The following is a 121,896-nucleotide window of genomic DNA, read 5'->3' on the forward strand; positions in this document are numbered from 1 at the left end:
AAGTGTTTTAATACTTAAAAACTAATATTCCTAACTGAAGAAGTTTATTATAGTATTTGTACAAAATATTAGAATAATACTCTTACGTAATATCGAAATAATTCAAGTAGTATACGATAAACAATGTATATTACAAGTATTTCGTCTTTAACAGCCGATTTTGACGTCAAAAAGTGTTTTAATTCTTACAAACTATAATTTCTTATCGAAGAGGTTTATTAAATGAGGTGTAAAAGATAATAAAACAATATCTTTACTAAAAATGATAACAATTCAAGTAGTGTATGATAAAAAAGGGTTATTTCAAGTATTATGTTTTAAACAGACTATTATCACGTCAATGGTATTTTTTATATGTATTAAGTTATATTTTTATAAATGAAATAGTTTTTTAAATTAGCTGTACAAAATACATGAAGAATACTTTCAAAAAATATCGAAATAATTGAAATAATGTACGATAAACAATGTTTATCGCAAGTACAACGTATTATAAGGCGTTTTTGACGTCAAAAGAAGTTTTAACACATTCTGAAATTAATATTTCTAACCGAAGACGTGTAAGAAATTAAGTGTACGAATAATTACAATTATATTACGACCGAAAATCGAAATAATTCAAATAGTGTACGATAGAAAAGAGTTATTACAAGTATTTTGTTTTAAACAGCATATTATAACGTCAATAATATTTTTTTTATATATATAGTTTTTTTTCTTAAATGAAAAGGTTTATTTAAATAGCTGTATAAGAGTTAAGAAAAATACTATTATTAAAAATAAAAAAATAAATCAAATAAAGTACCATAAACATTATTTATTACAAGTGTTTCGTCTTAAACAGCCGATTTTGACGTCAAAAAATGTTTTAATACTTTAAAACTAGTATCCCTAATCGAAGAGATTTAGTAAATTTTCTGTACGGGATATTATACGAATTTTTATACATAAAATCAAAATAATTCAAATAGTGTACGATAAAAACGGTTATTACAAGTATTTTGTTTCAAACTGCCTATAATAACGTCAAAAGTATTTTTTATATGTATAAAGTTATATTCCTAAATGAAATCGTTTATAAAATTAGCTGTACAATATATTACAAGATTACTAATACAAAAATTTAAATAATTCAAATAGTTTACGATAAAAAGGATTATTACAAGTATTTCGTTTTAAACAGCTTATTATAACGTCAATAGTATTCTTAATAGAGATCCTAGGTGAAGAGGTATTTAAAATTATTTGTAATGAAAATTAGATTAATACTATAATAAAAAGTTAAAATGATTCGAGTAGTGTACAATAAAAAAGGGTTGTTTAATGTGTTTCGTTTAAACAGCCTACTATAACGTTAATAGTATTTTTAACACGCTTTTAGTTAGATTTCTAGGTGAAGAGCCTATTAAATTAGTTGTGTATAACATTAGAAAAATACTTTTTTTTTTCTAATTCAAAATTATTGAAGTAGTGTAAAAAAAAAACATTAATTATAAGTATTTTCCCTTAAACAGCCGATTTTAAAGTCGAAAGGAATTTTAATCCTTAAAAACTAATATAACTAACATAAAAGGTTTATTAAATTAGATGTACGAAATATTACAAGAATTTCATTACCAAAAATCGAAATAATTTACTTAGGATACGATAAACAATGTTTATTACAAGTATATCGTCTTAGACAGCCGATTTTGACAACAAAAAGAGTTTTATTACTTTAAAAATTATATTGCTAATCAAAGAGGTTAATAAAGTTAGTTGTACGAAATATTACTAAAATATTATTACTAAAAATTAAAATAATTCAAATAATTACTATAAAAATTGGTTATAACAAGTATTTTGTTTTAAACAGCCTATAAAAACGTCATAATAATTTTTGTATGCATAAAGTTTTATTCTTAATACAAAGATATACGAAATTAGCTTTACAAATTAAAAGAAGAATACTATTATAAAGTGATTTTCCTTAAGGAAAACGTTTATTAAAATAGCTGTAAAAACATTAGAAAAATTCTCTTACAAAAAATAGAAATAATTCAAATCGTGTACGATAACCATTGTTTATTACAAGTATTTCGTCTTTAACAGCAGATTTTGACGTCAAAAACTAATATTTCTCATCAAAGAGGTTTATTAAATGAGGTGAACAAAATATTAAAACAATATTATTACTAAAAATGATAAAAATTCAAGTAATGCATGATAAAAAAGAGTTTTTTTAAGTATTTTGTTTTAAACAATCTATTATAACGTCAATAGTATTTTTTATATGTATTAAATTATATCTTAAATGAAAACATTTATTAAATTAGCTGTACAAAATACTTGTAGAATACTTTTTGATAATATTGAAGTAATTGAAATACTATACGATAAATAATGTTTATCGCAAATATGTCGTATTAAAAGCCGTTTTTGACGTCAAAATGAGTTTTAACTAATTCTGAAATTAATATTTCGAACCGAAGACGTTTATTAAATTAACTAAACAAAATATTAAAATTTATTACGACCAAAAATCTAAATTATTCAAATAGTGTACGATAAAAAAGAGTTATTACAAGTATTTCGTTTTAAACAGCCTATTATAACGTCAATAGTACTTTTAATATAGCTCCTAGATGAAGAGGCTATTAAATAAGTTGTACAAAATATTAGAATAATACTATTATTAAAAATCGAAATAGTTCAAATAGTGTACGATAGAAAAGGGTTATTACAACTATTTAGGTTTAAACAGCCTATTATAATGTTAATAGTATTCTTAACATGCTTTGAGTTAGATTTCTAGGTGAAGGAATTAAATTACTTGTACATAATATTAGAAAAAAACTTTTTTTTTTAATCAAAATTATTGAAGAACTGCAAAATAAATAATGTTTATTATAAGTATTTTGCCTTAAACTGCCGATTTTAACGTCAAAAGGAGTTGTAATACTTAAAACTAATATAACTAACAAAAGTGGTTTATTAAATTAGCTGTACGAAATATTACAAGAATGTTATTACCAAAAATCGGAAAAATTCACATATGGTACGATAAACAATATTTATTACAAGTATTTCGTCTTAAACAGCTGATTTTGACGTCAAAAGGAGTTTTAATACTTTAAATCTAATATTCCTAATCGAAAAGGTTCATTTGATTAGCTGTACGAAATATTAATAAAATATTATTACCCAAAATCGAAATAGTTCAAAAAGTAACTATAAAATAGGGTTATTAAAAGTAATTTGTTTTAAACAGCCTATTAAAGCGTCAGTAGTATTATTTATATGTATTAAGTTATATTCCTTAATATAAAGGTTTATAAAAGTAACTGTACTTAATATTAGAAGAATACTATTTTAGTAATTCAAAATAATTCAAATAATGTACGATAAACAATGTTTACTACAAGTATTTTGTAATAAACAGCCGAATTTGACGTCAATAAGAGTTTCAACATTTAATAACTAATATTTTTGACCAAATGCGTTTAATAAGTTATATGTACGAAATAGTACAAAAATATTGTAACTAAAATCAAAATAATGCAAATAGTGTACAAAAAAAAAGTTAAAAACAAGTGTTTTTTTTTTTTAAACAGCCTATTATAACGTCAATAGTATTTTTTATATGTATGAAGTTATATTCCTAAATGAAAACGTTTATTAAATTAGCTGTACATCATAATAAAAGAATATTATTACATTATATCGATTTAATTAAAATAATGTACAACAATCAATGTTTATTACAAGTAGTTCGTCATAAACAGCTGATTTTGACGTCAAATGGAGTTTTAGTATTTTAAAACTAATATTCCTAACCGAAGAAGTTTGTTTAATAAGCTTTAAGAAACATAACTAGAATATTTTTACAAAAAATCAAATTAAATCAAAAACTGACGATAAAAAAGAGTTATTACAAGTATTTTGTTTTAAACAGCCTATTAAAACGTCAATAGCATTTTTTATATCTATAAAGTTATATTACTCAATGAAAACTTTTATTAAATTAGCTGTATAAAATATTAGAAGAATAGTACTACAATAAATAGAAATAATTCAAATAGTGTAAGATAAAAATGTTTGTTACAATCATTTTGTCTTGAACAGCTGATTTTGACTGATAAATTAAAACTAATATTTCTAATCAAAGAGGTATATTAAATGATCTGTACAAAATATTACAACAATATTATTACTAAAAATCAAAATAGTTCAAGTAGTGCACGATAAAACAGGGTTTATTACAAGTATTTTATTTAAAACAGCCTATTATTACCTCAGTGGTATTTTTATTTTTTTTAAGTTAGATTCCTAAATGAAAACTTTTATCAAATTAGCTGAACGAAGTAGTAGAATAAAACTATTTCTAAATATCAAAGTAAATCAAAAATTGTACGATAAACAATGTTTATTACAAGTATTCACCCTAAGCAGCCGATTTTGACGTCTAAAGAAGGTTTAATACTTTAGAAGCAATATTCCTGACCACATATAATGATTAAGTTAGACTTACAATATATTACAAGAATATTATTACGAAAAATCAAAATAGTTCAAAAAGTGTACGATAAAATAGTTTATTCCAAGTATTTAATTTAAAATAGCCTATTAAACCTTCAATAGTGTTTGTTATATAGTTATAGTTATTTTCCTAAATAAGAGGTTTATTAAATTAGCTTTAAAAAATATTAAAAGAATACTATTGCAAAAAATTGAAATAATTCTAATAATGTACGATAAACAATGTTTATTACAAGTATTTCGTCTGCAACAGCCAATTTTGAAGTAAAAAGAATTTTTAACACTTTAAAACTAATATTCCTGACCGAAGAGGTTTATTTCATTAGCTGTATCAAAAATTTCTAGAATATTATTAACAAAAATCATATTAATTCAAACAGTGACGATAAAAAAGGGTTATTACAAGTAATATGTTTCAAACAACCTATTATAACGTCAATAATATGTGACAATAGTATTTATTAAATGTTTATAGTTATATTTCTTAATGAACACGGTTATTAAATTAGCTGTACAAAATATTAGAAGAATACTATTACAAAAAAATCAAAAATATTAAAAAGTGTACGATAAACAATATTTGATACAATCAATTTCTCTTAAACACCCAATTTATACGTCTAAAGGAGGTTAAATAATTTAAAACCATTATGCTTAACCGAAGAGGTGTATTAAATTAGCTGTACGAAATATTTCAAAAATGTTATTACCATGAATCGAAAGAATTCAAAAAGTGTACGATAAAAACGATTATAACAAATGGTTGTTTTAAACAGTCTATTATAACGTCAATAGTGTTTTCTATATGTTTAAAATTATATTCCTAAATAAAAAGATTTATTAAATTAGCTGTACAAAATATTAGAAGAATACCATCACAAAAAAGAGAAATAATTCAAATAGTGTACGATAAACAATGTTCATAACAAGTATTTCGTCATAAACAGCCAATTATGAAGTCAAAAAGAGTTTTAATACTTTAAAACCAATATTATTTACCGAAAAGGTTTTTTAAACTAGCTGTACGAATTATTACGAGAATATTATTACCAAAATTCTGAAATCAAATAGCGTACGATAAACAATGTTTATTACAAGTATTTAGTCTTAAACTGCCGAATCAAATGCAAAATGAGTTTTAATATTTTAAAACTAATATTTCTAACCGAAGACGGTTATTAAATTAGCTTTATTATTATAAGATATTATCACCAAAAATTGAAATAATTCAAACAGTGTACCATAAAAACAGTTATTAAAACTATTTATCTAGCTGTACGAAATATTACTGTTTCACAAAATCGATATAAATGGAAAAATTTTCCCTAAATATGATTATTACAAATAGTTGTTTTAAACAGCCTATTATAACGTTAATAGTATTTTTTATATGTTTAAATTATATTCCTAAATGAAAATGTTTAATAATATAGCTGTACAAAGTATTAGAAGAATACTTTTACAAAAATAGAAATAATTCAAATAGTGTACGATAAAACAACTTTATTACAAATATTTTGTTTAAAATAACCTTTTATAACGTCAACAGTAATTTTACAATGTATTAAGATATTTTTCTAAATGAAGAGGTTTACAAAATAAGCTGTATAAAATATTAGAAGAAATTTTTTACAAAAAATCGAAATAATTCGAATAAGGTACGATAAACAATGTTTATTACAAGTATTTCGTCTTAAACAGCCGATTATGACGTCAAAAGGAGCTTTAGAACAGTAAAACCAATATTCCTAACCGAAAAGTTTTATTTATTTAGCTGTACGAAATCTTACTCTAATATTATTGCCAAAAATAAAATAATTAAAATAGTGTACGATAAAAAACGATTATTACAAATAGTTTTTTAAACATCTAATTATAACGTCGATAGTTTTTTTACAATGTACTAAATTATATTCCTAAATAAAGATGTTAATTAAATAAGCTGTATAAAATATTATAAAAATACATTACAAAAAATCGAAATAAATCAAATGATGTAAGATAAACAATGTTTAATACCAGCATTTTGATTTAAACAGCCGACTTTGACGTCAAAATCAGTTTTAATACTTTACAGCAAATAATCCTAACAGAAAAAGTTTATTAAATTAGCTGTACTAAGTACTTTAAGAATATTATTACCAAAAATCAAAATAATTCAAATAGTGTACTATAAAAAACGATTATTACAAATAGTTATAAAAAACAGCCTATTATAACGTCAATAATATTTTTTAAATTTTCAAATTATATTCCTTATTGTTTATTAAAGTAGCTGTGCAAAATATTAGAAGAATACTAATACAAAAATTACAAATACTTTTAATATTTTACGATAAACAATGTTTATTACAAGTATTTCGTCTTAAACAGCCAACTTTGACGCTAAAAGAAGTTTTAATATTTTAAAACTAATATTTCTAACCGAAAAAGTTTATTCAATTAGCTGTACGACATATTACATAAATATTATTATCAAAAATTAAAATAGAAAAAAAATTATACGATAAAAAAGGCTTATTACAAGTATTGCGTTTAAAATAACCTATTTTAACGTCAATATTATTTTATATATGTTTTAATTTATATTCCTAAATGAAAAGGTTTATTAAATTAGCTGTATAAAGTATTAGAAGAATACTTATCAAAAATTCAAAGAAATCAAATAGTGTATGATAAACAATGTTTATTACAAGTATTTAGTCGTAAACAGCCGATTTTGACGTCAGTAGTTGTTTTTATACTTTGAACTTATATTCCCAAATTAAGAGGTTTAACAATTTAGCTGAAGAAAATATTAAAGAATAATGTTACAAAAAATCAAAAAACTTCAAATTACTAAACTACTATGTTACTATGCCAAAAGACAATAACGAAACTTTCCAAATTTACGTTTAAACCCATTATTTTATACAAAACAAAAATTGTTTAAACATTTAAAGATGCGTTGAAAAGAAAATTATTTGTTAAAATTACATGAAAAAATTTTATTTTGTTTTCAACTTTGAAAAACATATTTTCTTAATATTCAACTCACAAATTTTAATAAACAAAATAGATAACATTTTCTTTAAAGTATTTTACAATACAATAAGTAATATTTTCATGCACAACTAAACTTTTAAGAGATTCAAGAAATAAGGTAATTGTTTTTAAAGCGACACAATACTTATGCATTATAGAAATTTATAAAGAGAAAAATTTAGCGAGTGCTTTTTGATCGTTAACAGTCAAAACTAAATGGGAGTTGAAAGTACTTTTAAAGTCAAAACTTATAGGAAAAATTTATCACGAGTTAAATTTGAAAGCTTTAAACTTGAACTTGATAATTTTACGAGCAAAAAAATCTGGTAATTTAATTTTATTTTAAAATTTGAGAAAAATGTAGTTACTAAAATCTTAATATAAAAAATAGACATGTGAAACTTTTCTATTGTATAATTGCTATGTCATAGCTTTTAATTAATAGTTCAATTATTAAACTGTAATTTATAATACAACAAACTTTATTACACATCATTTAAAGTAAAAAAGCTATAAAATTTTACAGTTCAGAAACTTTATCAGAAAAGAATATTAAATAAATACACTTAATAGTTTCTTTCAGTTTAACTTATTGAGTTTAAAAATATTGAAATATATTTTCATGTTAACAAAAAAATTACAATTTTTTACCATTATTAAAGTTTGTTTTGTTCGTTTTGCGAAAATGACTATACTCTATTGTCAAAATGGCTTTATGATAATTGTTAAAAGTTTTAGACCTGCTATTAGTAATTATGACTCTTTCTATTCTGTGTTACAATTTCTTTTTTATTAAAGGAATCAAATACTGCAAAATTGTTTTTCTCTTTAGCTAATATGTTGCTTGATACGCTAGTTTGCGATTTTGTTTTTGAAGAATTGTAATAGCCTGAGTCTTGTTTATAACTTTTAAGCTGCACTGTTGGCACATAATATTTTGGCTCACTATCATACTTTTTATTGTAACTGATATTTTTCTGCCGTTGTTTCTGGTGTTTTTCTTTGCTTCTGGTAGTTTACCTTGTTTTGCTGTAAAAGCAAAAACTTGCTTATAAGCTCTATTAGTTTTTCTTTTCCGCTGTTGAGGGTTACTTGAATAATAGTTTCCGCTTAATCTTTTTTGTTGAAACTTTTGGTTGTAGTTTGAATTCTTATCTACAGCATATTTAGACCCTTGAACTGTTTTACCATTAGGACCTTTCACGTTTGCGGCTTCTGACATGTTATTTTTACCTACAACAATATCAAACTGGACTTTTTCTCCTTGTGCAAGAGACCTTAAGAATTTTTTAGGGTTGTTTTTGACGATAGCTGTATAATGAACAAAAATATCGCTGTTACGATCATCCCGATGAATAAAACCGTAACCTTTGCGAACATTAAACCATACTAATTGACCAGTTACTCCAAATGCTATAGTGTTTTTGGTTACCTGAGCTTTTTCTTTGACTGTGCGAAACTCTTTGGTTGTATTAGATATTTTTGTAGATAAGTGTTGATGACATGACAAACATTGTGCTATGTTAACATTATTACTACTATTCCCATTGTATGAAATACTTGGTTTAAAATTATATCTATCTTGATTATGTTGACGATAATTGTAATTTAGATTAATACCATTATCTCTTAAATGAAAATTTTGTTGATGATTAGGTCGAACTTGCTTATGGTAACTTATTTTAGACTTATAATGATTTTGCTCATACTGCTGTAGTCTATCGTAATTAACTTGCTTAGGTATTAATGCGTTTTCTTTATAAACATTCCACATGGCTTGTCCTTTTCTTTTAAAAACATCTAAGCTTTCATCAAAATGTTCCCTAATCTTATCTTTGATCAAAAAGGGCATTAAGTATGCAAGAAAAAACTTGATTCTGTCCTGCTCTGGACATTTGGCCCAACTTACGGCTGTGGAATATATTTTATTAAAGTTTGTACACTCATTCCAAGTTAGAACTTTATCTAAAATTTCAGCTAACTGATTGTCCCTATTAATAAAATAAATTCTTATAGAACTGTTACTTCTTTCACCTCGTTCTGTCATTTTATAACAATCTGACAACTCTTCTCTTGGCCAAAACCCTGTTAGAAACTTATACTTTTCTGTATTACTAGAAATACTTTCATTTAATATTTCCTCCTCAAAATATCTTATAGTGTCACGAGGGTTTCTTACAAAGTCTAACCTTTTAAACTTTTTACTCAGTCTTTGCGCCTTTAAAGTGTCGCTAAAGTTATTAAAATTATTTTGAATACTATTTTCGTAATCATCGTAAAAATGTTCGCGTTTTTCTAGCATCGCACGTTCGTAATGTGGTGATCTAGACTGCTTAAATCTTTTATTTAACTTTTTAATTTGCTTTTGCAAAATTCTTAACTCTTCTTCATTTGTTAGCTGCTTAAATTCGCTTGATTTTCTAAACTGTTGTTGAAAGCTGTTTGACGGATAAAATTCAACATTATCTTTCATCATCTCTGCTTGATGAGAATAATGAATATTGATATCGTCTTTGTTGTTTGTGTGCATTTCTTCTGTTGACTACTTAAAGATTCCTAATCAGAAGATACAAGGTTCTTAATAGACACTGTGTGGTCTCCACTTTAACCAAATAGGATATATTTTAATGTTAGTTATGTTTATGTCTTAACTACGTGGTCTCCAGTAACTTACTAACTGACAGCTTTAGTTACAAGTAGCTACAATTATAAGTTACAAAACTATTTCCTAAGTTATAAATAAAACACACTTTGAATAAATGCAATTTACTTTATTTTAAATAATAATTCTTAGTTCTGAAGAAAGAAACTATTAAATCACGACACAAATGAAATTTATAAAAAGTATTAACAATCGTAAAGTTATATAAAATACTAACATAAACTCCGCGATGTAGACGTTTTCTCGAAACTTGTGAATAAAACGTTGACCAGTTAATTGTAACTTGATCGTAACGCAGAATAACTAAGCAAATAAATAAGCAACTAACGCGCATTTGAAAGACAAGCGCAAATATATACGCGTCGGAATGAAATTAACTCCCTTGAGTTGTTTTGGGAATTGGTATAATTGTTTTGAGAAAACTTATCATTAATATTATTGTTACAGAAAATTCCGTATTTGTTCACACGCTTTAAAATAAGAAAATGAAATGTTAATATCATTACAATATAAACAGTGTACGATAAAAGGGGATATTTTAAGTATTTCTTTCTAAACAGCCTATTATAACTTCAACAGTATTTTTTATATGTTTTAAGTTATATTCCTAAATGAATAGGTTTATCTAATTAGTTGTATGGAATATTATAAGATATATGTTACATAAAATTTGGATTAATTTAAATAGTGTATGGTAAACAAGGTTTGTTAGAAGTATTTTTTTCTTAAATAGCCGATTTCGATGTCAATAATAGTTTTCATATTTTAAAACTTTTGTCCTAAATGAAGAGGTTTAATACACTAGCTGTACGAAATATTACAAGAATATCATTACGAAATATCAAAATTTTTTAAACAGTAAACGATTAAAATGATCATAACAAGTATTTCTATTTAATTAGCCGAAAATAACGTCAATCGTTTTTTTAAATGTTTAAAGTTATATTTCTATATAAAGAGGTTTATTAAATAAGCTGTAAGAAATGTTAAAAAGTTAATATATGTTGTACGATTCAAATTAAATTCCAAATTTAAAAGTTTCATTATTATTAAGAAGTTTATTAGATTAACTGTACGAAATATTACATTATTACTAATGTAAAAATTCTAAATTATTCAAAGAGTGTACGGTAAACAATGTTTACTACAATTATTTCGTCTTGAACAGCCGATTTTGACGTCAATAGTAGTTTTTATGCTTTACAACTTATATTCGTAAACTAAAAAGTTTATTAAGTTTGCTGTACAAAATATAACAAGATTCTTATTTCCAAATAAATAAATAATTCAAATAACGATAAACGATGTTTTTACAAATATTCTGTCTTAAACAGCCGTTTTTGACGTTAGTAGTAAATTTTATAATTTAAAACTTATATTCTTAAATGAAGAAGTTAATTATATTAGTTAAACGAAGAATAACAATTTTTGTAATAAGAGAAATTCGACGAAATTTTTGAAATAAGCACCGTTTATCGTGCTCCATTGGAATTATTTCGATTTTTCAAAATAGAATTTCACTACTATTTCGTACAGTAAATATATGAGCCTTTTAATTTTGGTGAATATTTCGAAATATAAAAAGTATTGTGAGGTTATAATCGGCTGTTAAGACGAAATAAGTATAAAAACCACTATTAATCGTACAGTACTTAATTTATTTCGTTTTTTTAATTATACCCTTCTAATATTTCGTGCAGCTAATATAATGAACCTTTTCAATTCGGAATATAAGTTTTAAAGTATAAAACTACTATTGATGTTCTAATCGGATGTTTACGTCAAAATACTTGTAATAATCCTATTTTATCGTTCAATATTTAAACTTTTTCAATTTCCGCAATAATATATTCGTAAAATTTCGTATAGCTAATTCACTAAACTTCTTTAGTTAGGAGTTTAAATTTTAAAGTATAAAAACTACTATTGATGTCAAAATCGGATGTTTACGACGGAATGCTTGTAATAATCCTATTTCATCGTATAATATTTATATTATTTCGATTTCCGCAATAATATTCTTGTAAAATTTCGTAAAGCTAAATCAATAAACTTCTTTATTTAGGAGTGTAAATTTTAAAGTAAAAAAACTACTCTTGACGTCAAAATCGGATGTTTACAACGGAATGGTTGTAATAAATATTGTTTATCGTACACTATTTGAATTACTTCGATTTTTTGTAATAGTTTTATTCTAATATTTCATACAGTTAATCTAATAAAACTCTTTATTCAAGAATATAACTTAACAAGTTTGAGAAAAACTTTTGACGTTATAGTAGGCTGTGTGAAACAAAATACTTGTAATAACCGTTTTTTTTTTATTGTACACTATTTAGATTATTTCGATTTTCCTTAATAGCATTCTTGTAATATTTCGCGGAGCTAACTTAATAAACCAGTTGGTTTTGCAATATACGTTTCAAAATTTAAAAACTACTATTGACGTTATAGTAGTTAGCTTAATAGTTAGTAATAGTTAGCTTATAGTTGTTAACGATAGGCTGTTTGAAATGAAGAACCTGTAATAACCCTTTTTTATCGTTTACTATATAAATTATTGTAATATTTCTGTAATAATATTATTGTAATATTCTGTACAACTTATTCAATAAATTTTTTAATTTTAGAGCATAAGTTTTAAAGTATAAAAACTACTATTTACATAAAAATTGTCTGTTTAACACAAAGTACTCGTAATAAACATTGTTTATCGTACTCTATTTGAATTATTTCTATCTTTTGTAAAAGTATTGTTTTAATACTTGGTTTAATTTATCTAATAAAAATTTTTATTTAAAATAGAACTTTAAATGTATAAAATATACTTTTGACGTTATAATAGGCTGTTTAAAACAAAATACTTGTAATAACTTTTTTTATCGTATATTATTTAAATTATTTCGATTTTTCTCGATAATATTTTTGTAAAATTTCGTAGAGCTTATTTAATTATCTGATTAATTTTAAAATATAAGCTTTAAAGTATAAAAACTATTATTGACGTCATAATCAGCTGTTCAAGACGAAATACCTGTAATAACCATAATTGATTGTGCACTATTTAAATTATTTCGATTTTTTGTAAAAGCATTCTTCTAATTATTCGTACAGTTAATCTAATAAAAGTCTTAATTTAAAAATTAAACTTAAAAATATAAAAATACTTTTTACATCATAATAAGCTGTTTAAAACAAAATACATGTAATAACCCTTTTTTATCGTACGATATTTGAATTATTTCGATTTTTCGTGATAATATTCCTGTATTATTTCGTAGAGCTAGTTTAATAAACCTATTGATTTCAGATTATAAGTTTAAAAGTATATGAACTACTATTGACGTCAAAATCAGCTGTTTAAGAAAAATTACCCTTTAACTATTATTCATCGTCCACTATTTGAATTATTTCGATTTTTCTTACTAAATTCTATGCACAGTCGATCTAATAAACCTTTTAAATTTTTAATAAAATTTTACAATTATTAAAAAACTGTAAAGGTTTTTACCGGCTATTTAAGACGAAATAATTGTAATAACCACCAATTATCATACATTAGTTAATTTATTTTTCTTTTTTCTATTTTCACCTTCTAATATTTCGTACAGCTAATATAATGAACCTCTTTATTAAGGTATATAAGTTTCAAAGTAAAAAAAACTACTATTAACGTCAAAATCGGCTGTTTAACACGAAATGATTATAACAACCTTTTTTAATCGTACACTATTTAAATGTTTCGATTTTTCATATTAGTATTCCTATAATATTTCGTCCAGATGATATAATAAAACTCTTAATTTTAGAATATTACTTTAAAAGTATAAAAAATACTTTCGATGTTATAATGGGCTGTTTAAAACGAAATACTTTAATAACTCCTTCTATCATTTACTATATAAATTTTTGTCATTTTTGTTATAATATTCTCGTTACATTCCGTACAACTAATTTAATAAACCTTTTCATTTAGGAATATAAGTTTTTAAGTATAAAAATTAGTATTTATATCAAAATCGTCTTTTTAACATGAAATACTTGTAATAAACATTCTTTATCGTACCTTATTTGAATTATTTCGATTTTTTGTAAAAGTATTCTTATAATATTTTGTATAGCTAATTTGTTAAACCTCACCATTTAGCAATATAACTTTGAACATATGAAAATTACAATTGACGTTAAAGTAGGCATTTTACAACGACATAGTTGTGATAACCCTTATTTATCGTTTACTATTTATATTATTTCCAGTTTTCGTAATAATGTTCTTGTTTTTTTTTGTAAAACTAATTTAATAAACAACTTAATTCGGTTGTTCAAGACGAAATAATTGAAATAAACATTGTTAACCCTACACTATTGAAATAATTTAGAACTTTCGTATTAGTATTTTACTAATATTTTGTATAGTTAATCTAATACACCTCATAATTTTGATTATAACTTTATACAAATAAAAAATACTATTGACATTATACTAGGCTGTTCAAAACAAAGTACTTGTTATAATTCTTTTTTATCAAACACTATTTAGATTATTTCCATTTTTCGTAATGATAATAATGTTATTCTTCGTTTAACTAATATAATTAACTTCTTCATTAAAGAATATAAGTTTTAAACTATAAAATTTACTACAAATGTCAAAAACGGCTGCTTAAGACGAAATACTTGTAATGAACATTGTTTATCGTTATTTATTTGGAAATAAGAATCTTGTTATATTTTGTACAGCAAACTTAATAAAGTTCATTTACGAATATAAGTTGTGAAGCATAAAAACTACTATTGACGTCAAAATCGGCTGTTCAAGACGAAATAGTTGTAATAAACATTGTTTACCGTACACTCTTGGAATAATTTAGAATTTTTGAATTAGTATTAATGTAATATTTCGTACAGTTAATCTAATATACTTCTTAATTTCAGAATATAACATTGAACATATAGAAGATTACTATTGACGTTATAGTAGGCTACTTGAACGAAATACTTGTAATATCACTTTATGATCGTACGCTAATTAAATTAATTCAATTTTCGTAATAATATTATTGTTATATTTCGTACGATTAACTTAATTAACCTTTTTATTTAGAAATATAACATTTAAAGTGTTAAAACTACAATCAACCTACTTAAAACTACTATATTTATAACAGGAATATTATTACAAAAGTCGAATTGATATAAATAGTGTCTGATAAATAGGGTTATTACAAGTATTTCGTTTCAAATAGCCTAGTATAGTAGTTTTTATTAGATTGATAGTAGTTTTAATACTTTAATTGTTATGTTTCTAAATAAAAACGTTTATTAAATTATTTGTATAAAATATAATAAGAATATTTTTACGGAAAATCCAAATAACTTAAATAGTGTACGATAACAAAGGATTATGACAGGTATTTTGTTTCAAACAGCCTATTATACCGTCAATAGTATTTTTAATTTTTTTTAAGTTAGATTCGAAAATTAAGGTGATTTTAAGAAAAACTGTTGAAATATTAGAAGAATACTACTACAAATTATCGGATTAATTCAAGTAGTGTACAATAAATATCGTTTATTACAAGTATATCGTCTTAAACAGCTGATTTGACGCCAATAGTAGTTTTTTTACTTTAAAACTTATATTCCTAGATGAAGCGGTTTTTTGAATTAGCTGTACAAAATATTATAAGAATACAATTATGGAAAATCGAAATAATTCAAATAATTTACAATAAACAATGGTTATCAAAAGTAATTCGTCTTAAACAGCCGATTGTGACGTTAATAGTAGTTTTTATACTTTAAACTTATATTTCTAAATAAAATGGATTATTAAACTAGCTTTACGAAATATTTCAGAATATTATTACGAAATATCGTAATTATTTAAATAATGAACGATTACAAAGGGTAATTAGAAGTAATTCGTTTTAATTAGCATACTATACCGTCATTAGTATTTTTTATATGTTTAAAGTTATATTCCTAAATGAAAGGTTTATTGAATTAGCTGTACGAAACATTTAAAGAATGTTATTATCTAAAATAAAATTAATTAAATAGTGTACGATAAGAAATGCTTATTAAAAGTAATTCGTCATAACAGCCGATTTTGACGTCATTAGTTGGTTTTAAACTTTAAATTTATGTTCCTAAATTAAAATGTTTATTTAATTAGCTGTACGAAACCTTACAAGAATATTATTACAAAAAGTCAAAATAATTTACATAGTGTCCGATAAAAGAGGGTTGATACAAGTATTTCGTTTTAAACAGCCGATGTTGACATCAATAATAGTTTTAGTAATTAACAACTAATATTTTTAACAAAGAGTTTATTAAATTGTCTGTACAAAATATTACAAAAATCTTATAACCAAAAATCAAAATAACTCAAATAGTGTACGATAAACAATGTTTATTACAAGTATTTAGTCTTAAACAGCAGATTTTGACGTCAATAGTAGTTTGTATACTTTAAAACTTATATTCCTAACTGAAGAGGTTTATTAAACTAGCTGTACAAAATATAACAAGAATTTTATTACGAAATATAGAAAATGATTTAAATAATGTACGATAAAAAAGGGTTATTACAAGTATTTTGTTTTAAACAACCTAATATAACTTCAATGATATTTTTTGTATGTTTAAACTTATATTCAGAAATAAAGAAGTTCATTTAATAAGCTATACAAAATAAAAGAAGAATAGTGCATAAACAATGTTTATTACAAGTATTTTGTCATAGACATTAGATTTTGACGTTAAAAATTCGTATAGCTAATTTAATAAACCTCTACAATTAAAAATATAAGTTTTAAGGTATTAAAACTACTATTGACGTTAAAATCGATTGTTTTTGACAAAATAATTATAATATGCATTGTTTATTGTACACTATTTAGATTATTTCTTATTTATGTAATAGTATTCTTCTAATATTTCGTACAGTTAATATAATGAACCATTTAATTTCGGAATGTATCTTTAAACATACAAAAAATACTATTGACATTATAATAGGCTAATTAAAACGAAATACTTGTAATAATCAAATTTTAACGTACAATATTTAAACTATTTTGATTTTCATAAAAATATTATTGTCATATTTCGTACAGCTAATTTAATAAACCTCTTTGGTTAGGAATGTAAGTTTTAAAGTATATAAACTACTATTGACGTCAAAATCGACTGTTAAGACGAATTGCTTTTATATTTACTGTTTATTGTACACTAATTAAATTATTTCGATTTTTCGTAAGAATATTTTTATAAAATTTATACAGCTAATTTAATAAAACTCTTTATTTAGGAATATAACTTCAAACAAATAACAAATAGTAATCGTTATAACAGGCTGTTCAAATAGAAATACTTGTAATACCCCCTTTTTATCGTACACTTTTAAAAATATTTCGTATTTTCGAAAAAAAAGTTGACGTTATTTTTCATACAGATAATTAAGTAAACCTCTTTATATAGGATTATAATTTTTAAGGTAAAAAAACTAATATTGACGTCAAAATCGGCTGTTTAAAACTAAATACATCTAATAAATGTAGTTTATTGTACTTTAATTAAATTATTTCGATTTTCCGTAATAATATTATTGTAATATTTCGTATAACTAATTTAATAAACCCTTCATTTAGGTATATAACTTTAAACATATAAAAAATATAATTGACATTATAATAGGCTGTTGGAACGAAAACCTTATAATAACTCTACTTTATCGTAAACTATTTAAATTATTTTGATATTACTTATAATATTTTTGTAATTTAAGTACAGTTAATTTAATAAACCTCTTCGATTAGGAATATTAGTTTTAGAGTAGCAAAACTATTATTGATGTCAAAATCGGCTGTATAAGACGACATACTTTAAATAAACGATGTTTATGGTACACTATTTGAATTATTTAAATTTTTGTAAGATTATTCTTCTAATATTTTGTACAGCTAATTTAGTAAACCTCTTCATTTAGGGGACTAAACTAATGACGTTAAAATCGACTGTTAAGACAAGTACTTTTAACATATCGTTTACAAATTAAATAAGTTTATTAATAACTATTGTTTATTGTACTATAATTTAATTACTTCGATTTTCCGTTATAATATTGTTGTAATATTTTGTACAGCTAGTTTAATAAACCTTTCATTATAGAATATAACTTTAAACATCAAAAAAATACTATTGACGTTATAAAAGGCTGTTTAAAACGTAAAACTGGTAATAATCCCTTTTTTATTGTTTACTGTTTAAATTTATTCAATTTTTTTAAAAATATTCTTGTTAAATTTTGTACAGCTAATTTAATTATACTCCTCGGTTAGGAGTATTAGTTTTAAAATATAAAAACTACTATTGACGTCAAAATTGGCATATAACACGAAATACTTTTAATAAACTTTGTATATCGTGCAATAATGAATTGTTTCAATTTTTTGTGATAGTGTTATTTTTATATTTCGCACAGCTAATAAAACAAACCTCTTTATTTAGGAATTTAAGTTTTAAAGTATTGAAACTAATATTGACGTCAAAATCGGCTTACTAGGACGAATTACTTTTAATTACCATTGTTTAATGTACATTATTTAAATAAATTCGATTTTCCATAATAGTATTATTGTAATATTTCGTAGAGCTAGTTTAATTAACCGCTTAATCTAGGAGTATAAGTTTTAAAGTATAAAAACTACTATTGACGTCAAATAATCTGTTTAAGACGAATTACTAGTAATACACGATATTTATTGTACACGACTTAATTATTCCAATATTTTGTAATAATGTTCTTCTTATAATTTTTATAGTTTTTCTAATAAACCTCTTAATTATGGAATATAACTTAAAAAACATAGAAAATAATACTGATGTTGTAATAGGCTGTTTGAAACGAAATACTTGTAATAATCCTTTTTTATCAGACACTATCTAAATTATTGTGATTTTTTATTATTTTATTCTTGTAATATTTTGTTCAACTGATTTAATAAACCTCTTTACATTGGTATATTAGTTCTAAAGTATTAAAATTACTATTGACGGTCAAAATCGGCTACTCAAGAAAATATACTTTTAATAAACATTGTTTACTGTACACTATAAACCTTATTTTAATTTTTGGTTATAATATTCTTGTAATATTTCGTATAGCTAATTTAATAAACCTCTTCATTAAGAATATAATTTTAAACAACCAAAAATTAAATTGATGTTATAACAGGCTGTTTAAAACAAAAAACTTGTAATAACCTTTTTTTATCGTACACTGTTAAAATTATTTAGTATATTGTAATAATATTCTTGTTATATTTCGTACCATTAATTTTATATACCTTTTTAATAAGGAATATAAGTTTTAGAGTATAAAAACTACTATCAGCCTTCTAATAGACTAAATAAAACGAAATAATTTTAATAATCAATTTTAATCGTACAATGTTTAAACTATTTTGATTTTTCATAATAATATTAATGTTATACTTCGTACAACTAATTTAATAAACTTCTTAGGTTAGGAATATTAGTTTTAAAATATTAAAATTAGTATTGAGGCCAAAATTGGCTGTTTAAGACGAAATACTTGTAATTAACATAGTTTATCGTACACTATTTGAATTATTAGATTTTTAAATAGTATTCTTCTAATATTATGTACATCTAATTTAGTATACCTTTTCATTTAGGAAAATAATATTAAAGTATAAAAAATACTATTGACGTTAAAATCGAATGTTAAAACGAGTGACTTTTGATAACTATTGTATAGTGTACACTAATTAAATTATTTCGAGTTTTCGTAATAATATTGTTGTAATATTTCTTACAGCTAATTTAATAAACCCTTCATTTAGGAATAAAACTTTAAACATATAAAAAATACTAGTGTCGTTATAATAGACTGTTTAAAACGAAATACTTGAGATAACCTTTTTTTATCGTTTACTTTATAAATTATTGTGATTTTCGTAATAATTCTTGTTATATTCCTTACACCTAATTTAATAAACCTTTTGATTTTGGAATATAAGTTTTAAAGTATAAAAACTACTATTTACATCAAAATCGTCAGTTTAAGTCAAAATACTTGAAATAAAGTAGCTGTTCGAAATATCACAAGACTATTAGTACTAAAATTCGAATTAATTTAAACAGTGTATGATAAAATAGGGTTATTACAAATTTTTCGTCTAAAAGAGCCGATTTTGACGTCGTTTGTAGTTTCTATACTTAAAAACTTAAGTTGCAAAAAGAAGAAGTTTATTACATTAGCTGTACATAATATTAGAAGAACATTATTCCTAAAAGTTGAAATAATTCAATTAGTGTACGATAAAAAAGGTTATTACAAGTGATTCTTCATAAACTTCAGATTTTTACGTCAATAGTAGTTTTAATAATTAAAAACTAACATTTTTAACTGAAGAGGAATATTACAAGAATATTCTTCCAAAAATCGAAATAATTCAAACAGTGTACGACAAAAATTGGTTAACACTAGTATTTTGTTTTAAACAGCCTATTATAACGTGAATAGTATTTTTTAAATGTTTAAAGTTATATTCCTAAATCATGAGGTTTAAAAAATTAGCTGTACAAAATATTAGAAGAATACTAATACAAAAACACAAAATAATCCAAACAGTGTACGATAAACTACGTTTATTACAAGTATTTCGTTTTAAACATCAAATTTTGAAGTCAATAGTAGTTTTAATACTTTAAAACTTGTATTCCTAAAAGAAAAACTTTATTAAATCAGCTCTACGAAATACAACAACATTATTACAAAAATCAAAATAATATAAATAGTATCTGATAAAAAGTATTAACACGAGTATTTACTTTAAAATAGTCTAGTATAACGTCAAAACTATTTGTTATATGTTTACAGTTATATTCCTAAATCAAGAGGTTTATTAATTTAGAAGTACAAGATATTAGAAGAATACTATTACAAAAAATCTAAATTATTGAAACAGTGTACGATAAAACATGTTTATAATAAGTATTTTGTCTTATACAGCAGATTTTTACGTCATTAGTTATTTTCATATTATAAAAATAATTATTCCCAAATAAAGAGGTATAATAAGTTAGTTGTACAAAGTATTACTAGAATATTATTACCAAAATCTAAATAATTTAAATAATGTATGATAAAAAGGATTATTACAAGTATTTTGTTTTAAACAGCTTTTTATAACGTCAATAGTATTTTTTTTGTTCAAAGTTATATTCCTAAATAAAGAGGTTTATTAAATTAGCCGCAAAAGTATTAGGAGATTACTCAAACTAAAAAACGAAATAATTCATATAGTGTACGATAAACAATGTTTGTTACAGGTATTTCGTTTTAAACAGCCTATTATAACGTCAAAACTTTTGTTAATATTTTTAAAGTTATATTGTAAAATAAATAGGTTTATTAAACTAACTGTAAGAAAATACCAAAATAGTGATTTATTCTTTAGCTTTATTAACTTTTTGTACAATTTCACTTGATTTAATACGTATTTTTTAAATAACATTTGTTATTAAATATTGTATTTTAAACTTTGCTGTGTAACTTATAACCAATTGTTCGTAATTTAAGTTATTATTTAAAGGGTTACTATACTAATAGAAATGATTAAGACTAAGAAGGGCTTAAGACAAAAAAATAAGTTAACGGGTCTTGCAGATACTGAGCCATCAGTATCTGCTGACTTCAATATAACATTATAATTTTTTTTTCTTGTCTATATTACCAACAAAATTCGTAAAAGCGTAACATAAGCATTAAACTTTTACTCAAGTTTAGTATCTTTAAGATTTTTTTTTGTTGACAAACCATTAGTTTTTAATTTAGTTTTAATTTATTTTTTTTCAAAAACTTTTACAACAACTGGGGATCTCCTATATGCAAGTATAGGAATGAAACATTTTCTTGTTAGTAATAAACTGTTAAAATAAATATTGGATAAAAATCTCCTTAAAGACATTTAAGCCGAGAACTTTAGATAGTTTAATTTAAAACAAGTTACAATAGAGTATATTATATTTAACGTTAAAAAACTATTTTTATAATGTTGTTTAAAAGAATGAAAAAGTTTAACTAGGAATATATGAGCTTTTATAAAGTTAAATGAGAATAAACAATAAAAGTATCAATAACTACTTTCTTTGCTTTAATATTAAAAGAAGACCGATCAATTAAAAGCTTTACAGGTTTTGTTAAATTAGGAAATCCATAATTTAATACATAAAGTTCAAAAAATGACGTCACTTAATATCTGTTCAAAAATATAGGTTTAATTTAATAGTTTGTTAACAAAAGATCTTAGTGAAACTGGAATATAAATAAAACTAAATTGTACAGTAATCTTCCTTTATTGTACCAACATATGTTTCTGTGTGTTAACGAATCAACACGTTTCAACTGGGTTCTGTAAAAAATTATTACTGTAATGAAAGAATAGAAGCACAGAATAAAATATACTTTTATAAGTACTTTTAAGCATGTAAATAAAAAGAATAGCACAAGATTGTCAGATTTCGTTTGGCAGTATTTTGACAGGTATTAAACCAAACAAGAAATGGAATGGAGCATCCTTCACCACGCCAACAATCACATCAGTAGCGCGAGCAAGACCTGCCAATTATGCTACCTTGAACGAATGGCCATTTTAGCAGAAGATAGTAAACAATTACTAAATAAAAGACGTGACATTTCAAACAACTGTGCACACAACCGACGATTCTTCTTCAAATAACACATTGGCCCTTTCTCACCTTTTATATTTTTAATTCACCTTTCACATACACACACACATTCACTTAACATATATTAATGTAATTATACATCCTAAGTAACATATAGTTTTATTCATTTATTATTTATACATCTATTTCACACAAGTCACTTTCTATTCTCCGACATTTCATATATTCACTTTACCCTCCGACTAAAATTCTTCACACCTTTATGTCTTAAGTTCCAAGTTTAATTGGAAGCCTGTATTCAAATCAAAGATAAACCGTGCTTTTTTACCTACTACGCCCAAGAGAGCTAGTAGGTTTTTTACTGCAGGTTTATACTTAGCATATGACCACCTTATTGTTTTACATTTTAACTTTCATACATAACACAGTTTACTTATTAAATATTTAAAATATCTGTATGGGATATTTAATTTAAACACCCGACTGCTACTTTATCAATCAATAATTTTAATAATTATTAAATACAATATATATGTAATTTAAGTCATTGTGATTTTATGTATGTCGCTGTAACTTAGTTATCGGTCAGTACTTTGTAAGCTCAATAACAAGTTTGTTTTTTTTGTGTTTTGTTTTCTTAAATTTTTAATTTTTTTAATTTTTTCATTTTTGATTTTTACATTTGAACTAAATCTGCTTCCTAATTACATATAACTTTGATTTAATCATTACAAACATTTAATATATAAAATTCATGTTACATCGAGTTTATGTGACTTTTATTGTCTTCACAGTTGTTAAGTTTTATTAAATTTTATTGATTCACTAACTAATGGTTAATGTTTTATTTTGTTTAAAATAGATCACAAACATAAAAACTAAATTAACAAAATTTTTAATACAAATTAAATACTTGAAATAACCTCATTTATATTGTGACGTAATTATTAGATGTAATGAATGTATTTTGTTCATTCATTAACAACAGTAAAATTTGAATCAGTTATTCTTTCCATTAACGTGAGTTGTTTGTTTATATTATGATTTGGTGTTTTGTTGTGTATTTTAGTTTACTTTACTTATTTTAGACTTAATAATCACAAATAATATATAGTTTTATAACATTCGGATTTAATATTTTACCTATTATTAACTATTATCTGTAGAAAATATTTTATTTTAATAAAAACATGTACACACCTACTTTATTTTATGCATCTATTCTTTTATCACAGTAATTATTTTTTTACAGAACCCAGTTGAAGTGTGTTGATTCGTTAACACATAGAAACATATGTTGGTACAATAAAGGAAGATTACTGTACAATTTGTCACTTAAAATGTACGTCAAATAAAAACTAAAAAAAGATAGTTGTTAGCTGCAACTAGGGTACCGATAAAAGCAGGGATCGGCAAACTCATAATGTTTTCTGGTTTATCACTAAATGAAGTTAATTGACAAACAACATAAGTCCAAGGTCTAGTTTTAAACAAGATCATATTACCATTATGTATCTATAAATAATTGCAGTAGGAACACTGTTTACAAAAACTTAAAATCAACACCCATTATACTGGTTCATTGCACCTTTGCTATTAAAATTTCTTTATCTATTGTTGTTCTTGACATTGGAAATGAACTTAGAAATTCTAATAAATTTCAAACTTAATAAAAACACCTCTTATAAAAATTTTCAGATGAGCAGTATCTGTTGTCTCAGTGCTCTCATCTCAACATATTGATTAACGTCCTATTTTTGTTTTTATTGAATTATGTCTAAAGACATCTTCTAAACGAGAATTCTTGTTTTTATTGAAGAAATAAACAAAACTATTTTACTACCGCCAAAACATTTTCTATAAAAAAGTTTTCAATTCTAAACTGTATCTCCTTTTTAGTAATTATTTTTGCTAGTTTTTTTAAATTGCTTTAACAATTTTTTTCTGATCATTCTATAATTATAAGAAGATAATCATGTGCTTTGTTGAAACTGGATTTGTTTTTTTTTTTACTTTGTTTCTCGCAATCACAGTTACCATAAGTAGCTATAAAGCTATAAATCTTAGTAAAAAAATTGCTTTTTTGGAAGGTGGTAATAAATTAGCTTTTAGCCCTTAAATAATTGCGATAAGTGATTTTACACTATAAGCTTATGGAAAAAAATATTGCCGTTTTGATAAAAAAATTGCTATTAGAATAAATAAAACCCCCTTTTTTAAAAGCTTTAAAATTTTTAAATTCTGGTGACTTAAACATTTAGCTCATCTAGTAAAAGCTTCTTGCTCTAAAGTAACCTTTAATAAAGAGTAAAACAGCATAAACAATTAGTAAACTGAAATTAATGTATGAAAATGAATTTTTTTTTCAAAATAAGTTTTTAATTAACTTAAATTTTAGCTTTAAGCTTGTTGAATGATTAAAGTAAAATTATTACAATCAGTTCTTTCCTTAAAAAATATCTAGAAATCTTATTAAAAACTGTCATTAAAAAGGTTAAGTTGATTATAATCTTTTTTTTTAACTTAAGATAATTAAAATAATTTCATTGTTTGAATAAAATAAGGAGTAGAGTTTGAGACTGATATTTATTCACCATATAGAAAAAATCAAACAGCTCAATTCATAGTATATTAGTTAATAAAATGTCTATTCCTTTTGATAGTAAGTATTTTATCATTTCATTTTATACATATTATATCTTAAAAATTAACTTTATAAACTACAAACTAAAATTTCCAGAATATTGTTCTATAAGTAAACATAGCAATGTGAAAAAGCAAATTTTTAAACTCTTTTTTGCACTTAGACATTTTTTTGCGTTTTTCATTTAATTTACTTAAATTAAAACAAACTTCATGCTGGTTGGACATGTTAATTGTTTTATTCAATAAAACAAGTTTACAAATCAATAAAACAGTTAAGCAAATATTTAAAATTTTTACCTACATACATATACAAAATTTTTCTCGACAATATTTGAAATACATGGTGCTCTAAGTATTATGATTATACTAAACATTTTATTGTAGTGAATTTACTAATTCTTTCCTTTTATTTATTTTTGAGTTATTTATTGCATTTTTTTGGTTGCTCCTGTAGAAAGGGAAAAGTAAAATTTAAATGATGTAAAAATTAAAATTTAGGGTAGGAGACAGTGTGGGCGGAGCCCATGGTAGACTATAGTTTCAATGGTCAATATTGGCAGTAATAGGTTAAAAAAAGTGCTTTCCATTTTTTTTATTGTATGTATAAATAGTTGTTAAGTTTTTTGGTTATTTTTTACTTATTATTATTGCTTTTAAATTTAGCTCAAAGTATTAGTCACAAGCAAATGGTGCGCAGCCTATGACTGAAAGGTCCTTCTGCACACCAATCCATTGACCTTAGTTGTGAGCCTCACATGTTTTTTTTTTGTTTTTTTAATAAATTTTAAGTTATAAATTGAAAATGTGCTTTTTCTCTGGTTGCTAATGGACTTATATTTAAGACAAAATTTGTATGAAGTTTGTGAAGTTGAATTTTTGGTAGATATAATAGTTTAAGATTATAAAATACTAACTGTTTCAAAAGGATAATCTTTAAAGGATATTTTTATAAAAAAAATAAAAAGGATCTGTTTTGATACAGAAGTGGTAAATTTGTTTTTTAAATTCTACCTGTAGATACAATATCGCACATTTTAGTTTTTATAATCAAAGTTAAATGTGTTTAGTGTATACAAGGTTCTCTCTGGCCCAGACTTTTAAAATACCTAATCTCAAAAAACGGAGGAGAAGTTAAATTTTTAATGAAATAATCTATTTTTGCAGTTTTAGTCTGCAACTCCTGTAAGGAACCTATTTTTGCCTCTTACTTTGACTGGCTATATCTCAAAAATTATTTTGAATTTTTAAAAGTTGTAAAAAGCATTTTGTAGCTTAGTAAAAATATATAAAATAAGATCTAATTGTGAAAAAAAAGTGTTTTATGATTATATGCCCCATGCCCTTAAATTATTTTCAAAATAATTACAAAAATCACTTCTTGATTTTTTAATGTCATTTTGAAACATTTGCAACTGTTTTGTTCGGTTTGTTGTTTTATATGGTGATTGGAAAATATTGATTAAAACAATAGATTTAATTTTGCATAGTGTTGGACTAGCTGTTATATTTTTATATATACAATTTACTTTGGTGATTTTTTTAATAGTTCCAGACTAAAAATAAGTTTGATCTGTTTTAGGAGGCTACTAACACTTTGTCATATTATATTGGTTTTCTATATTTGTGCTCCTGCACTTAATTTTACACTGTTTTTTGAAATACTTTTCAATTTGATTATAAACAGGGTTGCCACTATACCTGGAAACCTGGAATAACCTGGAATTGGACAATTTAGGCAAAAATAACCTGGAAAAACCTGGAATTTGAGAAATTTTGAAAAAAAACTGGAAAAACCTGGAATTTTGATCAAAAAACCTGGAAAAACCTGAAATTTTTCATAATTTTGATACATTCAGTAGTAAAATTTCAGTTTGACACAAAAAATCTATCATATAAGTAAATTTTTTTTGTCATCATCAAAATTTTTTTTATTAAAGTACACATTTAGAGTAACTTTACAGTTTTTTTTTCAAAGTTTTTATACTATTTAACACAGTTTCTTATATAAAAATTAACTTAAAACTATAAGTGTGTACTTTTAAAAACCTGGAAGAAATTTGGAAAACCTGGAAAAAAAATTTAAAAACAAGTGGCAACCCTGTATAAAGGTACAACACACTTTATAAAATTTTCTCAAAAATTATTAAAAGAAAACTTATTTAGTTCCCCATTTTACCTTGAATTTTAAACTAAAAATTTAAACAAGTTCTTTATAAAATGAACTATTATATACTGATAATATGTTTAAATATTTTTCATATTTTTGTTTAATAAAAAACCCATTATATCAAGTAGCTGTATAGTATCTTTTCATTATTTTTTACCTTTAGTTTAATTTTATACTTAAAAAAACAACTAAACTTGTACTTAAAAACTAAAATGTAGAACGAAATCAGATAACCAGGAAGAATTTTTTTTTTAAATCACTGGCTACCCTGTTTATTAAAAATATTTTAACAAGTGGTATGGAATGTAAAACAGACCCAACTAATGAATTATTAAAATTATGTAAAACATAAAGATAAACTTTTGACAGAGTGGTAAAAAAATCTAGAATCCTGGAAAAACCTTGAATATTCAAAACAAATTACTAGAAAACCTGTAATTGTTAACAATTTTTACATATTAAGTAGTAAAATTTTGGTTTGACATGAAGAATCTCTCATAATTTTTTTTTAACACATTTGAAGTAGCTTAACTGTATCTTTTTAATGTTGTTATACTACTTAACACAGTTTTTAACCTTAACTTTAGTCTAAAACTAGACTGTGTTCTTTCAATATCTGTACTCAGAACGGATATCAAATATGTCAATATTCAGCTTCCCTGTTAAATTTGTTTATGAATTACATGTTGTTTTTTGTTGTTCTACTTGTTTAAATTCTTTAAAAAAAAAACTAAATTTTTTTAAAGAAAAAATTATTGATACAATAAAAGCAAGCAGGTTGATTTAAAACAAATGTTATGCTATGAAATGTTAAAATTTGTTTAAATTCTTAAAATATTTTTTTAAATCTTGATTGTTACATCAAAAGCAAGCAGGTTTATATGAAATAAATGTTGATAAAAGAGAAATGCATGAGCATGAATGTTTTGTTTTAATTTTTATAACTGCATGCATATTTTTCAGCAGATATTTGTATAGTTTGATAAATTTCTAGATGCTTTTTAGTTTGTTCACTTATTTTTCTAAGTAAAAGTTATAGAATATAATAAACATAACAATAAACTGTACAGACATAAACAAAACCTATAAATAGTATGGACAGATTATATATGTAATTTATTTACTTTTACAAAATAATTGATGGGTTTTAAATATTACCGAAATACTAAAAGTTTTACTCTAATGCACCATGCTATAAGTAGCCAGCATTTAACAAATGGTAGTTTTAATTAATTTGAGCTAAAAACGTTTCATAAAAATATAGCTATTATTTAAGTTATTTTTTGTACATTTGTAAAACTGCGTTAGTTGAATGCGCCTTCTGTAATATGGTGTTATTAACTATGAGTGTTCATTCAACATATATGAATTTTTATTTATTAAAAGTTTATTAAATGTGAATCAAACCTCACCCTACAGAAACTTTGAAGTACTCTAAAAATATTTTTGCAAATTAATTATGTAACAGTGTTGTAATTGTTGCTTAATTTGTAAACACAAAATTAATTAAACTTAGAATATAAAAACTAAATTCAAAAAAGTAAGATAAATTTAAATTAACTAAATTATAAGTATACTTGGAAAAAGAGCAAAGATCATTTTTTAAACTTACTGATTTTTTTTTGGCCTCTAAGACTTTTTCACAAAAGTTTTTGTAGTATGACTTTTTTTAATTTTAATAAAGAGAATTTAAGTAGATTTCTGAAATTATAATTACTATTAAGTTACAATCAATTATTTGTAGTGGAGGCTTAAAAACAAATCTACTTCAGGCTCCCTCATCATTCACAATAGCTGTAATACATGTTAAAACTCGAGCAAAGATGCTTGAGGCAATACTGGGCATAAGCAGCTGCTTGCTTAAATGTTTGATGATAAAGTACAAGCTGCTCGTTTAAGGCGTACCGAGTGCACAGCTGTAATAAAATATGACCTTTGGCCCATGTGCAAGGATTACTCAAAAAGAAAATTGGAGATGACTTATAATTTCCTTTTTGTTGACAAGGCTACTGTTAAGGCTGGCGAAATCAGCTATTTTGGTAAGCATCTAAAAGTTGTAACTATTTTTTATATACCAAATTTATTAACATTATGTAATATTGGTTCTGCTTGTAAAGAGTTATTTTTTTTAGAATTTAATTAATTTCTTCTAGTTAATTAGTAGAAAGGTTTTAATTTCATATTTAATTTTTCAGTTTTTAATTTATAAATTTGTAATAATATTATATATAGTTATTATTTATTTGTAATCATTTTGAAAATTATTTTTAGAGTCTTTTGTAGTATGAATGGGTTTAACCAAGTAACAGTTTTTTTTACAAAAAAACACTTATTATTATAAATTGTAAATTTACCCAAAATTAAAAAGCAGTAAAAGTTGTTTAAAGCAAATTAAGTAAAACAAGCTACAAAAATTATACATATAAATTGTAACGCTTTTCTTATGAAATAATTTTAGAAAATAGTCAATTCTAGTTCTGTTGATCATCTTGAACATTTAAACATTATTATCAAAATCTCTTTAATCACAAGTTCAAAAATTATATGAATAAATTGTATATAGCTTGACTTTTATTTTTGACTTTGGTTGGTCTACTTGAATGCTCTTGTTCATGCACTTTTCATAACCAGTATATATATATTAAAGGGAGCATAACTACTTTTTATATTCTGTAGGTTGATATGAAAAATACTACCAATGAAAGTGGTTGGATAGAAACCTCAAATTAGCTTCTTTGTCCGAAATTAAAAAGTTCAATTCAAAAAACAGCAGACCCACATTAGATGCTTCAACTACCCAATAATATAATTCAAGAGGTTTGAAACTTGTTTTTTTAGAATATGTTTTAATGCTAAAAGCATTTTTAAATGGTTAAGCTGAAATTTTAAACTCTGTAAATATTTTTAAATTACCTTTATACATGTCTTGTAATTTAAGATAACAGTATATATTATTATGAACAAGTTGTTGTGTTTCCTAGAGGTTTTGCAATCTTTATTAAGATTTAAGTGTAAAATCACAAACTTCAGAGCTAGGTATGCTTGATATATTGAAATAGTTTGTTCCTAGTGTTTTATTTCATCTGAGTTTTTAGGAAATGAAAACTTTTTAGAGATGTTTTTTATTTATTAGTTTAGTACATATTTGTAGTTTTACCACTCACAGTTTTTTTCTCAAAAATTAAACTTAATTTATTTTTAAACAAAGAACATGTTCCTCTATTGTTTTATCATTTTATTAGAATTATAGTTTTATCAATCACTGATTTGTTTAAAAGTCTTAACAATTAGATAAAGTATTGTTTTTTAACTTAAAATGTGCTTAAAATCTCCTGTTTAATTCTATTTTTTTGTTGTATTAAACTATAAGAGTGTGTTAATCTACTTTAAATTGAACATAAAGATATATTTTTGCTGTTTTTGTTTTCTACATGTTAATAACAAATCAAACATATAACATTTTAACGAACATTTTTATATAATTTTATGTTGAAAAGGTAAAATTTTCAAAAGAAAGTTCCTTCTTGTGTGAATTTTCTTTTAACTTTGATGCTACTTTATGCTTTTTTAAAGAAGTAGGTGACTCTAAAAAAAAGTAATTGTTTAAAGCAATTTAGTTTTTGATTGCATTAAAAGTTTCTTTACTTTTTAAGTCAACTTAAATATCAACAAAAAGGTTATTATTTAGTGTTTTTTTATACTTATTTTTATTAAACTACACTTAAATAAGTTTATGTTTAAAAATTGATTTCAAAATGTTTTGTTTTAATTGATTTTCATATTTATGTAGAACAAACAAAATTACTCAAGCTTGCAATATAAAATGCATTTTAAAGCTTAGTTATTTAAAACTTATTTGAAAGTTGTATTGTAGTAAGTTATTTGAAACATGTAGTTTAATTTTTTTAATCTCAGAAGAAAAAAAACTTCTAAAACGGAATTCATATATACTATATGATCAAAAATGTTGTGTAGTAAATTTTAAATTAATTAGATTAAAGGAACATAGCTTATTGTTAAATATTGTATATAAGTAAGCTCATGTAATGTTTTAAAACATTTAATATTAAATTTGTTTTTTTTATAAATCTCTGTTTTTTGTTACATCATTGGTAATATATGAATGCTTTAAACTAATTATTTTTTTTACCTTGTACATTGGAGGTTAAGTGTGTAATCTTTCAATTAATGTTGTAGTTTTTGATATTCAATTTTATATGAGTGTAAAAAGTATTTTAAGCCATATCTTCCCATCGATTTTATTTATTTTTAAAGTTATGGATAAAAGTTAGTTTTTTTATTACACACTGAAAGTTTTTAATTAAAGTTTTTGAAACTATAATTTTAAGCTCTACATTTTGATTAAAATTTAACTATTATGAATACCAGTGTAGATACTATTCTTAATCAAATTTTTTTCATTTTCACTTAGCTAATGACATAAAACTATTAGAACAAGAATGTAAATAGCATATATATTTTTTAAATAATTTTAATAAATACCAATGTAAGTAATTTTTAAAATAGCTTTAATCCATATGTTTTCTCATTTTTATAATGAACATAAAGGATTATAAGACCAGCTTCAAATTAAAAATAAAGCTTCTATGTATCTTTCATTAATAAATAGATTTTACTGTTTTTAGGGTGTATTCACACTTTTAGTTTTGCTAAGTTACAAATAATAAACTGTTTCTTAACTTTTTCAATTTATACATTGACATTTACTTTTTCTTTGATTTTTATTTGTAAAAAAGCTTTAGTTTTTATTATTCTTTTTAAAGCCTTTTTTGTAGATTAACTTATACCATTTGAATTTTTTTTTTCAAATCTAAAAAATAATCAATAAAAAATAACCGTTAATCGGAAATTCTATTTTCTATGATTCAGTTTTAATAAGTACCAATAAAAGTATCTATTTTCTTTTTCAATAGCTTTAATCCTTATATTTTTTATTGTTATGATGAACAAAAAATATTATAAGACCAGCTTAAATTTAAATAAAAATTCTTCTATGTATACTGTTGTTGTTAGATATATTTTACTGTCTATAGGGTTAATTTACAATTTTTTAAAAGTTAACCATTTAAAACTTTTACATGACTTTCACATGTTATAAAAATGTTAATTATGAAAAAGCCTTATTTTTTTTTACTGAGAGCTTATAAATGTTAAAGGTAATGTAATATAGTTTAGGTATTGATAAAAATGTAAACATTGAATGCAATATTTATTACAAATAAAGTAAGTTTTTAATAAAGAAACAAAAGTATTTAGGGAATTTTTTGTTTTTAAAAGCATAAGTATTGATTACTTATATAAATTTAGTTTTAAAATATAGCTAAAACTGCAAACTAGCGAATGGTTTTTGTTGATTAGACCATTTAATGTTAATGTAGTTTTTGCATTGTATCATAATATTTTTTAATATATTTCGTTCAAGTATATTAAATAGAAGTTAATGAATTAAAAATAACTACATTTAAAAAAAGTTTTCAAGTTTAATTTACTTAGCAAAAAATAGAAAAAATACTATTAACACAATTTCTTAAAATGCAAACTTAAGCAGCAGTGCAAACTCATAACTTGCACATTTAACCGAATGTGCGAACTCACAAAATTCTCCATTTAGAAATAATTATTAGTTTTATAAACAAAAAATTATAATTTTTGAAAGTAGCTTTTCAATCACCTAAAAAACAGTATAGGAAGTTGCTCTGCTCTGATGCAAAGGCTTTAGTTTAAGTATTTAGTCATGAAAAAGTTTACTTTCATAAACTTTAAATTTGTGAGAAAAGCACTATACTATAACATTTTAATAGTAAGCTAAGCATTCATTGATATTCAAAGTAAGTCAAACTTAGCTCTTGTGAGATACCAAACGGTTAAAATATTTTGTATGTCAAGTTTTCATTGAAAATTATATAAGGGCAAAAATAGCTATAAAATTCTGGCAACTGTGCTCGCAATAACTCCTAGCTAACGATTTTTAATTCTTATAGCTCGTTTTATATTTCACATTTACTATTTTTAAACGCAATACTTTATTGCAGATAAAGTATTGCTATAACGCTCAATAAAAAAATAGTTTTTTTACTTAATTAATGGCTTAATGAATTTAAGGTTTTAGTTAAAAATATTTAAGAAACTTAATTGTCTATTCAAGCTGACATATAATATATATTTTTTTTAATATAAGATGTAACGTTAAAAGGCTTTAAATCCTGGAGATCCTGATAAGCTAAGCTTATCGGAATATATACCACAGATCAGGGGCGTGTTTTGACTGTTTTCCTGTTTTCTGTGAACCCCCTGAAAAAAAAAAAAAGGAAAAAAGAAAAAAAGATTCTGAGAATATCACTAAAAACGTTGTTTATTGACTTTGTTTTGGTTATTTGATAAACTTTGGATAATGAATGTTTAATTTATAACACTGAAAGATTAAAAAGTTTCCTTAACAAAAAATGCTCGTTTTTGCCCAGCTGAAATAGATTTTAAATAACATTTTAATTGTGACGTCATAATAGGTAATAGTTTTAAAGTAGCATTTTTTTCTAGGAAACTTTTCACTAAGATGCTCTTAGTTCCTATTGTAAGTTGTTAGTTTGTTTAAATAAACTTTTATTAAGTATTGTTTTTGAACTAGTAAGTACAACTTTACTTAAAAAATGTCAAATATAATCACTAAAGTTTTATCTTACTTAGTTTATTGTATATAATAATGTTGTGTGAAGGTTTTGTGTTTTGTTGTTATTTAAAATGTTGTGTTTGTACTTAAACACTTATATTTTTTGTTTATGTGTCAACCAACTGGGTTCAAACCTTGAAAAGTTAAATTCAAAGAGTTTTCATAATCATATTTAGACATTCAATTTATTCTTTTAACATTTAATGGTATTTTGATTTACTTATTTAAGTTGTTTTGTTTTTGTTTATCTGTTCGCCACAAAGTTGTATAAGACTTGTACAATTGTATAAGTCTAAATATTTTTTATAAATGGAATTTAAATTTTTATTTAAGTTGTTTTAATTTTGTAAATGTGTTGGCCACAAAGTTAGTTCTTGATTTTTTGAAATTTTCAACTCAGAGATTTTAAAACCAACATTATAATTCATGCACCATAAGGCAAACATTTAATAATAACTTAAAGATATTTTAATTTTATTGTATAAGTTTAAACATTTTTTTAGTGAAATTTTAATTTTTATAGATTAAATTACTTGAAAAAATTATTGTTTTTATAAAAAGATATATAAATGTAAGAAGTTTAAAATTTAAAAGAAAAAATTATAAAAACTCCATCTATACTAACATTTAAATCAAAATTTTTTAAGCTCATAATTTTTTTCTGGTTCTTTTAATTTTTATTTATCTAAATTTAATACAGTATAATAAATAAAAAAAAATAATATTTTTCTATTACTTTTATATGTTTTTTTATTTCTAAGCAGAAAAAAGCATTTTAAACACAGAGTTTATTCTTTAATCATACAATGGTATTTTATTATTTTTATTAAAGTTGCTTTATTTTGTATATCTGTTGGCCACAAAGTTGATTCTTGATTTTTTGAAATTTTCAACTCAAAGAGATTTCAAAACCATCATTAGAATCCCTGCACTGCACCATCAGGCAAACATTTAAATAAAATTAAAATATATTTAAATTTGATTGTATAATTCTAAACAACTGTTTTAGTGAAATTTCAATTTTTATAAATTAAATTACTTGGAAAGAAACATTTTTATTAGAAGTAGATATATAAATGTAAAGAGTTTAAAATTTGTAAGAACTCCATCTATACTAACATTTAAATGATTTTTTTTTATAAAAATTTATTATAGTTTTAATTGTTTTATAATATTGTTTCCTGATAAAAAGGTTAATTTTTTGTAGAGTAAGTTAGTTATGTGTGTAATATTTTTGTTTTAAATAATAATTTTGTAATTTGATATACAATTTGTAAGTTCATAATTTTTCTTGATCTTGTAGTTTTTCTATCTAAATTAAATACATTATAAAAAATAAAAAATTATAATGTTCTTTTATTACTACTTATAGGTTTTATTTTATTTCTGAGCAGAAAACAAGCATTTTAAACACAGAGTTTTTCGGTTAAATATTGCTTACTGAAGTGGCAGTGCATACTTAAAAATGCGTGCTTAAGCGGCAAATTAAGAACAAAAAAAAATTGTGAACCCCCTTTGAAAAAAGTCTAGACACGCCCCTGCCACAGATGTTTTTGTGTCAAAACTTTATTCCGACTAACGGCGTTTCACTGCACTCAAATAAGTTTAGGAACAGATCTACGGAGTCTCAAAAAAGCTCTAAGAGTAGCTATTCTTAGAGCTTTTTTGAGACTCCGTAGATCTGTTCTTAAATTTGTTTGAGAGCAGTGAAACGCCGTTAGTCGGAATAAAGTTTTGACACAAAAACATCCGTGGTATTTTTTAATATATGTAATTAGTAGTTGATAATATTTTTATCTCTTTATTTTGTAAAGTTTACAATGTAAACTTTATTCTAAACAGGGTTGCCAAACAAACAGGCTAGTTTAAAAACTTGAAACACTTAGACTAGGTTAAACCAGTTTAAGACATTTATAAAACTCAGGTGTGTGTAAAACTTTTATATTTGAATAAATCTTCGAATTCTCATGATAGTTTTTATGACTGTAGTGTAGTTTTTTTTTTTTTTAGCCTACTTATATATTATGAGCTTTTTTTTAATTATGATATTTTAGTTAGGTATTTAAGTTTGATTAACAGCAATTTTTTAGCTTTTTCAACTTGTAATAAACTTAGAATGGTTTAATATAACTCAGTCATTTTTTCTTTTTAAGTGGCGACTATGTAAAAGACTAATTTATTAATAATAAGTTATTTCATTTAAGTTTTTGAGTATCAATTATGTTAAAAGCTAGTTTTTAGTGTATTGACCATACAAATAGATAAAAATTTTATTTAGTTAACTAATTACTGATTTTTTAAAGAGTGAAAGCTATTTAAAACTCAAAACTTATTTTCAATAGTTAATACTTTTAAAAATATGAAAAAGCGGTTCAATATATAAAAAGTGTGTAAAAGTGCCGCCCCAAAATATTTTTTAAGCTCAGTTTTCATAGAGAACTAGATTGTAAGTAATAATAAAAAAGTAATAATAAAAAAATAAGTTATACTTATCTAGTCTTTAAGGCAGTACGTAGTTTGTTAAGACTTAAGTATTCATATGAATATGTATAATTTAAATAGGCGTTTTATGTTTAGCTTAAAGTCACTTAAAATAAAAAACTGAATAAAAGTAAAACTTTCTTTAGTATGACTATAACTAAAACCAAAAGATTATTTAAAGGTCACTGAAAATAAAACTGTGGCCCGCGAAGATTTTGGAAACTTGAAATTTGGCCCGCGAGCACCAACTGCCTGCCGATCCCTGGATAAAAGGAAGCCCAAAAAAAAACGACTTGATAAAATTTAGTTCTTATTTTTTAAAAAACTACATCAAAATTACGTTATTTTAGAAGTATTTTTGTAGAAAATTTAAGTATAGATTATATATAAATCTATAACTTACGAAAATTTTAAATTTGTTAAAAGATAGTTTTCATCCAAAATAAGCCATCAAATGCATTTTGAAAGTTATTTCTGTACTATCTTACAATTCAAAGAGTTTTATTTTTAGCGTTGAAAATTTTTGTACAGTTCACATAACGATTTAATGGGTGCACGACTATTCAAATTCTGACAATTTAAATTCTGACAATTCAAACTCGACAATTCAAATACGGACAATTCAAATTCCGACAACTCAAATTCAAACAATTCAAATTTCGACTACTCAAATTTGGACAACTCAAATTCGGACAACTTAAATTCAGACAATTTGAATTCCGAAAACTCAAATTCGGATAATTCAAATTCCGACAACTCAAATTTGGACATTTCAAACTTCGACTATTCAAATTCGGACAATTTAAATTCCGACAACTCAAATTTAGACAATTCAAACTACGACAACTCAAATTCGGGTAATTCAAACTACGACAATTGAACTATTTAAATAAAGCGACTAAAATGTACACATATGTTACAATAAATTATGCAATGAGAATTAAAAATTTTATCAAATGTTGCTTTATAGATTTGAGATTTTAAAGTTTTTAAATAATAATTTTTTATTTATTAAAAGATATTCTAGTTTTTCTAAAAAATAAATAAACAAATTATTAGATATAAAACTGTGTTACAGAAATAAACGATTATATAGATAAAATTTAAAATTTTTTGAATAATTTTAGACATAAAAATTAAGTAATCTTTAAAAAAATGTATAATTTTATATGTAAGTAAATAAATTATCATTATTAATATTGTTTATTGAACGATAAAAAAAGCGCTCAAAAAGTTTGGTCTTAAGACCTGGGGTACAAAGGAACTTTTTGGTTATCGAGTCGTACACTACATACTTGTAAAGTTTCTTACGAGCTATTACACATAATTTTTATTATTTCAATATCTAAATCTTTAGTAATAAAACAATCAATTAAACGAAAAGAAAGAAAAGCAAACTAAAAGAATATTAATTGTTTATTTTGTTTAAAAATGTACTTAAAGACTTGTTTAGTTAGTTACATAGGAACTAATAAGCTTATATAACTTTAAATTAATTTGTAAAAGGAGATCAACAATACTAATAACAACCATGTGCTTATTTATATGATAGATTACAACCTCTATAAAAAAAAAAGTAAAAATGTAAAACGCTGAAATACTTTAACGTTTAACTTTATCAGTATTTTTTGCTAAAAGTGTAATTTTTATTTAATTTAATAATTTCACCTGAACAGTAAAAAAAAACTTTACATTTGAATAGATAAATAAACTATTGTATAGTTTTATAATAATTTTAAACAAGTAAATTGTACCACAACTGAACTTAACTTTTATAAATAAAATATAAAGAAAAGTATTGTAAAATTTTAGCTTTTGATAAGCAAAAACTATAAATAAATAAAATCAATAATAATATTAACAACATTAGCATAAACTGATTGAAAAAACTATATTAATTTTTTATGTAAAAATATTTAAAAAAATATACTATTTGTAAAGCGTAGTTCTATAAATTAGTTTATGTAGATTAGATATCATTAAAACAGAAGTTGGTTATCACTGTTTTATAAAAAGCTAAGTTTTTAAATTACATTGAACATCATTAAAACATTACTTAACTAAATAACTGCTCAACAAAACCTCTTTTCAAATACATATATAATATAAATATGAAATAAACTGATTACAAATAATAATTCGATAGTCTAACTAGACTTATGCAATGTAGTCAATAATAAGAAGTTGAGGACCGAGTCACGGTGACAAGACCCGAGTTCTGATTGCAAAAATTAAAACGAGTATTACAATACAATATTTTGATGTCTTATAGCTGAAATTGATAAAACTTTTTTACCATATCATTATTATTTTCTAATGCTAACATAATTAGATAATTAAATTTAAATAAGTAATTTTATCAACATTTTAAACTGAAAATGTTTATATTCTTTAATGAAATACAGTTCTATAGTCAAACTGTTCTTAAATTAAACATTATATTTTATAATTATTTATTACAAAATTTAATGTTTACAAACTGTTTGGAATACGTTTTTAGTACTTTTTTATAGTGGTTATGCTTATGATGGTATCAATTTAATTTAATTATGTAGTTAAAAGTATTGTTTCGTTATAAAAAAAATATTTAAATCAGTATAAGTCGAACAATTATTGTTTATATTTAAAAAAACCACAGTTACTTGATAACTTATTACGTTTTTATTAACACAAATTAAGGGATATTAAATTTTGTCGTTGTAAGTATCTCTGAATAATAGAATAGGTAAATTTAAAGTTTAAAAACATTATTAATTTTAAATACTACGAAATATTTTTAATTTTAGTGTAATGCTTTATTTCATAAAAAGTTTAAATTTTCAAAATGTTTTGTACGACACTATATTAATCCATAATACTTCTTGTTTTCGTCGCTTCGGCTGTTAAGCCAAAGTGTTTCTTGTCGAACTATTTTGTTAGTACAATTTGTTGTAGTTTATCGCACATTTGTTCATTGTAAATTTAGTCTAAACTTATTGAATCGATTTCATTATACAAGTAGTTTAAGCTTTCTAATAATCTTTTAAACCTACTTCAATTAGTTATAGTTTAAGTAATCTATCTGCTTTGTAAAACTATTTCAATAAACAGAGTTTAGGTTTAATCAACACTTATAATCTACTAGATAAATAGTATAAATTAAATCGAATCCGGCCCGCGGGACTTACGTTGCCAAACCCTACTCTATAACCAAATGAGATTAACATAACATTTTGAAGACTTAAAATCAAAACTTGAAAATTTAAAACACATCGCTTAAAAACGACAAGTATGTAGATATGCAATCAAAAGTTAAGATAAAAATAAATGGGTGGGTGTCAGAATGACACAGCGACAAAATGACACGGTGCGTCACTTTGGCACGGTGCGTCACTTCGACACGGAGGGTTACTTTGGCACGGCGACAAAATGACACGGTGCGTCACTTTGGCACAGCGACAAAATGACACGGTGCGTCACTCTGGCACGGTGCGTCACTTTGGCACAGCGACAAAATGACACGGTGCGTCACCTTGGCACGGTGCGTCACTTTGGCACGGAGGGTCACTTTGGCACGGAGACTAAATGACACGGTGCGTCAGAATGGCACAGCGACAAAATGACACGGTGCGTCACTTTGGCACAGAGGGTCACTTTGGCACAGCGACAAAATGACACGGTGCGTCACTTTGGCACGGAGGGTCACTTTGGCACAGCGACAAAATGACATGGTGCGTTACTTAGCCACGGTGCGTCATTTTGGCACAGAGGGTCACTTTGGCACAGCGACAAAACGACACGGTGTGTCACTTTGGCACGGCGACAAAATGACACGGTGCGTCACTTTGGCACAGCGACAAAATGACACGATACGTCACTTTGACACAGCGACTAAATGACACGGTGCGTCACTATAGCATGGATTAACAAACTTATAAGTAAAACTAAACTTCTTCAGTAATATAACTTTTATTGTAAAATTTTTATAGTAATTACTTAAACAAAAGATTTATTATATTTTTTTCCAAACTATAGTAGCTTGATACATTTGAAACTATATATGATACATTGTTTTTAAATATAAGTCATAGTATAAAAAAAATATTCTTTAGTTTTATTTTTTACGTTTCACGACTTTTAATATTTATGTGATGAATAAAATTTAGTATTTTTTGAAAAAAGTTTAATTAATTATTATCAGGAATTGTTATAAAAATAACTAAGATTTAATTTAATACAGAATTATTTCGTAGTAAGAATAAGTCATGCGTGTTTTAACTCTAGTTTTTAAAAATACAGAGTTAAGCTGCTTTTGTAGTAACTAGCCATTTATATTAAATATGTGTATATATTTATATTCAACAAAAGTTAATAAGTTAGGATGTTTACTTAAAACTCTGTATTGAAAATATATAATAAACTTGTCTAAAAGCAAATAATTTAAATAAACGGACCTGGAGCCTAAATTTATGAAAAAGTTAAAAATAGTATTATGAACAGTTGAGAGAAAATTAAGAGTCTGATGCAACCATTCATGCGCATTTATAAATTTAAAAAAAATTATTCACTAGAAGAGGTTATACATACAACATTGCTGTTGCAGCCTTCTAATTAAAGCTGCAGCCATTCTATTAAAGTTAATACTTTAAGTCTTTTATATTTTTACAAAACTTTTTAGTCTAAAATATAAAAAATTAAACTTATAGTATGATAGATATTATAGTATTTAATTGCATTTATATTTAATACAAAATAAATAAATAAATTTCATAATAATACAGTAAAAGCAGATTTTAATTTGCTTATAAAACATTTCTTCTACTTTACATTCTTGAGTTTTATTACAAAGTTTTAACTCTGTTATGAAAATAATATTTAATTTTCTAATTTTAATCTTGCGAATAAAAAAAGGACTTTTTTGTAAAAATAAATACATTTTCTAGGATTTCTAAAAACTTTTTTCTAAAATTTTAAAACAATATTGTTTATTAATTAGGAGTTAATTTCTTTCTGATGAAAAAGTTAAAAAAAAATATATATTATTATATTTTCGTCAGAGAATACAGTATTTTAGTTCAAAATTGCAACCTATTAAGTCGCCAAAAGAGCGCAAGTATTAATTTTTTTAGGCATAAAAACGTAAAATAAGAACCGCATTAGAATTTAGTATTACAGCAGCAGAAAAGTTGCTTTCGATAACGTCTGAGTTTTAGTTTTTAAAACAAATTTTCCTCTGTATTTACATCTACTAGTTTATTGTTTTGATGTACTGAATGATTGATCTAAAATGAAGATTATATTTTTTAAATAAGAATGTTGCTGAAGTTTAAAAAATATGTTTATATGAGTTTTTATCTTTTTAGTCGTAAAATGGCAAGTCATTTTCTAATTTTTAATACTCGTTTCAAGTTCTAATACTAAACTGTGTTTAAGTTTTTCCATTCGAAATGAATCAAAAATAAATTCCCTTTAATTTTGGCAGTCGTATTTTGTTAAAAAAGTTGCTTCTTTTGCATGTTTGTGAACGTTGTTTGATACAAACAACTAGTTGTCGTTTATTAAGCACAGCTTTTAGGACACATAACACCTTGCTACTGCTTAAAAATAGTATGTTGTTTATAAGTACGACGATGAGAATGGAAGGTATAAACATTACGTGTTTCCCTTTATTTTATGAAGTCACGATCAAAAATTCCTGCGGTCTTTGTTTTTAAAAATAATCAATGTGATTGTTGCTGATTCTACAAAACCGGTTAGAAGACAAGAAACCGAAAAGTTTCCTAGATAAATAAGATCGTTGTCCATACCAATGAAGATTGAAGTTTCACAACAAATCGTTCCCTCCCTTATTAACCACAGTGTCATTTTGTCGCTGCGCCAAAGTGACCCTCCGTGCCAAAGTGAGGCACCGTGTCATTTTGTCGCCGTGCCAAAGTGACCCTCCGTGCCAAGGTGACCCACCGTGTCATTTTGTCGCTGTGCCAAAGTGACGCACCGTGTCTATTTGACGACCGTGTCGTTTTGTCGCTGTGTCATTCTGACCCGCTCCCAAATAAATTACTATTGTTAAACTTTTATAAAACATAATTTTACTTTGATTATCTTTAATATTTATTTAAAAATTAGAATTTATTATATAAAATAATAATAAATTAAACAATAAATGCTGTCAAAGCTTTAATAGCAAAAACTGAAACGAGCTTACTTGCTATAAAAATAAATAATTCTTGAAATTTATTTTATATTGTTGGTTTTATTTACCGGAGTTTTAGTTGTCGGCATTTGAATTGTCAAAAAAAAAAATTCAGGTTTGAAAAGTCGGAGTTTAAGTTGCTGGAATTTAAATTGTTTAAATTTTAATTGTCCGAATTTAAATTATCGAAAAAAAAAACTGCCACAATTTGAGTTTAAAAATTTGAAATGTTAGAATTTGGATGGTCAGAATTCTAATTATCGGAATTTAAGTTGTCCAAATTTGAACTGTCGTAGTTTGAATTGTCCGAGTTTGAATTGTCGAAGTTTGAATTGTCTGAATTTGAGGTGTCGGAATTTGAAATGTCCGAATTTGAGTTGTCGGAATTTAAATTGTCCGAATTTAAATTGTCCGAATTTGAATTGTTCGAGTTTGAACTGTCGTAGTTTGAATTGTCCGAATTTGAGTTGTCGGAATTTAAATTGTAGGAGTTTGAGTTGTCGGAGTTTGAATTGTCGGTACTTGAGTTGTCGGAATTTGAATTTTCCGAATTTTAATTGTCGGAATTTGAACTATCGGAATTTGAATTTTCAGAATTTGAATAGTCATGTAACCCAATTTAATTTTTTAAACATTAGAAAAGTTAAAGTTTTACAATTTATTTGTTTAATCAAGTTGTAAAATAATACTTTACGTCTTCTCTTATTTAGATTTCATAAGTAAATTTTGATTTTATTTTGATTTAAAGCTAAATTATTTAACTAAAACTGTTTAACTAAATTAATTATTACATATCATTTAATATATGTTTCCTATTATTTATAACCAGTAGTGTAGCGTGGTATTTTGGTCACAGGGTGCGCAATTTTTTTTTCTCAAAAATCCCCTAACTTAAGAATTTTGTAATAAGCTATAAAAAAATCTATTTATAATTAATATAATTGAAATAAATTCATTAAGTAAAATAAATTCGAAGTTACTGTTTTAAAATATACTTATATATTACAAAATTAAACAATTGAAAAAAATATTATTACCATTAAAATTACTTATACTTGTACAAATGTAAACTTACTAAAGAAAAGTTGTTTTTACTACTTAATGTAAACTTTATATCTTTAAAAATGAATATATTCAATAAAACAAAAGTATGTTTTTTTTTACGTAAAAAATATCAATCTCTTTAGTATACAATACAACAGTGATAACAACACCTCATTGCACATTATATATTGCACAAAATTATTTTCTAATAAAAGAAAGTGAAACGTTATAAATAGAATAGATTGCTTGCTTATTTAATGTAAATTAGGTATTAATGTTAGAAAATTAAATCTGAATTATAACAATGAACAAATGTGAATGAAAATGTAAGTCTGAATGAACTTAACTTTTTTTTTTCTAATTTCAATGAAATACAAATCAATAGTTGTGAAAAAAGAAACATTAAATGAAAAATGTAGAATACAAGACATAAAGAAAAACAGTTTTGTGGCAAGTTTGAAACGTTAGACTCAATGACAGTAAAACTGAATACCTAAAGAACATGGAAAAAGCACAAAAATATATTTAAAGAGTTATAATATAAAGAGTTTATATAAAGTTTATATAAAGAAATTAAATATACAAAAGTTCTTATATTTTGAAAAATATCCTATTGCAAGTTAGTTGAAAAACAATACAAAAGCGAAATTTTTATATAATAGCTAAATATTTTCGAAGATAATAAAAATAAAAGTAATTTAAGTCAGACACAAAACATAGAATTTGTAAAACAAACTACAGGTGTTAATATGAAATATCTAATAATAAAAAAACATATATCTGAAACATGTCATATTAATCAAAAGCTAAAGTAGTTACAAAGAAAAACCTATTTTTGTCCTAAAAAAACTTAAACTGTTATATAACCGCTGTGCACTACCTCGTTTTGTTCTTTTTGAGTCAAAATTCTTATGAAGTTTATGAATTTATAAAATTTTTCTTTATTGGATTTTTCAACAACATCAGAGCGCACTTGCGCTTACGCATAGAATCAGTATACTAGGTAATTTCCCTAACTCATCCTTAATTGGTATTCAAAATTTCGTTTAACTTTTCGAATAGTTGAAAAAAGGCAAATTAAGCAGAGAAAATAAACAAAAAAGGATAATAAAATACATTCTTTTTTTTATTTCTTTTATTTTTTTTTAGGTGGCACGCATGCAGGATTTGATATTTTCAAATCTCTTAATACATTTGGAGATACTTTTTTTAATTGTTTTTTAGATCTTTTTTTATTTAATAACAATGATGTATATTTTATTGGTCGGGGTTAGTTATTAAGGAAATTTTTAAACAAAATGAAAAGGGTATAAACTATTAAATCACCTCCTACTAAAAGTAAAGATTAGCCCGCAACTACAGCATACCTGGTTCCTGTCGAGACTTTCACCTGTTACAGAAACGGCTTCACATAAAACTGAAAACGCAAATAGATTTGCGGGTAATACTTACAAACGTCTAGAATTCTAAAAGATTTAAAATAAGTAAAAATTGTAGTAATATTTCTGATTTGAATAAATTTGGAGCTGTTTCTATGTTACTAAGAAAACCTGTTTTGTAAGCAAAAAACTTCGGTTATATGTGAGCAAAAACATTTCGGTCATACTGTTACTTATTTCCGTATTACCTTATTATCTTAAGAAGTGTTATCGTCATTGTGTTAATGTGTATTTTTACTATAGGTTAATTATTTGCAAGTATGTTTAACTACTTTTAATTATCGTGTATTATTATGGTTACTTTGTTAGTATAGAAGGTTAAATTTTTTTTATCTAATTTAAGCTTTGTATTCTACTGATGATAATTGCTCGAAATATATCTAGTTTTCTGAATAGTGTGTCCTATTTTTATGTACATTTAGTAACGTTTAAATGTGTCATAAATTTACTTAACTAATTTCAAATATTGTCATAATCATACCCTGTTGCAGATCAACTATAAAGGTTACCTATAACTGCCATGAATCTTATGCCTGTTGAGGGTGATAATATGACAAGAGCCAACCTAAAAGGATCTCGAAAACTTTAATATTTCGGCTAGCATAGTTAGTATAAACCCATTTAACAAGCAACAAAACTTTTAACATTCATTACTTATAATCGAACTAATATTTGTTTCAGTCGATATAACTCAGTTATTTTTTTCGAGAATATTATGTTTATTTAAATTCTTTAAAGCATTAAGTATATCTTTTTGACAACAAGAACTGTCTAATGCAGTTTAAATCTTTAATTCAAACAAGTAATTCGATTATGTTGTTCTATTTTTACTTTTAGTTATAAATAAATAAAAAACTGATCGAAATACCAAGACGTAACAATTGGTATTTCTGTTTAATCGATCTTTTCAATATTTAAGCTTGAAGACAACAAACGTTTTTACACAATTTTTAATCAAAAATTCGTGACAGGTTTGCAAATAAATTTAATTGAATTTGTTTCGTTTTGCTTTTTTATCATTAACATTTTTTTAAATAAGTACTTAAAAACCATTTTGTTATACTTATTTAATTTCGTAATTTAATATAAAACCTAGAAGTTATTTTTATATTTTCTTTATGTTATTTTATTAGTTAGTAAAATAAAGTTTATATTTATAGATTCTTAGATTACAAATGTAAACCATTTAGTTTTTAGCAAAAAAGTTTTTATTTATCTAATTACTTATATTATGCTTATATTTGAAAAACATTTTGTTTTTAACAACTTTTATAAGTCGTGCAATTTGATTTTAAATTAAAAAACAGTTTATTTTATTTTTAATATTTTAATATTTAAGAAGTATTCTTAAACTTCTTGTTTATCGTCTTTACAAAGTTTTAGCCGCTTTAAGATTAATACTTAAAACAGTCAAACAAATATAGTTTTTTAATACAGATAAGCAACAAACTTTGCAGTTTATTTTTTTTACAATTTAAGTTTTACTAATAATAGAAATTACTCATTCACAAAAAACCAGCCAAGTATTTGAGCAAAAACAGATTTAAATAAAAACAAACGTAATAAAAAATATGACAAATTTAAATGGAAATGAGTTTATTAAATACAAAATAATAGTCAAATCTTATAGTCGAACTAAAAGTTTATATCATGTTTTTAATATTAAACGCGTTATTCTAATCTTAACGAATTGTAGTTAACAATTAAGTTTGACTTAACTAATTAAAACTATGCTTTTAAAATATATAGATTTAAGCATAAAATTATTAAGGATTATGAAGATGATATTAATTTCCATTTGTTCTCTCTAGTCTTTCTCTATAATCAGTATAGATTCTCTGAAATTTCAACTGTGTAGCTATAATCGGTAAGAGATCTTCTTTAAGAAGTTTTCTTTTACTCAATCCCTTCAATATAAAGCAGTTAGTAAAACATAAGTATTGTTATGTATTATATAACACAAAGTTTAGAAAAATATTTAAAAATAATTATTTAAATGAAGAATTATAACGTAAGTTTGTTGTTTATAGAGGTATTTCAATAAATAAAAAACATTTTTGTCGTGATAAGTAGCAAAAAAATAAAACTAAAATAATTCATTTCATCTTAAAACGATTGCTAAAACCTTTAAGTGCACTGCGAAGTTTTGTGCTTTTTTTGTTTTATAAAAGTTTTAACTTTAGTTAGTTTCTTTTTACTTAATATCTAATATTAGTATTTCCGTAACCAAGTCTACAAGAAGCTACTTAATTTAAGAACCGCAGACCAAGGGATTACTCACTAATAAAGATTTTTCTATAACTACTACTAACTCGATCCCCATTGAGGCTGCCGATATGAAAAAATAGACAGCCTCATAGAGCTCCAAGACGATAATACTTCGAATAGCAATAAGAACAATTTCGCATATAAAACACAATATTTGTTTTGTGCTTACGGGTTAAAAGAGGAATAAGCTCTTTAAGCTCTTAAAATATTCTGCTTGCCTTACTAATGACTAAGTTTTAATATTTATCTTTGGTGTTTTTTTTTTATTTAACGTATTTTTCTACAAAAATATAGCTCTTTCCAATTGATTGGATCCGGCCACAACCGGATCTTAGCAAAAAAGGCCGGATCCTCAGAGCTTTTAGATTACTACTTGTTTTAATTAACTAAAAATTAATATTCTTAACACAGACTTGTTTTACATTTTACAATTTAACTGTATTTTCAAAAATCTTTAAAATGTTATATACTAAAGTATATTTAGTTTTTAGCATTATTTTTCTGAAGATGGGCTAGTAGAAAATAACAAACTTTCCAATTTTTTTATAATTTTGTGTATATATTCATTAATGAAATTTAGTACTAAGATAAAACTTTCTAAAATTAAATTTAATTACCAAACAAAAGTAACATAAAACATCATAAAGTTATATAAGCTGTTAAATGTATAAAAATTAAGAATCTAAAGCCTACAAGCACACGAGTATTCCATGTTGTGACATTTGTAGATTTTGGTAGGCGCTTAAATGATGGACCAATTAAATCATCACAAACTTCACGTAATCGTTCTTCCATTTCATTTGCTACCATATATCTATAAAAAAATAAATTACATAAAAACGTTAGTAAGCATTTTTTTAAATATAACACTTATAAAAAGTTCGGAAGAATATAAGAAATAACTATATTGTTTTTGTAGTAACTTTAATACTAATAAAAAACTATACTAATTTTATATGAAAGTTTATGCATGTAACTTAATTTTTAATAATAAATAATAAAATTTATAAACTTTTTATTAAGTAAAAATAAAACCGGAACTATAGAGATAAAATCTAAAATGTCAGAACTGTATAAAAAACCTGTTGTGTTAACTATAGAAATACACAAGTATTATTAAATGCAGTTCATTAAAGTTTTTAGTTTAAAAAATATTTTAGTAAACTATATAAACCAAATTACATTTTACATATATAGTAAAAAAAGCACGAAAGTAAATAACACCTTATTTAAACAGATATCATTTAATTTTAATAATTGTGTAACAAATTATAACTCAGAAACACTTTGTTTGAAAATTTATGGTAAATTTAAAAACAAAATAAATAAATGAAAATAAGCAGTTTCTGTAAGCTAACTATTTGTGTATTTTAAAAACATAGATTTTTTATAAATTGTTTTAACTCACTTTAAAATAGTCAATATTTAACGATCAAAGTAGAGAAAAATATAACTTTAGTATACAACAAACTCTGAATTTATTCTTATGTTATTATAGCTTAATGTTATAACTTTCAGCCGTTTGATTTTGAAATAAATAATATTTTACACAAATTTCATAAATACATACATTGTATGGTTGTTTAAACTTATGAAAAACTCAAGCTACAGAATTTTATTTAACATTGCAAAAAAAAAATCAAGAAGTTAAAACTTTACATAAACTTTAATTAAGAAATAATAATGGAATTTTAGAACAGAACTTCACAATTTTTTTTTCGATTATTAACATTTCGTAAGTAGTCGACAATATAAGTTTTTTAATTTAATTTTTTATTTGTGAAAAAGATTTAAAAAGCATAAAACAACTAAAAAACCTGACCTCACATAAGAAATCAGCCATGCTTTATAATGATTAGGACTTTGAAGAAGCTTAAATGATGATAATTTTTGTAAATATAAGTTTTTTAATTTAATTTTTTATTTGTGAAAAAAGATTTAAAAAGCATAAAACAACTAAAAAACCTGACCTCACATAAGAAATCAGCCATGCTTTATAATGATTAGGACTTTGAAGAAGCTTAAATGATGATAATTTTTGTTCCATACTTGCAACTGTTGAAAAGCTTTGTTCAGTTTCATTACCAGCAAACGACTCACTTGTTTTAGACCCCTCTCTGTTATTTCAAGTAGGTTATAAGTTTATCAAACTTTTTTTTTTTTTTTATTGAGTGCATATGTTGAACTAAACTATAACTGCGTTAAGATTGAAAAATAATCTGAAATTTAAAACGTTTTTAAAAGTTTCAAACAGATAAGCTATTTAGGGCAGAGTACATGTAACAATATTTCTAGAGCAGTGGTCGTCAAAGTGTGCAACTGTGCACACTAGTGTGCATAGGACTTTTTTACTCTGCACAAAAAATTTAATAAGGTCGAAAAATGTTTTTATATAACGCTTGTTTTGTCTATTAGTATGGGAAAGAAAACAATTATAACATGTAATAAAAGTTTTTGAACCGTTATTTATATACTAAGGCACTCAAAACATAAAAAAAATATATTTTTTAATAGTAATTATAAATTTTTATAGTCTAGTGTGCACAGAACTTATTTCCCAATAATTTAGTGTAAACAGCTTTTGAAAAGGTTGAAGACCACCGTTCTAGAGAACTGTTATTTTATAGAACAAATAGATTTAAACCTTTATTATATGCTAAGTTATGAAATTTTGGCATCATTAAAAAAAATTTTTTATTAAAATACACATTAAAAGTATATACAGTATCTTTTCAATATTGTTGTAGTATTAAAGAAAATTTTTATCTTAAAGTTTATTTAATACTAGACACAGACTCAAAAACTTGTACTTTTGAAAACCTGGGAAAAATTTAGAAAACTTGAAGGAAGTTTTAAAAAATCATTTGGCAACCCTGTTCACTTAACATATGTATATAACAGATAATAAACCTAACCAAAAGTATAAAAAATAAAATTTATTCAAAATAACCTAACATAAATTAATGTAATATGCTATTTCATTATTAAAGAATTAATCTTTAGCGATAAAACAGTGATCTTCAACATTTTTAAAATCGTTAAAATATACAAAAATAAAAATGGTAAGAACCATTAAAAAAAATCAGTCACAGTCTTTTACAACCACTTAGAATAGATCTTTCTTATTTATTAAAAAACAAACATTTTCAATTCTGTAGAAAACAAAAAAATATACTAGCAACTAGAGAAAAATTAAGTACCGTAAATTAAATATTTTTAGCAAAATTTAAAATAAAACTAAAAACTACCATATTATTAAAATACTGAATTTCATACTATTACTTTAAAATTAATGGAACACTTATATTTGAGATTAGTCAGTAAAATTTGATATAATTTTTCAATTTGAGAAACTGAAAAAAAGACACTTTGGAAAATTATTTTTGTTTACTGTAACTAAGAAAAACTATTTCTATAAACAACAAACAATTAAAAAATTCTCTAGTATTGTACTTGATAAAAAAAATATTTTTTGATGACATTTTCAATTTTTTATCATTAAAACTATTCCTTAAAAACACTGTTTAAATTAATTTTTGCCTTAGTTTTTTTAATCCACCATTGTTCTGTGTAGTCTAAAATAGTTCTTATAGGGCTTTCTAAAAACTGGACTGTGTAGGCATTTTCTATTTTTTCTGGTATATTGTTTTTGTTAAATTTATTATAATGTATAATTAGAGCAAATTGATCTTTTATTTCATGGTTTAGTTCAGTTTTATTGTTTTTCCATATGTTTCTGTGGGCATTCCACCTCTTAGTAAAGCTATTCATAGTCTGTCCAATGTATAAATTTTTGCATATGTTGCATGTAGCTGCATAAATTCCATAATTTTTGCAATTTAATTGTTGTTTAATTTTCATATTTTGTATTGTTTTGTTATTACTTATCATACTTTTATTATAGTTTCCAAAATTTCCACACAAAGCACACTTTCCACATTCAGCTGTTTTGCTGTTTTCTGTTTTTGTAAAATTATTTTTGTTTATTAATATATTTCTCAGTGTTTTTGGTCTCTTATAAGTTAATCTTAATAATTCTGTACTGTAACATTGTTCATTTTTGCTAAAATTTATAAATTGTTTAAAGCTGGTTGCCCAAGTCACTTTTTCATTTTGTTCTGATTTTTTTATGTTATTTGTACTAATATAAAAAAATCAGAACAAAATGAAAAAGTGACTTGGGCAACCAGCTTTAAACAATTTATAAATTTTAGCAAAAATGAACAATGTTACAGTACAGAATTATTAAGATTAACTTATAAGAGACCAAAAACACTGAGAAATATATTAATAAACAAAAATAATTTTACAAAAACAGAAAACAGCAAAACAGCTGAATGTGGAAAGTGTGCTTTGTGTGGAAATTTTGGAAACTATAATAAAAGTATGATAAGTAATAACAAAACAATACAAAATATGAAAATTAAACAACAATTAAATTGCAAAAATTATGGAATTTATGCAGCTACATGCAACATATGCAAAAATTTATACATTGGACAGACTATGAATAGCTTTACTAAGAGGTGGAATGCCCACAGAAACATATGGAAAAACAATAAAACTGAACTAAACCATGAAATAAAAGATCAATTTGCTCTAATTATACATTATAATAAATTTCACAAAAACAATATACCAGAAAAAATAGAAAATGCCTACACAGTCCAGTTTTTAGAAAGCCCTATAAGAACTAATTTAGACTACACAGAACAATGGTGGATTAAAAAAACTAAGGCAAAAATTAATTTAAACAGTGTTTTTAAGGAATAGTTTTAATGATAAAAAATTGAAAATGTCATCAAAAAATATTTTTTTATCAAGTACAATACTAGAGAATTTTTTAATTGTTTGTTGTTTATAGAAATAGTTTTTCTTAGTTACAGTAAACAAAAATAATTTTCCAAAGTGTCTTTTTTTCAGTTTCTCAAATTGAAAAATTATATCAAATTTTACTGACTAATCTCAAATATAAGTGTTCCATTAATTTTAAAGTAATAGTATGAAATTCAGTATTTTAATAATATGGTAGTTTTTAGTTTTATTTTAAATTTTGCTAAAAATATTTAATTTACGGTACTTAATTTTTCTCTAGTTGCTAGTATATTTTTTTGTTTTCTACAGAATTGAAAATGTTTGTTTTTTAATAAATAAGAAAGATCTATTCTAAGTGGTTGTAAAAGACTGTGACTGATTTTTTTTAATGGTTCTTACCATTTTTATTTATGTTTATCTAAAATTCAATCCTGTCCGGTCTTTAAAATCAAAAGAGGAAGACTACCTTCATCCCATTTTAATTTTTAAAATATACAATGTATAGCTTTTTCGAATAAAAAAGACCTTTGCTAAATTTTCTGTACACAGTAAAATATTTTCTATGCACACTAATGTGCACAGGTGCACGCCGTGAAGACCTCTACTTTAAACATTGAATTGAATAAACTACTGTTATAAATTTTTAAACTAATTAATAAATTATTTTATTCTTAAAACAATAATAAATAACAGGAGGTCAATAAGAACATAACAAAAAACTGCACAAACGGATAATTCACTTATTTGTTTACTGTTTAGAAATAGGAGTTCGTCTATTTAAGGTTGACCAAAAGTGTTAGGTGTCAGAAATACACAAAGGGACACTTTTGCACAAAGGTACTTTACAAGTCGTCTATTTTGCACGAAGGTTTTATTTTGCACGTCATCAGTTTATCACCAGCTTAAACTTTTTTTTATTTTTATTTCTTACTATCACTGTTACCTCTGACACTTACGATTGGTATATACTTTTTCTACTAATTTTTAGTATATCTAATGTCGAAAGGAATGTTGGTGTATTTAAGTACCATTTGCAACTTAACAGAAATATATTTTAAATTTTGTTAAATTTATTTCGAATTTTATCTCTGATTCTTTTTTAAAAGTTAACTGAAATTTAAACAGTTTTGAACATTGATATAAAGAATTTTTAAACTAATTATGACATAGTTGTACAAAGTTATAAAAAACATGCTAGTTAAACAAATATTAAAAACGATAATTGAGTTGATATATTGTTGGTAGGGCTATTTTTTCGGGAACGGGTCTAAATTGCGCGAAGACAAAATTGCACGAGGTTACTAAATTGCACGTGGGGACTTAATTGCACGAGTGTACAAAATTGCACGAAGATACTTTTGCACGAAGACTAGTTTGCACGAGGGGACAAAACTGCACGAAGACTATTTTGCATGGAAGTTCAATTTTGCACGAGTTACAATTTTGCACGACAGACAGTTTTGCACGGAGGGTCAATTTTGCACAAAAGAATACTTACTTAAAATAACTAAATAAAAAACATATTAAAATCTTTATATTTTACAATAAAAAAAAGCATGTATTAGTGTAATTAATTTTAATTTAATTAGGTTTATATCAACTTTATTTATTTATTTTTTAAAATTTATTTTAAAATTTAAAAATTATACTAAATTTCAATATGAAACAAAACAAGATTAAAAAATAATAAGTAAATAATAATTACATGGGTAGGTGTTAAAATTGCACGAGGGGACAAAATTGCACGAAGATACTTTTGCACAGAAAAAAACGAGCATGAAAAATTCTGAGACAATTAGATAAATTTAGAAAGGAGAAAATACGTCTGATGAAATTTTTGTTGTGCATTATACAGAAAGTTCTGTTATGGCTGTGTACTTTTATAAATAATACTTAAAATTGTTTTTTTTTTTTTATATATAAAAGTTTTCAATTAAATACTTTAGTTTTCTTTTAAGTGCTTTATAGTTTAAAGTTTTTATATAATTTTAAGTTTAAGGTTATTTTTATATATTATAAATATCTTTGTTATGAATTAAATTAAGGCATATTGAACTCATGTTTTAATTTATTTCGATAATTTATTTTTTATAGCTCGTAAATGTTTAGTATATACTAAATACAAAGGTCGTAAAATAAAAAAAAACAATTCTTTCTACGACAAATATTTAATGTAAATTTAAGATTTAGGCTCTATATGGTGAAAAATACTGGAATTTTGAGATCTTTTGATTAAAAATCTGGCAAGGTCTGCCAATTTTCTGAGATTTATTTTTATATATACAAAACCTAAGGATTCTAAAACTATAATCATTATTTATATATCATTATTTTCTATTTGTCTTAACTTTATCTTAGTTGCATTACTATTTGCACGCGTTTTACTCAAATTAGCTCTTAAGTTATTCCTGCTCTGTTTTTTCTCTTTATCTAACCCAGACTTGCGAAAAAGCACTGCCAGAAGATATTTTCTTCTTACTACCTACATTATTCTATCTTTATTCTACCTACATATGTTTCTGTGTGTTAACAAATCAACACACTTCAACTGGGTTCTGTAAAAAAATAATTACTGTAATGAGAGAATAGAATCATAGAATAAAGTAGGTGTATACATGTTTTCATTAAAATAATATATTTTCTACAGATAATAGTTATTAATAGGTGAAATACTTAATATTAAATCCGACTGTTATAAAACTATATAATATTTGTGATTATTAAGTCTAAAATAAGTAAAGTAAGCTAAATTACACAACAAAACATAATATAAACAAACAACTCACGTTAATGGGAAAGATAACTAATTCAAATTTTACTGTTGTTAACTAATGAAAAATACATTCGTTACAACTAATAATTACGTCACAATGTAAATGAGGTTAATTAAACTATTTATTTTGTATTGCAAAGAACATTAATTTATTTTTTATGTAATCTATTTTGACCAAAAATAAAATATTAACCATTAGTTAGTGAATCAATAAAATTTAATAAAACTTAATGACGCTGAAGGCAATAAAAGTCACAGAAACTCGGTGTAACATGTATATTATATATTGAATGTTTGTAATGATTGAATCAAAGTTATATAGAATTAGGAAGCAGATTAAGTTCAAATGTAAAAATCAAAAATGAAAAAATTAAACTTTAAGAAAAAACAAAACACAAAAAACATTTGTTATTGGGCTCACAATGGACTGACCGATAATTATTTTTTTTGTGTTTTGTTTTTCTTAAAGTTTAATTTTTATTATTATTATTTTTATTTATTTTTATTTTGGACTTTTATTTAATGTATTTATTATTAAACTTATTAATTTTTAATTTCTATAAACTTTTTTTTAAATTTTTTTTTTAGTTTGTTTATTTTTTAATTATTTTTTGTTAAATCCTGACTTTTTTTATTATTTGTTTTAATCTATTTGACATTTAATATATTATTTTTTAATTAAAAAAATTTTTTAATTATTATTTTTGTTATTAGTTATTCTATTTGATATTTTTTACTTAATATATATCTATTTATTTGTATTTTTTATTGATTTGTTATTTTTTGTTTAAATTTTTTTACTTAAATTTTATTTAATTTTTTTTGTTATTATTTAGTTATAAAATTTTTTTAATCTGATTTTTTTTTCAAATATTATATTTATTTTTTTCGTGCAAAATTTTCTTCGTGCAAAAGATTCTTCTCGTACAATTTTGTCTCCTCGTGTAAAAATTTCTACGCGCAATTCTGACCCGTCCCTGGGAAGGAAACAAAACTCGTGCAAAATTGACCTTCCGTGCAAAAATGACCCTTTGTGCAAAAGTATCTGCGTGCAAAATTGTCTGCTTGTGCAAAAATATACCCTCGTGCAAAAGTGAATCTTCGTGCAAATTTTGTCTACGTGCAATTTCATCTTTGTGCAATTTTGTGCTCTCGTGCAAATTAGTATTCGTGCAAAGGATCTTCGTGCAATTTTGTGTTTTCGTGCAATTTTGTCCCCTCGTGCAATTTTGTACGCTCGCGAAATTTAGACATCTACCCATTTTTCCACTTCAAGAAACTTGCGTGATTTCAAAAACGAATAAGAACTGTTTTTGAAAAACACAGTATAAAAATAATACCAGCATATACCACCAAGAAATTTTTTGAATACTTAAAAAATTAAAAGCAAGTGTTCTGAAATATTTGATGCGAATGTCATATATAAGTATACCTGCTCTGTAGGTCAGAGAATCTCCTACATTAGGGAGACCTCGCGTCAAATGTTTAGAAGAGTTGCTTACCACCAAAGGAACGGACAAACGCAGTACTATTTTTTAGCACTTGCACCATTGTATACGTTAACAAAACTCCAATACCTATAATAATTTCAAAGTCCATAAAAAGTGTGCCCGAAGTAAGCTTTATAGTTTGGAATCAATATTCCTAGAAAAATAAAAACCACAACTTAATACATCCGCAAGTTTCTCGAAATGGAAATATAGCCCTTCTAAAAATATATGGTTATTAAATATGGCTATCTCAATTATCGTTATTAATTTTTGTTTTACTAGAATGTTATTTATAAGTTTGTACAACTAGGTCATAATTAGTTTCAATTTTTTTTTTATATATCAGTATTCAAAGCTGTTTAACATTACATTTAACTTTTAAAAAAGAATCAGAGACAAAATTCGAAAAGATTACAAACGAAAAAGTTTTACAACATTTTTGGAAATTTAAAATATATTTGTGTTAAGTTGCAAGTGGTATTTAGTATTTATTTTTATATTTTATCTTTTACTATCACTGTTACTCCTTACTGTTTACCCTTGGTTGGTAATTGTTTTACTCTAGTGCAAAAGTGACCCTTCGTGCAAAACTGACCGTGTAATCTCTTTGATTTTATCTTTAATTTATTGTTTAATTTTATTTAATGGATTATTTCATATATCTTAAGTATTATACAATTTTTAAATTAGCTAGTCATAAGTTCCACTCAAAAGAGCAAACTGGTCCTTCCGTCGTCAGTTAATACTTTATTCAATTAATTTCTACACGAAGAAAAGCCACTGATTAAAGAACTAATAAATACAGGGTTCGTGCGCGAATTTTTTTTCATTTAGCCTGACTGAGACCAATTTAGCCTGACATTTTTTCAAAGTTAGGAAAATCCCCTTTAGAATTCATTTTAGGTATTGGGGGGGTCTTGAATAGTACTATTGTAGTCTCTGACTTCAACCAGCTATATCTCAAAAATTTTATGAGCTTTAAAAATCTGCAAAAAGCAACTCATAGCTTAGTTACAACTCAATAAAATAAGACTAAATTGTGAAAAAGGTGATTGACCCCTTATTCCCTTAACACAACAAATTCAGTGAAAAGTTTTAAAATAAGCGTTATATCTTATCTATTACTAATTTAAAAATTTAATATATATTACTAAATACAATTGTTCAATTTAATTAAGCACTACGTAAAAACATTATAACCAGAAGATTTAAAATAAAACAATGTGCATTGTCGTGTTTTATTAAAATTTAAAATGAAACGCTTACACAATTATTAAAATAAGTAATAAATGTTTATTATAGTACTTGACTAATACTTAAAATTGAAGCATAATTATAAATCCTAAACTCTAAATAAATACAGTGATTGTTGATTTCATATCAAATTTAAAAAGGTTACGCTTGAATTAAAAAACCTTTAACATTTTGTTCTTGTAAAGAAAAATGAATTGTACCTCAAATTTGTACTCCCACAAAACTTAGTACTTATATCTTAAAGCTAAGTTTTAGTGTTGTGAATACCTGTAACAACTTTAAACAAACAGTAAAATATATGAATAAACTGCTAAGAGTTTTAATCTATAAAATATTCTGTATAAAGCCTTTAAATTAGAAATTAAAACAGTTAAACTAACTAAGCTCTAAAAAACATAGCTGATGTAAACAAATTCAAACAAACAGCTAAGTAGTTGAATTAAACTGTAATGTTTAAACTGTATTTTTTTATGAATTTTCATAACTATGATGTATATAATCTACTTAAAACTAAATAATGAAGATTCTTAAAATTTTTTAGAGATTAGGTTTTAAGCATTTACTTTTACAAATACTGACTAATTTTGTCTTTAATAACTAAATCTTTATTTAGAAATAACAACACATCTCAATTTGATCTTTAAAAGATTTCTCTTTTTTTTTAATCAAAAATTTTCAAGCATTTGAACTGAGAAAAACCGAGACTTTCAAATTTTTAAATAAAAAACTGATTTAGCCTGACGTTTTTCTACTTTTTTCAAAAAAACTGATTTAGCCTGACTTAGCCTGATTTAGCCTGACGCGCACGAACCCTGTAAATATAAAATTAAGATTGAAAACAAATTAAACTTACGTTTTATTTTTTTCTGTCAGTAATTGCAATAAATCCTTTATATTCGTGTCGTCATTGCTATTGAAGTTTTCTAGGTTACCCGCAAACGAACTTTCTGATGAAAACTTTTCAATTACATCATCTGATTGAAATATTGGAGTCCTAAATATTGTATAAAAGAGGTAAAGTTTGTTATAAGTTAATGAAGGTTTATTTTGAGCTCATTAAGTTTACTTATGACACAGCCCCGTTTTAAAACTTACGTAAGAACACCATTAGATCTTATCTTTATTTTAAAATATAAAAAGTTTAATAGAACTTTAAAAGGTATTGAAAAGTGTTGAAAGGTTATTATTGTTTTATAATTTTATATCATGGTTGTACTCCGAAGTTAGTCAATTTTTAAAAGAATTAGACAATTTAAAGACTAGTTTTTAAATCTAATATACTTATACAATTAAATAAAATTTAAGTAAAATAAAAAAAAATTAAATATCAAATATACCCTGAAAACTGTATGACTTTTTTTTACTTTACAAGGTATTACGATGTTAATTCACAGACTATAGAACTTAAAACTTAACTTTATGCTAAATAGGTAAAAAATTAATAAATATTGTAGAAATTAAATCTTAAATATTTGCTTTACCTAGCTTTTCTTAATTTAAAAATCACTGTTTTTTACGATCATTTAGTATTCAGTGAATGTTTGATAGTAACAAAAATTTATAAAAATTTATGACGTAGTAACAAACTCTATTCAAGTCTGTTAATTAAGTTTACAATAAAGCTTTACATTATTATTGTACTATTTTATTAAATTTACAAAATTGTTTATAATTGTGCAAAAAATATATATTATAAAGAAAATATTAATGGTAACTACCATGAAATAAATAAATAATAAATGTATAGACAGATTGACAGAAGTTTGAATAAAAACCTTAATTATATAATAAAATAAATTTTTCGTTTTTACAGATTGATTACAAATTTTACTAGTTTAAAAGTAATTAATTTGGGTTGTGAAAAAAAAAATATAATGAATAAAATACTTAGGTTTTTGGTTTTGTTTTCTGAGGTCTCATATCGATATTTTCTACCTCTTTCTAGGTTATATAGCCTACAAAAATTCTGGAATTAAATTCTGCTCTTACTCCCATTTATTTTTTTAGTTAGTAAACTACAAAATGTTGTAGTTTATGTCCAATTGTTTTTGATTGCAAACAAAGCTGAATGTTTTTTGTATTTATTAACAAAAGATGATCTAAAATTTCCATTACAGTTCTATGAATGTGTTTTCTGAGGATCCGACGTAGAACTTGGTTTCGTTTTTATATGTAATGGTAGTAATGTAGCTAAGCTTTTTTGGAACAGAGTGTTTTTATTACGAGTAATTTTCTTTGTGGCATGGTTAAGTGTTTATGTGGGTATTATTGCTTTTGTTTAAATTTTAATTTTTTCTCTATAGTCAAAGGAATCTTATTGTGTTCAAATACGATTTTAATGTTAATATAACTATATTTTTAACTCTTAATAAAATGATGTACTTGAAGCTTTTCGAATCGTATTTTCGATTCTTTGTCAAAAGGTAAATTAAATGTAAAACAGCTTTGAAGATTATTAAAGTTTTGAATATACATTAACAATGACATAATTATACTACATTATAAAAAAACAGGCTATTCTAACTTAGTAATATACAATTTCTAAAGAGCCTTACTACGAAAGTACTAAAATAAATTTAAGAAAAATTAAATATATGCTGTTATATTATTTAAATAAGTTATGCACCGGGAAAAAGGCTTTTTTTTTTAAGTTACAGAAATACTATTGTCATACAAATAAATTTGAATAAATTTAGGAACCTTATTTAAAATAACTTTTTGTACAAGTCAATTTATGCTATGTTTTGTGATGTTTGTTCTTAATTTTAGATTTGTTTTGTTGCTATTTTTGGTTAGTGCTTTATATATTTTTTAATATATACTTTGGTTATGAAAGCAGGGTTGCTGTCTTTCATTTCTTTTGCTTAGCAGTGATTTATTTTTTTAATTTCGTATTTTTCTAAGCTACATAATTTACAAGTTTTGATATTTTTTGGTTTTGTCTTAGTTCTGCAGAGTATTTCTCATTTTTAATTATAGTCTTTGTTTTGCGACTATAGTTTAAAATTTTCTCTATATTAATTAAAATTTTAGGTTAATTAAGGTAAATTTAAGGCGTTAAAATAAAATTATATATAAGTTTTCTTCTGCTGTATAAGTATTTTCAATTTAAATTCAATAAAAAAATTCATTAAATTAATACAATAGTTTCCATAAACACTTTTAACATCATTTTATATCTATAAGACCCAAGCACATATGATTAATGTTAAAAAGTTGTCTCACAATCATCTGTTAAATCATACTGGGTGATTGAGGTGGTGAAGATCGAATTATTATAAAAACGATTACATAAAATTTAAAACCATAAATTTAAAAAGCAATCGAGTTGTAAATAATGCGGCATAATATAGCGAACTATTCAATTAGGGAACGAGTCTAAATTGCACAAAGACAAAATTGCACGAGGTTACTAAATTGCACGAGAGAACAATTTTGCACGAGAATAAAAGACACAGAAAAAAAATAAGATAATTTAATACAAAAAAAGAAAAAAAAAAAAACTGACCGAGGGTAAGGGTTAGGGGTAACAGTGATAGTAAAAATAAGAATAGTAAAATAACTTATAAAAAAAAACTAATAAAAATTACTATAAAAAAATAAAATATATAAGAGCTACCTACCGAGGGTTAGGTAAGGGGTAAAGGTTAGGGGTAATAGTGGTAGTTAAAAAAAAATTATAAAAATAAAAAAATTTAAAAAATAAATAAATAATAAAAAATAAATAACTTACCGACCGAGGATAAGGTTTAGGGGTAACAATGAAAGTAAAAATATATATAATAACAAAAAAAAGAATTAGAATTAATATAACAAAAAAGAAAAGTTAAGCAAAATTTTCTGCTCTTGCAAAACTGTCTTCGTGCAATTTTATTCCCTCGTGCAAATATGTCTTCGTGCAATTTTGAGCACTCGTGCAATTTTGTTCCCTCGTGCAATTTTGTACGCTCGCGCAACTACCCATTTAATTAAGAGTATTATTTTGGACATATTAAAAAAGTATTGTTATCAGTTAACAAAACGATCGAGCTGCCCTTACTTTACACTAAAATATCAAGCAAAGATTTAAAAAAGCAGTCTTAACTACGTCAATCGGTAACACAAAAACTCTAAATTTATTAAGAGCTATTAAAAAGTAAATCGATAAATATACTTCTATCAACATTAAACATAAAGCGAAACAATATTACACTTTCAAAACAAAATAATACGAAACACAAGCTTTATTGAAACTGACGCACATTTTCTGTGTTAAACTAGTAACACAGTTACATTTGTTCAAGAAGCTTTATCAGAGTTCGCAAGCAAAGTTTTTAAATCTTAAACTGGAATTTGTTCTAACTACAGAGTTGCTACTGGTTTTTGAGAAATTTTTTCCAGGTTTTTAAGTACTTGTTTTTGGGTCTATTTTTAAATTTAAGTTAAATTTAAAGTTAAAAACTGTATTAAGTAGTATAGTGCATCCTCATTTATCCGGTACTCACTTTTTCGGCCGGTTTTAGTCGAGAAGTAAATCAATGTTTAATTATAAATACATGTCAAATTTTATTTTAATAGCTACGCAAGCATTTTCTAGTAACGTGATATTTCTCAAAAAAAAACTTAAAGTTATAATTTAACAATAATAAGCTTAAATAATCATCTATCACAACGTTACAGAGAATTAGTCAAATCATTTTTGTAAAAAAAATATTTTGGTTTTTTGTTCTATTATAATTTTTTTTCATATTTTAAGGGCATAGAGAAGTAAATCTATTAAGGCTGTTTTTATTTTTTAGATAAAAACCTGAGGTACTTAGTTAAATTTTACCGTTTTAAAAGGTTCAAAGTAACTTTTGAGACATACGCGATCAAATTAAGTGTTCACAATAGGTTCTTTTTGGGAGGCGTTAACTAAAAAGGCTAAAATAGACTTTTATATTACAAATCAATTTCTTCCTTCAGTTTTTGAGCAATTGTTTAAAACTTTCTTAGCCTTTTTTTTTAATTTTGAACAACTTGTAAAAAACAGTTTTTAACTTTTTACCTAGTCAAAAAAGTCTTTTTTTTAAACTTTGGTCTTTTTTCTCCAGAATCTGCTTCCTACAAATTACTTGTGTTATTGAAACGAAAAAATAGAAGTGAATCGCTTTAAAAATAAGACAGGAGATAGATTTTTGGTAAATTTTCTAAAGTAAAGAGAAAAATGAGATTGATTTTTTCCATCAGTTGCTATAGAACTTTTCTACATACCTGCTTATATTTCAAAATCTAATCAGCTATTTTGTTCTATAAAACGTATTTTAAAGTGTATACCTAAAGTTATCAATTAAAGGCCAATGCTAGTTTTTGTAAAAAAAAAAGTTGGAACTCCCCCCTTCCCATGCCCTTAAAGTCAAAATTATACACCAAATTTTTGAAATTTTAAATTTTAAAGAGGTAAAACAAAAATTTAGTTAATTTTTTTGTTTTTGAGTTTTAAACACGAGTTTTGTCAACCAAAAATTTATTTAACCACACTTAATAATCAATAATGAGAATTCATTATGAAGAAATCTTTTAATTACATAATTGCATGAAATTAGTTTTGATCGTCACGTCATTATGTACTTAAAAGTCCTATGCATAGAAAGCTTTATATACTGATTAAGTTTTGTTTGTCTGAAGATGACATAGTCAAAATGCTTACGAGAAAAAGCAAAGCTATACTTTTTTTCCTGCTTATCCAATGGCCTCTATATTATTATCAACACTTAATATCAAGGTAAAAACTTATAAAACAACAGCATTGCTAAAAAAAAATTAAGAGTTTTTATTATACTTGTGTTCAAAAAACTAAAATAAACAACTCAAAATCTACAGTTCCTAAAACACAATTTATTCAAGTATAAGAAATACTTTAATTTTAAATAAAATTAGTATGTAAAACCTTCTACTAGTTTATGATTTTCAATTAACTAGAATAAAATAACTTAAAATCTTACCAGGCTTGAAGTAAATTGGAGAAAGCATAAGATGAATTATTCTGAAAAGAAATTATTGGAGCTGCTTGTTTAGTTATATAAATATTTTTGATTGGAGAGACTAATTCACCGCCTATTGAAGATGGAACTTTAGATGGTAAAATGTGATTGAATGCTTTATCATTTAAAACTGCACATTGACGTTTGACGTTCCTTAAAAGTAAATTTACAATTAATTATAGAAGTATACTAAATAGTTCAAGTAGAAAATGTTTTACTTAAAACAAAATTGTTGAGCTATAAACTTTACCAACTAATTTTGAAACAATTTGTCGAAATAAAATATTAGTTCTTCCAATTAAATCAAAAACTCATATAAGCTCTTATTTTTCTAGGTTAACCGTAGGTTAAAGAGAAAAATGAAATTTGAAAATTTTTCGGTCTGCTTAAAATACTAAATAGTCTCGATTTTGAACAACTTTCGTTGATAAGCCAAGGCGATATTAAGTCGTTATAAGTGAAGTTAATTGCATCCTCGAATCTGAAAATTGGTTTTAGACTGAACTATTAAGAAACGAAAATAACTCAAACACATACACGCCCGTTTAAACTACATACAAGTTCTAAACTTTATAAAGTGTTCTTTTCAAATCGTTAATTTGTATACGTTGTAAAACAAAAGTTAGGTTCTTAACCGTTAATTACAGATTAGCTAAGCTAATTAAAAACTTACATTTATAATACATATCCGGTAAAGAGTCTACAATAATCAAAATCACAATACTAGCAAAGGATTATAGGTATAACACCACTTTCCAGATTTCATTAGTTTGAATTTTAATTTTATACTTTGTTAAAACAAATTTTAAAACTTCTCTAGTAAAATTTAAACCGATGGTCGTTCATAATTTAAGCTTAAGTAAAGTAAAATTCAAGTCAATTATAGAAAAGACCAAAACGCTTTTCTCCTCATCTTTAACAACAACTACTACGACGATTACCGCCACCTAACCTTTCCCACAAGCACAGTGTTAGCTAAAGCACACTTCATATGTTACATGAATAACAGCGCCACTGCCGAGTATTTTTGAGGGGGTGCAGTAAATTTACAGGTATTTAAAAAAGCCCTTAATTTTCAAATTTTCAAACTAATTCAGTAGGATTAGTATACTACAAATACTACGTATACTACAATTAAAAGTTAATTAATTTTATTTTTTCTAAATTTCTGGTTTAAAATTATTAGTTTTATTTTGTTTGTTTTTACACATAATGGGAAGTTTTGTTAAAAATTTTCCTAATGTCTTCTTTTATGTTTACATTATTTTCTATAGATTTTATTAGTCAACTGAAGATCTTGTTTAAACTGTTTTAAACGAGTGAGCACTCTTTTGATAATAAAATTTAAAACTTTGAAGTGATACTACAATTACAACAAATAATAAAACATAAGTTTATTTAAATAGAAACTTTTACAGTTTTATACTATTATAATAAGTTTATTAGAATGTACAGCTGCTCTAATGCTCCATCCAACGCGACGCCCTTAATATATAGTAAAAATAGCATAGGCATATAGTAAAAATTTAAGAAAACAAAATAAACACAGAACAAAAGAGTTTTATCTAAACGATTAATTTTATTATTGTAATTCATAGTTTCAGAACTCTTACAGATAAAAAAAAATATATTTTAGATGAGGCAGCTGCAATGCAGACATTTTACCTATTGATTTAAATCAAATTTATAAAACTAATAAAAGCTAGCTGATAAGCTAGTTAAAAAAAACAACATATTATAATAAAAAGTATCGACAAATATATTGCATTTTTATTGAGGTAGAAAACTTTGCAAAACACACTTATCAACTACTGTTGTAGTTAACTAAACTATAAAATATTATATTACCATGTATTAAAGCTTGATAATGGATACGTCATTATGAGTTTAAATAAAAAAAATTGAATAAATACTGTTTATGAGTGGCAATCCTGATGTATTAAAGCTTGATAATGGATACATCATTATGAGTTTAAATAAAATAAGAATTTGGTAAAAACTAAGTAAACAAGACTTTTTAAGTGTAAGTAATTAAATAGAAAACTTTAGATAATAAAGGATATTACAGTAAAGTTTATACAATATACATACAAATTTCAAAACTATATAAATGTAAATAGTAACAATAAAAGGGCTTTGAAAACGTTTGAAAAAAATATAATTGTCAGAAATTAATGTTCTTTTTTAAAAGGAATAAACCTACAGTATTAAAAAACTAAAGTTTCAGAACGATTACACTAAAATGTACTTACGCAATTAAGAAACAGTATTTAAAGTAAACTAAACAAAATATTAAACAAAATTAAATAAAAAATATAAAACAAAAAAAACTATAACAGTTTATAAAGTTAGTATTGTAAATTAACTTTTGTTTACATACCTTAGGTTTATAATTTTTTATAAAAAGATATTCTAAAACACTTAAATAATATATGTTACGTCCTTTAGTTAAATTGTAAGTTTGTTGTCTTTATATAGTTTGGAGCATTCCGGGTAGTTTAGTAAGTGATCTCCAATTGGCGAAGGACTTTTGGTCTGTTTATTACCTCTATTGGCCATCCAGTTTCTGAGGGATTTTGATACATGCTGATCCCTTCTCAGATGGAATTTCTGAGAAGTTCTCCCAATGTATACACTGTCACAGTGACACTTAAATTAATAGATAACATTATTCTTTTCAGGATCAGGAGTAACATCTTTAAATATTCTATTTAGAGGTTTTCTAGTGAAGTGACTAATTTGAAGATTAAGTGCTTCAAATGTACTATTGATTGTGTGTCTTTATTGATTTTCAAGGTACTTAGCTTCATTACCTAAATAGGGAAGTCTTAAATACACTGGGCACTTTTTTAGGCCTTGTTTTGTAAGACTAGTGAGTTTTATGATGGTCTTGTCAATATACTTTACTGTAATATCCTTTACCATCTAAAGTTTTCTATTTACTTACTTATACTTAAAAAGTCTTGTTTACTTAGTTTTTACCAAATTCTTATTTTATTTAAACTCATAATGACGTATCCATTATCAAGCTTTAATATATCAGGGTTGCCACTCATTTTTTCAAATTTTTTTCCAGGTTTTCCAAATTTCTTCTAGGTTTTTAAAAGTACACATTTTTGGGTCTATTTTTAGTTTTAAGTTAATTTCTATTTAAGAAACTGTGTTAAATAGAATAAAAGCATTGAAAAGATACTGTAAAGTTACTTTAAATGTGTTTTTTAATAAAAAAATGTTTTGATGATGACAAAAAATCTCAATTATATGATAGATTTTTTGTCTCAAATCAAAATTTTACAACTGAAAATGTTAAAGATATTAAAAATTCCAGGTTTTTCAAGGTTTTTTGATCAAATTTTCAGGTTTTTCCAGGTAATGTGGCAACCTTGATACATGCTAGTATAATACTTTATAGTTTAGTTAACTACAACAGTAGTTGATAAGTGTGTTTTGAAACATTTTCTACTTCAATAAAAATGCAATATATTTGTCGACATTTTCTATTTAAATTTTGCACCTCAAAAAATTTATTTAACATATTATAAAAAACAAAACAATCTTACTTAACTTCTAACAAAAAACTAGCTTTAGTTTCTGGAAACCCTAGGTACTCAAGTACATTCTTGTCACAGTGCTAACTCTTACACAGACACTGTTGTATATCGCTTACAAGTTACAAGCTTAAAAATTACACTGACTAAGCAGCCTCTTTAACAACGCATTAACGTCAGCAAAATAAATTTTTTGACAAATCTTTTGCGACAGTCTCTCACTTTATTGATATTAAGGTTTCGAAATAGCAACACAGAAATAAAACAAAATTAGTTAATCATCCATAGCACAGCTCTAAACACGTTTGGAAAGAAATGTTAAAGACAAGTTATTCGTTTGATATAATATGGGTATTTGAGATAACAATTGAAATAGAAAAAAAAACACTAGGCAGATCTAAATTATATTAATCTAAAATATTCAAAAATATGTATAGATGCGAGACAGAAAGTACAGAAAGACAACTGATGATAGGTGAAAAAATTCTTAGTTGAACTCAATCAAACTAATTAATTTGTAGCAAATACTAAAAATAGTTGTTAGATTTACAATGACATAAAGAAAACTTAATTAGAAGTCTAAAAAGCTTTTTTACATTCGTTTAAAAAAAGCATACATGAATACTTAATTAGATTGGTGGAATATAAGTTAAGTATTTGCTCTTGTTATAACACTCTGCCTCCAAGAAACTCTTAATATCTAGTCTGCCTTCAAACTTTCAATAAGCTAGACTTTGTCTTAACAGTCAAAAAACTCGTGACATTGGACACTCGGTAACAGCTAAAGCACCAATAGCTATTAACATAAAAACCTAATTAATCAAGACATAGAAGTCTGTTTAGCACCTATACTGCAAGAAATTATCTGTTTTGATAAAAAACAGGAAAATTCTGCGGGATAAATGTTGTGACAAAATAACTTATCTACGTGAAAATAAAAAGAACGAGCTTACTGCAATAAATATTGATGTATTTTCCTCAGAATCTTTGTACGTACAAAAACAAACTCGTTTGACTAAAACAAAATTTAGACCAATTATTCGACTGGCAAGAGATGAAAAATTAATTAAGAAATCTAGTTTCTTGTTCGTTTCGTAACTGGTGTGTGGAAAATAAAATAAACTTACAATTTATAAATTCTGTTCACATAATGTTTCAAATTCAGTTGGTGGTGCACCCCGCCAACTACGAGTACTAGTAGCAAGAAACCTAAGTCTTTGTCAGCAGGTAGCTTCTCTAAGATGGTTACTAAGCACACTACGCGTGCACAAACAACTGCAAAGGCTTCAGGTACCAGTTAACAAACTCAAGCAAGTAACACCGTGCTAACTAAAATTGACCCACACAAAGTGTTATCATACGACCCAAATGTAGTAGAAGAAGATAATAAACTCTTATTTTGTAATAATTCCCGCTAAATATCTTAATTTTTTGGTCCATTGAAAAATTCTACGCATACTACTGTACACAGATGTACATATTAAGAAACATAAGTATTGCCTTAGTTTTACTACTGTACACAGATGTACATATAAAGAAACATAAGTATTGCCTTAGTTTTTAATATAAAATTTTATCTTTCATACTTTATTTTAACAGTACGTAAACTTTTAAATTAATTAATATTAAATTTTTGTAAATTGTTGAGGCAATAAAAGTAGTTAAAATATTCAATTATAATAGAACTTACCAAACATTCACATTCGCAATGCAGTCAACAGTCATGAGCAGGTCTTCATTGACGCACATTGCACTTATAAAATGATTTTTGCATAACAAAGGAATTAATAATCTCCCGGATTTTAAACTCAGAGCACATATTTGTTTATTTTTAAGTGCAACTCCAACTATAGTACTGTATATAAACAATTAAAAACTTAAAATATTACAATATTAGTATAGTAACTTATTTTTATGTAAAGATTCAAATTTTCAAGTTAAGACTTAAACTTTCAAGTAAAGAAAACACTAAAGAATTTGATCTTAATATTAAAATAAAAAATTTAAATAAATTTACTTTAATTGAGCAAGAGCAAAATTTACTGTCATGAGAAAATAATGCACATGATTGTTTTTTTAGAAAAAAAATTTTAAGTGTTTGATTATAAATGAATTATTTAAACATTCAATGAACTTAAGTAAATACTTTTTTTTATACAGCAGTTAAAGAAATAATAACGTTATATTTATGTTTTACCGACGAATGAAAACATTTTTAGTGGTATACCTTACCCACTTTAGCAAAGAAATTACTAATATTTTAGAATTTGTAATTTAATCCCTTAACCTTCACCCAAAATTTTAATTAGATCTCTAATATTTAAGATAAGTTAGATAAAATAAATGTTAGAAAAAACTATTAAAAAAACTTTGTACATCATATTTTTAGGAACAAACTAATTAGATATCTTGCAAAAAATAAAAAATTTAAACAATCTTGTGATTGGCTAAATTTTGCACAACATTTTTTTTCTAGGAGACAACTTTGGACCCTCTTCTTTTAGTTTTTATACATTTTGGTATTTAAGGCAATAAAGTATTTAACTTTCAATAAAATGTTAGTTGCAAAACAACAAAACCAAATAACTTGAGTAGTATTGTTGAATAATAGCGTTATAAAACAACTAGACTATTTTATTTTAATAAAAATAAAAATAAATAGATAATATAAAATAGATACACATAAAAATTTTAAAGTTAATTTGATTGTGACGGCTTTCCAATTCTACCTTAGTCATTTTCAATAAACAATTCTGTGCAAAATAACTAAAACTAGTGTTAAACAACTAAAAGATAGGTTAACTAACGAAGTATATAAAATTATACATGAAAAATTGTATAGTACAGCAAAATTACAAGACTAATATTTATACAGAATAAGAAGATAAAAAATAATGTGGTTATATAATTTAAATCACCTTCCATTAATTGTTTGTTTAATATTATATTATAACGTTTAATTAAAATTGCTTCACTGTTAAAAGTCTAAAATTTACTTCTACATTCTTTTAAAATACCAAAATATATTTTTTTTAGTTTTTAAAATTTATAATATTATAAGATACAGCTGTTTTTTCACTAAGTTGTTCTTTAACTTTTTTCTATTTATGGTCTTGAAGTAAATCTAATACTTTCAGGGTGGCCAATTAACCTGGAATTTGACAATTTGGGCTACAAAAAAATAGAAAACCTGGAATTTAGGATTTTGAAAAAAACTGGAAAACCTAAAACTTTGAAAAAAATCACTAAAAAAATAGAAAAACCTAGAATTTTAAACAATTTATACATGTTTAAGTAATACAGTTAAGTTTGGAATTGACACACAAATCTATAAAAAAAAATTGCAGCTTTTTGCCTCCGTCAAAAAGTTTATTTATTTAAAACAGGGTTTCACAAAGTGAGCCAATTTGTGCCACCTTGGAAACATTACAAAAATTTAAGCTAGGGGGGCATGAGCAATAAAGGGGCCACAGAGGGGCCATTAGGTCATAATTTGAAACTCACACTAGATATTGCGGATTTAGTGATGAAGAGCAAAAAAAGGTACTAAGTGTTTCAATGGTAGTATTGAAACTTATACTAGATAGTATGAAAAAATTAGGCAATATAGGGGGCCACAAGCCGTAAAAGTGGGAGTCACAAAGCCATAATTTGAAAGTAACACTTAATATTCTAGAGTTGATGATGAAGAACGAAGAAAAAAAGGTCGTAGGCGTTTTTAATGGTAGTTTTTTGAGTAATCTTGTTGGAAGGGTCATAGTTTTTTTTAAAGGGGTTTTTGAAAAAAAGGTTGGGAAATCCGGATTTAAAATCAAATTCAAAGTAGGTTTATAATATCTTTTCAATGTTGTTTTACTACTTACACAGTTTTTAACCTTAAACCTAACTTTAAATATACTTAGAAATATATATATAGACCCAAAAACTTAAACTTTCAGAAACCTAGAAAAAATTCAAAAAACTTGGAGGAATTTCTCAAAAACCAATTGCTACCCTGAATAAGGGTTGCTCTTTTCCTTAGAACATTTATACTCGTAGACTACATTAGATTTCGATTCGTTAGGTGTCTTATCTTTGTCGTGAAATACTTACCAACTTTGCTCGCAGTAAATATTGACTTTTAATCTTTAAAATAACTGTTAACTATTTTTTTTTAGTTTTTACTTTTATTCGATGCTTGGTTTTCCTACTTAAGGTACTTTTAGGGTGTTAATTAAACAATTAGGTTTTCCATTAGTACAATCTTTATTATTAAAAACAGATCTCTCAATTACGTCATCAATAAATTCATTGGTATTACCATTTATAATAAACTCTTTTTTAAGTTAAATTCTGACGTTGAGAAGAAGTTTTTCATCGGCTGATGCTTAACTTAGTTCAGATTCCGATAAGCTAACCATAAAAAATCTTTAAAGGTGTTAAATATGAAAATGAGATTGAACTTTCAAAGTATGTTTGTGACCTAAAGCGCAAAACTATTGGTAAAGAGCACAGCCTTTAGTAGATGGTAATAACTCTGTTTGTAGACTATGCTTAAAAGAATCAACGGCTGTTATGTATGCATTAAAAAAGGAGGTTTGCTTAACCAAGAGGTGTGAATTCATATCGTCTTGTCGACATATCTTCCTACTATGTATAAATATTAGTCTTGTAACTTTATTGTACTGTACAATTTTAAATGTATGCATTTAGATGTTTTGTTAGTTAATCTGTCTTTTAGTTTTAATTGTTTAAAACTAATTTTTGTTATTTTGCCTAGATTTGTCTTTGATAATGACTAAGGTAGAGTCGAAACGCCGTCCTATTAAAATCAACTATGAAACTTTTATGTGTATCTCTTTCAAATGGTTTTTAAAGGTTCAAATATCCCCTCCTTTATTTTATTAAAAATTTAAAGGATCAGTAATGAAGAGTACTACTTAAAACTTCGTATTATAGATTTACAGATTTTAGTTTAAAAAAATAAAAACACACTTATTCAACTTAAATCCACATTTATGCAGGGCTGCCACTCGTTTTTTCAAAATATTTTCCAGGTTTTCCAAATTTCTTCTAGGTTTTTAAAAGTACATATTTTTGGGTCTATTTTTAATTTAAAAATAAGTTTAGAGTAAGAAACTGTGTTAAATAATATAAAAACATTGAAAATATACTGTAAAGCTATTCTAAATATGATTTTTAATAAAAAAAATTCGATGATGACAAAAAATTAATTTATATGATAGATTTTTTGAGTCAAATCGAAATTTTACTAATGAACATGTGAAAATTGTTAAATTTCCAGATTTTCCACGATTTTTTTTACCTAAATTGTCAAATTCCTGGTTTTTCTGGGTTTCTAGGTAAAGTTGCAACTCTGTATATGAAACTAAACTTTTTGTGTCTAAAGTCGTATATATCAAGTGGTCCCCTTGAGGGCCATGATGTTATAATTTGAAATTTACGTTAGATATTATGGAGTTGATGAAGAAGAGCAAAAAAAAAGGCCTTATGTGTTTTTAATGGTAGTTATAAAACTTACATTAGATATTCTGGAGTTGATGATGAAAAGCAAAAAAAAGTAAAAAAGGGCTTAGGTGTTTTTAATGGGTGGGTGTCACTTTTGCACGAAGGGTCACTTTTGCACGGCGTCACTTCAGCGCGAGGGACACTTTTGCACGGCGTCACTTTTGCACAGCGTCACTTTTTCACGAGCGTCACTTCAGCACGAGGGGACACTTTTGCACGGCGACTCTTTTGCAGGGAGGGTGACTTTTGCACGAGGGGAAACTTTTGCACGAGTAGACACGTTTGCACGGCGTCACTTTTGCACGAGGGATACTTTTGCATGGCGTCATTTTTGCACGAGGAGATACTTTTGCACGGCGACATTTTTTCACGATGACAATTTTTTACGGCAGCATTGCTGCACAACGTCACATTTTTATGATGAACTTTTTGCACAGCGACGTTTTTGCACGATGAATTTTTCGCACGGAACATCAATTTTCCATTTTGGTAAAACTTTTTTTAGCTAGTACAAAATATGTAACATAAAAAGAAACTGAAGACAAAATTTTTATAACATACTTATGTTAAAGATTTATAATCTTAAAAAGTAAAAGTTAATGTTAGAAACAAACTAACGAAAAGATAAAATAAAAATATTTATTAAAGAATCATACAGAGGACAAAAAATTAATTTATTTAGAAACTAGGATAGAAAAATACTTTAAGTGTAAGTAAGTTATTCTAGTTTATTTTAAACTTTAATACATTAATTAACAACTATGCCTTTTTACATATTTTTCTATAGAGTTACAAATTTATTGTCGATGTGATGGACCTAGGCATCAAAAACTAGACCACTTAAACTGAAAGACACATAAAGAAAAATGAAGTTAAAACAAATAGCTTATTTATTAAAACAGAGATAAAAAAATATTTGATATAAAATTTATAGGTTAACTAAAAAGCAAAATTTTAACCACAAAATTATATTTATTTACGCTTTGATGTAGAACGATCAACATCAAAAATTTAAATGCATTGAATAACAACAAAAATAAAAACTAAACGCTCCAAGAACATTAACAATAGACAGGGTTGCCACTAATACTTTCAAATTTTTTTCCAAGTTTTCCAAATTTCTTCCAGGTTTTTAAAAGTACACATTTTTGGGTCTATTTTTAGTTTTAAGTTAATTTCTATTTAACAAACTGTGTTAAATAGTATAAAATAATTGAAAAGATACTGTAAAGTTACTTTAAATGTGTTTTTTAATCAAAAATTTTTTGATGATGACAAAAATATCTTAGTTATATGATAAATTTTTTGTGTCGAATCAAAATTTTACATCTGAAAATGTTAAAATTATTGAAAATTCCAGGTTTTTCTAGTTTTTTTTCAAAATTTCTCAAATTCCAGGTTTTTCCAGGTTATTTTAGCTAAAATTGTCAAATTCCAGGGTTTTCCAGGTTTCCAGGTAAAGCGGCAACCCTGAATAGACTGACTAGATGAATAATCATAAAATACATTGAAAAATGACTCATTATTAATAGAGTAAAGATGCTGCTAATAAAATTGAACTATATACTAAGAAAAAGCTTAAAATTAAATCAACGGTTGATAAAAATTACTTAATAATTTTACTAACAAAAATATAATTCAGACAAAACTTTTTTAACTTTAATCGAAATTCTTTAAAATTTTTGCAAGAAACTTATTCATTTGGTAGTTGTTCAATATTTCAAATGACAGATTAAAAAAAAAAATTCTGCCAAGCCTCATTATTGAAATATTGCACTGGTTGAAGAATAATATGGTATATTTTCTTTGAAAATAAGTTCAAACTTCCAAATGTTAATCTCTCATTGGCTTATCATGATCATGCAACATTATAGTAATGAAATAATCCTAGTTTAAATCATGAAAAATGCGCTATTTTATTGTTTTTTTTTTATTCTCACGCTAAATTAGAAAAAAAAAACTAAAAAATAAACATCAAGTAAAACCTGAAATACCTTTACACTTCATAATTTAACCAAATCCTTTTTTAGTTTAACAATTGTTAAAAATTAAAATAAGTTTAAAATAATTGTTTAACAATTATATAATGCTAATTCTAACATCAAGAAAATATGAGTAAAAAATAATATTCAAGACTCGGGTTTTATAGCCTTACTAAGTCTATATTTCTGTTTAAAAATTAACAAGATTCAGATTATTTTTACTTAAAGTATACAAAATTGTTTTTATTTAAAATTAGAAAATGTGTATTCATTAAATTTATTTAAATTATGATTATAAATATGAATTTATGAATTGTGGTACTTTATTATATTGTTCTACTTGAAACTTCAAATTAAAACTTTTATTTAAGAACTTTATTTAAGCACTGACGAGGTCTTTGACTAAAACTTAGTTTGTAAAATAAATTCTTGAATGAATAAATTTATAAAAACTTTAAATTAAAATTTAATTAAAAAACTACCACGTTTTATTCATTCAAAACACCTTGCGTTTAAAAGCGAATATTATTTAAGTTAAAAAAATTATAATTAATTTAAATATTTAAATTTTTATTTGAGAATATAAAAATTAGAAATGTGCAAAAATGAAGTTCCGTTCAAAATTGTCTGATTGTTAAAAATTTTCGCAGTTCATAAGTATATCCGTGAAAATATAACGCTGTGCGAAAGTGACGCTTTGCAAAAATATCGCCATGCAAATATAACGTCGTGGAAAATTTTTGACGTGTAAGAATGTCGCCGTGCAAAAATGACACCGTGCAAAAGTGATAACCGTGCAAAAGTGTCCTCTCGTGCAAAAGTGACCCACTGTGCAAAAGTGACGCAGTGCAAAAGTGTCACCTCGTGCTGAAGTGACGCTTGTGCAAAAGTGTCCCCTCGTGCAAAAGTGACCCTTCGTGCAAAAGTGACGCTTGTGCAAAAGTTACCCGTTCCCGTTTTTAATGGTAGTTTTGAAACTTACTCTAAATATTTTGGAGTTAATGATGAAGAACAAAAAAAGGTTTAAGGTGTCTTTAATGGTAGTTTTGAAACTTACACTAGATATTCTGGAGTTGATAATAAAAAGTAAAATAAAAGGTATTAGGTGTTTTTATTGGTAACTTTTTTAGTAATCTTGTCAGAAGGGGCCACAGCTTTTTTCATTTCTAAAAAGGAAGCCTTTTGAAAAAAAAATTGGAAACCCTGGTTTAGATGAAAACTTTTTTTTTTTAATATGTCTAAACATATAAATAGACTGTTTGAGATATGTCTAAAATAGGTCTTAAAACTTTAAAAATTTGGGCTAGTTTTAGTAATTACGTTTTTTTTTCTTATTGTAATTTTTCTTTAACATCAAAGTTTTAATATTGAGCTACCTGATCATTTTCTTTTTTTAATATAATTCGTTTTTATGATTGGGCACTCTAAAAGCTTTTGAATAAAGTTTGAAATGTCATATTTCAAACTGTCGTAAGTTTAATTATTTAGAAATTACTTTTTTAATTAATGCTGAAGCTCACTAAATTAAAATTATTTATAACTTATTGATAATTTTCTATATTATCGGTGATTTTAAATCTTAAAAGGATTAGTTATGGAAATCAATTGATTTGCATTAGAGTAATTTTTACAATAAGATGTTTTGGAGCTTGTTAACAATTTGATTGATTTTACTTCTATATCATACGTTCAATATAAGGCAATATTTTTTTATGAACAAGATTAGATTGCAAGTTTTTTCTGTTATATTTTAATAGTTATAAAACACTTTGTAAAATATTTTATTGTGCTTGTTATCGAGAACTCTAAAGTTTTATAAGCTTTGTGTTAATGAGTTGCGCTTATGTATATTTCTAGTTTTGGGGCATGACTTGTCGAAGTTATCTGCAATAAAACTAACAAACTAGTTTCCAAATACAAACGCTAGGTTTAAGCTTTCTTTAAGTTTAAAAGACTTCGTTTTCTTATGGTTCAAGTACAGTTTCAAAAACAGTAAGTAAAAAAATAAGTACTATTTTTTTTTTAATTACAATAACTAATGATTTGAAACAACCATTTATAATTAATTTGGGAGCTAAAAGTTTAAATTATGTCTAGAACCTGTACCCCCAGATTAAAGTAACAAAATATTACTAAAAAATCTATCTTAAATTAGCTTTATGAAAAAATCTGAACATAATATCAGCTTATAAACTTAATATATGAACACTATAATTAGTAGTATATAATACTGATAAAATAAAGTAATTAAATTATGAAGTTTTATTTACATCTTTAATGTTTTTTGTGCTGACAAATTAAGTTTGCTGCATTAAAGAAAACTACTGCAAAATTAATATAAACCTATTTAAGCTGCTCGGTAACTTTAAATAAAGGTTTTATTAAAAATTGGATATAAATATCACAGTTGATAAAACTAACGAGCTAGCTTTCAGTTCGACTACTGGGGAGGAAAATGCTGTAGTCCAAGCCATTTCATTTTCCATACTACAGGTTACTTTGTAATTTTTTTTATTAAACTGCTTAGTGCTTGTTTGTGGTACATTAAGAAAGTTGTTTAAGCTCGTGATCATGCACTTTTTTCCCTCAAATATAGACTGCGACATAATAAAAAAGACTTTATGTAAACTATTAAAATAACAGTAATTAAAAGTGAAACATAATTCTTAAATAATTATTCAGACTTTTTTTCAAACAGGAAAGTTTAAATAATCCGAGTAAATAGTACAACGTTTGAATTTAGTAGTTTATATGTATTAAGTAAAGCTTTTTAATATTAAAAAAAAAATTAATTTAAGTTCTATTTACTTCAATATTCAATAGCTGTTTAAAAAAAACTATAGAGCATCGAACAGTTTCTTCAATAATAATATTATATTTACTAAAACTTATTCATGTTAAAATTTCAAATACTAACAGTTGTTTGAACTAAACTACGAGCTTGAATGGGCTTCAGCTTTATTGAAGATGTTTTCCTCACTCGAACAAGATTCTTTTAGTAATATTAAACTAAGATTTTATTCAATAAAACAATTCTCAGTCTAAATTTGCAATTTTTTGACTTATAAAAACGTCACCCTTTTACAAAATAAAATGTAATTATGTAGTTTTTACAGGCATACGGTTAGTTGAATATTAATTATTTTCTAAATAACTAATTAATATATAAATTTTATCGTTTGCTAATTAAGATCCTAGCGAAACAAGTTCACTGGAATATATAATATTCTTTATTAAACTAACACAGGTTTCTGTGTGTTAACAAGTAAATTCCAACGGAACTCTGTAAAAAAGTTAATACTTTAAGGAAATAATAGAAGCTAAAGTAGGTTTATAAATGTGTTTATTAATAATAAGAACAAATACTATAAATTATTGTAGATTAATGGTTCATAATAGATGAAATATGTAATATTAAATACTATTCTACAATAATATATAGTAATAATTTTTTTTTTATAAACACTTATATACACCTACTTTAGCTTATTATCTTTCCTTACAGTATTTTTTTTTTCAGAGCTCAGTGGAAGGATGTTAGTCTTTTTTAAATATTAGTTTATTTAAATTGATATTTCTGTTGTTAGCAGCGATTGAGTTTCACATTCAAAAACAGACTTATTCTCATAAAATAACTGAATGATTAAATATTTAGAGATTAATTCCATTAACTAAATTGTTTTATAATGTTTTTCTAATTTGAAAATAACTAATTACGAGCAAAAAATTATATTTGTACTGAAAATAGTGCTACACATTTGTTGACAAAAATTGTAAGGAGAAAATTACAATATTTTACGAAAGCTGTTTTCGTCTAATTACCAAAACTAAATGGCAACATAAGAATAGCAACAAAAAAGTTCTGAGACATACTAATCTCAACACTATGTATACCACAGCACAGGCTTCGCTGGCTTGATCATGTTTTGAGGATCAGTTAAAAGAGTATTCTAAAGACTTTGCTACATAGTGAGTTAGCCGTTTGCAAACGTAACGATGATCACCTAAAACCATGTTACAAAAAAAATAGCAAGCGCGACCTGAAAAGCTTAAACATATAAGTTGAAGAGTTCCAAAAGTTAACCGATGTTCACAATGCTTGGCGGCTTTCATTAGCAAGTAACTGAGTAAAATAGAGAAAAAACCTTTGGCATACCAGGAACAAAGGAACTAAAAAATATTTATTTTAACGTTTTTTTTTATGCAATTTGTAATTCTTTTGAAACTTTATATTTTAAAAATATTGTTTACTTACTGTGTGTTGTCTTTGTTTTGTGTCCTATATCCTTGTTTTACTAAATCCTGTGTGCACCTACGTATAGTCGATTTTGACTACAGTATTATACTCATCTGATTCGACAAAACTTCAAACAGAGTAATAAAAAAAAGAAAAACTACCATCATTTTTTAAATAATGTACAGCTTAATTATATAACTGTATTGACCAAAACTTTTTTATTCCACACAAAATTAGTTTCAATCAAGAACACAAACGCAATTTATAAAATAACTGTAAAAATAAAATTCTAATGCCAATAGAATAAAAGTACATGCTTAAAGTGTCCTTTTCTTTTAGGTAAAAGCGCATTTCACACAAACAAAACAGCTATAAAAAATAAAATATTTGAAAAAACATTACTAAAAAAATATATTATAAATTTGCGTAAATATTTTTATTTTTAATGTCAAAACATGAGATTTAATATAATGTAACATAATTAAAAGATTTTTGAGGAAAAACACAAATACGTAAACTTAATACCTGCTAAGAAAAATGTACTGTTGATAAATATTGTATATTAGCAAATTTTTATATACAGAACGACAGTTAAGACAACGGAGAAAAATATTCAATACTAGTTCGTCAGGTTTAACGTTTAGAAGCAAGTAAATGAAGTAGAAATGCTTTTATAATGCAACTAGTATCTTGTAATGTATTTCGCAAGCAAAAAAAACTAATACCAGCTAGGATAATTTTAATCTTAAAATATAACTTTTCAAAACACTTCTTTATATTTTAATTCCTTACATAAAAAAAATCATCTAAAATAAGCTAACAAGTTCTAAAACCAAAAAATATTTATTTTTACACCAACCTTCAAAAGAAAATTTTATATCGTATAATATAGATACCATACAGCAGCACTAACAACTACAAATGGAAAATAATACAACAAAGCAATACAATCTTGAACAAAAAACTAAAATGAATAATAAACAATCATCAAATTATGCAACTACTTAATAAAATTGTGTTCATTTAAAAACAATAATCCTCTGCCAACACATTTAGGTGTCTGATAACCTATCGCATTGATTAGATTATGTATTTGACTTGGGATTACATGTCCAAGTAAGTTCACTTGTATCTGAAGTATTTTTAGATGTTTTCACACGCTCGGCTATTTTAGAGAGGCTACGAGCTAACAAAGGTTTATTATGTTCTTTGTTATTAGAGCTCATAGTTTAAACTAAGAGTTAAACATATCAGTAATCATAATTGCTAATAGTGTATTATTATAAGTATTCTTAATTTAAAAAATAATAATGTGGGAGCCGATTATTTAAAAATTGATCAATTTACTCTATTACATTTTTTTATTCGTTCATACAAAACTTAATCATATTAAACTTAATCATAGTTCAAATTTATTATACATATTACATGTAATAAAAAAAAGCTTACCATGAACATAGCTTCAGTAAAATTTGCATGAATTTTCAAAAAAGTACTAAACATAAATAAAAAAGTAAAATCGATGAAATTATTCTGGGCCGAACGCTGGACTTTTATGTGCCGAGAGTTAATTACACCTGGATCGCCAGATTTAAAAAGAACACCAAATATTTGTGCTTTGGAGTTAAATGCATTGATATTCAAGAATATTATAACGATACTTGGCTTTGTGTATTTTTTTCCAGATTTTCTAAATTTCTTCCCGGTTTTTGAAGATACAAGTTTTTTGTCCGTTTTTAGCACAAAATTAAAAGGTAACAAACTGTCTTGGATAGTATACAAATATAGTAAAGATTCAGCTATCAAACTTAAAATGTGTTTTATGTAATAGCATTTGATACAAAAAAGTTACTGGCTATGATAGATTTTTGGTATCTATTATAAATTAACTGTTTTATATTTAAAAACGATTTAAAATTCTAGATTTTTCAAAGATTTTTTACTTAAATGTCGATTTCAAGCATTTTCCAAGTATTATGGCAATCCTGTGGTAAGTACTCTTAAGTAGTAGAGAGTATAGTTTAAAACCAATAGTAAATAAGAAAAAGAAAATCACTGTTTTAAACGTAGCGATATCAAATTCGATTTCGTATATTTAGAAAGAATATAAATGAAGTTAAAATTAATCGAGAAAATAAACACTCCTTGAAGCTTTTGCAATAAAATATTGTTTTTTTTTAATCTTTAAAAAGTTACTAATCCTTGAAAAGCAAATAAAACGGGGTTTGGCTTTCTATTGAGCGATAGTAAGTTTTTGAAAAATAAGAGAGAATAGTTAAAAAGTTTAAACCTAAAATTTGATAAACTCTAAAATATTATGTACTATATGATAAAAAAGTTTCTTAATACTTTTTAAACACAATGAGTAATCAAAATACTAATTAAAAGTAAACAAAAAGAGGTTTATCAAAAAAGTTTAAAAACTTTAAATAAAACAATTAAAACTATATAGTAACTGTTATTAATGTTTACTTATGTTAAACTAAAGAAAACCCTTACGTCAGGCTCAGCATTCTGTTGAGAAAGAATTGTTGGACGTTGTTGAACACTACTTCCATTAATATGAAGATGTGAGTGATGTTTTTTAACTTTTTTGCTACTTTCATTTATTTGCTGTAATAACTTTCTTTTTTTACTTGGTCTTCCTCTTCTAGGTGATTGCATATTTGTTATATTGACAGACTTTTTGTTTATATCTTTTAAAGGAGTCCTTTGTTCATTTTTGCTGAATGTAAAATTTAGTAAGATAAAACAAGGTTTATAATTGCAGAAAACTACAGCTTAATTTAAAACAACCAATATTTCTTAAATAGTAAACACCAATTTTACATTTTTCTTAACTTATAATTTTCGCAAGATTTTTTACAAAACTTTATAACAAACAATAATAGTAGAAGTGCAAATTAACTGTTCTATTTATTACCAGCTTTCGGTGAAAAAAAAATTCGATCTTTTCAAATATTCAAAAATAGCAAACTGTTCTCTACAATGTTGTTTATGTTATGAGTATGAAAAACCTATTCATACATGAACATATAAACAAAATTTGTTTTAACTTACCTATCAGATTATTGTTATGGTTTTCTATGATTGTTTCAACAAAAATTGTCATAAAAATTTTTGGAGAAAACAACAAACTAAAAATAAATGAATACGAATATTATATTGTAAACTACAGCTGTATGCCTAATATTGAAACAGTCATAAAAACCATAACAAAATGAAGGAGAAAATGTAGGGCAGAAAATGAATTTATTATATACACCGGACTAAGAGAAAACCAGTTAAACGAATAGCAAGACAAAAAACCATAATTAGCAGTAAACCAGATGACAGAAATTACCTCCAGTACAAATAAGCCACTGAACTTTTGAAAATAATACACGAAGTGAAAAATTAGAACAACAACTGCAAATTAACTTGGAAAGCACTAAAAAGAAAAAAATAACCAAGAACTGAAACATGAAGGTTGTGCTTAAAAGAAGCCTTATTGATACCTGAATCCGACATGAGTTGCATCATAGAAATGAATTTATGAACTAATGCAAACACAGAAACAATGTTTAAATAATAAACTGGAAAGAAGATCAGAGTTATTTACAGGTTGTTATTTGAATGTTTAATCTAATTGTAGTTTAAAGCAAAAAGTCAATCTGATCAGAGCTCTGTGTCACCGTGAACATAAAATTTGTTCTCCCGAGTTGTTACCAAGTGAACCACATCAGATCAAGTTACTATTAAACAAAAATGGGTACCCACAATAGAAAGTTTACATTTGAAAAGTTCGGATAAAGGAAAGACACTAGGATCCGAGAAATTTGTGGTGAATTTAAAACTGCCGTATATAAACTCAAGTTCAGAAATGATAAAGAAAGTAATAAAACAATTAATCAGAGTAACGTACTATCAGGGTTGCCACTCGTTTTTTTTAAGTTTTTTCCAGGTTTTCCAAATTTCTTCCAGGTTTTCAAAAGTACACATTTTTGGGTCTATTTTTAGTTTAAAGTTAAGTTTAAAATAATAAACTGTGTTAAATAGTATAAAAATATTGAAAAGATACTGTAAAGCTACTTTAAATATGTTTTTAATAAAAAATTTTTTGATGATGACAAAATATTTTATTTATATGATAGATTGTTTAAGTCAAATCGAAATTTTACTACTAAACATGTGAAAATTGTTAAAATTCCAGGATTTTCCAGGTTTTTTTAGTGTTTTTTGTTCAAAATTCCAGGTTTTTCCAGTTATTTTTTGCCTAAATTTTCAAATTCCAGGTTTTTCAAGGTTTCCATGTAAAGTGGCAACCCTGTACTATGCAGCATATCCAAGGAGTGTTTTCACGTCTAAACCACTAGTAAAACCAGGTGGTAAAGATCCGATATCAAACTTAAATGAAAGTATGATAATTTACTAATCAGCTGCTCTTGTAAAGCAAGCTCTATTAGATTGACAACAAGAGAACTAAGAAAAAGGATAAAAGAGAATATCCTTAAGATTGTAGAGAATTTTTGCTGTTCAGAAAAGAAAGATAATATACCAGTTAAAGTTCTAACTAAATGCTTCAAAACGTTCATCTATTGCAGAACATTTAGCAAATAACTCAACGTGTGTAATTAGATATTATTTAAATAGATATACATTAGTTGAAAGTTGTGGTAGTTTTTACAATATATTTAAACTGTAGTATTTGTTTATACTGTTTCTTTATTTTTGTAATATTTTATAAGTCGAGTTATTGTCATTATATAAATGTTTAGTTTTACTATAGTTTATATATAATATAAGCCAGTATTTATTTCGGCCATCGTCAACAAGTTGAGATGTTTTATGCCATCGAATATAAACAATGAACTTCACCGCACGATCTACAACAACAGCATCCGAGACAATCCTACGACCGGTTTCGTCCTTATTAGGACTTATCAGGCAGGAATAGTCGCGTGAAACCGCTGTTGTGATCTAACCAAGCGGGCTTAAGTACGAAGTACTGAAGCGTCCGTTTGTGGGTAAAGTCCGAAAAATTGACGCAGGCAAATCTTCACAGCTCAACGTCTTAGACATTGTCAGCTTAATGTGAGATTTTACTCTCTACGCTCGTTTTGATCAGTTTAGCCAGTATTTATTTCGGCCATCGTCAACAAGTTGAGATGTTTTATGCCATCGAATATAAACAATGAACTTCACCGCACGATCTACAACAACAGCATCCGAGACAATCCTACGACCGGTTTCGTCCTTATTAGGACTCATCAGGCAGGAATAGTCGCGTGAAACCGCTGTTGTGATCTAACCAAGCGGGCTTAAGTACGAAGTACTGAAGCGTCCGTTTGTGGGTAAAGTCCGAAAAATTGACGCAGATCAAAACGAGCGTAGAGAGTAAAATCTCACATTAAGCTGATAATGTCTAAGACGTTGAGCTGTGAAGATTTGCCTGCGTCAATTTTTCGGACTTTACCCACAAACGGACGCTTCAGTACTTCGTACTTAAGCCCGCTTGGTTAGATCACAACAGCGGTTTCACGCGACTATTCCTGCCTGATGAGTCCTAATAAGGACGAAACCGGTCGTAGGATTGTCTCGGATGCTGTTGTTGTAGATCGTGCGGTGAAGTTCATTGTTTATATATAATATAAGTAAATTAAAACGGTTTTTAATTGTTACGAATTGTGTTTGTCTTTTATTATTCTTTTGACAACTTTGTTACTATACAAGTTTGTAAATCTTATCTCTTCTTAACTTTGTACTCTACTGATGAGAATTGTTCGAAATATATTTAGTCAACTGAACAGTCTGTATTGTTTATATTGTTGTATAACTATTGGTCAGTAATGTTTCAGTACATAAAAAAAATAGACTTAAATAAGTTTTAAATACTAGTATAAAATGGTTTTTGACGTAATTATTGATTTTAGAGTTTTGTTGATAATTCTTACTTGGTTTAAATTTTTTTGTTATAAACTTTTAAAAAAATTTTAAATTTCAATTAAAATTTTACTTGTTGCATTAACTTAGTTTATTTTTTTAAATTAGTGCATATTTTACTTAAGATACATTATATTTATTTGTCTTAACTAAAAAAGATTGATCAATTTACTGAAATGTAAACAGCTTATTTAAATAAAGATGCTATTATTAATTATATGTTATATATTTAGATATACGTTATATGTATAATGTTATTAAATATTTTATTTAACTTGAAGAGGTCCAGTTTTTTGTTACCGAAACTCGGTTGTGAATAAAATATTTAATTTGCACATCTTTATTTACCTAAGATGCATTATAAAACTGTTTAAAAGTCTTGAATAGGCAACAACTTAGTTTTTGTTTATACTTTCATGCATGAATAGGTTTTTAATTCTCATTACATAAACAACATTGTATGTGGAGTTAACTTTTTTATTAATATTGACATGGTCGGATTTTTCCCAATTGAAAGCTATAAATAAAAAGTTCATAATCTAACTCGTACTTTTTTCATATATAATTCAAATAAGCTTTTTACTACTCAAAATTAGCAGTTTTTTATAGTTAACACAAAAAACTACATAAAATTTAATTACATGAAACTTTCATAGCAACCATAAACAATGCAACAACAACAAAAACAATTAGAGTTCGTAATGTTAGTAAAAAGAAATGCTTTTTTAGTAAAAAAGATATAAAACTAAAATATATTTTCTTACTTTGAAGTTAAAACCGCTGTGACTAAACTTTGCTTTTCATTTTGTTTCTGATTAATTTGTCGAGCTAAAGGCAATTTATTTTTTTGACAGCATGTTTTTTCTTTAATGCTTTCAGATAATGAATTTCCAGAAGTATTTTTTAAGACCTAAAATGTTAGTAATATCGTTAAAGAAAATTAGTATAAATTTACAAAGAATGTTTTTTTTTTAGTTTAAATTCATACAAGGCTCGTGCGCAAATTTTTTTTCATTTAGCATGACTGAGACCAATTTAAACTGAAATTTTTTCAAAATAAGGCAAATCCCCTTTAGAAGTCAACTTAGGTATTGGGGGGTTCTGATTAGTAGTATTGTAGTCAGGGTTTTTTAGCGATATTTTTTTCAAAATTCCAGGTTTTTTTCAAAATTTCTCAAATTACAGGTTTTTCCAGTTCTTTTTGCCTAAATTGTCAAATTCCAGATTTTTCAAGGTTTTTTTCAGGTTTTCAGGTAAAGTGACAACCCTTTTTATAACCTACTAAAAACAAAATAAGGAAGATTCTTAAAATTTTTTTAGAGATTCAACAAAATGTTTTAAGCATTCATTTTTACAAATACTAACTGATTTTGTCTTTAATAACTAAATCTTTATTTAGAATTAATTCACATCTTAATTTGATTTTAAAAAGATTTCTCAATTTTTTTAAATCAAAAATTTATAAGCGTTTAAACTAAGAAAAACAGATATTCTCAAAATTTTTAAATAAAAAAAATGATTTAGCCTGACGTTTTTTAATTTTTTTAAAAAAACTGATTTAGCCTGACGCGCACGAACCCTGTTCATAGTTAAATAAAGTACACTAAATCCTTTAATAATGTTTTGTTGATAAAAATTGGTATAAAAACACATAACTATTTCTTTAAAATCAAACCAACTTCAAATTTTATTGTTATAAAATACGGATAAATTTTTTTATTTAAATACTACTAGCAACTTAACAAGAGTATATTTTTTTCATTTTCAAAATTTTTGTAAAACTCAAAGCTTTTCGAATGTTTTCTCTAATGCTATTTTAAAAGTCAAATGAAATGTTAAACAGTTTTGAATATTGATATAAATCTTTTTTCAACTAGTTATGACGTAGTTGTACAAAGTTATAAAAAACATGCTAGTTAAACTAAAATTAATAACAATGATTGAGTAGTAGGGATATCTCTCTATTTCCAGAAACTTGGTATATAGTTTTGGTGTTTCTTTTTCGATGAGCATTGATTCCAAACTATAAAACTTGGGCACACGTTTTAAGGACTTTGAAATTATTAATGATATTGGACTTTTAATATTGCATACAATGGTGCAAGTCCTAAAAAATAGCACTGCGTTTATCCTTTCCTTTGTGGTCAGCATCTCTTCTAAACATTTGACGCGAGCTCTCCCCAATGGGTAGCTGTCTAAATTGCAAGAACGTAAAAAATTGCCCATGGAGATAAAGTTGCATGAAGATAAAATTGCACGAAGGACACTTTTGCACGAGCAAACAATTTTGTACGGAGACAATTTTTTTTAGTTTTTTTTTCACTATTACTATTACCCCTTACCCTCGGTCAGTAAGTTTTTCTTTTCCTTTTAAAATTTTTTTTTTATAGTATAACTTTTATTCGTTTTTTTTTTATCATCACTGTTACCCTTAACCTAGGGTGCGCAACGTACGGCCCGCGGGCCGAATCCGGCCCCCGACCGTTTTTTAAACTTGAATGGGATCCGGCCCGCGAGCGAAGTGACAAGACCGTTAAGGGTCAATATTACAAAATAATTATAAAATTTTGTATCATATTTTTACAAAACAAAACTGTAAAAATTTGACTTGAAAAACATGCTAAAAAACTTATTTTTAAATCAATGTGTACTTATAAATACACCATTATGTCCTAATAGTTTGTGTTGTTCTAACTTAGTTGGAATATTTTTTGTCAAATTACCCTAGACAAAGTGCTTTTTTAAGTACGATATTTTACATACGTACCTTTGTCAATTACAATGTCAATTCTATTTATAAACACTAATAAACATCTGACATGTCTTAATCTACATCTTAAGTTGTCAGATATGAGAAAATTTTGTGAATTTGAAGGGTTCAAAAAAGTGACAAACTGTATCCATAAAATGAGACTCCGGTCGGATCGTGATCTCTACTTAAAATAAGTATCCAGTCGGATTCTGATCAAAAAACATTATTCGGCTGGATCCAGATACTGGATCCGATAAATCACTAATTTGAAATGCTCCGGCCCGCAAGAGACTAATTTTTTTTCCGAATCCGGCCCGTTGATTGAAAATGTTGCCCAACCCTATCCTAACTCTTACCCTCGGTCAAATATTTTTTTTAGTTTTTTTTTTGTTTTTTTTACTTTTTTTAATTTTTTATGTAATTTTTTACTCTCGTTCAAAAATGACCCTTGGTGCAAAATATTCTTCGTTCAATTTTGTTGCCTCGTGCATGTTTGTGCCCTCGTGCAAGTTTAGCTTCGTGAAATTTTGTTCTTATGGAATTTAGTCCCCTCGTGCAATTTGTCTTTATGCAATTTAGACCCGTTCCCCTCCCCAATATAAGAGACGCTATGGTCTACAAATAAAGAATACTCATATATGGTATTCGCGTCAAGTATTTCAGAACACTAGCTTTTAGTGTTGGAAGTATTCAGAAACATTCTTGGTGGTATATGCTGGTATTATTTTTATACCCTGTATATCAAAAACAGTTCTAATTTGTTTTTGAAATCTTGTTGGTACAACCCCGCTCCGACAATAGGCCCAGATCGGCGCCGCGCAAAGGCCCCAGGGATTCGACCCGTTTGCGCGTTGGTGGTACCAGGGGACGAAAGGCAAGCCCGGACCCGGTCCGGCGCAGAAAGCAGGAAGAAAACAGAACGCAGGAAGCGCACACCGCTTGAGCGGTTTTGATGGGTTCGGAACTATGTAGCCGCGCTGGACAGGGGTTGGGCTTGCCTTTCGGTCCCCTGGCACCAACGACGCGCCAATGGGTCGGATGCCCGCGACGCCAAACTGCTGGTCTATTTTCAAAGCGAGATTGTCCTAGCACCCGACGGCCAGATTAAAGGCTTAGTCTCAACGAATCATTTAACGAATAAATTTTCTTAATAAATAGTTTTAAAGTACAAGTTTTCACCGATTTCAGACTTTTTACCTGTATTTGTTTTTTGCTCTTGTTAAAAAGTTAAGTTGTTTATTTTGTGGGTTCCAAGAAAACTATTTATTCTAGTTCGTATAACTGGTTCTGAATACTGATTCTTAAACAAAGTGCCTAAAAAGGTTCTGAATACTTCAACGTTAAAAGCAAGTGTTTTGAAATATTTGACTCGAGTGTCATATATTTATAAGTATACCTGCTCTGTAGATCATATCTCACGTCAAATGTTTAGAAGAGTGGCTGACCACAAAAGAAAGGATAAACGCAGTGCTATTTTTTAGGACTTGCACCACTGTATGCAATGTTAAAATTCCAATATCACTAATAATTTCAAAGTCCTTAAAACGTGTGCCCAAGTTTTATAGTTTGGAATCAATGCTCATCGAAAAAGAAACACCAAAACTATATACCAAGTTTCTGGAAATGGAGAGATATCCCTACTAACAATATATTAATTCCATTATTGTTATTAACTTTAGTTTAACTTGCATGTTTTTTTATAATTTGTACAACTACGTCATAATCAGTTTAAAAAAAGTTATATCAATATTCAAAACTGTTTAACATTTCATTTGACTTTTAAAAAAGAATCAGAGAAAAGATTCGAAAATCTTAAAGTTTTACAAAATTTTTGAAAAGGAAAATATACTCTTGTTAAACTACAAGTGGTATAAAAAACAACAAAATTACTTCTGACAATAGAATTAATAAATGAAATGTATTTGCTCTAAGGTAAAACAATGCAATTGATATATTACAAAAATTTTAACCTGTGTTGATCGCTGCTTTTCACAGTGAGCTTTTGCTGATCCATTTTTTAAACCTAAAATAAATTAGTTTTAAACTTGTTTAATATGCCTAATAAACAAGAAATACTACCTTCTTTGAACACTTTTTTACTTATTATTTCTTCTGATGTTTTAAGGTTATTATCTGTCTTCATCCCTTTCTACAAACAATAAAATATCTAGTTAATAAGAGAATGAAAATAATGTTAGAAATTATGCAAATTATTAGCACTAAAAACAACTTTTAGTTTAGTAATTTGTAAGCAGAATAACTTCAGTTTATTTTAAAGTTTTGAAAAGCATTATGTTAATATTAATGGTTTTTAATAATTTTGAAACAAAGTACTTTTTATATATAGGAATAAGTTACTTAAAAACGCTAATGACCTACTAAACACTCAAAATATTATTTATAGTAGAAAATATGTACAAAAAGTAAAAGCTAGAAAAAAAATTAAACAAAAATTCTTAAATTGTCATAAACAATAATATTACAGAGTTAAGAAGGACAAAAAGTTAAATAGCAATCAATTTAGGTAGCCAAATTGTTACGTATTTTTGGTTTCTTTGATTATTATTTTACTTTTTATATGAATCAAAGAAACTAACTAAAAACTTTTAATGAAGTTTCAAGTTTGCCAAAGGTTTTTTGAAAATTGCTTCTAGGTTTTTAAAGATTTTGCCAGGTTTTTGAAAGTACAACTTTTTTTGATCATTTTTAGTAAAAAACTAAATTTAAGGTTCAAACCTGTCTTAAATAATCTAGAAATATTGAAAAAATATCGTAATGCTTTTTAAAGTGTATTATAAAGTAAATAAAATTCTCAACTACACATAAAAATTTATTGTATATGAAAAACTTTGTGGACCTAGTCAAATTTTTATCAATTGACATGTAAAAATTGTTTAAAATTACGGGTTTTTTATGTTTTTAGGTGATCATAATTCAAAATTTCAGGTATTTTTCTAACTTTATTAAATTGAAGGTTCCAGGATTACAGGTTTTTTGCAAAATAATGATCCGTAAAAAAAAAAGTTTTTGGAATCTTACAATAACAACAATTTCTAAAGCACTTGCTTTATTAAAACTGACGTATGTTTCTCTGTGTAAAACTAATGATATTTCTACAGAGTTTTTCACAAAGCTTTCTAAAATTGTTAAAATTGTTTAATATTTAACATTGTTAAAATATATTGTAAATTAATAATTCAAATTCTACAGACAAATATTATCTCATTTTCCAAGCTAAAGTTTTAAGTTTAGTTTATTTTTTACTTAAAGTATTAGTTTCATTTTATTTTTACTAAGATATTGAAAACATTTGGTTGAAATACATCTAAAATAAATTATTTATTATGCAATGTGTACTGTTTAGAAGTACAGCTTTGATTTGGAGTAACTACGTATGCATTATTTTTGAATTTCTAACATTTGAACGTAAACAAATTTTAATTATTGTTTTTATACAACATTTAACTTTTCTAACTTGTATATTTTTTGTACTGCTTTTGCTAACTAATAAATCTTCGGTAGCTTCTTCTACATCTATTCCCTTGCTTGGTTTTATGTTGCTTCTAAAGTCTTTACTAAATTTTGTTTCACTTCCGAATGGTTTAGGGATTGAACTAAATAAAGAAGTTTACTTTCACAGATTATTCTATAATTTTAAGAGCTAAGTTTAACCCTAGCTTAGTAGAGATGCTTTCAAATTCGAAGTTAAACTGCAGAAAGCTACGCGTCAGGTTACTGCAAGTTTTTTTTTTTAATTTTTTTTATTTAGCCTTCTTTTAAAAGTTTGTTCAAAAATTATTAGCAGAAACGTTGCGAATCGTCTAAACATTTTTTATGATATGCTTAACCTTTTCAATATGTTAATACATATTATGACTTCAGACTTTTTGACAATTTTCTAATATACATCTTTCAGAGCCCTTTTTATTACTCAGTATAAAGGCTCAAACGATTTCGATAAACATAAGCCTACTAGTATTTAATTTATGAAATTTAGAAGACTTTATTATATGTCAAATTTTATATTTAATTATAAATGGTAAACTTTTTGTAATTCTTTTCTTATATACATTTAGCAATCATTACACAAACAAAAACGATAAAATAAATATTCAAAAACCCAATTGCTTCAATCGATTCTACAAAAACTGGAATAATTCTTCTCCTTCCAGATTCCGTTCTTGATTCTTTTTGTGTTTTCTATTTGTACATAAATAGCCTTAAGAATTAACTAGTAACCACTAACATTCTTAATCAACAATCATTTTTAACTTCATAGTAAATAAAAAAAAAGTTATTTTAATGTGAATATATAAACTATATTTTCTAAAGTTCAATTGCTTTAATTTGAGTGTTTAATTTTTAAATAAAGTTTTGAAAATAGTTTTAAAGAATAAAAATGTTTTAAAAAGTATGTTTTAACTTATAATAATATTATTATTTATTCTTATTTAAATTCTATTATTATGTCACTGTAACTACTTTTCGAATAAGAACTATTTTAACAACTGACAATCTCTTATAATTTGATATAAGAGTGAAACATTTTATCGATTGTTATAATCTGTGACAATAAAATCTAATTCGTCTCCAAAAAGATACTTAAGTTATGAATATTCCATTGTTTACTTTAAATCAAATTATAATATTTATTGTTAATGAAGAAAAAATATTAAATATTTGTTATGAAATTAATTTACTTACATTAAAATTGTTACAATTAGCTGAAAACTTTTTTTGAAATGACTTATTAAATTTTTTTGTTGCTAGTTGTGTCTGCTGAGCCGTTAACATGGCTGGATTTTCAATTACTAATGGTTTATTTATGCCAGTTTTTCCATATATTTTCATTATCAATTCTTGCTGTATTAGAATATATTCATTACTAACTGATTTAATTATGATTTTAGGATATGGTTATTACAATGTTCTAACTTAATATAATAAATTAGAAATGTTACAATAATAAAATATATCTAAAAAAAAAATTTGAAACACCGGTTTAATTGTCCATTTTAGTTAAAAACTTATTATCTGGGCTAAGATATAAATACTTTGATCATAAAAATTACAATTAAGTCTTTACAGTTTAATGTTGACATATAATTTGAATAGAAAAATGTAGAGATTATTACATGTTTGTTTAATTATAAATTTTAATAGCGAAGAAGCACATACTACTAAAATTATTTTTAGGCTGTAAAAAGAGCGATTTTGATTTGTAATACTTTAATTACGTAGCTTTCATAAATGAAGTTTTTAAAATTGACACCAAAAACAATGTTAAAATTAGTCGATAAAACTTTTTAAAACAACTGTAGCTACTAATGGATACTTCAGGACTAATGTAACTAATGACGTTTCCTATATGATGTATAAGTTACCAAGGACTATGTCTGCTTGATGCGTTTTAGTAAAACTAAACAAGGGACTGGCATTGATAGTCATGTAATCTAGTATTAGTTTTATGATACTAAAAATCTTGGTAATGCTAACAATTTTCTTAAAAGTAATAAATTACTAATATTATTAGTTTATTAAGTTACAATAATTCTTTTCAAAACAAATACTAGTATAATTAAAAAAATAACTTTTTCATGCGAGTTAAAACAGTACCCTAGCTCATTTTCTTCAAAACCTAAATATGCTACAGTACCATCCCAAGAACAGCACAATAGATTTTTACCGTCATGAGACCTAGAAAATTTATAATATCTATATTTTGTACTAAATATAACATCAATAACAAACTCTAAAACTAATGTTTTAAAATCTATTGTTTAATAAACTAATATAAAAACCAAAAACAGTTTTAAATATATACATAAATTACTGTATAAAAAAGTTATATTTAAATAACCATGAAATATCCATTATAGAATCATCAAACATGTCATGAATACAACAAAGGGGTCTTTCCAGTGATGTTAACCAAATACTCAGTGATCGATCTCTGCTACCAATGGCAACACATGTAAATGGTCTTTGGTTTGTATTTTTTGTTTCGCTAAGATTTTCAGCTTGAATTGTTTTGAAAACATTACCATTGAACCTTAAAAATATAACAGATAAGGAATTAAGTGGTATAACAAATATTTTACTATTTTTATTACACTTAAGCAAGCATAAAAATCAAAGAAAAAGGCTATATACTATTCTTATTAATATATAATTGTATACATACACAGCACAACCGTTCACAAATAAAATATATCCAAAACATTATCACAGCACAAATACTACCACTAAAATTTATTCACATATTTAACACAGATCCGGTGATATGTAACATGATAAGACTTTAAAAATTATAGATCAAAACAAGCAAAATCCCGTCAGAAAATTAAACCATTTAACTGCCCTATAAATATGAACAGCTCTGCAGAGTTATATAATTCCCTTTTTAATTTTCAATTTAAAAATGCAACTTCAGAAATTAAAGGACTCTAACATCTGTTCAAGTTTTATGGGCAGCGAAATGCAGTTAGTTAAATTAAGTATTTAAAATAGCTATCCTCATATTCTAAAAGGCTTTATTTGTCTATTATATATAATAGACAAATATATATTTATATAATATATAATATAATTATATGTCTTGTCAAATTATATTTAACAATTTTTTTATAATGATAATTTATGTGAAACCGCCAATCTTAATTTGATTAAAAATCTGACGTTTTAACTTTAATGGGATTGATAGCTTTACTTACTAGTAGTAATTCACATATGAATGTAAAACTAAATTTTCTGTTTGTTATACATACAGGCTTCACAAGTTATTTTTTTGTAAATCTCTTCAAGTTTTTTGGTTTATTTTAAGTATAAAACTAAACTTAAAATACTGTACTAAATAGTTTAAACACAAAAAGCTAAGATACTGTAAAGCTAATTTAAAGGTGTTTTTTTTTATTTGATGACACAAATTTGTTTATCTTTATGATAGAATTTTTGTAGCAATTGAAATTTCCTTATTTTAGATAAAAAATAGAGTTTAAAATCTAGGTTTTTCCAGGTTATTCTTGCCTAAATTATCAAATTCCAGGTATTTTGGCAACATAGTGGAAAAAATTTACCAAATAGTTTTTTAAACTTAATTTTAGCACTTTATTTAGGGCTCATGTTCCAAAATTTATCTTAATATACTAACTGTGTTGCTAAACTTTATTCAGGTCAGCTATATTTACTAAAACCTAATAATTTGCAGTTAAAATTAATGTTAATGCCATCATTAGACTTTATTGCGCAGAACGTCCATATCAAAGATAATAAAGAAGCTGAGAATACAGAAATTCAGTTTATGATGCTATCGCAATAAAGGGGTTGCGTAAGGGTATTAGGGAATAGAAAGGGTATAGAAGACATTTTAGACTATTATAAAAAACAGATTGAATTTATATTTTATTTACAAACTAAAACACACAAAGAACAATTGCATACTACAGAAGGCTAAACTAAAACTACAATTTGTAAAAACGATTTATCATAAATAAACATTAAGAGTACTAATAGGTATCCTAGAACTTAACGAAACATATTGTGTTTAGATCAAACATAATGTTTATACGAACCGAATTCAACACGGATAATAAGACAATCAACTACCACACTTTCTACTGCGAGAAATTGCAAGTAAAATACTGTTTTAAAATCATTGCAAAAAGTGTAACTCCTGGTATTAAAACAGTTTATTTCTATAACACATATTTACGATACTTCAAAGTGAAAATTAGCTTTTATTTAGTTCTACGAAAAATTCCATATTTATACACATTCTTTAAATTTATAAAATGAAATGTTTATTTCATTACAATATGGTGAAGAGGTACATATAGGTTCGGCAGGGAACAGATCACTTTAGCACGAGCGTCACTTTTGCACGAAGACTCTTTTGCACCAGGGCCACCTTTTGCATGAGTGGACAATTTTGCACGGCGTCACTTTTACACATGGGGACACTTTTGCACGGAGGGTCACTTTTGCACAATAAAAAATTTTAACGGCAGCATTTTTGCACTACGATACTTTTGCATGACGTCAAATTTTTACTGTGACATTTTTGCACAGCGACATTTTGGCACAATGACTTTTTTGCACGGAACATCACTTTTGCATGCAGACCGATTAAATGTTTTTTAGCTAGTACCGAATCTGTAATATAAAAAAAAACTGAAAACTAAAATTTTATAACAGACTCATATCAAAGACAAAAAACCAAAGATTTAAAATCTTGAACAGTAAAAATTAATGTAAGAAACAAAAAAAAATTGATAAAATTAAATTATTTTATTAAGATTCTTCTAGGGACAAAAAAAATAATTTATTTAAAATCTAAGATAAAAAATACAAAAAGTGTAAGTCTATTTTAAATTCTAATTTGTTAATTATCAACTGTGCCTTTTTTTATATTTTACTTTACTATTACAAGTTTATTGTCAACATGATGGACCTAGGCATCAAAACCTACGCCACTTAAACTGAAAGACAAGTAACGAAAAATAAAAATAACACAAAAAGCTTATTTATTAAAACAAAGATAAAAATATAATTTAATATAAAATTTATATATTAACATAAAAAGCAAAATTTTTAACCACAAACTTATACTTATTTACGCTTTGATGTAGAACAATCAACATCAAATAATTAAATGCATTGACTAACAAAAAAATAAAAACCTAACCGTCCAAAGGACGTTAACAATAAACTGGCCAAATAAATAATCGTTAAAGACATTGAAAAGGGACTCATTATTAACAGAGTAAAGGTGCTACTAATAAAATTGAACTACAAACTAAGCTATATCTTAAATTAAATCAACGGTTGATAAAGTTACTTGGTAATTTTACTAACAAAAATTTTATTCAAATCAAACTTTTAACTTCAATTGAAATTTTTTAACTTTTTTGCAAGAAACTAATTTATTCGGAAATTTGTTCTATATAAAAAACAAATTATGCCAAGCCTCATTATTGAAATAATGTTTGCATGTAATTTTTTGTTTTTCTCTTTCAGTAAGTAATTAGTTTTATAAGGTTCCAAAATTGTTTGTATACTAATTGTAGTTTCACCGTTAACTAGTTTAAAAAAGTAAAGAGGTAAAATTCAAGTCTCCTGTGTTCTAATGATTTAATATTAAGTTTTGTTAGTCTATCAAGGTAAGACATATAAGAAATATTGCAGCGGTTGAAGATTACCCTGGTACATTTTCTTAGAACAGATTCTATATGGTTAATTTTTTTTTTTAATTATGGAAACCAGATTGGTGTGTTGAGAGTTGAGGAAATTCAGCTCATTTTAAATAAGTATTCAAAATGTTATTAGCTTTAAAAAAAAAAAAGACGTACTTATCTAGTTTATTTAAACTAAAATTATAAATATGATTAAAGTGAATTATAGTGCGTTATTATTTTGTTCTAGATAAAACTTCAAATAAAAACTTTTCACTAAAATTTCATTTAAAACTATTACATTTTAAGCATTCAAAATAATTTTTGTTTAAAAGCGAATTTTTTTAAGTTGATGAAAATAAATCCTTATATTATATTTATTAAAAGTTTTACTAAAGAATAAGAATTAGAAGCGTGCAAAAGTAAAGCTCTATTCAAAATTGACCGATTGTTTAAAATTTTTGCAGTGCATAAATATTTCCGTGAAAATATAACGCAGTGCATAAGTTTCGACATGGAAAAATGTCGCCATACAAAAATTACTGTGCGTTCAAAAGAGTGGCCGTACAAAAGTGATACCGTGCAAAAATGTCCCCTTGTGTAAAGTGACGCTCGTGCAAAAGAGTCGCCGTGCAAAAGTGACACCCACTCAGCTCAGCAACATCAAAAGTTGTCCCAATAAAGGGTAAAGAGGGACGCTTAATGAAATAAATAGCTAGGGACTTTTAAATGGATCTAAAATTGATGAGGAAAGCACTTTTGCACGAAGACAAATTTGCACGAAGGCTAAAAAATGCACCAGGGAACAAAACTGCACGAAGACAGTTTTGCACCAAGGGTCAATTTTGCACGAGTTACATTTTCGCACGAGAGTAAAAAAATAATTAAAATAAAAATAAAATAATAATTAAAAGATAAGTTAATAAAAAAACAAAATGAAAAAAAAGTAACTGACCAAGGGTAAGGGTTAGGGGTAACAGTGATAGTAAAAATTAAAATATATAAATAAATAATAAAATATTTTATAAAAAATAAACATAAAAAAATAAAACTTTATAAAAAAAATTTAAAAAATTTTTTAAACCTACCGACCGAGGGTAAGGGTTAGGGGTAACAGTTATAGTAAAAAAAAAAGTAAATTGAAAAAATATTACAATTAAAAATAATACAAAAATTTATAAAAAATTCCACCTGTGCAACAATGTCTCCATGCAAAATAGTCTGCTCGTGCAAAAGTGTCTTCGTGCAAAAGTGACACTTTGTGTAAAATTCTCGTCGTGCAATTTTATCCCCTCGCACAAAAGTATCTTCGTGCAATTTTGTCCCCTCGTGCAAATTTGCCAGCTACCCATACTTGATAGTTGACAATCATGAACAAAATTTAACTTATATTGTTAGATATAAAAAATATAAGTCAAACATTCCAAGATATTTAACTACTTATCAACTTAATTGTTCAAACACCCAGGTTTTCTTTTTGCCTAAATTTTAAAATTTCATGATTTTCAAGAATTTGAGATTTTAATAGAACTCTGTAAACAGCTTTTAGTTTATTTAAATTCTCACTATTTTTACTTACAATGCAAATAACCTTAAGTAATTTTAAGAAATTTAGTTTAACTACTTGTATGAAACCAATTTACGTACTATCAAAGTATAACTTTATACCACAACACACATATACCTGGTACATGTTATAGCTTTTCTATGTCCAACAAAATCAAGTTCAGTAGTCCATTCAGATCTTTCTATAATCTGAGCAGTTGGTCCTTCTCCGTTCATGGCATGTGCTGATGTAATAATGCTTCCCTCCGGTGACCAATCGAGCCGCAACACATGCGTTGAAGCATTTGACTGAAAGCGAAAAAAATAGTATAAAGCATAAACCATAGATTTAAGCTAAAGGATTTCAATTCAGTATATTTCTATTTATTTAGTTAATAAATAGAATCTGTGAGACAAAACATTGGTTAAGGCAGGGTTACCAAAGGTTTTTTGTAAATTTATTCCAGGTTTTCTGAATTTCTTCCAAGCTTTTAAAAAACAAGATTTTTTGTCAAACATTAAGTAGTATAACATTGAAAAAATACTGAAAACCTACTTAAATGAGTTTTTTAATAAAAAAATGTGATGTCACAAAATTTTTTTGTCTTAATGATAGATTTTTTATATGTAATCAAAATTTCGTTACTTTCGTGAAAATAGTTCAAAATTCTGGGTTTTTCCAGGTTTTTTTAGTGATTTTTGTTCAAAATTCCAGGTTTTTTCAAAATTTCTCAAACTCAAGGTTTTTCCACGATTCCTATTGTTTTGGCAACCTGGTAAAAGTAATTAAATTAATGTAAACTGCTTTTGAATTAAGATGTAGTATTCGTATTGTTACAAAAACAAAAGAATGTATCGGATACCCTGTACAGTAACCTACCATGTTACTTTTTATTTTGAACCAAATTCTGCAGGTTCGAAGAAACGTGGCAATTCAAACTTAAGTTTTTAAACTGTTATACATTTAACCAATTCGTCATTTATGGTATGCAAAGGTTAGTTTATACAAAACTAAAATTAAAACTAGTGATCTACCGAATCCGGATCTTTTTTTAACTTAAAATCAGGTCGGATCCGCATGCGGATTTTTCATATATTAGGATTCAAGTATTTTAAGTTTTATGTAGAGTCAATGGAGAAAAATATTAAAAATTTAATTATTAGAATACCAATAGTTTTCAGCAGTGGTTCCCAACCTTTATGATGCCCCGCACCCCTAGAATTTAGTAATTTGTTCTCGCACCTCTTGCAGTACATGCAATGATTTATTTAAGTATAATTTAAAAGAGAATGATGATGATTTGTATATCCTTTTTTTGATAAGGTACTAAATTACCTAAAATTAAATAAATGGAAATTAAAAAAAAAATAACAAAATGCATTCAAACTATTTTTTTTTCTAAGGTAGAAAACATCAGAACTCACTCTCCCCTCTGCAACAATAAATGTTTTCTGAAGGTCAAGCAATTGAGTTTTGAGGTCATCACTTGTTATTCCACCTGCCCTATCTTTAAATTTTTTTTTTAATTTACTTACCTTTTAATCAAGCGAAATGAAAATAAATCTATCTTAACACAAAAAATGAAAACTATTATTTTAACTAACGAAAAAAAAATTATCTTGTACGTTTAGTGAAAAAACCCCTAATGAAAAATACTCCAAGGTATTTAAAAAAAAAATTATTTATGTAATATTTTTTTGAAAAGATTAAGAATTAAATTTAAAGTCCGCTTTAGATTTAATAATTCTTTTGTTCTTGTTCATTGCACAAAAGTTTCTCAAGACGTGGCACTTTGTTGCTGATACCAATTCGCATATCTACCTGTGCATTTAAGCAATATCTAGATTTGGTTTTTATTGACAATGAGTACTAAATCAAGACTCGCACACGTAAGTTGTCGTGAATGGGATGAGCATACTTACTGCATTTACACAAAGTCTTGGAAACATGTTCATTGCACAACATTAATATAGTTCCAAAACTTTGCTTTCAAACAGCACTTTAAGAAAATGGTTTGTGCACATTTCAATAAGATTATATTCTAATGTTTCATCATCCGACATATAATCCAAAATGAAAGTATGACACAATTATCAGAATTTTAAACTTTTTTATATTATTTAAATTGCTTGTTAGCTTTAAAAATCAATAGTTATGCATTGTTTAGTAAAACAAATTTCTGCTTACAGTCGCCTAAGTTAAGAAAAATATCCTTATTTAAAAAATAAACTTCAAAAGCCATCTCCACCCCTGGAGTGCGGCCTCGCGCCATATAGGGGTGCGAGCACCGCTGGTTGGAAAACCCTAGTTTACAGGGTTACAAGAAACAGGGTTGCTACTCTTTGAGTCAAAAAACCCTCCCTGAGTGACCAGAAACTTTCCTGAGTTTCCTGGAGTTTTTTTCAAATTCTCAATTTTTTTTTGCTTCTGGCGCAAATTACTAATACCTTATGACCATTTTTCTTCTTTAATAATAAAAGGAAGGTTGTATGTGTGTGCTTCTGCATTAGATGTTTACTAAACTTATGAAAAAAACTCTTTTCAAAAATTCAATGTTAAAAGGTTAAATCAATTGATATTAAAAAACTAAACTTGTGCACAATTTTATGTAAACTTGATAGTTAACCTTATACATAATAGAAAGTAGTTTAATTTTTTTGACATTTTAATTGAAAAACTTTAATTAGTCTATAATAATAACTTCCCTATGAAGTACTCACTTAAATGCATATATAATAACTTCAATTTATGTCTTTCCTAGCAACTGTTTTGAATGCAGTAAACAAAATTTAAAAGCTTAATGTTACTGTAAAAAAAAACCTGCAAAAAAAGTTTAAAGAACTAACTAAAGTAATACCTTATAACAAAGTACAAATTAATACTTAAAACTGATACAATATAATCTAAAAGTAAATAGTTTATTTTATAATTAGTTTAAGATGTTTATACACAATATATTTTAAATAACTAAAAACATAATTTTGATCCAAAAATAATTTTACATTAGTATTACCTAATAAAAAATCTATTGTCTAATAAAAATATCTTAATATTTACTCTATTTTGTAGGTAAGCAATTTTTAAATTAATAGTTTTAATTTAGTTTTTAAGTTTATCAGCGTTATCCTTAGCAGATGATTTATAATAAATTCCTTTATAATAAATGTTTCATTGCTTCGAAATCAGATTGTTTGTTGGCACCTGCAGTATATTTGTTATAATCTTCATTCAAACATTTGTTTGAGTTGTTTTGTTACTTTACTTTTTTTTTCTTTTAACTTGCTCAAAGCATCACCTTTAACAAACATCTTTAACAAAGCGCTGTTGCTCAAGATATGCCAAATATTGGGCCCTAGAAGATTTTACAAATTTTAACAACTTAGTTCCACTGTGCTTGGTTTTAGTCTGTTTGCATATAGATGATCTTTGATCATTCTTCGGGACCTTATTGTCATCTCTCCCATTTTAGTTGACTATAAGTTAATTTTAAAAATAAGGGCTTATATTACAACATAGTTTTATTAAAATACATATGCAACTAAAAATAAAAAATTTATTAGAACTTTTCAATGCATAGTTAACTACAACTTTCATTTCTCTAAACTGTTTGTTTTTGTTTAACTTTAGTCATGATAAATAAAAGTTTTAAACTAAAAAAAAACTACAATCAGGGTTGCCACTCTATGAGCCAAAAAATCTTCCCTGAGTGACCAAAAATTTCCCTGAGTAACCTTAAATTTTCCTGAGTTTCCCTGAGTATTTTTCAAATCTTAAAAAAAAAAAATTCTCTTCTAACACAAAATATTAATACCTCATTCTCATTTTTCTTATTTAATAATAAAAGGAAGGTTGTATGTGTATGCTTCTGCATTAAATTTATGAAAAAAACTGTTTTCAAAAACTCAATCTTAAAAGGTTTAAACCAATTAAAAATTAAAAACTAAATTTTTGCACAACTTTGTGTAAACTTGTTAGTTAACTTTCTACATAAAAGAATAAAATTTAATTTGTTTGACATTTTAATTGACAAAATTAAATTATACTATAATAATAATTTCACATGAAGAACTCACTTAAATGCATACATAATAAATTCATTATGACTTGTATGTCTTTCCTAACAACTGTTCTGAATGCAGTAAAAAAAACTTAAAAGTTTAACATTATTGTAAAAATGTATTGATTAATGCTTAAACAAATAACAAATAACTTTATTATTTAAAAAACAAGAACTAATAGTACAACTTAGTGTTTTTTAAACTACATAAGTAACTGAAAATAAAAGGTTTATTAGAACTTTTCAATGAATAATTAACAACAACTTTCATTTCTCTAAACTGTTTGATTTTACTTAAGTAAATATAAATTTAAAACTTAAAAAAACTACAAGGTCAATACTAAGAATATTGAAGAACTAGCCGCAAGGCTAAAAAAAATTCTAAATAACCACTTAAATAATAAAAGTTACTACTTTTGAACAAAATATTGAAACTGGATTAACTAAACCTCATTATAGATCTAGAAAAAAAATTCCCGGAGATTTTCAAAAACTTCCCTGAAATTTAGAGAAAAAATCAAAACTTCCCTGAGTTTCCCTGAGTTAAAAGAAAAATGTCAAAATTCCCTGAGGTTCCCTGAGTTTCCCTGAGATTTTCTACAGTTTAAAAATTCCCTGAAATTCCCTGAGTTCCCTGAGTTCCCTGAGTGTGTGGCAACCCTGTACAATGTTAATTCTAAGAATATTGAAGAACTAGCTGCAAAGCTTAAAATTTCGAATTAAGCACTTAAAAATAAATAAAATTATACTTTTTGAACAAAATATTGAAACTAGATTAACTATTCTAGATCTAGAAAAAAAATTTCCCTCAAATTTTTAGAAAAAATCAAAACTGCCCTGAGTTTAAAAAAAACCTAAATTTTCCGAGTTTCCCTGAGAGTTTCTATAGTTTAAAATTCTCTGAGTTTCCCTCAGTGTGTGGCAACCCTGAAGAAGATTTCTAGAAATTTCTTCCAGGTTTTCAAAACTTCTTCTAAGTATCAAAAAGTAGAAGTTTTAAGTTTGTTTTTAGTATAAAATTCATTTTATAGTAGAAAACTGTCTTAATTACTATTACAACGCTAAAGGTATTGTAATCCTTATCAAAATGTGTTTTTTAATAAAAAACACTTAGAAACAACAAAAAAAAATTATCTACTTTACAGATTTCTTATGTCAAATCAAAATTTCATGACTTTAAATGTAAATATAGCTAGTTTAGATTTTCAAATTCCAGGTTTTTCCAGGATTCCGGGTTTTTTGGCAATCCTGTAGTTAAGTAAAAAAAGTTTAATTATATATCTTGTTCATAAAATAAACATAATGTTATTGTTGAACTACCTAATTTTGTACACTAACAAAAAAAAATTGAATGTTATCTCAATATACTAAACCCTGCATGGTGTCTAATATCTCAATATAGGGGTTTTATGGGTTAAAATCAAGGGAATAGAGAGGTATCATAGAAGACATTTAAGATTGATATACAAATCGAATGAAAACTAATCTTCTATTTACATGAATTAAAAAAGCACAAAGATACATTATAAGTACATCACACTATACTTAAACTATAGTTGAACACAAATGATCAAAGAATACTAATAAGTATCTTAAACTTAAGTAAAAGAAGCATTTAATTCTTAGATCTAACGTGTTTATAGCACAACATAATAGCACACCAATTACTGCTGAATGCAAAAAGTTTTTAAAATGTTGTCTATTTTTAATTAAAAGTTAAGAAAATTTCTTTTTTCTTATGTATTAATTGGAAAGAAATTAAATACTTCGAATAAACAATATTATTTTGGAAATTGGGGAAATTATTATGAGAAAGCTTAGAGAATGTTTACAAAATGTCCCATGTTTATTCAAACGCTTAAACATTATGAAATGAAATGTTGATTTCATTACAATGTCGTAAAAAAATACAAAAAATCTCAGTTTAAATTTTAAGATATGATTTTAAGCTAATTATATAATCGAACTTGAATTTTGTACTTTGTATGAAATTAAGTTTTAAGTATGATAAAAAAATACTAAACGTTAATTATTTTTTTATAACAAGCTTAAATTAAACTTCTATGTATGAAATTTTGAATTTGAAAACGAAGATGAACTTCTTTAGCAACTATTTAGAACTTAGATTTATAAAAAACGTAGTTTAGTAAATAAAGTTTACTCGGTTTACTATCATTTCTAACCCTATCATTTCTAACCCGATCATATCTAACACAATCATTGTTAACCGATCATTTCTAACCCGATCATATCTAGTTCCAAATCTTTTCTGCTTTGTTTATAATTCATTGAGCACTATATTACATGAATAAAATATTTCGAAGACCTATATACATAATAGATATACCTAATACAAAAATACCACAGTTGTTTTTGTGTTAAAACTTTATTCCGACTAACGGCGTTTCACTGCTCTCAAATAACAGAGTTGCCACGCGTTTTTTCAAAAAATTTTCCAGGTTTTTCAAATTTCTTCCTGGTTTTTAAAAGTACACGTTTTTGGATCTATTTTTAGTTTAAAGTTAAATTTAAGGTAAGAAACTGTGTTAAATAGTATAAAAGATTGAAAAGATACTGTAAAGCTACTTAAAACGTGTTTTTTTATAAAAAAAATTTATGGTGATGACAAAAATTTTTTATCTATGTGATAATTTTTTTAAAACAAACTGAAATTTTACTATTGAACATGTTAAACTTCTTAAAAATTTCAGGTTTTTTGTTCAAAATTCCAGGTTTTTCCAGATTATTTTTGCCTAAATTCTCAAATTCCAGGTTTTTCCAGGATTCCAGGTAAAGTGGCAACCCTGAAATAAGTTTAAGAACAGATCTACGGAGTCTATAAAATATTAACACACATTAGAAAAAAAGCATGTATAACTATGTATAATATTTATGTGAGTAGTAACTATAAACGAACTTTATGGTTTAAAAACAAAGTTTGGAATAAAAACGTAAAAATAAAAAATTGTCTACGAAAACTACAAATTTAATAGAAGCATGTACTAACCTTAAAAAAGCTCTAAGAATAGGCAAGTTTTTTAAAATGAAACATAAATTAAGTTGTGCAGATATGTTACGTCATAATAAATTTAACTAATTAATCAATACGTTTTTCAGCTTAAAAATATGTAGTATTAAACTTAGTGTTTGTAATTGTATATGAAAATGTTGTGAAATAAATAAGTGCAAAGTAGACAGAGTTATTTAAAGTAGAATCGTCAGTTGTGAGGACAAATCTTGTCGCTTGTTCAGAAGTAGGTCTTCTGCTTCAATTACTGCTCTTTCTGTATTGCAAGTTAGGCAAATTCTACTCACTTCGTTGGATGTATGTTTGATCTTTGAAACAATACTCTATGTTTGGTCTTTTACCGTACCTGTGAAAAAAGCTCCAGACATAATCCGATAAACGCGTGCTTTGTTTTTTATTTATATTCTTAAAAGTATGTTTATGGTTAGCATATCTATCTTTGAAACTACCTGCTGTACTTCCGATATAAATGTTATCAGGGCCCTTACTTTCAACTTAAACTTTTTAAATTTCATTTTTAAATAAACAATTACCTTTTAACGGGTAGATCTTTATTTGATTTACGGCAATTACAAGTTTTAGGCATATTACTTAATTTATCACTACTAGGCTTAGTTGGTTTTGAATATTTATAGTATTATTGTTATGGTATATAAACATACTTTTAAAAACATAAATAAAAAACAAAGCACGCGTTTATCGGATTATTATCAGATTAAGCTGAAAAACTTATTGATTAATTTGTTAAATTTATTATGACGTAACATTTCTGCATAACTTAATTTATGTTTTATTTTTAAAAACTTGCCTATTCTTAGAGCTTTTTTAAGGTCAAATTTGTAGTTTTTGTAGACAATTTTATATTTTTACGTTTTTGTTCCAAACTTTGTTTTTAAACCATAAAGTTCGTTTTATAGTTACTACTCACATAAATATTATACATAGTTATACATGCTTTTTTTCTAATGTGTGTTAATATTTTATAGACTCCGTAGATCAGTTCTTAAATTTATTTGAGAGCAGTGAAACGCCGTTAGTCGGAATAAAGTTTTAATACTAAAATATCTGTGGTATGTATACTGATAAGCTTAGCTTATCAGGATCTCTAGGATTTAACGCCTTTTAACGTTACATCTTACAATACAAAAATATAAAATTATACAATTTTGTTACGCTGTTTTATTATACAACAATCTTTACTAACATACATCTGTTAATTTTTTATTAGGCAGTAAAACACTATTTGTCAGATAAGTTAGTTTCGTACAAAAGCCTTTGTTTAAACTTTCCGACAGTTTTGGATGTTTGAATCTATGAGATTTAACACAAAACAATACATGTTTTTGCTTTATGAGTAACTATTTTTAAATTTGTTTACTTTTTCAAAAGGAGATGTAATTGTTTTTTCCAATTTCCAATCCAATGTTTTCCAAATTTTTACGGTTCTATCATCACTTTGAGAAGCTAGATATGAACCAATTGGATCCCAACATACTCCCTTAAAAATAAGCATCATTAAAATGTAATAGTTTGTATTATTAGTTATTTTATGTCTATAAATTAAGTTCTATTGTTCTATTGTATGTCTTTTTTATAAAATATTAACAAAGACACACAACAGAACTAGCGAACTACATATGGAATTTAAAAGATAACAATACAGACTACAAAACTAAATGGGAAATATTACACAAGACAAAATCAAAATTCAATACTAAATTCGGCTGCAAACCTTGTAACTTAGAAAAAATAGAAGTTGATAAGTCAGATAAGAACATAACACTAAACAAGAAAAGCGAAAGACAAAATATATGCATTCATTACCAAAAAAACTTTTTTAGCAAAATTTAAACTAACTAAATATTAAAACAAAGTAAAATTTAAGCCGCAAACACGAGTAGTTTAAAACATTTTACTTGTTTTGTTTTTTTTTAATTCTAATATAATCTTTTCCAAACTTTCCAAAATGCATTAATTAACATATAAGCGTATTTTTCAAATTCAGCTAACTGTACAATAAACTGTATTATAGCTACGTCATAATTAGTATAAAAAATTCTGAATTTAAACTCATGTTTACTATTGTATTAAATTTTAACTTACTTAATAGTACATGAAGTTTTACATTTTATGTACGAAACAGCTGTCTAAACTATTGTTTTTATATTATTAAATAATTAAATATGTATATATATATATTTATATATTAATTTGCTACAGCATTTTATAAAACTATTTAACAGAATACTTTAACTTAATGACTATGATCTTACCTTAACTAAGCTATTATGTCCTTTTAAAATTTTAGTTGCAATAGGAAAATTTTCCGCATCCCATACAACAATAGTGTTATCAACACTACATGAAGCGAGTAGTTTGTCGTCTGGTGACCAATTCAATCCAAGTACATCTGAAAATATTTCAAGTTTATACAATTAAAATAAAAAGTAATTCTATTTGTTAAAATATAAAAAATTATAGACTAACAGTATTACAAAAGTGATAATTGAAATAAACATAACTCCTTTAAAACATCGGTATAGGTAGATAAACATTAAAGATTAACTATAAAACTTCTTCACTGGTATGGGGCACTCTGAATTCATTTTATACTCACGATTATACTAAAGGAACATGAGAAAAGTGTTCTAATTCTAGTAAAAAAAAACTTTACTAAATAGATTGCATTAAGCTATATAACAAAATTTTATAATTTCATAAATTTTATATAATATACATAAAAACTATTATACTTCAAAAAACTTGACTTTTTTTTTATTTTATTTATTTGATTTTATTGATTTTTTTTATTTTATATTGCTTGAAGTACTTTCAAAACTATACTCGTATATTCAAACTTGCTTGCTGACGATATTTTGAAACTACTTCAAGCAATATAATGAGTGTAAAAAAAACTTGGTCGATTTTTTTAATATAACAGTTTTTCCATATAGTATTAAGAAAAAGATAAAAAATCACAAAGAATAATTGACATAGGACGATTATAGAGACTAAAATATTTTTTTAAGTTTTAAATAAAATACTTCGTGCAAAAACAAATTAGACATTGCAACCCGAAGGTGTCGTCACCCCGACGTTTAATGAGTATATTGTTCTAAAATCCAGATTAAATTGGGGTTGTTTACAAAAATATAAATAACTTTCATGAAGGTTTTTCCAAACCAGCTAAAATTTTGCAAAAAGTTACTTTGTTATTTCTATAAAGCAATTTCTAGCTGAAAACTAACAGGTTGCATTTTTACAAGCACCGTAAAATACATTTTCAAAATTTGTCTTAACTTTGCTTACAGAAACACTGATTATGTTGTGGGTATTGGAAAACAAAGTTCTTTCCAGCTTACTTTACGTCTAATAATTGCAGAAAAGACTACAGATATTGTAAAATGTTCAATTCATTCTGCAAGATCAAAATTTATCAAATCACCTTCAGGAGAGATGTTTTAGCACAAAAAAAGGAGCTGGTTAACAACATTATGGGTGGAAAATACATTATGGACGTAAAGAAGCGCAAAGACTTCATTTTATACATAGCAAAGAGTTTTTTTTCTGCCTACAAGGACAGGGTTTGCCAGGAAAAGGTCTTAGGCGTGCCCCCTGTATTACAACCTCATATTTGAGAAAAAGCTCAATCATGTGATGCACTTAAAGGACCAACATTGAAACCTTAAGTATTTCAAAGCAAATACAGCAACTCTTTTCTTACAAAATCTGCATTTCTATCACACACACAAAGGTAAACCAAAGAGAAACCTTTTAAATTTAAAATTTGTAATTATTTAGTAATCTTTATAGTCTGTATTTTTACATAGTTCATTTCAGTTAAAATTTATTTATTGGTTAAAATTGGTTGTTCACGTGATTATTTATGTTTGTTCCTTTGATTCTTCAGTACTTTTTGTTTAATTTTAATTTTTTTCAATAATTTCTTTTAAAGTACTGTTGAAATTTTTTTAATAAAACTTGATTTTATGCATTTGTTTTTTAAACCAATGAGTGTGTTATCATAATTTTCTGTATTTTCAAATAACTTTTTTTAGCCTATTTGCTTCAGACAAGATGATGCTTAAAAATGCTTGTACTTCAAGGTAAGAAGTACCATTGAAGAATTTTTCTATTTTTGCTTTGGGTTTTACAGAATTTACAGTTTTAAAACGTTTTGGTTTTATGTAAAACAGACATACTTTTCTGTTTCTTCTATTGCTGTTGACACTCTTTCAAATTGCAAGCTTAGGCCATACGCAATAAAGATTTCAGAGATTTTTTCCAATAAAGTATTATATACTTGCTTGGCCATTTTTTGTTGATTATATAGTGATATAGTATAACTAAAAAGTCATTTATGTATCTTTGTAAAAAAAATTTAAATTATTTTCAAAATTAATAAAAATATTTTTTAAAGGGAAATTCCCCTTATGTGAAAATTTTTGGGTAACAGAAAAAGTAAAGTTTTTTTTTTTAATCAGTAAAACATATGATACAACTTTTGACCCCATGAGCTACACCTTTACCAAAGTGGGCCAATAAAATATTTTGTAATGACTTATATAATTTATCTATACCAAGGTGCAAATATACTGAGTGGTCTTCGTAGTCTGAGTGTGTAGCAAACCTGTACTATAACTAAATACTAAATTTTATATTTAGGTAAATGTGAAACAGTTTAAATTACTTGAAAGTAATTAACTCTTTTACTAATACTAACTACTAATATTGTTCTACTTTTTCGTAATGCATATGAAAGTTATTACTTAGCATTAAGTTTTTTAAGCCTAACAAATGTATTTTAAATGACTTAAAACTACAGAGGTTATACATTAATTTAACAAGTGTTAAGGGCATAGGGGGTCCGACATTTTTTTTTACTAAAAATAACATTGAATCTTATATGAAAACTTAAAGTACAAACTACAAGCCAGTTTTTATAGAATTGAAAAATATTGTTTAACTTTTGAGATTGTAATTTTTATAAAAAGTTTCCAATACAAACGTATGGATCGCAAGTTTTTTGGGGTCAATTTTCTTGAAAATTTAAAAAATTACTAAAAAACTATCTTCTCCTCCATTTTTTGAGATAGAGACCTCAAATTTTCAGGAAACGTTCCTTTTATAGTTTAAAAGACTTTGAATGTTGGAATTTCAAAAATATTAAAAAATTAAAACTTTAGATAAAAAATAAATAGGTGGCTTTTTTTTATAAAAATTTTATTTTTTTAAATTAAAAAAAATCCTGCATACAATCTTTTCTAAATTTAATAATAAACTTTCTGTAAAAATTTGAAGAAGATTGCTTAAAAAATAAAGGAGGAGATAGATTTTAGTGAAATGGTCTTTTTACGCGTTTTTAGCTTGCGCCTTCCATTAGGAACCTATAGAGGCAACCGACATTGACTGCTCATATCTCAAAAAATACTTTGAATTTTTTCAAGCGGTTAAAAATGTCTGATAGCTCAGGTAAAACTCTAGAAAATAAGATCAACTTGTAAAAATCAAGGTTTTGAAGTTTTGTTAAACCGAAGAAAAACTATCAAATATTAAGGTTAGCATTCTGATAAAACTAATGAAAAAAATTCCTCTGACTTAAAATCGCTACCTCTTTTGGCACTGACCAACTAAAATAGTCTTGCTTATATGTTCTTAAAGTCATATTACAAAAACAGTCATTAACTAAAATAAGATGAGTCTATAAACTTTACCATGTTATAACAAAATTAGCTACTATTTTCAGCTTTTTTGTCATAAATTTGCCTTGTCAGTCGGTTGAAATTTCGAAGTATTTTTTATTACCTATGAACAATGATTAGATACACATATCATTTTGAAAAAAAAGATCTCATTTTCAGCATAAATTTATTTGAAAAATTATTTAGAAGTGACATTTATACTAAAATTTCCTCTAAAGCAAAATATAAAGTATATAACTATTCCTAAAATTTTTAATGTTAAAATTCCACAAAAAAAGTTGCATCACTGTGGTTAAAAATATAGATCACAGTTAATTTTAATCTACTTAATTGACAAAAGTATCACTATTTAAAAATCATCTAAGCAATAAAGAAAATATTAAGTACAACCTTGAATTAGTAAATTTTATGCAACAAAAAAAAACCTCCTGTATGTCGCTTCAAAACATGAACGCAATGCCACCTTTCGCCATGTTTAGAAACATTAGTGGTTCCAAAACCTCCTGAAACTCCATATCCTGTAATACTAATAACACTAGAAGACTTGATATTATATAACTAAGTATATTATTACTTCTAACAACGTTCAATATCACATTACTTTTACGTTAAAATTTTCAAAGTATGTTATTACTTAAGCTTTTTTATACACACTGATTATACCAGTGGTCTTCAAAGTGTACACTGGTGCACACAAAATTTTGGGGTGCACAAAACTTTTAGGGTACACAAAACTTATTTTGGGGTGCATGAGTTTTTCAGGTTGTGCTGAAAATAAAAACTAAACTTTTATTTAGTTTATTCATTTTTTACGATGAAATTAAACATTAAAGCTGATTAAAGTCCTGATAGCACAACCATATGACTATTTTGTTTAAAACAACCACTTTTATACTTTCTAATACTTTTAATGTAAATATATCAATAATGTAAAATATATTCTCCTGGAAAACCTCCCAAAAAATCTTCTCTAAGTAAGTTTCATAGTCTTACATATGGAAAAGGTTAGTATAATACTTAAATTTTACTTTATCAAATATTTTAGTTTAAGCTTTGTGGAACAATTAAATTACTTAGTACTTTTATAATGAAATATATAATATATTACCCAGTAATTTAATACTATTTGACATACAGAATCACTTTTAAAAAAATAAATACATAGAATTATACTTCTAAAAAGTGTAAAAAAAAGACAATAATACTATCAGTGTTTTCCTATACTCAGGTCCCTCAGGATAACTCAGTCTAGTCTTAAATTTTCTAGGGTTGTCACTTTTTCAGAGTACCAAGGTTACCAAAAAACTTAAATACTGTAGAAATATGGAAGTTGACCTTTTGGGCTAAAAAACCAGGAAAATCCAGCATATTAAGAAATTTTGAAAAAAAACATTGAATTTTGAAAAAAAAATCACTAAAACCTGGGAAAAGCTAGAAATTAAGATTTTTAACATTTGAAGTAATAAAATTTCGAATAGACTCAGAAATTTATCATAAAGATTTTTTTTACACATCACAAAAAACTCTTTTTAATAAAAAAAACACACATTAAGTAGCTTTATAGTACCGTAAAAATGTTTTTATACTATTTAAGACAGCTTTTAAAAATTAAAACTTAGATTTTCCCACACTCATGATTGTCCTACAAATGTTGCCCAATCGCCAAGAAGTATTTTTTTGTAGGTTTCTCCGAAAGACCATCTAATCAGCTTTTCAATATAAAGTTATAACAACAGCAAGAACTTCAACAGCTTTAAAAATAATTTACCCTTAGAATTGTCTAATGTACTTGAAAATTTGCTTACTTTAGAAATATTTCTGAGATGTTTTTTAAGATAATTTCTAAATAATTAAACCAGGTTTTCAGCTCTGTTCGTTTAAGAACAATTTTGTATACTGATCGACTTAAGTGGAATTTACAAAGATGTTTCTCTCACCCAAGAAAAAAGTAACACTAATGATAAATTTAGTAGTAACTGTGGTAGTGATTTTACAAGTTATCTTTTTCCTTTCAAGTACTCAAGTTGTATAATTATTCAATTTAAAAATTCAACTTTAATTAGTTTTAAATTTGTTGTTTTTTTAATGCAATAATTATAACACTTAAGATTTAGGAAACAAAATGAGAAGTACCATATCAGCTCACCATCAAGTAATTAGACGAGTAGTGGGTACATGTTTAGTGAAATTTTGACAAGTAAATACAGCTTTCATTGGACTCAAATTTTTTAATTGCTTTTATTGTGTTGTTTTTTCGGTTTTTTGTTCAAATCAAACAATAATCAAACAAAAAAAAGTAAATATAAATTAAATGTGTAGTAGTAAGTTAATTATGCATATTAAGATAACTAAGTATCAGTTAAATTGTTCGAATGTTTTTTCTAAATCAATAATTAAGTTAGGGGTGTGCAATATTTTTATTCAGCGGTCCAGATGTGGTTAAATTTAATTATTAGCTGGCCAAAACATTTAAATCTTATTTGATAAAAATACTTAGAACTATTTTTGCCACAATGCTAATTTTATATGACCTTTTTATAATTATGAAATTTTCTATTTCCCATTAGTTAAACCTTAGATTATTTTAGTAGATACTTAAACTCCTAGAACTTCTTATGTAATTTTACCTCTTCCGGGCCCTGTAAACATATTCAGAATGGTCATTTTCTCTCTGTTGGCCCTAAAGTAAGAATCAAGCAATAAAAACATTGTTGTGAAAATAAAATTAATGAAATAACTTTTATTGGAAACATAAAGAAGTGTATAATTTTGTGGGAGTTTTGCATGAGTAATAAGCTAGTTCTAACAACAAAGCGCAAAAATTGTTGCAGTATCCTTATAATGAAAATTTAAGTTATTTACGTATTCCCACCACTAGCAGTGTAATTTAGGAATGCATAGAAATTATTTTTTGCAGTTTATAGTGTATGGATTTTTATCAGCTTGAAGACCATTGTATTATACACATAATAATTAAGCTCATCTTGAAGTATTAAAACGTTTTCAAACAAAATTTAATAAGCAAGGTTTTCCTAAAACTTAAACTATCCTGAGGAGCAGCAACATCAACTTGATTACTACTTTTAGTATTTTACAATAAAATTTTAATATTAAAATTTTACACAAATTTATATATCATAAAACTTATTCAATTTAATGTGCAAACCAGCAAATTCGTATATGATCACTGTGCTGTCATCTCCTCCAGAAGCTAAATAGTTTCCTTTTTTTGACCATCTCACACAATTGACGCAAGCTTAAGAGTATTTAATAAATATAGTAACTTTCTAAAAGTTGGAACAACTACTCAAATTGTTGGACTTACCCATGTGATTTTCTATATTACATAAAACTTTAGGAATATTTTCATCAGCTTCTGAAGCAGCATCTATTACTGGCAACATATTCCAAATCTTAACACCAACTTTTCCTTGTCCACATGTAGCAAATCTTGAACCATCAGGATGGATATCAATTGAAAAAATTGGTTCGCCTTTAGAAAAATTACTTTTAACATTTTGTATTTAGCTTCATATGTTTATACTTATTTGTTTGAAATAATTTGGATTTATTTGTTATATTAGTTTTTTTTCTTTTATAGAAAACTATTTTGCTTTTTATATCTTTTCTCAAAGAAATTATAAGTTTTGATATGTTTATAACAAACTAAAAATTTTGTACATAATAGTAAATATTAGCAATAATTTTATAAATGTAGATAGTTTACATCATATAATATTTAGTTTAATTTAATTTTTATGATTTCCATGTTTTATATTTATCTGCTATTTTTTTAAATAACCTTAAGTTTTGAAAGGCATATTTCAGTACAACACTTTTTGTAAACAGTTAAAAAATAGAAAATTAAGCTTATTTATCATTATGAAGTTTCCCTACATGATTTAAAAAAATAAGTGTTAGAAAACAATGTATAAATTTAAAACTATCTTTTAAAATGCACTGCTGGAAACTTTATAAATTTTAAAACTTGTAACTAAATTTCTTTAGTTAGTTAATGGATTAAATAAAAGTTTTTCTAAGTGTGTGCTTAAGTTTAATTATCATGTGAAAATATTTTTCAGAAATATTTTTGTTTTCTGAAAATAATTTTTAAATTGATTTCTTATAATTTTTCAAGTTTTTCAAAAATAATTTTATGTTTGGTATTTTACAAATACAAATAAACTATAGTTAAATTAAATTAATAATCAAAATATAAACTATAACTGTTTTTTAATAAAACTTAAATTAACTTTTGTGGAAGTAGGTTTTGCATGATTTAAAGTTTTCTTTTAAATAAATATTGTAAAAGTTTTTTTAATTAAAAATGATTTGTTTTTCACTTAGATATTTTAAAAATCCAAATAGAGTTTTATAAGTACATGCGCCTTCTCTTGTGTTAGCACTTTGAACACAACCCAAAAGTGCTAACTCAAGAAATCATGATCATATTTTTACAAATAGCCTAATTATAAGTGTTAAAGCTAATATTTTTATGAGGAGATATAAAATATTATAAAACAGAAAATATACATTCATACAAAATTCATTTTTTGAAGCTAGTCAGTATGTTTAACTTTATATTCTAAACCAAAAAAAAATTTAAGGTTTTTTTCATTTCAAAATTATCGTTTATTAAATGAATTATAAAATAATTAAAAAAGAACTTTATAACACTAGCTTGTAATCTGTAATATTAAAACTTTAAGAACAAGAAAAGATTCAATCAAAATTCACAGTAAAGTTTTTTTTTTAATTGAAAACTTGTCTAAAATTAATTTTTCATCACTAACTTACCCACGATGACCAAGTTACTCTTAATGACAAAGTTTAGCTTGCACAGAGGGCCATAAGGTGCTTATAAATATGGCTACCTTTATTTTCAGCTAATTTTTCACATTTGACAAACACCACAAAAACAACAATTTTGGTGGATTTGAAGTAACCTAATCTTAAAAGAATTCGATTTTCTGAAAACCACCCCATTAAAAACTGTATGGGACCCAAAAAACGAGACTTAAAGAGTTTTTAGCTTTTAGCTGGCAATTTTATTACATGTGGCAATTATCAAAAAAAAATATTGTGCATAATTTAAGACATTTTAAAGGAAGTCTTATGGTGGCACTTCTTGATTTAAAAAAATTGTAACTCAAGAGAACTTACAAAAACTGATATGATTACATAAAATCAAGAATTAAAACTTTCTTTAAATCAAATGAAAAGTTTAAGTTTAAGTATAAAAGGGTGTAATTCTTCATGATTGATTATTTAATTTTAAGGTATATACTTTTGTTTTATGCAAAAAATCTTAAAATTTCCTACCCCAACTGACATAAGCATTGTTGTGAATTAATTATTTTGTTTGGTTTGAAGCTCTAAATGCACTAGAATCTAACAAGGTTGCCACTCATTTTTTTAATTTTTTTCCAGGTTTTCCAAATTTCTTCCAGATTTTTAAAAGTTCACATTTTTGGGTCTATTTTTAGTTTTAAGTTAATTTTTATTTGAGAAACTTTTAATAGTATAAAAATATTGAAAACATACTGTAAAGTTACTTTAAATGTGTTTTTTAATAAAAAAAAAATTGATGATGACAAAAAATCTTAATTATATGATAGATTTTTTGTGTCAAATCAAAATTTTACAACTGAAAATGTTAAAATTATTAAAAATTCCAGGTTTTTCCAGGCTTTTTTCAAAATTTCTCAAATTTTAGGTTTTTCAAGGTTTCCAGGTAAAGTGGTAACCCTGAATTTAAGCTTTCTGCAAACAATTATTTCAGGAAAATTCTCTTATAATTCTTTTATTTTTACAGGCCTACTGTGGGTTAGGAAATCCACCTTATTTAGACTTATAACTTTAATAAGAGAGTCAATGTTTAATTTAATTTAAAAAAATATTTTACTCTCTTTTGTACCTTAATTATACTAGTTTATAACCTTCAAAACATAAGTCAACAAATTGTAATACAGTGCTTATTCACTTATCCAGACATGTTGAGCAATATTTTTTGTAAACATATCCAGATAAGTACAAAAAAATTATTTTTTCATAAAATAATATAACTGCTGTATAATGCAATGCATTATAAATAATAAAACGTTGTAGTAAAAACAAATAGTAATTATGAGTAAAAAATTATAAAATGATAAACAATTAAAGCTAAATTTTAGGTTAATTAAGTTTTTTTCTTTGGTAGAAAACATCAGACTTATTAACCCCCTACAACGATATAGGCTTTTTGAGGGTGAAGCAAGAAGTATTCATCATTTGTAATTCCTACTGCCCTAACTTTTAATTTAAAAAAATGATTTACGTTTGTTCAAATCAAAAATAGATGAAATCTATAATTAATACAAAATAAATAAACAAAATAAAAAATATGTATACCTATCTCTTCTAGTAATGAACAAAGTTTGAATGTAAGCTTTAGTAATATTATTACGTCATAATAATGAACTAAATTGCAGAACTTTTAAACACACTTAATTTTTTTTTACAGAATGAAATATTAAATATTTGCATCACACAAAAATGTTTGTGCTTGACATCTAATATTTTTTCTGAATTTTCTTTTTGATTGAAACTATTCAGATAGTGAGCATCCAGATAAGTGAAGTCCAGATAAGTGAAAAAGCACTGTACATCAATATGAATTTTATAATTTTTATTTCAACATGCATATGTTGTATTAGATTTAATTAACTTTTGTCTAAACAAGGGGTTGGCAGGCATTTAGGTCTCAGGCCTATTTTGAAAATTTAAATATTTCCAAGCCACAGTGGTAGTTTCAGTTTTCACTTTCAATAACATACCCAAAATACCTAGTGTGATTTTCAAATTTCCTGTAAGTTTTAAAGCACAACTAAAAAAATTTTTAATAAGGTTTCAAAATCAGTAAAAATCATGTTCCTTGACAAAATTTGGTATAAAAAAAAACATAATACTGAAACAGGATCTAATAAATTTCATTCTAGATCAGGAAAAATTCTGTCCTGAGATTTTTAAAAATGTTTAAAACTATCCTGGGATTTTTACAAAAAATAAAAACTGCCTTGAGTAATCCTGAGTTTAAAAAAAAGTCAAAATATCTTATGTTATCCTGAGTTACCTTGAGTCTCCATGAGAATTTCTGGGAATATCAAACTATCCCAAGTTCCTTTAGAACTCTAAGTGTGTGGCAACCCTGCTTATTAATAATTGATAAATAATTAAATTTAATTCACATACAAAATTCTAGTGTAAAACAATTTAAGAAGAGTGAACTTTACAGCCCGGAATTAGTAATAGCAAAATATCAAAAGTATGAAATTTAGTATTATATGCTGAACATTTTTTATGTAAAAATATAATAATAATAAAATTTGAAGACAATAATCAAATAATTTCTTAATTATTTATACTTAAATATTCCAAGTTCAAAATTGTGTATTAAATATTACTATATTACTCTTTTCTTTTTTTTTTTTTTAAAAACATCAGTCTCAAACTCTACCCCTTGCAACAATAAACGTTTTCTGGGGTTAAGTGAGTGTGTTACATCATAAGTAATTTCAACTGCCCCATTAATATTTAACTTTAATTATCCAAAAATAAAATAAACAAAAAACTATATTTTAAACAAATAAAAAAACCCTTGGTGACACGCCATTTGGAGAACACTTACAAGGCTAAAATCTCAACACTAAAAACCACAAAGTGTGGGAAAATCATGAAGCTCAAATCCCTAAGTAAGTGTTCACCGGCACTACAACAAAAAAATCACACCAACAATCCAATCATGTGATCACCGCCACAATAGTGAACTCACAATCAGTTGTTGAGCAAATGCATAAAATTAGTATTACAATGAATACATTAGCATTAAATAACTATCTTAAAGCTTGATAACTAACTAATTTACTGAAATGGTACTCAGAAAAAAAAAATCTAAAAATTAAGCTAAATTAGAAAAAAATAATAATAATAAAAATAAAAACAAAATATTAATATTAAATTAAAAACTATTAAGAAAAATGTAGTTTCTGAAACTTGTATTGGTAGAATTAATTTTAGTCCAATAAAAGTAAGAAGAAAAAACTAATATTTATGCAATAATAATTAATATACAGCTAACTAATAAATATAACAAAAATATAATAAAAACTGGATAGTAGCAAATAAACAATCACACAAAACCATACAATATATTTCTCCATCAACAGACCAAAACCAGCCAATCATAATCAGAGTAGACATAAACAAAATTGACCATACATATATTAAGAGAAACAGATAAAATAACAACCAAAAGCAATTAATCAAAATCTGCATGCAACACAAAATACTCAACCACAGCACTCTAAACCTACCAGTATACTGGCTCAACAAGAATTTTTTGTAACTATATTAAACTGTTTTTTTTTTTAGGTTTTTAAAAATTTCTGGAACACTAGACCACAACTTAAGAGAGCCTAAGCCTAATTACTTGAAGGAGTTTAGGCCAAGTTGTGTTCTAGGTCTTTCAATTACAAAATTATTATTTTTTGAATATCTTGTATAGTGTGTATGAACCATACTTACTGGAGTAAAACAACTGTGGTCAACCTCAAATCCTCTCAAAATATTCAGCATCAACTTACAAACTTGCAAATTAAACACCTCATTAAATTTCAGCAGACCAGTTTTTAAAAACAATGAATTTGTTGGAGTCAGTGCAGGTACGTGACAAACATATCTAACAATTCTTTTTTGCATACAAACAACTGGTTTCAAATGACAACTAGCAGCACCAACCCAAACAGAAATACAATACAGTGTATGAGGTTAAAACAAACTATAATACACCATTTTCAAAGTACTTGTATCCAAATAATATCTTAATTTTTACATCATAAAACAACTTCTCGATAGCTTAGACTTAATGTACTTTAAATGTGCCTTCCAATTTGAATTATCGTCTAATACCACACCTAAGTATTTAATATTTTCACTCTTCAATTACAAAACCATTTACCTTAACACTGAATTCATTCTTTTTTGCAGTTCTATTAAACAGCAAAAACTTAGTCTTGGAATAATTAATAAACAATCTATTTTTACACAGCCATTCAACGATTTTCTTTAACTCCATATTTATAACAGCATTAATATGGTCAATATCACAATGTTAGTAATTCAGACAAGCATCGTTTGCAAGCAATCTCAATTAAATATTTGTAGCTGAAAATATGTCATTTATATATACAAGAAACAACAATGGACCAAAACAAGAACCTTGAGGTATCCCAACATTCAAAATTTCATGCTCAAAAACAACAATATTTACAACAGTAGACTGACTTTTATCTTTTAAATAACTTACAAATAAATAACAGATACCTATGACAAATTATCTCAACATGCAAATGAGAACTTAGTTATTTACTTTAATTATTGTAAAATAAAAATTACAGGTAGTTGTAATTCATATGGTGAAAACAAAATTATAAAAGTTTTTTTTAAAACAATTAGAAACAGGTCTGGATTGACAATCTTGAATGAGTAAAGCCTACACTATTAAAAAACTTAAAACAATACAAGTAAATAATAATAAAATGAACTCAAGATTTAACTAACCATCATGACTAACAAACTTAGTCTTGGTTAGCTTCATCTAATATATTTAACCTCTGTTTTAGGAATTTAAGAACAGAAGCTACACACTAAGAGAGTGATTTTAATTGAGTGAACTAAAAGAGTTCTCTTAAAAAATATCAAATCCGTAACTTAAAATTCCCCTAAAAACTTAATACTTATACAATAGAAAAACAAAAATGCTAGGAGATATGGTTTTAGTCGGTTTTTTACTGTGGTTTCATTAGCAAAATTCATCAGTAAACTTTCTATATACTTATCTAAAATACTTCTCTAAAATACTTATCTTAAAAGCTCAAAAATCTTTTTTCGATTTGCACTCAACAAAACAAAAATGTTAAAACTAACTTTAATAAAGTGTAAACTTCAATCAAGTATAAAATTCTTTAAAACTTAACTTAAATCGTTAGTTTATAAACATTTAAGTAAAAGTAATCTATTTAGAAAATTAAGTTTTGGATGAGTAATTCTATACTTATTCAGATTAATATTTAAACAAGAAAATATGTATAAGATATTCAAGACTAAAGAAAAAAAATTTAAAACTGGATTACAATGCAAAACATTATAAAAACCGACAACAATAAAAACACTAAAACCCAGCTTTTTGTATAGTTTTAGTTATCTCGTTGTTAAAAATTCGGATCGCAAATTTTAATA

The 121,896-nt window shown here is 25.4% G+C and overlaps 1 protein-coding gene and 1 long non-coding RNA gene across 3 annotated transcripts; one reads left to right on the plus strand and one right to left on the minus strand.

Moving 5' to 3' along the window:
- Window positions 1–29,443: 29,443 nt before the first annotated feature.
- Window positions 29,444–37,850, plus strand: LOC145834919 (uncharacterized). Its single transcript, XR_014369800.1, has 3 exons — window positions 29,444–29,782; window positions 30,420–30,560; window positions 37,094–37,850. It is a non-coding gene; the product is annotated as an uncharacterized LOC145834919 (long non-coding RNA).
- A 9,330-nt stretch (window positions 37,851–47,180) lies between these two features.
- LOC145832912 (protein HIRA-like) lies at window positions 47,181–121,345 on the minus strand. Of its 2 annotated transcripts, XM_082940113.1 has the most exons (24): window positions 121,219–121,345; window positions 114,947–115,114; window positions 114,788–114,877; window positions 112,047–112,139; window positions 108,193–108,329; window positions 107,298–107,417; window positions 98,973–99,142; window positions 93,979–94,170; window positions 93,710–93,815; window positions 92,823–92,981; window positions 92,239–92,318; window positions 91,594–91,732; window positions 90,198–90,267; window positions 90,089–90,141; window positions 86,131–86,276; window positions 81,944–82,169; window positions 78,125–78,199; window positions 77,629–77,804; window positions 69,408–69,572; window positions 64,131–64,322; window positions 59,021–59,161; window positions 49,806–49,952; window positions 48,529–48,649; window positions 47,181–47,474 (listed from the first exon to the last, which is right to left on the minus strand). In XM_082940113.1, exons 1-24 carry the CDS (start codon window positions 121,253–121,255, stop codon window positions 47,355–47,357), a joined length of 3,123 nt encoding a protein of 1,040 aa, XP_082796239.1. In that variant the 5' UTR covers window positions 121,256–121,345; the 3' UTR covers window positions 47,181–47,354. The 2 variants fall into 2 exon arrangements, with proteins under 2 accessions (XP_082796239.1, XP_082796240.1); XM_082940114.1 differs by lacking the exon at window positions 78,125–78,199.
- Between the last annotated feature and the right edge of the window lie 551 nt (window positions 121,346–121,896).

The sequence above is a fragment of the Thalia democratica genome, chromosome 4 (genome assembly GCF_965202585.1).
Source record: "Thalia democratica chromosome 4, ktThaDemo2.hap1.1, whole genome shotgun sequence".
In the NCBI taxonomy this organism is placed as follows: Eukaryota; Metazoa; Chordata; class Thaliacea; order Salpida; family Salpidae; genus Thalia; species Thalia democratica.

Excerpts from the sequence above, each read along its gene's own strand:
- LOC145832912 (XM_082940113.1), bottom strand. The coding sequence starts at position 121,255 with ATGAAGCTAACCAAGACTAAGTTTGTTAGTCATGATG. Across the intron at positions 59,162-64,130 it reads TCCAATTTACTTCAAGCCTG|GACTCCAATATTTCAATCAG; the intron begins GTAAGATTTTAA and ends TACAATATTTAG. Across the intron at positions 47,475-48,528 it reads CATGGAATACTCGTGTGCTT|GGATTGAGTAAAAGAAAACT; the intron begins GTAGGCTTTAGA and ends TTTATATTGAAG.